At 38.2% G+C, this 121,896-nt stretch overlaps 1 protein-coding gene across 9 annotated transcripts; it reads right to left on the minus strand.

Annotated features, from left to right (window-relative positions):
- Positions 1-16,310: 16,310 nt before the first annotated feature.
- On the minus strand, positions 16,311-121,578 carry PLD5 (phospholipase D family member 5). Of its 9 annotated transcripts, none has more exons than XM_039366441.1 (10): positions 121,112-121,578; positions 60,637-60,780; positions 53,607-53,775; positions 48,972-49,086; positions 34,760-34,887; positions 31,757-31,954; positions 29,612-29,751; positions 28,105-28,270; positions 26,214-26,328; positions 16,311-23,091 (listed from the first exon to the last, which is right to left on the minus strand). In XM_039366441.1, the coding sequence occupies exons 2-10, from the start codon at positions 60,684-60,686 to the stop codon at positions 22,859-22,861; spliced, it is 1,314 nt and encodes a 437-aa protein (XP_039222375.1). In that variant the 5' UTR covers positions 60,687-60,780; positions 121,112-121,578; the 3' UTR covers positions 16,311-22,858. The 9 variants fall into 9 exon arrangements, with proteins under 9 accessions (XP_039222375.1, XP_039222374.1, XP_039222370.1 ...); XM_039366440.1 differs by having other exon boundaries at positions 121,014-121,578; XM_039366436.1 differs by lacking the exon at positions 121,112-121,578 and adding an exon at positions 119,759-120,295 and having other exon boundaries at positions 16,311-21,958; positions 60,644-60,780.
- Positions 121,579-121,896: the final 318 nt, after the last annotated feature.

Consider the following 121,896-nt stretch of genomic DNA (forward strand, 5'->3'; position numbering starts at 1 on the left):
CCAACAGTCCTGAGTCTGTAACCCATTTTTCACCAGATATCCAGGAACTCCGATATCTAGCGCGGACCTTGTTAACCCGGGCGACGTCCGAGCCGGTATGGCATTCTGCAATTTACGTCTCACCATATTTTTTATGGGAGAGACACTCTTTGTCTGACTCCTATGATGAGACCTGTCCAGTATGGTTGAACCTCTGGCATAGCTCTCATCTTCCTCAGAGTACACAAGCCCCACAACCACGTCAAGATAGTGCCTCACTGGGGGTTATTATTATTATTATTATTATTATTATTATTATTATTATTATTATTATTTTGGATCATCGCACAGTCAGTCAGATGTTCAGACTGGATTTGGCATTTTCTCTACCTATCGAGTCCTTACCCAGGACCTGGGATAGGCAGATGTGGATGTTTGATGGTATTACCATAGTCAGAGATGTTCAGACTGGATTTGGCGTCTACCTATCGAGTCCTTACCCAGGACCTGGGATAGGCAGATGTGGATGTTTGATGGTATTACCGTCGCAGGATGGAAGCAGTTCCTAGTAAGGCCATCTTTTGCAATTGACTAATAGCGAATTTGTCAATGCCAATGGTGTTCAAGTGGTGCTCCAGTTGTTTTGGGATTGCACCCAAGGAGCCTATTACTATTGGTACTACCCTTGCTTGCTTTTGCCACAGTCTTTCTATTTCTATTTGTAGGTCTTTGTATTTTGTTATCTTCTCCAGTTCTTTCTCGTCTATTCTGCTGTCTCCAGGCACTGCCACGTCCACTATCCAGACTTTTTTGTCTTTCTTATCGACAGTTGTTAAGTCTGGGGTGTTATGTTGCAGCCCAGACTTAACAATTATTATTATTATTATTATTATTATTATTATTATTATTATTATTATTTTGTCCAGGTCAAGAGAAGTCACTGTGACTCTCTGTTCTGCATGGATTAAGCCACACTTATAATATAATGTCCAGTTCTGGGCATTGTATTTTAGGAAGAACCTTGATATAATGAGGCATTTCCAATGGACTACAACCAAGATGATAAGAGGACTGGAAAGCAAAATAGTAAAAAACTGTTGGATGCATTGGGTAGGTTTATCATGGAAAAGATAAAATTGTGGAGAGACATGAGTGCTGTGTTCAAGCATCTAAAAGGCTGCCATACATGACACTAAGTTGAGTTGAGTTTTATTCCAAATTACAAGAAACAATGGTTTTAAATTACAAGGGAGTAAGTTTTGACTGGATATCGGGAGACTTTCCTAATTGTACAAGTTTGTTCAATGATGCCACAGACTGATCTGGAAGTGATGAAGTTTTCTTTGATGGAAGTGTTTATACAGAAACTGAATTGCTTCTATATCATGCCAGGAATGTTGTAATAGCAGATTTTGGCACTAGGTAGTGGATTAGTCTAAATATCTCCAAGGCTCCTTGTTGATCTTACTATCTATGATGTTATGATTCACAGTCTGTAAGGGCTGTTTTGGACTTTTCCCATTTTCCCTCAAACTTCATATTTGAGGCATTGGGGGCATTGGTTTCTAATCCAGCCATGTTGTTGTTTTCTAGGCTCTCTAAACAGACTGTGTATCTTCCTGCTTTATTAATTTGTCATCTGCCTGGATAAATAATACCATTAAATAACAGAAAAAACAGAATAACAGAGTTGGAAGGGACTTTGGAGGTCTTCTAGTCCAACCCTCTGCTCAAGTGGAAAATCCTATACCATTCCAGACAAGTGGTTGTTCAGTCTCTTCTTTAAAGCCTCCAGTGATGGAGGACCCACAACTTTGGAAGGCAAGCCATTCCACTGGTTAATTGTTATGTATCTTTTATATTGACCCAAATGCATTCAAGACAGTTTTTATCATTGTTGTGCTCTATTTCTGTAGAGATGTAGTTATTTCTTATATAGAGAGCAACTCCGCCTCCTCTTTTATTTGATCTTTTTCTTTTAAATAGTTTAAATCCCTCTAGCTGTGTGTTCCATGTGTCGGTTTTATCCCACTATGTTTCTGTAATGGCAACAATATCATATCTGCCCTCATTAACCTGAATTTCTAGTTCACCCTGTTTGCTGTTCATACTCTGTGCATTGGTGTATAGACATTTGAGTCCTTTGTGACTGGCCCTGTGTTTACTTTCTATATAACCTGTGTGGTGCCTGAGTTCCCCTATTGTCTTACCACCTATTTGGTTAGTGCACTTTGTGTGGCACTTGCTATTAGAGGCTTCATTTTGCTTGACAGCAAGGTTGGTATTCTTGTCCACCCACACACCTATGCTACATACCCTATAATTTTTAGATTGCTGGGGACAGGGTTGTTCTGTATCAATTAACTCACTGTCCCTGCTGTTTAGTTTAAATTTTCCTCCAAAAAATCTGTGAATTTATAGCTGAGTAACTCAGTCCCTTTTTTTGATGGATGCAAACCATCTCTTTTGTACATCTTTTCATTGGACCAGCTACAGACATTGTGACTAATATATCCAAAGCCTTCCCCTTTACACCACTACTTTAGCCACATACTGAATTGTGCTATGCACTGGCCTTTTCCATTTTGCTGCTTATACATTGGTAAAACCTGAGAAAGTAAGCCTACAGCCTATTCTGCTAAGTTCCTTCCCCAAGCTCTGGAAGTCATTCTGCACAGAGAGTACATCTTTTTGGGACAGATCGTTAATGCCAAGATGTACAATAGCCTCCACATCACAGTCCTTGTTGCCATTCTTGATTATTTTAGAAATACGCTTCTTGTCCCTACTGGCAGTAGCACCTGGAAGATACCTGACCTCTTTCAAAGCCTCTGTGTCCTTTCCTAAATTTACATCCCTTATAACTGAATCACCTACCAGAAGGTAGCTTCTCTTTTTGGGTGCCTTTCTGTTCTTGTATGATTGATGTGTAATACCTGATTCACACTTCTCCCTGTCGAAATCTCATTCTTCATCTTGGATCACAATCCCCTGCTTATTTGAGTTATCTTCACAAATACCTTTACCTGTCTCCTTAATGTCCCTATTAAGGTCAGCAAGGGCACTGTAACTGTTGTGCAGGGACATAGCGAAAGCTTTGTGTTTATGGTTCACAGCTCTCACCTTGCCAAATCCCACAGCTGTCCACACTGCTCTTCTCCTGCAGGATCTTTGTGGTAGAAGGGGCCGATAGCACGGAGGCTTACTAGAGTAGAGGGGCTGAACTGGATGCCTAATTTCTGCCTGAAGAGCACAGATTACAGACCCTAGATAAATGATCTGTCCTTGTAGACTAGTGATTTTTTTTACAGATAGGACAGTTTCCAAGTTTGAAAAGGGTACTGCGAAAGACAGCTGCAAAGCAAGTGTTGCACTGAACTAAGCCAGACATTCTTAGATACAGGGAATCTCAGACACATTTGCTCTGAATGTACTGCTGCTGTTTATGATTTTTAGTTATATAATTCATGCACCATTAGGTGAGCTGGCCGCTGCTTTACTGTAATGTCTCAGCAGCTCTGGCAGGAGTTGAAATGGAGTTTAAATACAGTATAAATACACTATAAATACAATGGAGATCCAATCAGGGCCTAGCTGCTTTCCTGGTGGAGTCTCCCAAAACTTACAGCTCTAGCAGCAGTTGATGCAATATAGCACGTCCCAGCAGCTCTGGCAGGAGTTGAAATGGAGTTTAAATACAGTATAAATACACTATAAATACTAGTTGACTTCTTGCATAACTAGTGTGCCATAGTGTAAAATAAGTCACTGTTTTTCATTTCTAGCAGGAGATCAGCGTCTTGCACTGCTAGAATGAAGTGACCTCCTCATAATGTGAACTCCATTCCAGAAGACAATGCTTGGTGGAATGAAAATGATCTTCTGTTTTGCTACCATGCAATAAAAACTTTATTACAAACTTATCCTTATCTAGTATTTTATGTGAGTTGCTGGAGCTATAATCCATTTTTAAAAAAACAGACTGGCCTTAAATCCGCCTTTATTAGATTAAATAAGAACATTTTACTACTTTTCCAGAAAATATTGGGGAATGGGATTTAGCAATTTTTGAACTAACAAATCTATTTTATAGGGAATATGTAAATATTCCTGAGCCAACTAGGAGCTACTAGAATGAATTAATAAATGATAGGACATTTTTTATTTCTCTCTCCAATCCAATGCTGATTTGGCAACAGCAAATAGTCTCCTCTCTCAGCATAGTAAATTCTTTAAGGAGACTTTGTGCCTGTTTCTATTTATGTGTGTGTTTGGATAATCTCAATGAGTGAGCAGCATCTAGTACTAGGATTGCACTTCAGACAATCTGAGCACTGCTTCAGCCTGGCTACTTAGTCATGTCATGGGACTAGCCTGCTAATCTCAAGTTTATCTTGGAGCTTCAAGTTTTATACCCTGACTGTGATTTATGGAACCTTGGTCCAGCTGCTTTGATACTGCAAGATATCCAGTAGCTACAAATCATGTAAGGTATCTAGACAAAGTGTCATGGTGCCACAGATTCTTTTTATAACCCTAGTAAGGGCTGGATTTCTTTGAGGTTCACTAGTTAAGCTAAGTTGTATATGAATCATGGAATGGCATACATCAACTTGATCACTAGGTGGCACAACATAATCATTTACTAATATCAGGAAGGCAGATGCTTCATTTTTACAAATTAATATCCAAGTATGTTTTTCTATGATCTAGCTAACGCTAGAGATACTTCCTGGTGATATAGCTATGGCCTAATATATTTTACATATAAAGGAGATAATTTGCTTTGGGGATTGAAGCCTGGACTACATTTAAATGCAGGCTGAACTCTAAAGGGAAGCAGCACTTTCCTGAATAGTAATATTCTGAGTATAAAGTAACTTTGTATTCCTTTCCTTTCCGTTTCTTTCCTTCTTCCCTCCCCTTCCCTCCCCTCCCCTTCCCTTTTCAAGAGGCAATATTATTCACAGTCCAGAACTCAGTTCAAGATTTTTAAGACTCTTGAGAAAAGCTGATTTGCATGTAGATATCTATCACTTGTTTTTCATCATTTGAATGCTAAACTAAATACTATTGAAAATATTGGTCATTATCTGTATTTGATTTATATTCACACTGCACATCAAATCACTTCAAATATTCATCATATGATGAATCTGTATGAGCTTTGAACCATAAAGATGGGAAATTTGTGGATTCTCTAGAATATAACTGAATTATGATTTCCCACATCTCATTTGGATTTCTCCTCATTAACCCATGTTGCTAAGAATTCAGTAGCATTTTGAGAGTCATGTGTGCCCCAATCCTACAATATCTATTTAAGTTGGAATAAAAATCACAGTCTTGGTCATTTATTCTTCTTTATTCATTATCAGAACAGATCAGCAGGCTCAGGGGCATGCTAAGGTTTGTAAAACACAAAATGTCTTTTTGTGAGGGCACAACCGAAGAGACTATAAGCATTTAATCTCCAGCATATTATCTTGTTGGGCTATCAGCCCATATTCTCACCATTTTTCAAAATTAAAAATTGAAGTTATTCTGAATAAGGGTGTTATTCTAAAACTGCTGTCACATTTAGGCAAATAAAATGTTACTGCTGGGAAATTATACTGATCAACTTTGTTGTATATATATATTTTTACAAACCTCTTCTGAGATTTTACACACCATCATTTCCCCAACTTGATTGATATGCATAGAGAATATAGCACAGTGGTTGTGAAATATATGAAACTAATGTTTACATTAACAGATGGCTCCCAGACTTTGAATTCCTGATTAATTCAGTTCACATTGATTTTTTAAGAACATTCAGATCACGAAAAAGACATGCTTTATATGTAATTTCATTTTTGTGCAATAGACCATTGTGAAAGACATTTGGGGAAACAGAGTTTAAGCCTGTGATATTTTTCTATGCTGGAAAAATACAAAATTAAATATATTATATCAAACTAACTTTGAAACTCAGTTGCCTTTAGTACCAAGCATGTACTGAGTATGAGCAAGTATTGTCATGAACTCAGTGTTTTTCTTTAGATGATGCCTATGGTTTAGCAAAGGATTCATTGAACAATCCACTGATTTTAAAACACTTTCTCTTGACATGTGATTCACGATGGAATGTGCTGTCCTTTCTTTTTCATCATACAGGTCATGGTACATGTACATGGTAAATGTGTGTTTTCTGAATGATCTCATCCAACTGGCAATGTAAATAAAACTCTGCTGTGTTTAACCTACAATTAGAATACACAATCCAGAATTGTGTCTTAATGTATGCAATTGCAAACTCCACACACCCAGTTTTGCAAGCAGACTTCCATCAATGCCAGTAGATATTTTCTTGTCCTTCCCTTTGTACTCCTTGCATTTGCTGCACACATCCCAAGCTACTCACCATCTTCAGATGATTTGGAGTCTAGAAGATTTCCAAACTATCTGAAGCAGAACCATGGAGAAGAGAAACTATTGGGTTTTTAAAATTATTATTATACCTAGATTCAATGGTATCCAGGATGTTCTATTTCCATTTCCCATGTCCAGAACAAACTTAGATTTTTTTTTTCTGGAATGTTGCCAAACCCATTCAAAGAGCTATTTCAATTGTGGATTTCTGGTCCAGGTTTTGTTGCAGCAGAAATTTGTCCTATTCTGGGATTAAATTAAAAACCAGATAAAGATATATACAGTTTTTGATTCAGTTACATTGTTTTGATTTTGTTTCTATATATGCAATGCAATTATCAGGCTGATTCTGTTGTTGTTGTTGTTATATGTTCTGGATAATATTCATTTGCATTTTGATCAAGACTTTCCTTTTCCTTCCGACACTATTCCATTATTCTGAACAATAATAATGGATAATAAAAACCTAACTCTTCTTGGTGATGCTCTGTTTGTCAGTCTGACAGTTGGATAAATAGCATCTCTAGAATAATCCTCACCTTGCACTTTTCAGATAATAAATATGCATATTTACATAGCAAAGCCTTCCCAACACTAATTGCAGGTCTTGTAATTAAGGAGGGTGGCATAATGTAACTAGAAAGGGGAGGGAGGTTATTAGTTTGGAAAGATAAATTGTTTTTAATAAGCCCCTATGAGAATTAAAAACAGATATACAGTTTTGCTCATCACGGATACATTTTTATTTATGATTGTTAGCTGTTGTCTGCCTGTGACAATGTATAGAAGAGGAAGCTAAACATGTTAGTTTATTGGAAAAAACAAAGACCCAGTCATCTCAGGAGCCATATTAAAGGCTAATCAACTTATTGTGGCATAAACCAGGTCCCCTCCCAACATCAGATTTGCAAGAAGGATTAACAGCTAAATGAAATGTCAGCCAGGTGCTGTGCAGCTGTGTGCAATGTCAGGAAGATACGTTCTTAGTTTAAACTTTGTCCAAAGTGTGCCCAGTGGGTAAGTTGATCACTAAAGCTGTTAACTAACACACCTCAGAAGACTTCAGAGAAGCTGACAGCTCCTGACATGTATGCAGTGCTTAACACAGAGATGCAAACAGTTCCATAATTGGCAACAGGACTGAAATACTAATTAATGCATCTGGGAGACCAAGCCAGAGTGAGCTCACTGCAAACCTGAACTTTGAAGATGGCCAACAATTTGGGAAGAATCCCTACAGCAATGGTTATGAGCAACACGGCTGAGCACATCCGTCTCTGCCAACTTAGGACTCTTAGACTGAGATGTGAACTCATGAACTCTTCAGGGTTATTTAAAAAATAATAATTTCATTAAAATGCTGAAGCTATTCCTCCCCTTTTAAAAAAACATTTGCCTTCTGCAAATGAATGCCAAGGAATGATGCATACTGAAATTAAAGGAAGCAGAGTAACTTCTGTACTTTTTGGGCAATTTTCATACCTTACCTACTGTATCTTTTTTTAAAATAAAGGGAACAGTTTGTCATTTTAACAGTACTGCAGTTTGGCTACAATTTTTGTACTGTTTCAGAGGTTTATTAGGCGATATGCATTTGCGAGCTTGGTACTGGTAGATAACACATTTTGAAAAGAAAACACTGCCGGATCTGGCTGTGGAAATCTGGAGGGTGGCAAAGAAATATAGTCCACTATAAGTCATCCAGATTTCTAAAGCACAAGTCTGGAAGTCCCAATTAAAAATCCCCTACCCACTTTTGGTGGAAGAAGCATGAGCTGTTCTTCATGCTAAATGGTGGTTGAAATGAGGGGCTCTTGGTGCTCTCCAAGTTTAGTTCTTTTCTTGCAAATGTTTCATTACCCAAAGTAGGTAAGATCATCAGTAATGGAGCACTGATGATCTTACCTAGTTTGGATAATGAAATGCCTGCAACAAAACAAATAAGCTCGGAGAGCACCAAGGATCCCACATAGGAAGATGGTAAGGGAAACGGCCTAATTAATGCTGCAGTCTATTTGAAAGATGGTCAGAAAGATGCTTGCTTTTTACACTGTAGATGCTTAGTGCAAGAAAAGTGTGTAGGTGGGGGGTGAGTTTCCGTCAAATAAATGTAAAACACTTCATATGATGAAACTATCTGGTTACCTCTGGTGTCAGAGCAGGACCTTGGCGAAAACACGATTTGGCCTTTGCCTATATACTATTGTATATAGATGCTCATCAAAAGTATTCTTGATGAATTTAGGATTGAAATCTATTAGTGTACAAATCTCAAGGGGAAAAGTTGAATAACCCTCCTATTAGAATCCTAATTCCCAGTTCATTTACTGGGATCCATATTTAGCAAAACACAGTAAGGTGAGCAGAACCAAGCATACTGAATATTTAAAGACCGATACTTAAGGCCTAAATGCCAAATAAGCTTTATTATGACAGTTACATGCTATGACCGCATATGAGTTTCCTCTCTTCAGTTTGGGGGAAAAAAGAAGAAGAAGAATATAGTCTATTTTTTTTTTTCTGTTGACAGCAGGCTGAAGCTTCGAGTGTTGAAGCTCCCAATGTCAAAATTGCTTAACTGGAAATAAATGCTAATTTCAGCAATATATATATATATATTGTTAAATGCAGACATGTGATTGCAGGATGCTGCAGACAGCCATAAATGTGGGCTGATTGCAAAGCGCCCAAAATGTGATCATGTGACTGTGAGGATGGGTGGGTATTAGAATTCTGAATGTGGATTATTTGTTTGTTTGTTTGTTTAGAGTATAGCATACAATGTCAGGGAAATCTACACATGCTTGATACACAATGCAATCCTGACAGCCTAGATTGCTAGTTCATATTGTTTGGCACTTGCATGCCTATCCTTGGTGCACCATAGGGAGAAAACTAGCTTTACACTGATTAATTAGTGGCACTTGGGTAGCTGGCTGTCCAGGCTCCTGCACCGGTCTCACCTCACTTCGCCTCATGTCGTACGATGCCTCGCGTCTGGCCAGATCCAGCACCAGCTTCCGCTATCCTCACAAACACAGCTAGGTTTTCCCCATCAAAGAGGTACACATTTATCTGCTTGCGATACTGCATGGTTTTGAACTGCTGGGTGGCAAGAGCCAGGGCGTGAGCGACAGGAGCTCGCCCTATCTCTCAGAGCTAGGCTCGAACTGCCAGAGTGTAGATCATCTCTGGCCAGCAAACTGGCACAGTGTCAGAATGTCATGGTTCCGACAGATGAAACTCTTCAAAGAACTTCGAGGCATTGTTTACCTTAAAGAATCTTTAGGGGAGTAGCATAGCTTTGGCACTAACATAGTTGAAACCAAAAACTGGATTCCCCTCCCCTGCGCACATAGTATCAAAGCACAATTCCCTCCTTCAACTAACAGTCATAAATCACATTCTCCAATTAGTTTGAAATGCAGACTTTCCCTCTTGTTCTGCTACCGCCAATTCTTATCATCTCTTATTTCAAGCTCTGAATTCACACACTAGTACAATATTGTTATGTCTAACTAACTTCCACCACATTCTGCCTCCTCCCCCAGCATCATCTAATTCTAAGAGTAAAGCATAAGAAAAAAAAGGCTGCATCTTCATATGTTGTCAAAGCAAGAACATCCAATGTTAGCAGCATTGACATCAAGCCTGACGTTTATTGTAGCCTTATGACAGTGAGATCTGTTGTAACTTTGAACAATCCCTGAGCGAGCAGTCATAACTTGAAGTCTACATGTACATATAATGGGTGGGAGACTGGCTTGAATTTGAAAGTGACAGTTATAAAGATTTAACAAGAATATTTTTTTTAGCGAGTAGTGTCATCCTTGGAGTACTTACTGGAATCTGTTGCAGTGGTTACTTTGGCAAAGTAAAAAAAAAAGATATTTTCTTTTCTTTTTTCTTTTGCTAGAGACCAAACAATCTTAGGAAAAAGTAGCAACTGAGACAATTTCACTGAGAGAGGGATTGAAGGAGAAGAGTCCTTCTCAGATGTATTTTCAGCAATGAGCCAAAGTGCATTGCAAGATGTGTGCGCATTTCAGCACCGAGAAAAATAAACTTTAATTGGAACAGATTTCATTTTTATTAGTTTTTCCCCTCCTAACCTCTATCTAGGACTAGAACTAGAGAAAATTTTAACACAAAAATGCTATCGGTCTTGAATTTTGAAGTTCACCTTAAGCCAGGGATGTCAAACAGCCAGCCCGGGGGCCAGACGCGTCATCTGGAAGCCACGCCCACCCCATTGCCAGCAATGGCAAAACTGTCACGATATGTTGCGCAACATCACGAGTTTTGTCATGAGTTTTGTATCCCTGCCTTAAGCTGTATCAAAATTTTCATTAAGATCTTTCTTGGAGTCCTATTAACACCATTCCTGATATGATATGGAATAAGGGAATTCATGTAAGATTTGGAATTCCTTTAGCATCTTTCAAACATATTGGGCATTCCTTTTCCCATGTATCTTATGCTGCATTGTGTGCTGCATTTTATAGCCCCCTGATTTTATTTTTATTGCATTTTAAAATTTATACCATAAGCATATTTATGTCATAAACTTGTAAGCCAGTAGAAGAGGCATATTAAACACAGTTAATTAATGAAGTTAAATTTTATAGCTGAAAGCTTAGACATAGTGAGTCAGCCTGTATTGATGGAGATCTTGGTGATTAAGAAATCATCCTGACACTCCACTATTTCAATTTTCCTTTCAGCTTGCCCAGATAAGGTTGCAAGATAGTAGAACACACATGGTATTAAAAATAATAGAAGCTTTGGATTTAAAGTTGCAGTTTGGGCTTTGCTATTCACATTACTAGATGTGCCAGAAATGACACAACTCACATTTGGTGTGTTCTATTAATATGCATCTTTTTCTTTTTTTACTATTTTCAATTGCTATATTCAGTGTTCAAAGATTTTTACTCAAGATTTAGATGATCTGTGCCAGCACATCTGAAAAACAGTTTAACTACAAATATCAGACCCTACCTAGAAGATAAGTACACTAAAATGATGCATTATAAATATATTAATGAATCAGCTAGCAGATTGCTACTGATTAAAAATAGGATCATGAAAAAAAATGGGGAGCTGGTAACAAGAATTCACAAGAAAATATGTGATGTTTATATTCATTTTATTTTATGTATCTTAATTATTTTATTTTATTTACCTTATGACTGGTTTAAAATTTCAAAATTGCCTCCAGCATATATGTGGAAAGGGAAAACAAAATGTATAAACTTTAAAGAAACACCAACAATATGTTTGAGATGACCTAAATAAATACTCCTTTGTGTAACACATACTTAAAATTGTAGAATGAATGAGAGACAACAGCTTTGATTGTTGGGTTGAGATTTATAAACAGCAGTGCAAAAATCCCTAACCTGGACTTTCACTTTCTAGGTCTAGGACAGTGGTTCTCAACCTGTGGGTCGGGACCCCATTTGGGGTTGAATGACCATTTCACGGGGGTCGCCAAACCATGCTGTCCGCCATTTTTTTCCCTTTTCCCTAGCTGTCCTACTCCCTCTTATTGGTGGCCACACCCACTTGGGGGTCACCACAACATGGAGAACTGTATTATGGGGTCCCGGCATTAGAAAGGTTGAGAATCACTGGTCTAGGAGATGGTTTAGATCAGGGGTCCTCAACCTTGGCGACTTTAAGACGTGTGGACTTCAACTCCCAGAATTCCTCAGCCAGCAAAGCTTTGCTGGCTGAGGAATTCTGGGAGTTGAAGTCCACACATCTTAAAGTCGCCACGGTTGAGGACCCCTGGTTTAGATTTTTAAAAGTGGGAGGCTTGAATCCTACTCTAGACAATATGAATTATGCCTGCTGAAGCAAGTGTGTTGGCTGCCAGACCAGGTTTAGCGTTCTGCTTACGATATAGATCTTGAACAACTCTGAACAAGGATAGTTTATCTGTACCTCGGTTGTGATAGATCTGGACAATCACAGGTATCATCAAGGAAGGGTCTTATGGGTGTGCTGAGCACTAATGCCATTGGGCTGTTTTTCTTATGAACATCTCCTTAGCTCCAGAATGTGATTTCCTCTGAAATATAAGAGATACCCAATATTATATCTTTTAAGCATCTGTGAAAATTATTTCTTAGCCTGAGACTGATTAGCAATAGCTTTCTATGATTTGGCCCTGGGTGTCCTATCAGTTCTTCTTTAGGAATCTATGAAATATTCCTGATATAATAGAAAATAGCCATCATATCTAAGGCATCTTTAGATTTTTATAGCTCTTGAGTCTTGACTATATATATTTTTTTGCCTGGCCATATTATTTTAATAGGGAGGCTTTTGTAATATTTTCTGTCCCAAAGAGTGGCAAAATTAGGGCTAAATCTCAGAATAATAGAATAACAGAGTTGGAAGGGACCATGGAAGTCTTCTAGTCCAGGGGACCCCAATCCTTAGGTCATGGCCCACTACCGGGCTGCAGCCTGTTTAAAACCAGATTGCAGGAGAGATGGGCAAGCACGTGCATGTGAAGCTCCATTTATGCATATAGAGGGCACTTGTGCGCCTGTGTGAAGCTCTATTCATGCAAATGGAGCTTCGCGCATGAGCGCCCTCCTCTCACACAAATGGAGTTTCGTGCACAAGCACAAGTGTCCTCTACTCAAGCACCGTCCATTCATGCAAGTGGGGCTTTGCATGCAAGCACCCTCTATTCGTACTCAGAGCTCCGTTCATGTGACTGGAGGGCTCAGATGCGTGCTGTTTGCACGAATGGAGCTGTGCACCTGTGCACCTGCCACTTACACATTCTCCCTCCCAGCGCCGGGCCAGGCCTTCAAGTTGGTAATGTTGGGGACCGCTGTTCTAGTCCAGCCCCCCCCCCCTGCTCAGGCATTATACCATTTCAGACAAATCTCATGGCCCATAACCCAAGGTTTTTACCTAGAAAATAAGAAGTGACAAGAATGTGTGTTGCGTGCATGGCTGTGTTGAGCCCAGTGGATTTACAGTAATCCTTTTCACCAGAACATCTCTTTGTTCCTGTTTTAATAACTAATTGTTGAGGATAACTAACCAACCATAATGTATTTTTAAACATCTCATTTTATATAAGTGCCTAGCCCTAAGTAAATGCATTTAATCTCAAACCAGCAGAAACAATTCTATGTTTTTTTCAACAGTCATATGATGCCATTATTGAAGTGAAATTAAAATGCAAAATTGCCTATTCAAAATGACTTTTTTTCCCTTTTGTTCTACATTCTTCTATCAAGAACTGCTGAAATAGCAAAAAGTGCTAGTTGTATGCCATAGAGATAGCACCTAAGAGGGAGTCCCAAGCATGCTGTACAGTCCAAGGTCTAAAACAATGTTCTGTAGTTGTTCCATTGGCTCAGGAAAGAATGCCTTGCTTATGGTCTGGGAGTCAGCCTGTCACTGGAAGTTCAAACAAGTGAGCAGAAAAGAAGAAAGTGACAGATTTATCTAATGCTACTGCATTTGATCTTGAAAAGATTAAAGCTGCTGTTCTATTCACACTTACTTCAAAATAGATTTCACTGAGCTGGGCTGACTTTTCTGCAAACTTGTGCAATAAGATAGCACTATACAGTATGATGACAAAGACAGTCCCTTATTTCCTTCATGCTTTTGCATCAATCATCTTGGGGCTTATGAATACAGGTAAACATGACTTGAAAAGACAATTATATCACTCTTATGGGTTAATCGCTTGAAACACTTTTACCAGAGGGAGTTATTTTTTACAAAAAAGAAAGAAAGAAAGAAAGAAAGAAAGAAAGAAGGAAGGAAGGAAGGAAGGAAGGAAGGAAGGAAGGAAGGAAGGAAGGAAGGAAGGAAGGAAGGAAGGAAAGAAGGAAGGAAGGAAGGAAGGAAGGAAGGAAGGAAGGAAGGAAGGAAGGAAGGAAGGAAGGAGAAGCTCCATCCTTTTGATGGCAATTAAGAATAAAGACCAAAGGAAGCCAAATAATGGTGAATTCTGTAGAAACATGCAGTAAATGGTATTAATTAAAATCCAGCTGCATGGAGTGGGTGATTAAAATATCTCAGCTATCTTTTTAGAGAAAATTGTAAAAGTACAATTCGAAGGAATACTTTTCAAAAGCTCAATAAAAAACATAAACCAATTGCAATTTTTTCCATAATTTCATTCTCCTTCTACTGGCTTTCCATATTTCCCTTATGAGATTTATTTCTCCAGATTCTCCATATGAGCAGGTGTGGATGTGTTTATTACCTCCATTTTGGATAAAATTTTGTTGGAGGTCCTCAGCTGAATTTTTTTATTAATGGGAAAGAAGGCCACAAAGAAGTTTGTGATCTGCATGATTTTGTTGAATGGTATTGCTAAGCATTGGCTGTACAGGTGAAATTACTAGGAGTTGAAGTTCACTTTTGCTTCAATATCACAGAGGTAACAGATCAGAAATAAAACTTTAAGTTCAATGATTTGTAAAAGATGGGAACCATTCTTGCTCATAATTTCTTACAATTATACCTAACAAAAATAATTCTGGCTTAAAATCTACATGTTTTTTTTTTATCATTTTCTCTCTCGTGACCAAAATCTTTTGGCTTTAGGGCATGTCCACCAAAGATGATAGTATGTGCCTGGTTTTTGTCTATATTTCCAACAATTGCTAACATATTTTTGAATGTTTTTGCTAACCTCATAGGTGTTAAGTGCCATCTGTAAAACATTTTATATAGGTTTTCTTTGTAAGCCACCGCCTTTGTTATTTTAGAGTTTTTTTCCCCAAAGGCTTTGCCAGTTTTCTAATTCTGTTATGATGAAAGTTTTTTGCCCATATTATCATTGTTTCTTTAACTTTAACTTAACATTCTTCCTCTTCCATCTTTAAACATATACTTATGCAGTTTCTTAATCAATTTTTCATCTGATGTCAATAGTAACTGGTCAAATTCTGTCTGTTCTTTATAAAATCCAGATGCTTTAGCATCTTTTTCATATTTTGCTTGAATGTGCAGGTGTGGCCACCATGGTAAATCAATGTCTTGTTCTTCTAGTTCTTGTCTAGATTTTACTTTCCCTTCAATATTCAAAATGTCTTTATAAGTCACGATTTTCTCTTAATTAATTAGGATGGTGAACAAACATTTCCATTGTTGAAAGCCATCCAGATATTTTCATGTAAATTTTCACTTTTACCTTTTCCCATTCTAGAAGAAGTGTGTTTCTTATATAGTGGTTTTGAAAGTATCTACCGTAAATGCCGGCGTATAAGACAACTTCCGCGAGCGCTGAAATTGGCGCCAAAGATGGGGGTCGTCTTATACGCTGAGTTGTCTTATACGCCGGAAATACTGGTAGTTTCCGGCATATAAGACGATGTTCTAGGAATGCGGCCCGGCTATAAAGACGGGGATCGTCTTATATGCCGGGTCACCTAATACGGCGGCATATACGGTATGTATTTTATTCTTCCCATACCATAGGAAGGCACGCCATCCAACTTGTAGGTCATGCAAGATCGGAACAATTCTTTTCATTCACTGGATTTTTTTTTCATGAACACTTCATTTACAGAAAATAAAATTAATGCATGATACCAATATTAGGAAGATGCATAGAACAGCTACAAGTCATTTAAAAATATAATCAAATTCACCACTGTGAAGAAGCCTCAGGAGTGCAACGAATATGCAGCACCAACAAAATTTCTCATGTAAGTCATTTGTACTTCTGACAAAAAAAGATATATAAATCAGTAACAAAAATAACTCTTCCCTCAGTTTTATTCCCCCCCCCCAGTGTTCTAATCCTTGCTTCTTTATTTTATAGTGCAAAACATGATGTCTTTTAACAGTAGCTCTACATAGTTTCTGATAAGATTCAGTTGTACCACTGCAAGATGTTGGCAATGACAGAAAGGGCATTGAGATATAGTGAAACATGTTGCTTTTATTTCTGTGAAATAAAAAGTTAATCGGCTTAGCCTGAAAATTTGCACCGAAAAATAAAACGGATCAAACATGCTATGTGAAATACATTCTGTGCAATATCAGGAATTTTTATATAACAAAGTTATGAGAAAAACTAATAACAATTACATTAAAAAGTAATATTTGCACAGCTTTAAATTAATGCATTATACAATCATTTCATTAGTGTTATATAATTGACAATTTGGTATACACTATAAGTATAACTTATAATTAGCATTATAAATATAACATGAAGTTTCTTTCAAACATGAATTCTAATTTTCTGGTGACTTAAAGTAATGATTTTTAAATATGAAATATGATAAAAAGAGATTTCTATATCAATCCATCCCTTTGGTATTCCCATTTAGGTTCAAACAAATGATCAAGTATTTTATCTTTGGTTACATTTAGTAACACTGTAAATCAGTTTTCCACATGTGATTTGCCCCAGACAAGTTGAATTATCCCTCTCTTCACTCCTAACCCATTTGGATTGTGCTGGAGATTTATTTATTTATTTACCCAATTTATTGGCTGCCCATCTTACTACAAGTTACTCTAGGGGGCTTAACAATATTAAATGAGATGGTAGGAGTTCTCAAAGACACTTGGAGAGCTCCAAAATAGGGAATGCTGCTCTAAACAATGGCCCACTTCACAGTCAGGCATTGCTCCTAAGGCTGCTGTTCAGTGACAGAAAAGCCAAATTAATGGTCAACCTAAACAATAGTTTGGATCCTACAGAATGTCTTTAAATGCTTAATATTTTCAAGAGTTCCTCACCATAAAAAGCCTACCTTGGTTTGGGATTACGTTTTTGCAACATAATGAAATAAAATAATTTTAGCAAATGTTCTAGTATGTATTTCTGTTTCATGCTTATCATATTGTTTAACACATACTGTTTATAATGCCAAGTACAATAGCCATCACGCCTTGCATGTCCTCAAATATATAGTTCCAGGATAGATTTGAACTACAATTCAGGGTCCTAACAAGACCAGCCTTGCATAATCTGAATCCTAATATATTTGCAGGGCACTAACTTGGAGAATGCTGGCTTTATACATTTCCTTTTAAAAAAAACAAAATGGACTTCCACCAGCATATCTAAAAAAAAATTGCACTATATTTGGGGCTATTTTAAAAATCCCATATTTTTATAATTACCCTTATGATTCTGCCAACACTAATTTATTCAAAGCCCTATTGAATTATGCAAGTGTTGTCCAGGATTTGCTAAGGCCTCTAACTCCATATGTACGTGGAGTAACAAACACATACTGATTACTGACTCATGTATAAGCAAGCCCGCTATCTGCTGAAATGGGCTTCCTATTACATTGTTTCCCATCTGTCTCTAATGTCTTGTGACATCTAGATGTTGCAATGGATTGAAGTTAACTACTGTAATTATACTTAACATCACATATTGCTCAGTTGCTTGTATTTTATGCAGACAACAGCAATTATGGAATCATGCAGTATATACTTGTTTTAAAAAACTGAGTATAAAACATTGAATATTGTTGTAATAAAGCAGTTACAATGCATAGGCATTCATCAAAGTCATATCATAAAACTGAATTATATAAGCATGCAGCAATTGCCTTGTGTTCAGCCTTTGGAAATTAAAGCGCATTGCTCTAATATAAGGTAGACATAGTTTGTAGCAACTTGTTTTTTGCAAATTACATTTCCCACAGGTGCACTAGAAAACACAAGACCATAGCAGGTCTAAGCAATGCAAGGAACTCTTGTTTGGGAAATTGGTAAGGCTTATCTCAAGTAACTAAAGTATTGAAGTAGAACTGTCCTTTTCCTCTGATAAACAGTTCACATAAAAGGAATGTGAATCTAGGGATAAAGTATTTGGGTAAATTATTTATTTTCCATATTTTTCCCTCTGTGTGAGAATTCCTGTAACACTCTAGACCAGAGGTGTAAAACTCGCAATGTCACATGACGTGTCGCAATGTATCACAACTTTTTTTCTATTGCCGGCAATGGGGTGGGCGCAGTTTCTCCATGACGCATCCAGCCCGCAGGCTGGCAGTTTGACACTCCTGATGGCTCATGATCCTTCAACCTTGGTTACAAATAGCCATGTGATTTTTAAAAAATTTAGACTTCTCTACTCTTTGACAACAGAAGGTATCACACAAACATATGGCTCTATTCCTGCCACTTCTAAATTCTGTTTCTATTGTTTTCAAATAGTGATTCTGACCACTGCAAAAAGTGGATTTATTTGCCTCTAAAAAGATGGCATGAGGATTTCCTAAGTCTCCTGGGTTATAAAGTTCAAAGGCCTAAGCAAGGGGTCCCCAGGCATTATTTTCTAATTTAGCACCCCTTGAAAGCATGTTGATAGTGGAATCCATTATTTATTGGATAATAAAATGCAACATCCATATCAACCTGTTCTTTAAATCCCATGTTAATGTGATAATTATTCAACTATGAAAGGTATCTCTTGCTGAGGTAGGATTAATATTAAAAATTATAACAGTAAATAAATAAGCAAAAATGATCTAGATCAGGCATGTCAAACTCACAATGTCACGTGACGTCACACAAAATATCGGGACAGTTTGGTTATTGCTGGCAATGGGGTGGGTGTGGCTTCTGGATGACGCGTCCAGCCCGCAGGCCAGCAGTTTGACACTCCTGATCTAGATCATATCTGAAACCTCACAAACAATAATCTGCTTTACCAAAGCCATGTTGAGCTCCATCTGTCCCAACACCAGGACCCTTAGTTTGTTTTCTTGATGGAGATTCAGGAAGTCTTTCTGTATGAAACCAGTGACTGTTAATTGTGATTCGCAAGGCACTCTAATAACTCCACAACAGCTAAACACAGCAAATTTATCATCATTGTAGTTTAGTCATTGTTTTTTCTGAAGTTTTAGACAAACAATTTGCTTTGGTTTAACTCTGTCTTTGGATTTTTTAAAAAAGAATTTTGCATGAATTCAAAAATCAGAGTTTCAATGTGGTTGGCTAGTTTTTGGAGTGTTTGGCTGGGGGGGGTGTCAATGTATATCCATCCACGTACCCTCTGCATTATGAATTCTCTCAAACATAAGTATGCATTTATCCTCTTGTGCACTGTTGACTGCACAGAAGTGTTTAAAAAGAGCCATCTGATGGAAAATCTGAGGCTTCTGGAAAGTGCTAGACTAGATGACTTCCAAATTCCCTTCAGACCATATATTTCTGTGATGCAGCGGTGCATTCTGCTGCAAAGTTTTTGAAGTTGGTTTGATAGTTATGGCAGATTTTCTATAGCACTTCAAGTATCAAAGAATTATTTGCCGAGGAATTTGAATTTAGCATGGATGGCAGCTAGCAAGGAGACACTGTTTCTCACAAGTGTTATGTCTATCTTTCTTTCATACAGAGATCACAATCTTTTTTTTTTTTTTTTTGCAGGAATAGGAAGGGGATGCCACCAGCCCACAAGATGCATTTTCTTTTGGAGGATAAACACAGTGGTGGGATTCAACCAGTTCGCAACAGTTCGGCAGAACTGGTAGCTAATTTTTTGTTGCCCAGGCCTAGAATGGACTTCCGGAAGCAGCATCCACACAGAGAACCAGTTGTTCACATATTTGAATCCCACCACTGGATAAACATTTAAAGAACCTAACTCTTCCTTCCAATGATCAGTTAATGACAACAAAAAGTTAAGAGTTTTTCTGAATCTAGCTGTCCTCCCTGACTTCTGAAGCCTGAAAATCTCACATGCTATATCTGTATAATCCAAAGGTGCTTTGGATTCCAGATTTATGGAAAACATTGTTATACCAGATATGTAAATAAATAAATAAATTAGGCAGCCATGACAAACTTGCAAATCACAATGTTCTTGTAAATCATGATGTTCTGTGCAGGAAACAAAGCACATTTTCTGCATGAACACCTCTCTTGTTTCCATAAACTGTAAAAACTATGATTGAATTATATATTGTTACAGGCTTTTCTATAGGTAAATCACAGACTGAGGGGCCCTTGGCGCTCTCTGAGCTTGGTTGTTTTCTTGCAGATGATTCATTACCCAAACTAGGTAACATCATCAGTGCACTGATGATGTTACCTAGTTTGTATAATATGTCTGCAAGAAAACAGCCAACCTCATAGAGCGCCAAGGGCCGATCATTTCAACTTTGAGCTACAAATATTGTCCTCTATCAGAAATTATAAATTGCTAGAAGGAGTTCAGCATCATTAGAACACAAAAATTCTAGACTAAAATAATGGATGTGACAGACAAAAGGAGGAGAATATATCTGCAGTAAGTAAGCTGAGGAAATCAGTTTAAAAGAAAGCTTTACAGTGCAATTCTAGTCAGTTTACTTCTGACTGATATGAAGAGACTGTATGGATAGTCTTGAAGTTTTGGGGCTTCCGTTCATCTACTTCCAGCGTCATTGCAATCCTTATCATGTATCATATCAACTAGTTCTGAAAACTAGTGCCTTCACTTTCCATTTCAAACAAATCAAACTTTCCTGCTCAGCCAGAAGAAAGTAATTTAATTTATCGATGCTGAATACTTTGCCTTCAATATTGAGCAAGCTGAAATTTGGAAGCTTATATCTATAGCAAAAGAATATGCATGTGACTTCTGAAAATGGAACTGATGGGTTATTGACAAATGGCTACTTTAACAATTTATAGGCAATTGCCCAGAACTTGACATGAAAATACAGCTTCTGAGCAACTTTTCCAACCTATCACAACAGCCTGGCTGTTATAACTTAAAAACAACTTAAAAACAATTGTATACATATAAACATTGCTCTAGAACTACGGTATAAGGCTGCCATATTTTTCCTGGATTTTCACTTTGTAAGGGAAACTCATGGATTAATTTTAGTTTAGTAGAAATTTATTTTATAAATATTTTAAATGCTAATGATAGGCTTGCTGATACAGAGTGAGTAGTTTGAATGTGAAATATTACATTTGCCTACAAGAAATGCTTTTGTTATGTTAATCAGTCTGCTTCTCTTTCTCAAAATTTAAGAATTTAAAATTAAATTCACTTTATAATCAGAAATTCTACAGACTATCTTGTAAGCTTTAGAAATCTATGAGGATTTATGTTTATTTAATAAGTACTCAACTGACATTATTGTTATAGTTAGCTATTTTTTTAAAAAAAATAAATGAACAACACACAAAGTCATTTAGATGTTAGAAAAGTTAGTCTAAGAATATTTATCTGAAAAATGTTAAACTGGGAACAATTATTTCTGCATGAACAGTAAGGATAGACATCTTAAATAATAGAAGAACTCATCATATTTTTTAAAATAAAGCCCTTTTCTGCTAACACGGTATTCAACCATCAACTACCACCAAAATCATTAACTTTTAACTTTATTTTAAAATCTCTCAGTATCTTATCAGAAGGTTAAGTAAACCTCATATCACCATTCATTTGCATCACAATTGCTGACATCAAGAGGGTTTCCATGGTGTTCATCAGAATGATCCTGTCCTTCTGCAGGAGATCAGAGGTTGCTTAGTGAGTTATATGGGAAATGAGGAGGGACACGTGCGTGAATGCTCATCCTCCATTGTGGGCTGCCTGGAAAGGAAAAAAGGTGTGAATTGCCTCTAAATCCCTAGTGCAGTGGCTGGAGAATTCTTAAAGTTGCCGAGGTTGAGAAACACTACCCTAGTGGACTATGCCCCATTTCTTCACACAATAAATGTGAGCTTTAGACCTGCAGAAACGATTTTACACAGAGACAAACGTTTTTACTTCAATATGGCAGGTAACAAAGTTACATGCAACCTATTATTGTCTCATATTTTTTAAAAAAATTAAAATGTATTTTGTAGGGATTAAGGCATAATTTCATTTCCCCCCCCCCTCAGAAAATCAAAGTACATTAGTGTATGACCGGCAGAAGCTAATGGTTATAGTTGATTAGAACAATTCCCTTTACAATTTTGTTTTAGAGGTTCAAGTAACAACAGGTCATTTAAATATATCTGGGTTGGACATAGTATTAGAAATTCAGGTAGACAATCAGTATCTTAAACTGGGAATATGCTATTTATACAATAAAGGGTTTGTATGTACTTAAATTGTGGGACTGAGGGAAATCTGCACTTACTATCAAATCTTTTAAGAATTTTTTTCCATAATCAAACTTACTTTGTGTATACATTTTACTATATAGCAGAGAGAGGTAGAAATAACTTTTAAACTAAGAAATCGAGCATGCTTTTAAATATGAATATGTCCAAATAAATAGCAAGGCCGAAAAGACATTCATTGTCAGCAGTAACAAATCTAACATTTGTAAATAATACAGTATACAGAATATAGTTTAAAGAACATTTTATGTAAGTGTGCTTTTTTACTATAAATTTTTTTTATTTTTAAAAAAGTCTATTGTCCATAAATAAGAAAGTGCCAGTCAGCATCAGTCCTACTCTATTTTTCCCTTGGCTGTGATGCTGAACAGTAAAAGAGGCGTCAGTTCATATTGCTTATGGCAGACTTATTGGCTGCGGCTTTGCTGTGTTTGTAGATTAGGCAGTTTGAGATCTTTGCTGTTGAACTTTTAGCATAATGTGAATACCAATCCCTTTCAAACACAGCTTTAAGTTGTTTAATTATGCTGGTTTTGTTCCCCGTGTCTGCATGGTTGATGACAAGACCAGCTCCAGCATTCTGATTAAAATAGGTCCCAACCCAGTCAAAATTACCTATAAGGTAAATGAAAAGAAAATCAAAAATTATGTAACAATTGAAAAACATTTTTTTTCTTAATTAAACTTCAGGCTGAACACTTTTGATTGAATTTACTTTCTCCATGACAATCTCAGATTCATACTTAAATAGATTATGTCACATGCTAATTTTTTCAAATGTAACGCTTACTAATAAAACAAGATTGTATGTATGTATGTATGTATGTATGTATGTATGTATGAGCACCAGGGTAATAAAAACTGTAAAAGTTTTTAATAAATTAAAACTATAAAAGTTTTAAAAAAGCGCCAAGCTTTCGCCGTCACCTGCCGGCATCCTCAGGGCTGGCGCGCCAGAGAATGAGAAGGTCTTTTATAGGCGTGTCGAGATTTGCGCCCGGCTCCTTGATCTTGTTATCGGGCCTAATTGGTTCAGCCGTGTGTAATTAACCTGTACTTCTTTTCTCTTTTTGGTTGCATTTTTATCCTCATCCATCTCCAATTCTCCCAACTCCGGATTAGCTAGACGGCAATTCCGGTTATTCCGGTTGCCTTTATGTTCTGACCTCCCCTCAGGCTCAGGTGGTAATGCACATTCCACATTCCTTTCTCCACCACATCCTGTCCGGTTGTTACTTTTAGAATCGCATTCATTTCCGGTCTCAATACTTTCGTTTTTAATGTGTCCGTCATCCTGATGATCTCGTAAGTTGCTACGGGTCTGGTGCAGCGTGGGGGGGTATTCCGCAAGGTGGAGGGATCGTCCCTTATTCGTTGTCATGCCCAGCTGTCTTGCGCGCGTCCTACTCCGAGTATTCAGTCCAGGGGGTGTGTGCACAGCAATCAAGCCGCGTCCCTCCTGGTTGCAGCGCTCTTCCTCAGTTCTCCCCTTTTTTACGCTGTTCAAAGCATTCGCGTGTGTTCCATGGGAGTCTTCAGGATCGTCAGGTAGGGGGTATGACGGCTCAATCTCCCGCACCCTGCCGCTCTCCGATCTTCCCTCCTCCTCTATAACGGTGTGCGAGGGTTCATCGTCAACCGCCTCCCGTGGTTTGTCCTCATTGGAGCTGATCGTTCCGGCTGCATGAGGGGGTCTTCTCCTCCTTTCCGGACCAACCGTGATGTTTCTTTTGATGTGTAGGCAGGCCGTTGCGTTTAGCAATTCACCCACACTTCCACCTGCCGTATCTTCCCTCGTCTCCTCTTTGCTGCCAGGGGTCCGGACCTTGGTTCTTATCACCCCCCTAATCCTCTGGGATTGCAGCAGTCTCATGGGGGTGGTCGAGGTATCTTGCGATTGCTTTTCTTCCTCTGAATTGCACATGGTTTGTTGGGCAGTTCGGGTGCTGCCCAAGTTGTTGTTGGGCCATCGGGGGTGTTGCCGCTGATTATTGGCACTCCATGATCTTAAGGCCAAATAGGACGGACATAGGTCAATATGCCTGTTAATGGACCTATGTCCGTCCTATTTGGCCGTAAGATCATGGAGTGCCAATAATCAGCGGCAACACCCCCGATGGCCCAACAACAACTTGGGCAGCACCCGAACTGCCCAACAAACCATGTGCAATTCAGAGGAAGAAAAGCAATCGCGAGATACCTCGACCACCCCCATGAGACTGCTGCAATCCCAGAGGATTAGGGGGGTGATAAGAACCAAGGTCCGGACCCCTGGCAGCAAAGAGGAGACGAGGGAAGATACGGCAGGTGGAAGTGTGGGTGAATTGCTAAACGCAACGGCCTGCCTACACATCAAAAGAAACATCACGGTTGGTCCGGAAAGGAGGAGAAGACCCCCTCATGCAGCCGGAACGATCAGCTCCAATGAGGACAAACCACGGGAGGCGGTTGACGATGAACCCTCGCACACCGTTATAGAGGAGGAGGGAAGATCGGAGAGCGGCAGGGTGCGGGAGATTGAGCCGTCATACCCCCTACCTGACGATCCTGAAGACTCCCATGGAACACACGCGAATGCTTTGAACAGCGTAAAAAAGGGGAGAACTGAGGAAGAGCGCTGCAACCAGGAGGGACGCGGCTTGATTGCTGTGCACACACCCCCTGGACTGAGTACTCGGAGTAGGACGCGCGCAAGACAGCTGGGCATGACAACGAATAAGGGACGATCCCTCCACCTTGCGGAATACCCCCCCACGCTGCACCGGACCCGTAGCAACTTACGAGATCATCAGGATGACGGACACATTAAAAACGAAAGTATTGAGACCGGAAATGAATGCGATTCTAAAAGTAACAACCGGACAGGATATGGTGGAGAAAGGAATGTGGAATGTGCATTACCACCTGAGCCTGAGGGGAGGTCAGAACATAAAGGCAACCGGAATAACCGGAATTGCCGTCTAGCTAATCCAGAGTTGGGAGAATTGGAGATGGATGAGGATAAAAATGCAATCAAAAAGAGAAAAGAAGTACAGGTTAATTACACACGGCTGAACCAATTAGGCCCGATAACAAGATCAAGGAGCCGGGCGCAAATCTCGACACGCCTATAAAAGACCTTCTCATTCTCTGGCGCGCCAGCCCTGAGGATGCCGGCAGGTGACGGCGAAAGCTTGGCGCTTTTTTAAAACTTTTATAGTTTTAATTTATTAAAAGCTTTTACAGTTTTTATTACCCTGGTGCTCATTTTATATTTTCACCATATATATATATATATATATATATATATATATATATATATATATATATATATATATATATATATATATATGTTTTCTGAGGTTTTCGCGGGTGTTTGTATGTAGGTCTTTGGTTGTTCAGATTTTCTCCCATGTAAAATTGGAAGTGTCTTGGCGATGTTTTGACGAAGTCCCAATCGTCATCTTCAGGCTGGTGTTTTCAGCTTCTTGCTGAAAACACCAGCCTGAAGATGACGAATGTGACTGCGTCGAAACGTCGCCAAGACACTTCCAATTTTACGCGGGAGAAAACCCGAACAACCAAAGACCTATATACAAATACCCGCAAAAACCTCAGAAAACAAATATATATATATTATATAAATTAGGTTTTTATTGTTCAGATGCTTTATACTTAAATCAGTTATTCTAGATTCAAAGCTACAAACAGTATATAAATAATCAGACTCGAACTTGCTCATTCAATTCTTTACTTACCAATATAAGCAGCTCTATCAGTCACCACATATTTATTGCGATTTAGCTTGAGAAGAGAAGAGTTTTTTGGCTCCTTAATAAAGCATGCACCTTCTGATTCAAGATCAAAGAATTTCTGTATTAAATGAGAAAAACTCACTTAGAGATAGCTAGTCCCCATATTGCTGAAGGAACTTTAAATTTAAAAATGGCGATCTATCAAATTTGGAAAAGTGAAAATAAAATCTATAAAAATATTATAAAATAACCTAAATTTAAAGAGGTTTTGATTGTATTTTGCAAAATTTCCACATTAATAGAAAAGTTGCTTTTCAAAAGTTTGATACTTTATTGCTAGTTGTGATTATGTAAACAGTAGGTAATTCATAAAAACAGTAAGTAGCATGTCCTCAAACTGATACCCTAATTCCCCACTATTACTTTGATACAGCCTAAAATAAGAAACTGGAAGATTTTCAGTTATTTACCGTTTATTGTTATTATTAGTAAGGTTCTACATTTAGGCAAGAAAAACCAAATGCACAAGTATAGTATAGGTGGTATCTTGCTCAATAATAACTGTGAGAGGGATCTTGGAGTCCTAGTGGACAATCACTTAAATATGAGCTAGCAGTGTGCTGCAACTGCCAAAAAAGCCAATACAGTGCTAGGCTGCATTAACAGAGGGATAGAATCAAGATCACGTGAAGTATTAATACCACTTTACAATGCCTTGGTAAGACCACACTTGGAATACTGCATCCAGTTTTGGTCACCACGATGTAAAAAATATGTTGAGACTCTAAGAAAGAGTACAAAGAAGAGCAACAAAGATGATTAGGGGATTGGAGGCTAAAATATATAAGGAACGGCTGCTGGAATTGGGTATGTCTAGTTTAATGTAGAGAAGGACTACGGGTGACATGATAGTAGTATCCCAATATCTCAGGGGCTGCCACAAAGAAAAGGGAGTGAAGCTATTCTCCAAAGCACCTGAACGCAGGACAAGAAGCAACAGATGGAAACTAATCAAGGAGAGAAGCAATCTAGAATTAAGGAGAAACTTCCTGACAGTTAGAACAATTAATCAGTGGAACAACCTGCCTCCAGAAGCTGTGAATACTCCAACACTAGACGTTTTTAAGAAGAGACTGGACAGCCATTTATCTGTAATGGTATATGGTTTCTTGCCTGAGCAGGGGGTTGGATTAGATGACTTCCAAGGTCCCTTCCAACTATTATATTATTATTATTATTATTATTATTATTATTATTATTATTATTATTATTATTATTATTATTATGGATTAGAGAAGTAAGCAATTTCAACAAATATTTTTCCTAAATTACATTAAAAATCTAACCCAGTTTGTCTGAGACTGGACATAACTATAGTTTATAGTTTAAATTAATTTAAAAAGAATCAAAGCTTTCCTGTTTAAAATTAAAGAGAAAGCTGTACTGTACTCAAGGGGGGGAAATTACAATAGTTCTTTTTAGGACTTTGCTATAAGAGAAGAGGAATCATATTACTGAACAATACATTTGAACAACTCTTTGAATTTTAGGTGAAGAGAAAACAACATTCCGAGAAGTCTTCTCCACTCACATTATGAAGAAAATTATGAAAGATTCATAGAATCAAAGAATCAATATATACCAAAACCGCAACCATGCTTAACTGGCAAGAGGAGAACCAAACACAATTTGAGCAGAGAATGGGCAGTAAGAACGATAAGGAAACTTGAAATAATGACCCTAGCTTTCCATTATTAAGAGGAAAGAAGACCATGTTTTATTTTGCTGTGGATTTGCATTGGAATTCATATGACTGAGATTCAAAGTGATTGCTGAAGAAATGTACTAGAATATTGTTTTAGCTATGTAAACAAACAACAGGAGGAATACTTACAACTTTTAAACTACAGTTAGAAACGTCAGTGCAAATTGCTTTAAGAGATGAAATAAAGTTAAAAGTGAGGGGATTTGTTTCTTTGGAGAAACTTATAAGGAGTCGCACTTTAATATTACGCAGAATCAGTGCTTCTCTGATTTTTCCATCCAAAAAAGGCCAGTACCTATTAAAAAAAGCAAATAACCTATGTTATTCATTTTTTTAATGAAAAGCCAGGATTTGTGATGTAAAAACAAAAACAAAACTCTAACCAAGGAATTCTGAAGTACTATGACTCTCATACAATTTCGCACATTGAAATTCCTGAAAGCCAAGAAATAGGTAGCTCTTATCTTATGTAGGACTTTCATCAGGTCAAACTATATGGCTAGACCAGGGATCTTCAAATTTGGCCTTTTATGACTAGTGGACTTCAACTCCCAGAATTCCTCAGCCAGGCAGTAGAGTTAGGAAGGTAATAATGATCCAGGTCTGTAAGTATTGCGTTAGTTAAAATAGAAGTGTTATAGGATAACTTTCTGTGATCAGTGTGGCAATATGATATGGTATTTTTTATCTTTTTTCAGTCACAATTTTGAATAGTATTAGTCAACGGGTCAAGCCCAACAGCATCTTATCAAATTTATTAGGACTTTTAGAATTGAGGGTTGTGGTGTAGTTTCTTTCCTTTTTCCTGCATTGAAAAAAATAGAACTTCTCGTGGTTATACTGACTTGGGGATATGGGGGCAGGTTAGATTGTTTTTTTCCTTAGGATTTTATGTGTACATAAGAAAACAGTGATCCTGCTAGAAGTCACTTCTAATTGACAGGTTATATTAAGAAATCAAGTTATATATTTTCCCATTGAAAACATAATGTGTGATAACTAATCTGAATAAAGGATGTATTAAAAATAAACATGACGTTGGAAAATTAGGAAATAAACTACATTTTTGATAGTACACAATTTATTGCTTAACAAAATAATGAAATATACTAGCTATAAAACTGCAAAGAAAGAAAATGCATTTGCAGGATTAGTGGCTGAATTTCAGACATGCTCGACAAAATCTGCAAAATCTTTAAACCTATCTTTGCAGGTTTTCTTCCTTTCAGTTTTGGTGGGACTTACACCCTCCACAGTTTCCAGCCAACAAGTACCATAGGAATTCTGGAAACAGAGGTCCAAGTACTATTTGAATATATTGTTTATTTGTTAGATTTATATCTTGTATTTCCCCTAGGAATTCCAGGGAATACATAAGGAGATGTTCTTTCATTCTATTCTTGCAAAAAACTGTGAAATAGGTAGCTGGCCTAAAGTTATCCAGTGAATTTGAATGCTTGAGGGAAGGTTTGAAATTGGTTCTCCTCTATCTTAGTTCTAACATTTTAATTGCTCTACAACATAAGCTTCTGAATGTGCTAAACTGGAAAAGAGAGTTTTTACCAAATGCTGTTCTCAGAAAATATATTTATATTAATATAACAATACATAATGAATATTTCTGGTGTCTACTCACCTTGTCTCATTTATTATATTAACAATAGGCAGATAGTCCATAACAGCTATGTATATAAAGTGTTCAGCATTATCTACCACACTATAGATTGCATCAGTATCCAGAATTCTGTCTTTAGGGCATAGGAGCTTTGGAGAATTCTGTGGAGAGAAGTTTAAAAACATATTTAAAAATATAGTAGATATTTCAGTTTTTTGTGCAGAATTATAAAACCATTGTACTTATACCTGTAACAAGATGGCTTGTATAACTTTTAATATTTTGATAGTGTTTATCATGATGTCTTATCAATACATTTTTATGTTACAGTATATGCTATATATTTCTATTCTGAAAAGCAGAATATAATAGTTATCTCTGATTCTCTAATAAAGGTATTATTTGAATTCATAACTATTCTGTGTTAAAAAAAATAATGCAGAAGTTATTTAAATCATGCAGTTGCAAAATCCATCATTAGCGCTAATGGAGTCTTGAATATAATTAAAAATATATGTTTGCAACTACAAAATTTATAATTTTCTGTGGATAGATTGGGGATACTCCAGAGCAAATGCTGGAGGGGCTGGAGTAAAAAAAAAAGTGAAGAGAATTCCATTTGTGTGACCAGAAGGGTTCTTGTGTTATATATTTCATTTCTAATTCAAATCAAAAGATTCTAGGCAGTTCACATTAGAATAAAATAAAAATAAATAAAAACATTTTAAAAAATTTAAAAAAGACTTCAGCAATATCATTAGCCAAAAATATTTAATGGTATGGTATAAGGCAAAAAAGATAACTTTCTATTAATTATGCTTTATATATGGTGCAAAATTTATTATGTTGCAGCTCCCGCCCTCTGGAACATTCTCTCCAGAGATTCACCTAGCTCCCACCTGTATAACATTTAGGAAATTCCAGGCCTTGGGATAAGGCATTATGGAGCATTATAATTATACACATGAGTTTGCATAGAGAGAAATACTTTAAATTCATCCTTCCCTTTTAAAGAAGGGAAGAAATTTCAAATCAACAATGATCTTAGGTGTCAAATACTTCTATGGCTTTTGTCCTTGAGCAATGACGTAACTGAACAAGTGCTATCAGTGGAGGTAGAAACATTATGTATCGATGTTCATCAGGGCAGCTTTCAGAATCTCAGTACATTCCTAGATATGTGTCGGACCCGAGTTAAAAATTTGGAAGGATTCACTTGTGCCTTGGCTAAGCTGAAATAGAATCTTTCCTTTCAACTGCTTGCTATCTTCAATAAATTTATGGGAATTTTCTATTTATTCCCTTTGTTATTGAGCTAACGGTATCACACAATAGTATCCACATCTTCTCCTTCTTCTGTATGGCCAATATTAGGATTATAAGATAAAATACTATTGAGAAAATTACACTGCTAGGCTGCAGCCAAGAAAGATTGTTTTGCAAAAGAAGGATTTAGCGGTTGTTTTTATTTTGACTAAAATACGATTGATTAGTGACTTGAATAGCCTGATCAATGTAACAGTACCTTGGCTTCTAAATCTTCTAATTTAACTATCTATTGCTGTAAGGAAAGAAATGTTTTAAAGGCAAGGAAAGAGGAAGGAGCAGGAGAAAGATGTATTATTCAATTATCATTACAAATACAATTATCAGTAACAGCTGTGTTTGATTTGGTTAATGTCTTTTTTGCTAGAACAAAGATCACAATTTTCTTCCTCTTGTCATGGGCCCAAAAGATTTCGTAGGAGGGCTGCTGGATTACCACAAGACAGTTCCTAACATTGCTTTACTAATAAGACTTATCTTAGGCACATCTTCTTCATTAAATTCATTTTTATTCCTTATTTCTGCCAGATTTTTTTCTGAGCGAAAGGAAATCACTGAAGAGTAGATTCTGAGGACATCCCATGTCATGTACCAACAAACTTCTTTCTCACACATAAAGACGCAAGTCTTAACTACAGGAATTTGTTGTTTGCTGCTAACCATGTTTTCATCTTAATGTCATCTAAGAGGGAGATATGTAGTTAAGAAGTTTGATACATAAATAAAATTTATTGCAGTATTGGATTTGCAGATATTGAGTATGTTAGGGATATGATTTTCTGGGGAAGCAACTCAAGTAGCAGCTTAAACTTATCTAAAAACAAGAACAAAAATACTCACTGAGACAAAGACTTCTGACTTGGTTTCATTCAACTTAAGAGGCAGTTTATTTTTAGTGCCATACACGGCATACAGTCTTTTAGACCAAGTGGGTGGAACTTTGCTCTTGGATTTCAAGGAGCAGTACAAGGCAAATATCCTTTGTAAATCTAAAACCAGGCAACTGCAGTTGTATAAGATGGTACCAAGCTCCTTCATCTGTGAAATCAAGTATGTATTACTAGGTACATTGTCTATTATAAGAGCTCCAATTGACAGGTTGATGCAATTATTAGATGTTCTTTTGCTGCAAATGTTGATATATATATATATATATATATATATATATATATATATATATATATATATATATATATATGTATATATATATATCAGCACATGCCTATTCTATATTTTAATTTAAATTGTTGCATAATAAGCATAGATACAGTGAATACACAATATAAATATTAAATGATTGCACAACACTTTTCCATTACAATTACTTGAAAATTATTCATTTACAAAAATTTTCTTGGTTCACATCTGCAAGTCAACATAGTATACTATGTTTCTAGCATCAACTTCATTCATTCTGTATCAAACATGATGCCCTGCACATACTGCACATGTGTTCCATTAACTCCTATAAATCTCAGGTAGCATGTCAAACCTACAAGAAAGGCTTCTCTTAGTGCCAGAGGAAAAACAATGCATGATAGTCCTAAAGCTTAGATTCTGATCCCTCCAGGCGGGACAAGATGATTGGGAAAGAGCTAAGCAAAATATGAGTACAATGCATCATCTCAAGGGTGCTTTGAAGTTTGAAATTATGCACTACTGCTTTCAATATTAAATAAATATGCAAAAATGACTACAATTTATGCCTCCAGAAGCTGAATATATTAATTAGGCTAATTTTAATTCACATATTGAATTATATCTGATAACTATTATTTTTTACAACTATGAAAAAGTAGCTAAATTTCATAACATATGGAAGTATTTGTCGTATCTTATGCAGGCTCTTTAGAAACATGAGCTTATCCCTCTTATGAAACAACAGCAGTAATCTGTTCTTTTAGAGTCAAAACTATATTTTTACTGTTCATCTATAGCAGGGGTGGGCAATTAATTTTCCCAAGGGGCCACATGAAAAACTGGAACTATTGTGGAGGACTGCTGATATAGACACCTCACCCCTGCCGCCAAGACCATGCCAATGCTGCCCCACCCTCCCCACTGCTGATGATGCTCCAGACCTCAACACCACGGATACCGGACACTGCAAGTTGGACTGGATGGCCTGCAGGCCAGCTGTGGCCTGCGGACCATGAAATGCCCAGGTCCGACCTATAGGAAACAATGAGAACTGCCCCTTGTTTCTTTTGGTAACAGGGCTACAAAAACAAGTGAGTAGCAAACCATGCAAAAAAGAATTTTTTTATAGCCTTGCTAAAGAGTAGAAGCCAGCAACAAAATCAAAAGTAATGGACTCAATGAAGTGCATAGATGTAAGATAAATGAAAATACATTGGATTAAACATGCACAGCTCACTTTTTGAAATTTTTAAAAGCCAAAGCTCATTTTTGCATTTGACAATTTGTCTGAGAAATAAAACACAGCACAAAGTACACACAGAAACAAAACCATGGCTAAATTGATTAGCTACCAGAATATCAGAGTTCAATTCGTGATTTCCTGTCTAGTTTGCTAAATATCTGAATGGCAGATCAAGAATACAGAGAATATAAACCGTTATTAGTCAACTAGAGAAGATGAAATCCAAGTCTCCTCTTCTGAAAGCTCAGAATCTGATCTAATCTGATTTAATTGTAAACTAAATTTCTGTTGTAGCTCTATTCCCTGAGATACAGTGAGATACAATCACTAACCATGTTTGTCTTTATGGGAGCCTGACAGAGGTAGTGATTTCATCTGAAAGTCATTTAATCAAATCATTCCACCAAAGCAGATATGTGAAGCTGCTCAGCATGATGGGACATTTTTATATAGCCATCTAGAATGGCTGTAGATTTTACTAACTTTTCTGGTCCTTCAGTGATCTCCCGCATTGCAGCCATTTGAATTACTACCGCCTTAATAGTTAGAACTTGTTGCCTCTGATGCTTTGCTGTAGGCAAGGATAGATCATCTTGCCTTTCACAGAGATGTGCTGAAGAGAAGCCTGCCTAACTTGCACAAGCCTAATACATTCCCCATGTGATTGAGAAGATGTGGGAAAACATGGTGCTTTTGCCCACAGAAACAACTCATAGTATTTCAGACTTGCCTGGTGATTTGTGGTGCAAAAAGGAAAAACAGTAGTGCAATAGGTCAGGATTCCGTTGCACTGAGTTTCTGTCTCTCTTTGTCTCCGGTGTCATTTGGACCTGCAACTGAGTTGCTTCGAACAATCAATTACTTAGGAAATTGATGTTGGGGGAAAATGTCATCCAATCTGTTGCATTTTATAGTAATGTAAAAGTGAGTATCTGCTAAAGGTCATGTAGACCTAGAGTGACATAAACATTAGGCTGGATCACCTAGAAAATGACATTGTCAATTGTTGACCACAAACCTATAGACCTGCTGCACTGCCCTCTAAAGTAATTATTCTGCATAGAGATTACTAATTGTAGAAGGGTTCTTTAAAGTAATTTCCCACCAGCAGTATGAAGAAAAAATAGAATAGAGATGCTTTGTATTCAATTTATATGCCTCTTGAGGATCTAACTTCTGAAGGTGTTATACATGAGAGAATAATGTACAGATTGGCACACGAGTAATTGAAACTGAGGCTACTAACGCTAGTAGTACTTGTAGAGTTGTCATACTATAGCCTATCATATCATACTATTTTATCTAACAGATATTTTATAAGATTCTGTTAAGAACAGCACAATTTACGGAGTTAAGTCATGAAATAATTAACCATAACATAAATGATCTACATATACAAAAGCCAATGGCTATTTCTTCCATAAGAAAGTTAATTATGGTTTTTTAAGAATTTATAATACCTGCCCCAATGAACTCCAATCTAAACTGGCACTTCCAATGTACACATGTTGCTTATCCACAATCCAGAATGATGACTGCAAATGACCATCATTATAAGCCGTTAAATTTACATATATCACTTCTGCACCTAAACAAAATAAAAATACAACAATCAGAACACATAATTAAATCATCCTCTCTTAAAGATAATAATAACAACAATAATAATAGTAATAGTAATGATAATAATCTTAAAGTCTTGAGCCAGTGAGACATAGTTCAAAATATCTGAGGCTGAAGTTGTAGTCCCAGCAATGTTTTAAAAATAGACTTGATAGAAGTTATAGAATTATAATTACCCATCTGCAGACATTCACAGATTAAAATGTGTCTAGAAAATGTTTCTCAATTCATTGTATTCATTTTGATTATGAAGATGGCCTTGCGTTAGTATTTAAATATTGACTGACACATGGGAGAAAATTATGTTAGGGTAAACAGAGCACTTTGAATTCTTGTAAATGAAGCTTTTCTCACACAATAGTCTTGTCACATTTTTTGAATTTACAAAAGCTAGCATCTTTCAACTTCTAACCCTTTTTTCCTCTGTTTTGTCTTACCACAAAAAAAAACCTGCCCATGAAGAAAAAGATGGAATAATTGCCCAATATCTTGATCTACAAAGCTAGGGCCCCACTGATCCAAAAGAACAGTATATCATATAATTGCTATACTACACTATACTAGTGCACACTAAGCAGAGTGTGCACACTAAGAAGACACTGATAAAAAGTAGCTAAATGGAAAAAAGTTATTACATTCCATACCAAGAAAGAATGAAAAAATAATTATAGCAAAGGTTTTAGAATGTAGCACAAGATAGATTATATTTTTAGAAGCCTGGTATAGTGCAAATAATTTATGTTCTCTTCAAAATGAATGAAATGAATGAAAACCCATAGTGGTTTTGTTTTTGGTTATACATTAAAAGGAAAAGACCTCTAGCTTTTCAATGAGAATTTTAACTCAAAAATAAGTATTCCTAATATGCAATTATTTTTTAAATGCTACAATGCATATAAAATAAGCAACTGCACAAAACACTCCCAGTGTCAACTATATTGGAACTTTTAATATATTTACTAATAGAAGAAAGCATTGTTTAAATTATGGAATGATGGAATGTTATCTGCCAGGAAATACAATTGTTCCTGAAATCCCTCTAAAGGAGAGAGGCATGTCTGCCAGGTCAAGATGGAGTAATTGCAGCTTGATGGCCATGAACAATCCAGCAGAAGTCAAGTGCAGCATTTATGTCACTCCCATTTCTGTCACGATCTACTCATAACAAATGTTCAGGGTGTCATCTCTTTTTTCCCTTATCCAACTGCTTCCTCTAGGCTGACACACTTAGAGTGCTACTAGAAGACGATGAAGAGTGACTAAACACTGCCTTTATTATCAATGATAATATTAGAATTAGAGCAGCAAAATGTAGTTATTTTCCTGCTCTTGTTGCATCCATGACTTGCTGTCTGGGAGCCTCATTTAGGGTAATCCAATCCCAGGGAAAGAAAGAACTAAAAGCTCTAGGGAGATGACCTGGGGTTGAGCACCGAGGCTTTAATTGATTCAGACAGATCTTCCACGTGAAAGAAAGCCAGCAGAGCAGCTATAAGATGCTAAAGGAAACTGACTGGTTATTTTGGCCAGCAGTGAGTGCAATTGACAGAAGAATTGTAACTGTGCTATTTCGGCTTGCAGATACATAGCTTCCAAAAAGAAAATGCTAAGAAGCTCAGCTGTAAAGAAGCTGCTGCAGTCCAGCCAAAGTAGCCCAGTTATCTGATGATTAGTGGTAATGCCATGTGGTGGCAAGGACAGAAGTTACCCTTGATCCAGTGGTGACATTAATCTGAAAAGGTTTGTGTGCAGGTGGAGGAGGAACCTAACTTCCCACATAGTCCCAACCTCTTCTCCAACTTAGTGATGAGAAGCAGAGGCTATCTACAAAGGACAGGACTTGGGAGGCTTGGAAAAACTAGAGAAAAAAAACTAGTTATTGCACTGCAATGGCAAGCATCTATATAATTTATCTCAAAACTTGGGACAGAAAACGCTTAAATGATCGCAAGAAAAAGAGGGGAAAAATCAGAAAATCACATACTGTCACTTTTCTCTGCTGAGGAAAGCATTCAAGAGTAAAGCAACTGGCTGAGGAGATAACAAGATACTATTTTAGTAAAACAGCCAGAAGTACAGGCTAGAAAGATGCAACGGGGGGGGAGGGGTGTCAGAGCTTCAACACTGTACTGAAATACATGTATGTATGTATGTATGTATGTATGTATGTATGTATTTATATGATTTATACAGCACCTTTTCTCACAGCAGTGACTTCAATAAAAGCACATGCAAGCAGAAATAATTCAATATGTTACTTCAGACTTGCATCATCCAAAAAAGTACTCACAAAACAGCCAGATAATTATTTCCCCTTCAGATATCCAAAGTATCTTTCTTTTTTCATTTCTTTGTTGATCATGACTCTATATTCCATACTGGAATCTTCTGTGCCAGGATTGTCCCCAAAGAGACCCACAAATATTGACTCTTCCCAGTCAATAATAACCTTTCTTAGTAAGATAAAGAATTCCTAGACTGGTTACTATCCATGCCATCTGCAGCATTTCCTGTTGCGTACTGTATGCCAATCTGTGCTAACTAAGATCTCTAAAGAACATCAACAAGCAAGCCAAAAAATAATTGCCTATTTCCTGCCCACTACAAGGTACATACAATGTACTAACATATACTTGGGATTGTTTTAATTCTAGAGATTAAGAATATAGGTTGATGCTGCTGAGATATGCTGTAAATGTGATTTCCAGAAAACTGACAAAGTATGATGGTGAAACAGTTTTGTTTGTGCAACTAATTAATAAATGTACCTTTTGACAGGCCGATAGATCTTATGGTGTTCATTTTGAAATATTAAAAAGGATTAAGGTTTAGTAGATTATTTCTTTATTTTGGCTCAACTGGCGGCTGAAATAAAATAGGGCTGGATACCATAGACAGCTCACACCTGGCCTTAGTTGTAATAAAAAGAACATTTAAAAATTAAATCAGAATGAAAACCTTGTGAGATGCAGAAGTATTACTTTCTTTTTAATGTATTATTTTAGAAGGAAGAAAAAATTCAATAGAGACAAATAATTCAATGCAGTAAAGTTTGTATACTTTGTATAACTTGATCCCAAATTATATTTAATTGGTAGTTTTGTATCATTAATTTCAAAGAAACTTCCTAAAAAAGACAGTGAGATGTCTTACCTATAAATGACATTTCTCAGAGAAAAAGAATTCATTCTTTTTTAACTGTCTTTAGGAGACAAATTATTTTTAAAAGAGATTAACTGCATTCAGAAGAGCCTCTTTATACTGGATATGTTCCAGTGGCTCAGAGGCAAAAGATCATATCTCCAGACATTTCAAGCTACCCTTTTAGCATTTTTGTCAAAGGCCTGGAGATGTTCCAGAGACTCCATTAATGCAAAATCTTTGCACTCAAATAGGTTAAGTATAAAAATAGAAAATGCTCTTATTAACAACTCTAACATCCAATTTTTAAACTGAAAATTATTTTTATGTTATCCAAGACTATGATACTTAAAATAGTTTAATTTCTAGTAAGAGTTACATTCTATTTAAAAAAAATCAGACTGTTTCCTTCCTTGTCTGTCTCTCGTCACTGCTTTCTCATTTAGTAATATCTAAATAATTCTTTCTCCCTCTAACTTTTTTTTCTTTTCTGCACACACACAAACACAAAATGCCACATTTTCAGAACTGAACCGAACCTTGAAGGTCTTCTAGTCCAACCTCTTGCTCAGGCAGGAAATTCTATACCATTTCAGATTTGCCTTCAGTATCTTTATTGTTTAACACAATCACTGTTCTTTTCTTTTTGAAATATAATGCGTATGCTTCAGGAGGTCACTCTTTATAATAACATATATATTATTACAAAGTACACATTCAGTATTTTTTCTCTTTTTCATTGATTCTGTTTGTTGTCCAATGGCCAAGTCAAATAGATGTAATTACTTAACCCAACACAGAAATACAACTCCAGAGTTTTCTCTTTTGTACTATTTCATATATTCTTATATGTAAATGCCATTTGTGTGTGTGTGTGTGTGTGTGTGTATAAACATATGGTTGTTGCTGTTTTTTTCAGCATTTATATAACTTAGTTGCAAAGTTCCCTTGTTTTGCAATGGACTCACCTTAACTAGTCCTCATCCAATTTAACATTAAACTGAGAAATAAGCCTTCTTAAGAGATTATAATTCTATAAAGTCAATATGGAAGCTGCATTCATGCCATTTCTCCTCTTCCCAAATGTCAGTATATAGTAGTGTTAATACTTAAAGAAAAGAGGCCTTCACCTGATAAACTGAACATGCTAAAGCTCCAATATAATCTGGGATTTTATTAATGCAAGAATCCTGTTTTCATGAAGCTCTCCCAGTGTAAAATTCTGCACAGGAAGTTTTATTATATATAGATTTTCTGTATAACACTCAAGATCCTGGATGCCCTCATTTAATTATTTAATGTACTGTATCTATTCATGTACAGGATAGAACCTCACTGAACTGAGAGACTTCTACCATTAAACTTCTAGAACTGACAGACATACTGAAAGGTTCAGAAGTATAAACAGATTTATAGCTTTGTTGTCCCAGCAAGGAAAGGCTTTTGGGGGGGACTCATTTCACAATAGTGTTTACTTTCTGGGACTGCTTCAATTTTCAAGAGCAATTACTACTTCCTGCCTTAATTGATTATCTCTTCATAATAATTGCTATTAGGGATGGTATAAAGTTAGCACATAAATTATTAGGTTCCATGGTTGAAGAAAGAATTCCAATCATTTGGTTTTATTTAATTGCTGCATAGTGAAATACAATTTTCTTAAAATGGATTCTGTATTTCTCCTCAACTATTCGTATAGGTTAATTTACATTGTTCATATATTTGAGTATTAGCAAGTTACATTTTCTAATATTAACCTACTTTCCAGCACCATAGTACAGTATATCTCTGCAATCATAGGAAAATTAATGTTTTCTATATTCTTCCTTGTATACCAAGTTTTCTTTATCTACCTCATTATTCTAAGTATAGTTTGTGCTTTATATTATTATCATGTAGTCTAATAAGCATTTTGCAATTATTTATGCTCAAAGATGAATATGGCATGTCCTACTGAGAAATAAAGCTGCATAATATATCTTTATCTCTCACATATATAATATACTTCCCAGTTTAGACTTCAAATTTGCATGGTAGATTTTTATTTTTTTCTTTTCTCTTCATCCTTTATGGTAATCACCCACCTCTGATTAACATACATACATCATTCTGTGCCATTTAACAATAAGCAGAATTTTCACAGTGCAGAAATGGAGCAAGAATTAGGAAGCCACAAAAATTAAGGCATGACATAAGAAATGTATAAGAAATATTTAAAAATCTAGCATACATTATAATTCACTACATCTTGATACAGACACCTTACAACAGGCGACTTATGCCCTGTTTTCTACCAGCATCTGCATGTCTTAAAATATATAAGTAGAACACTGACACAGACAACCACTAAATACCGCTGAAGATATTACCTAGCCTGGTAACAAAACATTTGGAAACAACCCACAAGCTCGCAGAATGAACCTTCACCCTCATCCTACAATCGAACTACAGATATTCACCACTATGTATTAAAAGCTTATCTATTCATCTTCTAGTCTTGAATAAACACTGTCCTAAAGTACAGAAATTCATCTACTTGCTTTAGCACCTCACATTTATACATAACATATACAGTGAGTCACTCCATTTTCCTGTCAAATACAATTGATTATCTGAAGCATTAATCTCTGGGCCATACTCTTCATGGTCTCATACAATTTATCTTATATCTGCTGCAATTTGTTTGGGCATCCTTTGCATACAAAAATATTCTACACAGACATTCACATTCCCAACTAACATGCCTGTAATGTCACCACAATTATTCTTTTATGTGTTTGTCCATAAATGCCTAAATCACACATAGGTATTATCACACTCATTACTTCTTGTTCTATGGTGAAGCATTCCATTTAATTGAGAGGAAGTTTACTTCCATCATTTACTGCTTTTATTCACTTTTATCGTTCGTTTTGTCTAACAGAGTGTTCCTTCTCACATTAAATGTGTTTCTGAATTACCTCCTAAAGAGTGGAAGTCTGGTCTGCAAACCTTTTGTCCAATATATGTCACAGATTCCCAATTTTATGACACATTTAATGCAGTATCCTATAAATGTTCTAAGTGCATGGTGCTGCGTGAGATATTTGAATAGACTTGCTAAATAATTTGGAATATCTCTTTTACCCTTCCCCATTTCAGATACAACCGAACAGCAAGATAAAGATAGCTTGAAATAGAATCTGGAGGGCCTACCTTCTCTAGGCCTTACATTTGTGCTCAAGAACTCATCATGCGGATCTGCAAATTTGAAATACTCTTACTGGCACTTGGTAAAAGGATAGAGAAAACTTTTGTACAGTAGCAACATGTAATAAAATGACTGTATGCATGAAAAGCCCACTACTGTAATGTAGTCTCAGGTAGGTTTCATGCTGCTTGTTCATTTGAATAAAACTTAATGGTTCCTGTTGCGTCCTTGGCGGGAAAACAGACACGAGAAGCAGCTGGAGTTCTCAGGTTCTTTTATTCAGCGTTCAGCTTACAGGAAGATGGCTTCAGCTCAGCCCAAACGCCTCACAGCCTCTTATATAGGCAACTCCCGGGTAAATGGGTTACTTTTCCCGCGCCAGCACCCGCGCATGCGCACGGCGCTGGCGACAGCCTGTCTGGTCCCGGGCAGCTTTGCACCTGCCCGGGACTGCCTGCAAACGCCCGAGCCGTTTGCAAGGCTCGGGACATAACACCCCTTTCCCCCGGGCTAAAACTACTATCAACATACAACATTTATTTTACACGACAATTTGCTCCCCAGTGTTCCCACTGTTTACTGGCTTCTGTCTTGCCAACAATGTTATGTAATCTTCTAGGTACTTAGGAGATTTCTTTGCTCTCTGTGACCTTCTTAGCTCTGGGTTACTGGCATAAGTCCCCTGACTGGAGGGAGGCATGAGCCTGTTCTCTCTACTGTGCCCTGGTGTCTTCCAAGGACTGTGCCCCGATGCCTGGCCTGCTTGCTTGCCCACCGGGCTCGTCAGGCCAGGGCTTCTGTTGCTTTGTGACCTGGTTGTCCTACCTAGCTGTAGACCCTCAGGCCCCTTGAAGTGATAGCCACTGCTGGGCGTCTCTGTAGAACCCCCTAGGTCAGTCCAAGACCTGTCAGGAGGCTGTCTATTCCCTGAACCCCATTCTGTGTTTGGGCTCGTGTGGGTTTCTGTACTCTCCCAAAACTCAGGTGTCCCCTGATTTGTGCTAGGGGTGTTGTAGTCGGGACTTGGTTCCTCGACTAGCTCTGTGTATGTTTGACCCCCTGTAGGATTTGGGGTAAGGTCAGGCCAACCTTGGGCATTGTGTGCCAGCTCTCTTGCGGGGAATGATTTGTTGGGATGCCCCCGGGTATCCTCCGTTGCTGGAGTGCTGTGTGCTGTGTGTGGAAAGTGAGTATGCCCCCGGGGTAACTCCCTGGCTGGAGTAGGCGTGAGTGCCTGTTGTGTGGGTAAGCTCCAAGACTTCCTTTTCGGAGCAATTGCAGAACCTTGGGACGAGCCGTTTGTGGCTCCCTCAGTGGCGATGGGCAGTAGCTCTTGCCCTTCCCTTTGCTCCAAAGGGTCCCCCTCCCCCCCTGGAAAAGACCCAGGAGTTTCAGCAGAAAAGTCCCGCCTAGAGCGGAGTTGGTCGATGTGCCGACGCAGGACACGACCGTTGTCCAGGGCAACCTCGTAGGAGAGAGGACCTGTGATCCTGGACACAGAAGCGGGGACCCATGTATGACCAGGCCCGTAATTGCGAGCCCAAACCGGGGCACCCACAAGTAGTTGTCTAGGTGCCCTAGGATGTGAGGTAGATGAAGGCAGTCTGTCCGGATGCAACCGGTCAAGTCTAGTAGTAAGTTGGCGCCCCCAACGAAGTTCAGCTGGACTTCTCCCTGTAGAAGTGGACGGTGTGGTGCGATAAGAAAGGAGAAAGTCAGCCAACCTGTGATGCCAGTCCCCGTAGGTGAGTCTCTTCAAGGCGTCCTTTGCGATGCGCACCATGCGTTCAGCCATACCGTTGGTGGATGGGTGAAAAGGCGCAGATGTGGCATGACGAATCAGGTTTGCCTGTAAGAAAGCTTGGAATTCGGAGGAGGTGAATTGAGGGCCGTTGTCAGACACAATGACATCTGGCAGCCCGTGTGCAGCAAAAATCCCCCTCAGTACCTGAATAGTCTTTGCAGTGGTGGTGGACGAGACAGGCACAACCTCAAGCCATTTTGAATGGCTGTCAACAAGGACCAAGAAGAACTGGCCCTGAAAGGGCCCAGCGTAGTCAATGTGCACCCTAGACCATGGGGACTGTGTTTCCTCCCATTTATGCACAGGAGCTTGGGGCATCTCTGGGCGAGATCGTTGGCACATGTGGCATGCGTGTACCTTAGCCTCAATATCTTTATCTAAAGCAGGCCACCACAAGTGGCTGCGTGCAAGAGCCTTCATACGAACAATGCCAGGATGACCCTCGTGGAGGGATTCTAAGACCCTAGTCCTCATTGAGGTGGGAATGACAACTCTGTTTCCCCAAAGCAAACAACCCTGAGAAAGGGACAATTCGTTCCTTTTGGACCAGAAACTCTGAAACTCAGGACTAGGGCAGTGCTCAGGCCACCCGGACAGGACCCAGGAGCGGACACGTGAAAGTGTGTGATCTGTACCTGTTTCAGCGGTAACATCCCTGGCACTAAGAGGAAGCTCGGGCAAGGCTTGGATTGATAGAATGTTGACAGCTGGCGCGGGGTCAGCTTCTACTACTGGCAGAGGCAACCTACTGAGGCCATCAGCATGGCCCATTTCTTTCCCAGGCTTGTGGAGTAATGAAAAATCATATGCAGACAAAAAATAGACCACCTAAGCATTCTAGGGGAAATGATGTGGGGAGTCTGCTTACGTGTGGTAACAGTCCCAGCAGAGGCTTATGGTCAGTGAAGACCGTGAAATGCCTGCCATATAGAAAATCGTGGAATTTTTTAATTCCAGCAACAACAGCCAGAGCCTCCCTGTCTATCTGAGCGTAGTTGCGCTCGGCAGAAGACAATGTTCTGGAGTAGTATGCAATAGGAACCTGAGTTCCATCAGACCTGAGGTGACTCAGGACAGCTCCAACCCCGTAGGGGGATGCATCACAAGCGATGCACACAGGAAGAGACTCGTTGAAATGTGCAAGAACACTGTTAGAAGTGAGCAAGGCCTTGACTTCTTTAAAGCAAGCCTCATGTGCTTGTGACCACAGCCACACAGCTTGTTTGTCTAGTAGCCTGTGAAGAGGCTCAGCTACACTAGCTTTATGTGGAAGAAAAGAATTGTAGAAATTCAGGAGGCCTAAGAAGGCCTGAAGTTCGGCCTTAGACTTTGGCCTGGGTGCTTCTAAAATAGCAGTTAGTTTGGATTCAGCAGGATGAATCCCAGCAGCATCAATTTTGAATCCCAGAAATTCAGTAGAAGGCACCCCAATCTTGCATTTGTCTTTTCTGAGCTTAAGGCCTGATTTCCTGAATCTTAACAGGACAGCCCTAAGCCTTTCAGCTAGAATGTGTGTGGAGTCTCCTGCAATCAAGACATCGTCAAAGTAGGGGCAGACCCCTGGTATACCTCGTAGTGTGTTTTCCATTACGCTTTGGAAAATCCCAGGAGCGACATTCACTCCAAACTGCAGCCTTTTTACTTTAAAGGCTCCCCTGTGGGTCACAATAGTCTGAGCTATGGCAGCATCATTATCAACAGGCAGCTGTTGATATGCTTGAGCTAGGTCAAGCTTTGCAAAAACACGCCCCCCCTTGAGAGAGGCCAGGATGTGACTGACCACAGGAACAGGATAGGCATGTTGCTGCAATGCCTTATTGAGTGTGCATTTGTAATCAGCACAAATGCGAATGTCCCCATTTGCCTTTAGAGGCGTGACAATGGGGGTCTCCCATGGGCTGGAATCAACAGGTTCTAGGATTCCTTGTTGGATTAGTTTGTCTAATTCAGTGTCAATCTTACTTTTTAAAGCAAAAGGGACCCTTCTTGCTTTAATCCTAATGGGAGTGACAGTGGGGTCTAGCTTTAAGGACACAGGTGGTCCTTTGAATGTGCCCAGCTGGGGGCTGAAAACATCTGCAAATTCCTTGCAGACTTCCTGTAGGTCGAGTGTTTGTAAGCTGTTGAGTCCTGTGACGTGTATCCCCAGGGCCTCAAACCAATCGAGTCCTATGAGACTCGTTCTTTCACCCCCTACTACTAACAAGTCTAGTGGACCTTCAAAACTCTTGTATTGCACGTTAAGGGTGGCCTCCCCCTTAACACACACTCTTGAGTTCTGAAAATCAGTTAATACAATATCAGAAGGCCTTAACTTGGCCTTAGTCCCACTACTGGAACAAATCTTCCTAAATGTATGCAATGAAATGATGGAAAGGGCGGACCCTGTGTCTAGTTCCATAGATAATGGAACCCCTTGTAGCTTCACGTTGAGTGACAGCTTTTTCTTCATGGGCTTGTGTGTGCCTGTCCTACAAATGTTTCTACGCGAAGCGCAAAAACCTACCCTATTCTGGCTGGGGACTCTGGTACCCTTCAGGCGTTCTTCTTGAGGTTGTGCCTTTCGTCGGCCCAGACACACAGCTGCAATGTGCCCTTGTTTGCCGCATGCCCGGCAGGTAGCGGAGCGGAACTTGCAGTCGGTTCTCCTGTGGCGACCTCCACAGCCGATGCACTTGAGCGGAGCTGAAGAGCTTTCCTTCTGATTTTCTCCCTTCGCGGGGTGTAGACGGTCGACTTCTTCGTCCGGATCCTCCTCGGAGTTTCGTCGGACGTCTTCTTGGTGCACGGACGCACCCTCTGCACTGCTTCTGATCGGCCGCATGTTCTTGACGGCGCCGCCTGCTGCTTCTTCCGCGGTGGCTTCCCTTAAAGCGTCTTGGAAGGATAATTCTTCCTTAGCGAAAAGTCTCTGTTGTAGCTCTCGATGCCTCAACCCGCACACGAATCGGTCCCTCAGTCGTTCCTCGAGGTCCTTGAACTCGCAGGGCTTGGCGGCCTTCCGTAACGCGGCGATGTACTCCTTGGCTGACTCCCCGGACCGTTGATCCCTCTGCTCGAAGGTGTGGCGCCATGAGATAACGGACACCTTGGGGTGGAAGTGGTCCTTCAGCAGCTTCTTCAGGTCTGCGTAGCTTACAGACTCTACTGGAACAGGTGCTGCAAGGTTTTCTGCGATTTCGAAGGCGTCTTGGCCGCAAGCGCAAAGCAGGGTGGCAGCCTTCAAGCTATCTTCCCTCACTTGGTTTGCCTTGAAGTAGTTCTCCATTCTGGATACGTAGGACTCCCACCGCTCTGGATGTGAGACGTCGAATTCCGCAAGCCTTCCGATTTTCGCCATCTTCGGATCTTCAGGAGACGGGTCTATCAGCCAGCCTACCCCCGAATGCGCACTGGATTGGCGGGCAGCTGCTGAGTCAACACCGTTCCTCTTCCGCCGCTCAGGACTCCTTGGGTAAGCTTACACTTTTTCCTTTCCAGGTAGTGCAAGGCATCCCACCTTCGTCGCCAGTGTTGCGTCCTTGGCGGGAAAACAGACACGAGAAGCAGCTGGAGTTCTCAGTTTCTTTTATTCAGCGTTCAGCTTACAGGAAGATGGCTTCAGCTCAGCCCAAACGCCTCACAGCCTCTTATATAGGCAACTCCCGGGTAAATGGGTTACTTTTCCCGCGCCAGCACCCGCGCATGCGCACGGCGCTGGCGACAGCCTGTCTGGTCCCGGGCAGCTTTGCACCTGCCCGGGACTGCCTGCAAACGCCCGAGCCGTTTGCAAGGCTCGGGACATAACAGTTCCAGATCAGCTAACAAGTCTATGAAAGACCTGAGAGTAAGATCAAAGTTTACATCCAATTATAAATACAGTTCACTGGATCACACTGAACCCACAAGCGTCAACATTCAAATATAGAAGCTCCATGGGAACTTAAGGGAGATTTTTCCCATTTTTCTTTTTCAAATTTCTTTTTCTTTTATTTATGCATGTCTAAATTTTTACATTATTTTCTCATTCTAGGATAACTTACCATCATTCTGTTGGCCATCTCATCACAGCATCTGGCTTCACACCTCCCTGCAAAGTGAATGAGAAAATGAGCCTGATTTTGATGTGAATTACAAAGAAGTTCTAGAATGGGAGGGTTTTTTCTTTTTTCTTTTTTAAAAAAAACATGTTTACTTCCCCCTCCCAAATAGATGCAGTGCATCTAATCTTAGGTTTCAGAATATTTGCTAATAATAAAAGCCCTGAACTTGTTTCTCTGCCTGTAATATTTGGTTAATGAAACTTTGTACAAAAATTAGCTTACATTCCCATAGAGCATCTTGAATAATTGAATGTTGACACGATAATGGTTTAAAGTATTGGTGAGTTGAATGTTGATGAATATGTATCTTCACTAGGTAATATAGTAGACCCTTTTAGTGCTTGACATGGACACAGTAAATGATGAGAGTAAATTATGAATTACATAAAAGCATAAAACCCCTATTAAAATAGTAACAAGGTAAAGATATAGAGAGATAACTGCGGTATTTCTGCATTTCTATAAATGTAGTATGAAGAACTGAAATAGGTTATTAGAAGATAAATCTACACCTGATTTAAACTTATGGAAAGTTTAAACTGCTTATACATTATTTTTCACATTAATAAACTTAAAACTTCTCCATAAAACAGATTACAATTAAGGCAAATTCCAACAATGTCCTCTTTGCTAGCCTTGCATTTTTAAGTAATTATATTTGTTACAATACCAATTGTAAATAGCAATTGTAAAATATTGAAAAATAAATACAAGGGACAAAGGAAAAATTATAGTGCTTATAGTGCCAGGAACAATTTTACTTATCAAGATTTTTTTGTAGTTTCTAAATTTAATAATAATGCAGACAAATGAAATACTTTTTCTTTAAACAAAATAAATGTGTAGCTTTGATTTGTTTGGCTCAAAATGTTTTTATTTCAGAAAAAATCTGGTTTGTTAAACACTACAAACTTCTAGGTGTTCAGTAATGTATACTTTACCAATAAAATAATTAATAAATTGTATTGTAAATGGTGAGTATCCAATTTTACTTCATTATCCGTCAATCACAATATGAATTTTTTTTATTTGACAAATAAATACAGCAGTCCATAGAACAAATATTTCAATAAAGCTGAACGTACATCATCATATGTATCAAATTGGCAAAAAAAAAAAAAAATCTGAAATCCATATAATGGATTAAAATCTATATTTGGATTCTGTAATGAACAGTTACATTTTATTTATACATTTTGTATGACTAATATATTATTAGTCTCAGGGACAGAAAAATGTTCAGGTTCTCTTATCATACTAACAGATTTTTTTCCCAATATGCAGAGAACTTAATTTCAATTATTTGTTTAAAACTTATTAATACGAAATTGTATTATGAATGTCTTCTCTCAGAGTGTACCATATTAAAATATAAGGTTTATAAAGTATATTTCCATTCTGACTTGATTGTGCTCTGTTTATGATTCAAAAATAAGTAACATGGAGAGACACCATAAAAATATATAACTATCATATACCTGATGCCAATGAGGGAACCTGATGCCAATGAGGGCATTGCAGAAAAAAACTGAGTGCATTTGTAAGTTTGTTCTTTGTTTACTATCAGCATTATTTTGAATATTTATACATCCAGCAACAGTGCTTTCGGTTTTTAATATGAATTGGCATAATTTGATCAAAGGAAACTATTTATGCAATACAAAATATTTAATCATGTTCAATCATTTTCCACAAAACTCAATGAAAATTAAAAATGCTTGACTGGTATAATCCAGCAATGGTTTTGCATACCATATAAACTACCCATATGTGTGATGTAAACAATATAGCTTTATCACTATAATAAGACAAAATAAAGTTCATGCCCTTACCCTTTTTTTCCAAGTCAATTAATAATTTGGACTTCTTGTGAAGAATATCACTCACTAATTTTATTTCAATATTTTGGGACAATAATTCTTCCAATTTTTCAAAAATTTGTTGCCCCTATAAGGAAAATATTTATTTATTTACTTATGTAAAACATTGATATGGTCACCCATTTTAAACCAAACTTCGGACAGTTCACAAGCCCAAAATAAAACAATATATAAAAATGTAATTAAAGCAGAAAGGGCTAGATGCTACAATTAAACCTTCCCATGTATCCCACAAGTTTATTCCATGCCAACCTCAGCAGTTGGTGGTAAACCTAGATCTTAAGTCAGACATGTCAAACTAGCGATGTCACGTGATGTCACGCAACATATCAGGACAGTTTTGCCATTGCCGGCAATGGGGTGGGCGCGGCTTCCAGATGACACGTCTGGCCTGTGAAACAGCAGTTTGACACCCCTGTCTTAAGTGCTTTTCAGAAGATTAAGGAGGTGGGGAGCTTCTAGACCTTAGGGGGAAGAGTCTCCATAGGACAGAGGTTGCCATAGAAAAGGCACACTTCCTAAGTCCTACAAGATGACAGCATTTAAATGAAGGGACCAGTGTGATCAGCAGGGATTACATTATATATAAAATCAATGTGTTTATGGAACCTGGAAAGCTTAAAATGAAGTCAGAAGAACAGTGGACTACAGAAGAATTTATTTTTGAATGGTTCTGATATGCACATTTAAAAAGAGATTTAATATAGATAAAAAGGTAACTGGGAATTGAAAAAGGATAAAATGGACTCAGAAACTGACAAATATGGAATGTATAAATTTTTGCTGAGATTTGAAATGGAAGAAGAGAAAGTTAAATGGAGCATGATACTATACTTCTGTATCAGAAGCACCAAAGGGCTTCTGTGGTGAAAGGATCAACCAGTGACATCACCATCCCCGAGGGGATGCCCAAATGGGGTCCTTTCATGTTCCTATTAGGTTGCTCAATGAAGTCTTACCCATCTATCTACTACAGTCCACTTTCAAATTGTTGAGTCAGCAGAAGCTGGAAGGAGTGATAGGACTCATCCCACCACATGACAGTAACTGGGTCTCAAACACGAGCCTGCCAATTGTCAGATCATCATCCTAACCATGTGAGCCACTGTGTTCCCCAGTGCATGGTAAAATGAGATAAGAATTTTGGTTATAATATATAGAGATGGATCAATTGGGATAAAAAATAATTAAAAGGACTGAAAGTCACATTGTGTTACAATTTAAGTGGGAATTTTTACTAAATAATGTACTGTTGGTATATGACACCAGAGAAATAAGTTAAGATGTATAAAAATACCTTTAATCACCATTGGAAATGTGGAAAATATGAAGGATCATTTTAACATGCATGGTAGATTTGTGGAAAACAAAAAATATTGGATACAAATAAATATAATGATGCAATGAATTCTAAAGACTCACATTCAAATGAAATCAGAATAATTTATAATGGGATTTATGGATAACCAATTAGAAAAGACTTATGGATGATTGGTTTAGTATATGGTAATTGCAATAAGACTACTGTATGCAGAACACTGGAAAAATACTGAAATCTCTACAATGGAAGAATGGATTGTAAAGATGATGGAACATGTGTAAATGGCAAAATTGACTGAATTAGGGATATGATAATTATATTTTTATTAAACTGGAAATCTTTTATGGATTTTTGCTGAAAATGAAAAAAATGAATTGATTGTGTATGGATTTGCTGATTAAAAAGGTTGATTATGGGAAGAAAAGAATGGTGATGTAATTTCTTTTTTCTTCTGTTTATATTTTCTTTCACACTTTTCTTACTTTTTCACTTCACCTCATTTTTTCTGCTCTTTAATCTTTATACTATTTCATGTTTAATCTATGAAATAATTCTTAATAAACATTATTTTTTTAAAAAAAATCAATGTCATTGTATCTATGTATATAAAATATACTGTGTTGTGTGATAGTGCTTTTATAAGACTTTAAAACTACTGTTTGGAAAAAGGATTTGAAGTTTATAAAGTCAGGAAGATAATAACAAGCAGAATGATATCTTACATTCCCCTTCAGTAAGAACTCTATGCAAGATGTCTAATTTTAAGCCAAAAAGTTAAAATGATTAGAAGCCTTTACATTATCAGAAAAATCAGTGAGCAATTTTGAAAAGCAATTACATGCTAAATTTTGACAGTATGGCAGTTTGGCATGGAGATCGCAAAACTACATTACTTCTAAAATTCATCTTATGTACTCTGACTTTTTAAAAAAATTGCAAGGTACGATAACATTGCAAGCTTCTGATTACATTAAGCTGCTACTCAGCATTTTAGAAAATGCATTGACAGAAACTTGAATTTGGTGGTGGTCCCTCTACTGAATCCAGAAAAAGCTTTGATGTGATACAATTACATTTTTTGGAGCATGCCTATAAATTCTTAAGGCTATGGTCAGGAGAAGCAGGCTTTTCCCCAACAAAACATAGTGACATTGTGTTTGGAAGCCATCTGATTCTAGAAAAACACTGTAATTCTAGACACACCCATAATATACAATGCAACACACACAAGTGGAACAAGCTTGTACAGGTGGTCCTTGTCTTATGAACACAGTTAAGCCCCAAATTTCCATTGCTAGGCAAGACGGTTGTTAACTGAGTTGCTGATATAAATAGATGACTGAAATTCCCATGAAATTATGGGGAAGAATAATTGCTATTAAATGAATATAATTCTAGATTTATATACAGATACAAAGAGAGATCCCTTAGTTTGGGATGGATAGATACTGAGATATTTTTTTTCTATTTAAATTGCAATTTCTGTACAAAGAAGATTTAGTTTTCTAGATGTCCATCTTTCACCCTGGGGTAGGAATTGAGAACTATTTAAATGGAATCTAAATGATCTTTCTTGAAAACCATTTTGTGCATAGCTATAATGTTAACACTTGATCTCGCCAATGTTTCAGCAGGGGCTTGGTTGTTCTTTTACTAAAAATTCAGTTTTTACAACACCAAAGGTTGCAAAAACTGATTTTTTCAAGGCCTGTTTGGCTGATTTTGTGATAGTTCATTCTCTGTTTATATGAAAAACTGACAAACTGGAACTATATTCATTTAAAAATTGCAGGTATATCCTTCTTAAGAGTGTTAGAGCAAAAAGTAGTACTAATGTTTGGAATCATCTTAATTCCTTATAAATATATTAATATGCTAAATACCAGAGGATGGAATAAACAAACATTCAATTAAAACATCTTTTGACTTCACAGTTCAAAATTATTAGCAACTCCTAAACCTCTAAATCACTCATTATATTGGAAAGTGTTTTGGAAGAATCTAAACCTTCCAAATTCCTCAATCCATTTGGATTAGGTAGGCTGTAAATACAGTATTTTAAAACAAACAATCATACTGAATATCTGACAGACACCTGAACAATTTTGGATAGATATTTGCAGTGCTTTTTTTCTTAAAAAAAAAAAAAAAAAAGGTGCCAGAACTCACACACGTCATACAACCCGCCTTGCCTACCCTACAAGGTTCCATCCAAAAAAGGTGCCGGAACTCCGTTCTGGGCGTTCTATGAGAAAAAAAGCCCTGGATATTTGTAATTTACAGGAATTTTGAATTATGGAGCAGGGACATCCTACTTTAACCAATCTGTGGTCTTATATTTAAAGAATATTAATTACATTGCTTATAGCATTAACTTGAGACTAATTCATCAAAATATAATTTTCATAAATGGTATTGATGTTTTTATAAAAATAAACAATGTAGACAATAAAATTTCCTTCTCATTACTATGAGACTTCACAAACCACACAAAAATCGCATTTGCCCTATGTTAGAAATACTTTTTGTTCTAACTATAGGAAAAAAATAAGACTGTTTAAAATTGCTGTGATAAACTAACATTACTAAAGAACAAACAGAAAGGAATTTCACTGAGAAAATGGGTATTATTTATCCTTTATTGCAGCGGTTCTCAACCTATGGGTCGCGACCCCATTTGGGGTCAAACGACCATTTTACGGGGGTCGCCAAACAACGCGATCCGCCATTTTTCCCCCTCAGGGGGCGCCGCCGCGCATGCGCGCTGTGCCGCACATGTGACGGGGGTTGCCGTCACACAAAGGTTGAGAACCGCTGCTTTATTGCAACCTTTTCATCCTCATTAAATAACAATTCCCAGAATCCAATTGATATCTTTGCAATCCGAGAAAGTGTCAGGATAGTTTATTAGAGTATGTAAACTAATTTAGTAATTTTGAAAGAGATATCTTTAAAAAGAACTTTATTTTCTGTCTAAATGCATATGAAAAATATCATTATAATAAAACATGAAAAGCCCATGATCAAGTTAGGAAACTCTTTATAATCTGATATCACTGTTTTCAGTATTAAACTTATATGATATGAAATATTATTAGTTACTCTGAAAGACTATTCTACAGACAATTGCTTCAATCTCACAATGAGAATAACCAGAAATTATTTTCTTATATAAATAAAACCTGAAGGATTCAGACTCAGGCAAGAATGAATTGTAAAATGTACACCAAGCAGACAATAAGACTTGAAAATTTTTAAAAATTTACCTGCCATGGAGTTGGATGACTGTGACTGAGGTTCCATTGGGAAGATACTATGTCAACAGATGCTTTAGCCATATTAAGTAAATTCATCCATCCCTGGAAAAGAGACAAATGGGATGGTGCACTGTCTGAATAGTTTATGCCTTCAGGAATATTTTCCACAAGAGCAACTCTGAGAAGACACAAAGAAAACGAAACAGGTTTTCAAATGTTCCCATTTCAGAAATGCATCAGTTCCCTGGGGGCTTCTTTATGAAAAGTGGGAAGGAGGAATCTTTGATCTTTGCCTGTCAAGCGCTGGGGAACTCAGGAGATTCAGACTGTTCAAATCAGTATAAAGATTTATTGCCAAGCTTAAGCTCTTTACAAGAATCTGACCAACTGACGGTCAAGGGAAATGAACGGGAGATAAGAAAGATATTCAAGGTAGGCTGGACATAGATCTTTTGGGGGCCTGCAGGTATTCATGACTTATGACACGTTTGATCCCTCCCTTGGGCTCAGCCTGGTCTTCTTCTACACTGCCTTGACTGAAGATTTGGAGTTTGGATGTGGGGGGACTTATGATACATTATTCTGCATACATTACTCCGCACATACCTTCCTTCTTGTTATTCCATATTTTGTTCCCAAATTAGCATTAATGATTGCAAATGCTATCTGCTTTCAGTTTTAAATATGTTTAGGATTATAGAGAACAGTAAGCTAGTTATATTAGGATTTATATTTGCCTTTCAATTAGTATAGTGCTACTTAACTTAAATGGTAGTATGGATCTCTAACATTTCAAGATACCAACCTTTACTAATCTTGCTACACATTCTATTGGTAAAAATCAGTGATTATGTGGAATGTAAACAAATATTTTATGTGATCTTTCATTAAATCATTGTCCAAAATCTCAAGAAAACTAAATTCAAAGTTTCTATAGAAGCAAAGACACTTGGCCATGGATTTATTCATAGTTTAATAATTCTTTGAACTGAATCATTCTTATCCTTTAGTTGAATTCACTAGGCATCTAGCTGTAAAGGTGCTGCTTTTTATTTATGAATTTATTACTTTTCATCTGATAGATCATCCATAAATTACATGTGTTGGTATTAAACACAAAGATGTGACATGAATTCCCAGTTAACAGTATATTAATAATAAAACATTTTAAAATTGATTTTATTTTTTAAAGTTAAATGACTTAAATTTTTAAAAATGTTAAAGTTCTATTATAGTATCTGGTTGAAAATAAAATCTAAAATGTATTGAAGTATAATTTCTAAAGAGATTCTGCTATTCAGTGCAGATAGCATTGAGTTAGATAGACCAATTGTTTGATCTCTATCTTCCAAGGTGGACCATCTCCCAGAATAAGATTTTAAAAGCAATGAGATAATAATAGAAACAAAAAACACAGGGTCAAGTTTTTCATCATATTTTCACTATGAGGCAAAAAAATATTTTTCCATCAGAAGAAATTTTGTTGTAATAAAAAATTTTCTGGTTAAGTGGCAATAGATTAAGAATGCAAACTGCTTCTCGAAGTGTGACTAATGATTAATATATTGCAAGGAAGATAAATATGAGCAAGAAAAAAGTCAATCAGGTCAAGGGTATCTTTACTGCAAAACACACTAAAATGATATATAACATAGTGAAACTGACAAAATATCAAGGTATGGCTTGGTCCTTGACAGAGAAAATACAGAGTGAGCACCAGTTATAAATAAATGATGAAAACTATAGCAAGTAGATGAATGCCTATATCTTGGTGAAATGATTATTAAAGATATTATTAATGAGAAATTTAAGTACAAATATTGGTAAAGTTGTGGTCTGTTATGATGAATGATTGTTTATCAAAAAGAGTGAAAATGGCACTGTATGACAATATGCGTCTTCCAGTACATTAAATAAAAATAAGAGCTGGAAATATCAGGAAAAATATAAATATAAACTGAATGTAGAACAAGAAATGCATTTGCTGTAAATGTATTCTAAGCATATAAATGAATTTAAATGTACTTAAAAAGTATTAACAAAGAAGAGGAAGTGAGGGGGAGTGAGTGAGAGAAAGAATAAACTATGAATAGTAACTAAATGCATATGGATATGAGCTAAGAAGTACAAAAGAAATATGTTGAGGTGGTTTGGTCATACTGAGAGAATGAATGAGAATCCTACTCCAAAATAGATTGAGAGGAAGGGGAAAACTGAAAAATGTGAGAAGTTAATGAAGAAAATATGAAGTGGTTGCAGTATAGATATGTTGCCTGCAATGACAGTTTGAAAGGACAGGGAAGTATAATGAGATATATAGTGAATGTGTTGGTGTAAATTAGATTATGCTATGTTTCTTTTTCTTATCTCAGATCTTTAATTTCTTTGGCTTAGTGTTTTTTTACCTTTTTCTGCACTCTCCCTACATTGTTTATCCCAAAATGGAATACATGATAGATATGTATCCAGTATCACCTTGATCTAGAAACCTGTGTAGAAAGAGGAACAAACTTATAGGGTATGGAAAAGCCAGGAGTAAAAAAGAAAATGCATTTTAGCACTATCTAGTTTCCTATACCCATCAACTCTAAATAAGTAATGAAAGAAGAAAAAGATGCCCAGATTACAATCTCCCTGCCCTTCAAGTGTAATAACTCTACCACACGTTAATCTACTAATAGGAAACAGAAATGAAAAGTTACATATCTACTGAGCCTAGCTTCATTCTTTTTGCTGCACTTTTCCAAAACTATCTATTTAAGAATATTAAGGTTTAGAACAGCGGTTCTCAACGTTTGTGTGACGGCGACCCCCGTCACAAACGTTATGCGCATGCGCGGCCGCGCCCCCACGCGCGGCGCGCATGCGTGGCGCCGCCCCCGGAGGGGAGAAAATGGCGGATCGCCGCCTTTGGCGACCCCCGAAAAATGGTCGATTGACCCCAAATGGGGTCGCGACCCATAGGTTGAGAACCGCTGGTTTAGAAGGATTATGGGCAAATAACAGTCTATGATCAAAAACCTTCCTGTTAAGAGATTGCCTTACCTAATATTGTTTGGTGAGGACATCTAGACAGGGTCGTCTGAAGGTCTTTCCTTGGCAAGAGGAGCATGGATCAGAAGGCCAGACACATTCTCAAAGAGATGTGTTTGGCCTTCTTAATTCTAACATTAAGGAAGATTTTCTTTTATAAGCAGAATTTTGACACCTATGTGCATTAGGAAGCCATTATAAATTTTAAATAATACTATGCATTTTAAATGAGTTTCAACTGAAAGAATTTTTTGGATGACAGTAAGACAATACTGTGAGGATTAGGTATTCAGCAGAGTAGAATAGAATAGAGTAACAGAATTGGAAAGGACCTTGTAGGTCATCCAGTCCAACCCCCCACCCAAGCAGGAGACCCTACACCATTTCTGACAGATGGCAGTCCAGTCTCTTCTTGAAAGCCTCCAGTGATGAAGCTCCCACAACTTTTGAAGGCAATCTGTTCCATTGGTTGATTGTTCTCACTGTCAGGAAATTTCTCCTTATTTCTAGGTTGAATCTCTCCTTGATCAGTTTCCATCTGTTATTCCTTGTCTGGCCTTCAGGTGTTTTGGAAAATAGGTTGATCCCTTCCTGATGGCACAAGGGAAAAAACTGCCCTGTGTCTAGTTGCTTTGGCATGCAATGCCCTACAGTGGCGTTCTGAGGACAGGAGTTGAACTTATAACTATGGCTACACCTGATACCCGTGATATTAGGACCTGTGCAAATGGCAACTCAAGGAGGAAAATTTTCTGAAGGCTTTATGGTCCTGAAGCCCATCACTGAAATTTATTAAAAAAAAAAAACATTTGCAAGACATTGTTCAAAATGCTGGTCATTAGCTACTCATCCAGTTGGTAATGGAGAATTTTGCACGGTTTACTGTATCTCCTGGCTTGGGAAAATGAGGTGGAGTTTATTGCAGTTGCTTCTAAGACAGGGGAGGGGAGTCTGAGAAGAGTCTTTGCAGTGAGATAGTTCATTTGGTATCAGTGAATTGCTGAGTGTGAGAGTAATAAGTGGGTGAGAAGATAGAAATATATGTGGATGAATGGATGGATATGTGTGTATGTATTCAGAAGTTACTTGAGAGCACTGAAAATATACACTAATTGAGAAAAGATTTTAAACATTCCAAATTCTTACCAAATGTAAGAACAAGACAAGGAACATTGTATCACGTATTACTGAAATACAAAAATGCAAATGTGAATGAAAAGAAAAGTCTATTGTCAATATACACAAAAACGTATTTCTCTTTGGATAATAGAAAGGTGATGAGTCATGGAGACTGTTGATGAATACCATTTAAAGAAAACAAACCCTTATAAGCCATATGGTTAACCTGTTTATTGTTTCCTAATGCCAAAAATGTCATGGGTATCTATGGTTACTCACTTCCTTTGTTACCTAACATGTGAAGGTGCATCAGTCCAGCAAACCATAAAATAAACAGCCCAAAGACAGCTAAAATTCCAACATACAGCAAGACAGAGGACTACAAAGTAGAATAAGTGAAGATAAAAGGGAAAAACTGCAATTTATAAAATGTGCTTGGGAATACATATACTGTACTGTATTGCATGCCAAATTTCATATTACTTTTATCAAGGCTTTCTCCCTTCTGGATACATGGAATCACTTATTTTCAAGAATTATTTGAATATAACATATCATAACATAACAACACTTCTGATATGAAAAAATATGTTCTATGCATAGCTCTCAATATAATTCTCACTTGCACAAAATGCATGTTTTTTTGTGCTCTCTGAGTTTGGTTGTTTGCTTGTAGATGTTTCATTAGGTTAGCAATAACATAGCATCGTTAGGTAACATTAGCAATGATTATGTTACCTAGGTAGATAATGAAACATCTCCAAGCAAACAACCCAACTTAGAGGGCACCAAAGATTCCACAGGACAACTTTGATGTTGATATTCTCTTTTATGGCACAGTTTATTGTTTTAAACAGAAGGTCAGCATTTCATTAAAAATGCCCTTTTTCTTAGAAAAGGAAGGGAAAAAAACATACCAATATCAAATTTATATGTAGTGCAAGAAGATAATTTGAATTAACAAATAAAAGATATGCATACATTTATAATTTTAAACGAAAAAGTTAGGAAGAAATTTTTTAAAAAACTAAAAAATATTCTTGTCCACATTTCAAAATGTAGGCACTTGATTTTATGCTACTTTATTATCTATTAATTTAAACATATGAAATCTAATTTCAGTTCGTATGAATATTAGTGTGCATTGCTTTTTAGTGTTGTTGTGCATGATAACGTACACCTTATTTATCTATAAATTACTTTCTCTATAAAATGGTAAACTACCTGTCATTCAATATGAAACCTAGAACAGAATACATAATACTATAACAAAATAATATCAAAGTTAGTTATCTTATAAAAGATCTTATAAAATATTACAAGGTAAGAAGCATAAAATAACCAAAATATCTCAAAAATGATGTAATAAAAATGACAAAAGTAAGGATGTAAACTTTGACATAAAACAAACACCTGCTGGGCCTTATTTACAAAGTTTATAAATAATTTGAATGAGTCAAAGGCTCTATGTCAACGCTGCTAACATTGGATATTCTTGCTTTGGCAAAATATGCAGAACTGTCTGGTATTTTTAGAGTTAACTTAGATGATGCTGGGAGGGGAGGAGAAAGAATGTGTGTGGGGAGTAATTAAGATAAGAAATACTCGGGCTACAGAATGGAAGTGAACCTTTGCCCTTCGGGTTGATTGGAGAATGTGATTTATGACTGCAAAATAGAGGAGGGGAATAGGCTGGAATGTTATGTGCGGGGGAGGGGAGTTCAGATCTTGGCATCCTCCATGCCGTGTACTGACACTGTGTTTACATGATTAAAGACTTTTTAGGATAAACAATGCCTGGAAGTTCTTTGAAGTGTTCCATTAGTCGGAACCTTGACACTCTATGTTTAAATGGATATATTAAATGGATACATTACTTCTAAAATTCATCTTATGTACTCTGACTTTTTAAAAGAATTGCAAGGTAGGATAACATTGCAAGCTTCTGATTACATTAAGCTGTTGGATACTGGATGGATACTGAAAGTAAGCATTAAAAACTCCTGTTTTTATATAAGCATTGTTTGTATTGACTATTCTGTTTCCCACTGTCACTTCTCATGAGATGGGTGGCTATATAAAATTGATTAATTAATAAATAAATAGATAAACAAGACAGAGAGAATAATCATAGGGCCAAGGTCAAAAGTTCATAATTAAGTTACATTCAGCTGCTAATTCCAGAGACCCAGTCCAGAAGTCTAGGGGAAAAAAACAATAACTGCATTCCATTTTAATGAACAGCATGTTCCATTTGTGAAAAGCATTAGGATCAAGAAGAAAAGGTCTTTTATAGTTTATAGGTGGTCAACTGTATATTCACATTCTAATTCCAAGCTTACTTTGGCACCTTTCTCGTTCCAAAGTAGACTTGACTTGCATAGGTTCAAGAAAATAAGGAGAACAATAGAGCTATCAACAACAGCATGCAAAATGAGATGATGGAATTCTATTTTCCTGTATAAGCTTTGCTAGAAACATTCTGAACTATGTTCAGAAAAATACATTTGAAAACATGGTTAACTAAAGAATCATGCCTGCAGATAAATCACATTTTAAATATGAGACATACATTATATTCACCTTTATTTCTGCTATTCATTTGGATGTTTGTTTATGTTAATATGAGAAAAAAATTGTAATATGGCCATGCAATGTAATTAATTTAAACCCACATTTAAAAATGTCTCTGTTGAGCTTTGGGTTCAAATGGATGACATTGTCAAATTAGAGATTATTTCAAAATTCTGACATTCACATTGCTCTTACAGATGAATTGCAATTCATCTTGTTTTTGTACCTCTAAAGAAAGTTTTAAACTTTCTTTCTATGTATCTTTTGCATCACAGCAGCCATTTATCCCCAAAAAAGAAGCTTTGTTTGTTACCTCTTACCGACAGTTATTTTGACAGTTTTTTTCTGTAAGTCCATATTCATCTTCTCCAACAATATCCACAGCTGAAAATATCAGTGCAACCAGAATTGCAAAGCAGCAAACCAGTGCAAAAATCACGATGCATTTTTGCTGGGACTGAAAGACATTAGAAGAAGAAATTGAGGTCAAAATAGTCAAGAATCTTTACAGATATTCCAAACACTATTGTATATAGTTTAGTCTAAAAATATTTTGTTTTGATCTAAAAATTTCTCAAATTTTATATCAAGAAAGATACATTAGAAAAGGTAAAGCATCGTCTTGTTTTTGACTATTTTATCACAACCATGTTAACACTTTTTTTTACTATACATCATGATATGGACAAAATGCTTTGACCTTATCCTAACTTTAGAGAAAAACAGACTGCTGAAGAATTGACAAAAACACAAAACCCCTCACTTTCAGGTTATTTTGAAATAAACATAATAAATAATGCTAAGAAGAGTAGCCATAGTATGCATAAAGAATGACTCCCATTCCATACTAAAATTCAAAGCATATCTGCCTTGGATGGATGGACTATTATTGCCTTACAGCTTATCATTACTGAGAACTCCACCCACTCATTAGAAGTTTGGTAAGAAAATAAGGGCTGCCACTCGATGAAATTTAATTTGGGGGGGGGGACAGGAAAGTATTGATGCTGTGCTGTATACTGCCATGTCTTTAGATTTCTAAGACAAATAATTATATGTCCTAAAACCTACTGGTAAAAGATCTTATGTTCTATTTCATATCAAAACTAACAAATATAGCGTAGTTGCTGCATAGTAAACTATGCAATTTTTTCAAACAAGAGCTCATCTTATTTTACAATCACAAATTATGCAAAATGACAATGAAAAGCATTTTAGTTTTTTCCAATAGGAAATTAACATCTCAATCCATCTGAATCAAATTTTAGGCAAACATATGTACCCAAAACATATATGTTACGATACACATCTAAAAGTTAAATATAGGTAAGTGGCCAATTAATCCAGACCAGCCTCTCTTGCATCCACTGGGACAGACCTGAGTCAGTCCTTAGAAAAGTATCAGGATCCACAGACCCAGCCTTAATTCCTTCCAACAGAATGATCCATCCAGAGAAATCCTGGAGAAGCAGTCTCAGTCATTTATCTCTCTCACGTGTCATAGCAAAGTCCATGGAATTCTAGAGATGACTAACAATCAAATGAATTTGATAATGATAAATATTGTCAGCCCACACTATACGCCAGGGATTGAGAACCTTTTAGAGACTGACCCAAAACTGACCCCGCCCTGCCTCTCTGCCTGCCCGCAGGGCCACTCACCACTTTCATGGCCCACCACATATCGCCCAGGCAGCCCTGCAGCGCCAAGGCAGCCATGCCCTCCATCCGCGCCCTGCAGCATCATCTGCACATGACGGGGCACGAGGGTGGAGTCTTGTCCCCGCTGCCTGGCTGCCATGTCCTTGGCTATTCTGCTCCATGCGGGCCATGCTTGGGGATGACTCCTCTGGCGGGCTGCTGTTGAGGAGGGGGCCACTGGGGGAGGCAGGACTGGGGCAATGGCACGCATACCCACAGAGAGGACTCTGAATGCCACCTCTGGTACACGTGACATAGGTTCGCCACCAGTGCTATATGCCATCTAATCAGCCAGCAGGATGGGGAATGGTGCCATCCTTTGGCCACCCTTTGACCAAATGGCCAATTCAAAAAACAGATTAAATTCAGCATTAGTCTCAGCAACTCAAAAGATCCAGTCAGACCTCTACCTTAGATGCTGGGCCAATTATAGCGATAGCCACAGGCCACAAAAGGGGAAAAAAAATCTCTATGTTCAGAGGGATATGTCCAGATTATTTTGGGTACCACTGCCCTCTACAGCCTCTCCACAACCTCCAACAATGATGCAGCTTGATCTTCAGCAAGTAAACAACCTGAAAGCCTCTCATGGGAACATGGCAAGTTCCATTGCAGCAACCAAAAATTGTCCCAAGAATCTCTCAGAGTTTGGAACCAGTGCCCTTAAAATGTATCAGATAACAAAACATAACTTCCAAAACAAACGAGCCAAAATAAAAAAAAAATCCTCCATGATTTAATATAAACTAAAAAAAACCTCTCCCTTTCACTGAAACGAGGTGACCTCCATGATGCCATCTTAAAAATTAAATATAGTAATAGACATAATTGAAGTAATCTTATGTACTCTTCCTGAAATCTGATAAAAGAAAAGAATTAAATAATATACAAGTAAGAGAGCCAGTTTGAAGATCATAAGTTCTAGTCCCACCTTTGCAATAAATAAGGTGACCAACCGTCCTCCTTTTGGAAGGACAGTCCTCCTTTTTTGAGTTCTGTCCTCCCTTGAAAAGTGTCCTCCTAAATGTCTTCCTTTTCCATATACCGTCCTCCTTTTGGGAGGACAGTCCTCCTTTTGGGAGTTCTGTCCTCTCTTGAAAATGTCCTCCTAAATGTCCTCTTTTTGACGACTAATCTGCAGGGCTTTTGTTTCCTCATAGAACGCTCAGAAGGCGTTCCGGGACCTTTTTTTAAATTTTTTTTCAACTTTTGCATCTACTCCCCCTATTGGCTTTCGAAAGCCAATAGGAATTGCTGCTGAGTGCGCCAAAACACCCGGGCGGCAAACTTTGCACGTGCAAGTTGCAGGAACTTGCACCCCTCACTACTACCCAACTACACGATCTCCTACTTCTTAGTTCCAAAGATAGCTGGAGGAGACTGGAACGTTAAGTTTCACTTGATCTTCCCTGTTCGGTTCTATGCGGGGATACACAGGGTAGGCAGTGGTGCTGGGGAGCGGCTGGGGGGGGGCGGCTGCAGGGCCAGAGCCGGCGTGGCTGATGCTTTGCAAGCCGCGGGGCCGGCTCTATGGGGATGGGCAGGGGGGCGGTGGTGCTGGGGGGCGGCTGCAGGGCCGGAGCTGGTGCGGCTGGTGCTTTGCGAGCCGTAGGGCCGGCTCTCTACGGCAGGGCAGCAGTGCTGGCAGGGCGGCTGTGGGCGGGGGCGCGGCGGGCAGTTGACCTTCCATGGGCTGCGCCAGCTGGTGGTCTACGCAGTGCTGACCTGCGCTGCCACCACCTCACCCTGCGCATCTACATGGCCATCCTGGAGCGCCTGGCTCACAACACCTGCCTCCGCCGCCCACCCCCGCGCAGTCCAGCCGTGTAGATTTTTGGACGTGAGAAATCGAGATTGAACATTGATACTCTAGCTGCAGCACTTGCCGTAAAATTCAATATGAAGGATATTTCTTGTTCAGATATTTCCAATATATTGTTAGAAGATGATACATTGACAAAAATTATTCATTCAATGGAAAAGTACTCATTTAAATAATTAATAGGCATGTAAGCATAATTACAATATAAAATGTTATTGTTATGAATGTTTTTTATTATGCATTTATCATATTATAGTGTATTCTGTATTATTTTGCAATAAATACAATGTTTCTTTTATTTACGATATTTTTTTCTTAAATTTATTTGTGTCCTCCTTTTTGTTGTAAAAAAGTTGGTCACCTTACAATAAAGCCAGCTGGGTGACCTTAAGCCAGGTATTCTCTCTCAGCCCTAGGAAATGACAAATCATTTCCAAAAAATATATTGTCTAGTCCAGGCAGTCACCAGGAGTCAACACTGACTTGAAAATGCATACATAAGTACATTGAAGAATCTCTGGACAACTATCCCAGTGATTTCATGTTAGTGCAAATAACTCTGCAGACAAAATTAAAAAGTATAGATCCCCAAGCTGAAATTTGTTCTTTTAAACTTAGATTTAAAATTTAAAAATCAATTTAGATGGCTTCCTTCCTTTTGTTCAACTATGAATCAATTACTTGTTCTTTCGGCTCTTAATGATAATTTCTATTTTAAATATAAATACCTCATCCCACAGAAATCACCAATTTTAGTCAGATTCTCTAAGATATATATTTATTTGAAATGATTAGAACCCTTAGCTATATTTATGCAGATATATACAGTACCATATTAATATAGCCTTCCCCCATCTGCCATGTTCTTGCGGTATTAGGCCTGCTAGCTGGAAACAGAGAAATTACCATCCTAATACATCAGAAAAGATCTAGCTTGGAGGAGGTTGGCCTGATGTATTTATTTTGATAGCAAGATAGAAGACATAATAAATTATATTGCAAACGAACTTGGATTGTTTTTCAAATGCACGCCACATATCTCCCCCCTCTATAGCTAAGTGTTATCTGTAGAGAAAACTGCCATCTGTGTACTGAAATAATTTCTTTCTTTCAACCTCAATTCTCTAAGGCCATCCAGCTCTTATTCAAAGCAGAAACTGAAAGACTGAACACTGCTTTTGAGAATCAGTCAGTGAATTTAAATAAACTGGAATGTGTTACTTCACATCAGAAGAGCAGTAGATCTTCTACTGTGAATAAGAAACAGAAGAATAGAGTAGTTATTATTGTTAACAAAAGGATGTCAAAATCAATATTCAAATATTAGCCCCTAAAATGACAGAATTATGTCAATTCAAGTCCAATAAGGTGACCAACCGTCCTCCTTTAGGGAGGATAGTCCTCCTTTTGTAAGTTCTGTCCTCCCTCAAAAAGTGTCCTCCTTCATGTCCTCCTTTTCGATATTTGAAGACTAATCTGCAGGGCTTTTTTGTCCCTCATAGAACGCTCAGAACAGCATTCCAGCACCTTTTTTTGATGGTTTTTTTTTCAACTTTTGCATGAGCTGTGCTACTCCCGCTATTGGCTTTTGAAAGCCAATAGGAATTGCTGCTGAGCATGCCAAAACACCCGGCTGGCAAACTTTGCACATGCAAGTTGTCTGTATTATTGTTGCAATGAATAAAATGTTTCTTTTATTTACGATATTTTTTTCTTCAATTTATTTGTGTCCTCCTTTTCATTGTAAAAAAGTTGGTCACCTTAAAGTCCAAGGCAGCTTGGTGATGCTAGACGTGTTCCGATCACAGATATGAAGTAAACAGAAGATGAACAATTCTGTGTAATTTGCAACACCATGTCAATATCACACCAGCAAGAAAAAAGATAACATGCTAATTATAGCAGACTGGAATGTTTAACCTGAAAGGAAAATATCATCTGAAATAAAGCAGACAACAAATGGTTCTGTCAATTAAATTCAATATTTGTAACAGATTCCTTCTTTGAACAACCTAAAACAACTAGCTTCTAACAACTTCTTCATATGAGTATCACTAGACAAAGTGGAATCAAATATACTCTACAGTATATGCAAAGATGGAGAAGTTCTGTTCAATCAGCAAAAGCCAAATCCAGGCGTTGTCTGTGAATCAGACCTTTAATTTCTTGCAAAACCAAAATTCAAACTAAAGAAAACAAATAAGGTCACCAAATTCACAAGAAACAACATCAGCAATGTTTCCTTTGATTATGCAGTGAAAATAAAGAATACATTTAATGGATTAGATTCGATAAATTGAGTGCTTAAAAATCTCTAAGCTGAAATTTATAACATTAACAAACATATAAAAAAATGACTGCATAGGCTACTATAACAAATTGTGAACTGCTCTTAAAAACATAGGTGTACTGGACCAATTGAACAATTAATTTGATAACCAGGAAACTTCTTACAGCAATTAAGGGAGCAATTAAATCAGAATCAGAAAAGTACTAAAGTTGTACATGATGACCTTACTTATTTAACTTACATGTAGAATACATAATGAAAAATGCTGATTAGAAAAAAATAAAAATTGTAATTAAAATTTCTGGAAGAAATATCAACAACCTTAAAAAGCTGTTTATACAACTATGATGGCTGGAAGTGAGGAAGACTTAAGGAATTTCTTCTTGAAGATGAAAAGAACAATGCAAAAGCCGGTCTGCTGCTCAATTTAAAAAAAAAAATACTAAAAAAAATTATGCCAACAATGGATATAAGCAGAGAAGTTGATGCTTATCTTCCTAGGCTCAAAATTCACAGGGATGGTGATGGTGTAGCCATGAAAGGAAAAGACATCTGCTACTTGTGAAAAAGATGACACATCTAGACAAAATATTCAAGTGCAGAGACATCACACTGACAATAACAGCATGAATTGTAAAGACTATATTTTTCCCAATTGGAACATATGGCTGTGAAAACTGTACCATCAGAAAGGCCAAGAGAACATAAATTAATGCCTTTGAATTATGGTGCTAGAGATAAATGGTTGAGAATAGTTTGGACCATAGGAAGCAAAATATAACAATACTAAACAGCATAACACTGGATTGCTTGCAAGAAGCACTAACAAGGATAGTGATGTTTAAATATTTTAGAACCATAATGCAAAGGCAAAAGACTCAAGAGAAAAGCCCAATGCTTGGGGGGAAATATCAAAGGAAATTCACGGAAGACAAGGTTGCTAGATACAATCACTGTTGACACAAACATAAATTACAACAAAGAAACAATTATTAGCAGACAATCCTTGTGAAATGATATCCATCAGTCGCAAAGGCAGAAAAACAACTGAATGACTGAATAACAACATCATATGAGAGTTTAAACAGCCACATTTACCTCTGAGCAGTAGGCCAGTGAATGCGTGTGTGCAATTCGACTTCCATTAGCAGCAGGCTGGCAGGCACACCTGCACAGCTCAACTTGCGCCCACACCAGCCCACCACTTTTGCAGACCAGTTCCCCCTCCCCCCCGCGGGACCACCAAACCATTGTACTACAGTTAGTAATAAATGTGTTAAAAGAAATATTTTAAAAGACTATTACTCTCATAAGTGTAAGAAAAAAAATTAACACTATGTGAATTATGAATTTGTATACTTCTAAAACATAATATAACTGATTAGTCTTTTTGTTTGGTGTATTCATGTTCAATAAAAACAGAGCAAAGATAAATAGGTATTTAACTGAAATATTAAATATCACGTACAAGTTTCAATTTGTCTTTCTCAATGTTCTTTCAGCTATATTTTAATATAAAACTATACTGTCTATAATATTGCGTATAATTTAACATAGGTTATAAGTTATTCTGTATAATTTAACATTAAAACCTTTCCCTGCTTTAGATTATGTTCTTTTTGGCCCTAGTCTCCAATATTGTTTCTGTTCTTTTCCCCTAGAATGAAATTAAAAGTATTCCCTGTCAGGCTTTGAGTTGGTTACCATAGTAACTCCTTTTTTTTTCTTTACAGAATTCAGACTACTACAGTACTAGTTTTATTCCTGCAAGAGTACTGAGAAAACAATAAGTAACAAATCTGAAATTGTAAGAAGAGTAAAACAACAACATTATGGAAGAGTGACATTTGGAGGATATGCCTGTTTTTAAATCTATATGCAAAACAAATTGTATTGAATCTTGTATATATATATGAAACTCTAATGTCTTGAATAATAGTACTCCATTTTATAAATGCTACCTATATTTTTGTTACTCAGTAGTACAAATGATTTCTAAACATGTTGCTCTCTACATTTGTGCATTGATTGGACCATTTCTTGACTTCTTTGTAACAAGCTTTAATATTTCAAAACATTGTATAAAAATCATTGAATGCATGAGTAACAGATGAAAGTTTGAATTTGGGATTTTTTATTAAATAAAAAATGTAAGAACAAAATATGCAAGCTGAACTCAGATTGTTTCTAATCAGGACATGGTCACTTTAACTTGACTTATATTTGGATGAGAATAATACTAGGGTGTACTTGACTTAATAGTATGGTATTCCATTATATGTATTGCTTATATTCTGCCATATGCTATCCAATGAAAGCAGTTATTTCAAATGCTGCCCATGCCTAGATATCCCATCAATTAATACAACTAAGAATCGTAATTCACCTTTCCCTAATATTCAATAATTTTAATGAATATGTACTGAATATATTACCAGACATGACAGAATATAGACACAGAATCACTTGTATAAAATGGACAGTGCAAATAGGAAAAATGAAATCATTCAGACTGTTATGAGGATAAAGAGTAAGTCATGTTGATCTGGAATAAACAATCTGAAAATCTTAGTTTCTGCCTGAATAACAGAATGGAGTAAAAACAAGCTGTTTTCCTATTCATATCAGAAGCCACAAGCAGGATATTAGACCTGACTTTTAAACCAAATCAATGCTGTATATCAGCTGATTTATTTGGGCATCTTAATTTCAGAATTATGAGAACCACATCTGAAGCTAAACAGTCTAAGATATATAAGTATATGCTTAAATTCAGTTGTCAAATTTATTTGAAAAAAAATCTGGTAAGTTGCACAATATATCTGTTCAGCTAAAAGAAGATGCCTTAGATGCTTTTTCATTTCAATTACGAAGAGTAAAATATCCTCCTTTTCAGATGTGAAACAATTAAATACGTACTGCTCACTATAGCATGTATTTTTTGCCTTAATAGTCTCGTGGTTCTGATAAACTATTATAATGGTTATAAGGTTTTCAGACAAGAGGCTGTTTGCATAATTTAAAAAATATGATCAATACTTTTCCAGTTGGGAAAAGCAGTGCAACCTGCTCACCAGTCTCTAATCTAAAGATTCAGAAGATGGACAAGCATTACTTCCTTAATGGGTCACTTCTGCTGATTTCTGGTTTTGCTGATTTCTAAATGTATTGAAGCAAAATTGTCTATTTATTGATTTAGTATACTTTGCTTTACTTCAATTATTAAAGATGTTATAAATGGCAGGCAAATATTACAAACTCATTCAAAGTGATCCAAAAGCAGCAATCAACATATGCAAACAAACCTTTAGAAGTAAATCTAAATCATTATCATCTTTGAACATTTGTTTTGTTTACAACTGATGGCATAAGACTATATTCACCAAAAAGACCACATATTTTCTCAAACAAACAGTTCCCTCAAGGTTTCTGTTAAAATGTATATGATCAGGACCAGAGATATTTGTTACTAACTTGCTGTGCCTTGACAACAAAACATTGATAGTGTTACTGATTGTCAGTTGCTTCATGCTTTAATTAAATACTTCCTGTTGTTCTCACTAGCAGATTCTACTGCATAGTATTTTGCATTTCGAATACCAACAATTTATGGGAAAAAATATTAAAAGCATCTTACCATTCTGATTCTGTAAATTGCAGCAGTATCAAATGAGCTGTGGCCGCAGTACTAGTCACAGCAGCCAGAGATATAAGAAGTACAGAGATGTGTGGAAAATGTATCCATACAGCTTACATTTCAGTCATTCAATTGCTAACCATATTGCTTTAAAAAATCATCAGCCAATCAGGATATAAAAAGTAGAGCTTGCAACAGAAATCATTGTTTACACAGCATAGTTAGGGATGGTAGTTTTTAAAAGATGCCTGTGTATCTCCTTCCTGCATAAAAATACAGTGTTGAAGCTTTATCTAAGCTAGACTGACTATGCATGTGATTACACAAATGTTTGCAACCTATCCAAATCCTGACTTGTAAATAACCTATGATTTCATACATGGGCTTCTCCCAAGTCCACAATTCCTCTAATTAAGCCAGAAAATGGAATAGTTTTGCCATAGGCAAAATATGCATTTATATAATAATAGGAGATAATAATTTTTACCCTATACTTCTTTTTAAAATTACATTTAAACATGAGGGCAAATAGCAATTAGGTGACTCATATACTTAAGAAAATAATAAATGATTAGAATACTCATAATTCAGTATAATTCCTTTCTTTCTCTTTGAAATATAAACTTAACTGGCTAAATTCCAAAATATTTTGTGACATTAAATCATATTAAAATGACCTGCTCAAATATAAAAGATAGAATGCAAAACAATACCTAATTGGAGAGTCTTTCTCTGAAGAGAGAGAAAGGGGGAGAGGGAGGGAGGGAGGGAGAGAGAGAGGGAGGGAGGGAGAGAGAGAAAGAGAGAGAGAGAGAGAGAGAGAGAGAGAGAGAGAGAGAGAGAGAGAGAGAGATCTAAGAAAAGAAGTCTATGTAAAAGAGCTACTCCATACATTTTTTGCACAAAACATCTCAGAAACAACAAACACATTTCCCTAAAACCAAGGTTTTAGAACATCTAGGAGAGGCTCTGAACTATTAATTCAGTCTCAAAATTGGTCACTTTCTTCTCTTATTCCCTAAAATTCCTCTCTTCCAATGCTGTTATTTTCTACCTAATCCTAGATAAGGAGCAACTAGCCTCATATTCATCATTCTAAATCTCTATCCAAAAAAGTCTTTATAGCAATGTGTCTACCAAAATTGTTCTGCTTGCCCTCAGTATCCCAACATAAATTCAAAAGACAATGAAACAATCACGATGTTCTCATATTCTCCCATTTCATCGTGTTCTCCCATTTCATAATAGGAAATACCTGCAACAATGATATATCGTTTCTTTCTATAGTTAACAATCCACAGGCATGGCACCTCTAACAAAATTAAGTTCACATTCCATTTTTTTTCTCATCTCCCGGGCTCCAAACAGCTATTATCCTTCTACAGGTCTGGTAGCATGTTTCTGAAGTTTCTTTCTTTCTACATTTAGAGGTTACTCTCTGCCTCCCCCAATACAGCTGCTAGATCAACATACAAGCATGGTTCCAGAACTGATGGTTGTTTTTACATATGAACTTCCTTTGATAGCCTCTAGAATTCTGAAGAAGTAGCACTCACCTTCTCTGAAGTCTTAAGCAAAGAACCCCTTAAAAGCAAAACCATGAAGAGAGGCAATTCTTTAAACAATAGAGTAGAACTACATGGTTTTGTTATTTTACTAATAACAATCAAATATTTGTTAAGCACAGGGTGTTAAATTCGTTCAAATCCAAAAACAATAAATAGTATGTTCAGACAAATGTGCATGCCCAAAGACTCTAGAAGGATTATCGCAAAATTGTTTGCTTATGCATTGGATTAGAAAGTCTCTTAATTTTTTGTCCTTATCATTCAACACAAAAGTAGGCACACTTTGCAAATGTTTACAATTCTTCCTAGAGGTAGCAAAAGCAAGAAAAAAATCTTTAAGGAACTATTTTTCTTAAAAAAGATTTAACTATTTTAAATTTTAAGATTTTTTTCCCCTTACTTTCTATGCTAAAAGAAGCATCTTTGATGAAACAAGTATTCGTCACATGATATGTGCTGAAAATTGCATTTGGATGCTTCAGTGGCTCCAGTAAACAAAGGATGCTCTCTGATGAATTTCCTCCAGTGGCTCTAGAATAACATTACCTGAAGCTATAATATAGGAATAAGAAAAAAGTTTAATACATTGTTCAAAGGGCCAAAGTGCTGCTCTTGCAGATAGTGACACAGTAACAGCATTTGGTGGTGCCACTTATTTATATCCATTTCAGACTGATTTTTCAGACTGATATCCTACTTCCCTGATGCTAGGGCTAATGACTCCTCGAGTTTGGGTGGGGTATGCAGATTTTAGGTGTCTTCGTCTTCTTCTAGCTTCTAGCTCCAACTTTCCTGATGATTTATGAATCATTCAACAGGCTCAGAAATGTTGCAAAGGGTCCCGGGCAAACCACAAGGCTGCCCGGGACCAGACTGGCTGTCTCCAGCCTTGCGCACATGCGCAAGATGTGAAAACAGCCTTGCATTTATTGGCTGATGCTGGCCTTTGCAAGGACACTATAAAAGGCCTGCGCACCATTTTTTCCGTTGCTGTTTGTTGGTGAATGAATAAAGAAGACTTGCTGTTCACACTACTCATTTCCTTGCAATGTCTTTAACCCGCAAATTTAACAGTGGCGACGAAGGTGGGATCGCTGCAAGCAAGATTACCAACAGAAGAAGATAGGACTCACCAAGGAAGTCCTGAAGCCCTGGAGAAAGTTCGGCATCCAGAATAGCGACTGCTTGCTAGTACAGAATTGCTGGAGGTGAGCTCAGCAGAAGGACCCCTTTCCAACAAAAGGTTTGCAGCGAAGGCGTTGACAAAGGTTGCAGAAGGCTAAGATGTCTAAGATAGGCCGGTTGTCAGACTTTGATATTTTCCACCCAAAACATTGGAACTTGTACATGGTGCAGGTGGAGAATTACTTCAGAGTCAATCAGATAAGAGAAAACAGCCTTAAAGCAGCTACCTTGCTTTGTGTTTGTGGACAAGAATCATTTGACATAGCAGAGAATTTGGTGGCCCTTTTGGAGTCAGTGTCTTATGCAGATTTGAAGAAGATGCTGAAAGAACATTTCCAACCTAAACTTTCAGTGATTGCTTGCCGACACATGTTCGAGCAGAGGGACCAGAGACTGCGGATTTTATTGCTGCCTTAAGGCAAGCAGCGAGGCCTTGTGAATCCAAGGATCTGGAAGAGAGGCTGCGGGATCATCTCATTTGTGGCCTAAGAAGTCATGAGCTGCAGTAGAAGATCTTCGCCAAGGAAGATGTTTCGTTCCAAGATGCCTTGAAAGAGGCTGCAGTTGAAGAAGCAGCGGGTGGTGCTGTGAAGGCCTTGCGGCTCACCAGAAATCCTCCAGCCGCCGTTACTGTCCATCAAGAGGTCGCTCGAAAAAATCCAGAACAGGATCCTGAAAAGGAGGTGGATAGGCTGCACCAGTCAACGGAGAGGAGGCTGAAGGAGCGTCCAGACAAGGCCCCAGCATCTCCCCGGTGTTTTAGGTGTGGAGGATGCCACAAGCGCGCTGACTGCAGATTCCGCTCCACCATTTGCCAGGCATGTGGCAGGCAAGGCCACATTGCCTCCATCTGTTTGGGTTGCCAGAAGGTCCAGCCTCAGGAAGAATTGCTTCAGAAAGGTACCAGGGTCCCCAGCCAACACAGAGTGGGTTTCTGCGTGTTGTGTAGGAGCATTTTAAGGACAGGAACACATAAGCCACTTAAAAAACACATAAGCCACTTAAAAAAAGCTTCACATTGATGTGAAGTTGCAGGGGGTTCCCTTATCGATGGAGTTGGACACAGGGTCCTCTTTATCAATCATTTCTCATGACATCTTCAAAAGGATTTGCAGTAGTGGCCTATGAGTAAAACTCAGGCCATCAAACTTAATTTCCACTGACTTCCAGAATTCCAGAGTCAGCGTGAAGGGGAGGCCACGCTCAAGTGCAGCGCAAGGCTTTTGAAGGCCTACTAGATGTGGTGGTGATCGCATGAGTCTCATTGGAGACAATTGGTTCAAGACTCTTGGAATCCAAGTGACTGGGCTTCACAGCATGCAAATGTCAGGCTGTTTGCTGATGTGTTTAGCTCAGAGCTTGGCTCATACAAGGGGCCTCCCATTGCCTTACATTTAGACCCAGCTATCACCCATTAGAATTAAGCCTAGAAGGCTGCCTTTTGCTCTCAAAAGCAAAATTGATGCAGAGCTGGACAAGCTGCTCCAGCAAGGCATCTTAGAACCTGTGGACTCTAGTCCATGGGAAACCCTCATTGTAACTTCTCTGAAAGCTAATGGAGAAGTCCAAATTTGTGAGGACTATAAGTATACACTGAACGAAGCGCTGCAACAGCATGCATATCCAGTGCCTGTGGTGAGCCACATTCTGGCCTCCCTCAAAGGGGGACAAATTTTGGTAAAACTTGATTTGGCACAGGCCTACCAATAGTTACCTGTTGATGAGGCAACCGCGGAGGCTCAAACAATTGTAGTGCATCGGGGAGCCTTTAAGGTCAAAAGACTGCAGTTTGGGGTTAATGTAGCCCCTGGTATATTCCAAAGTGTAATGGAGCGCACGCTCCGTGGTATTCCTGGGGTCTGCCCCTACTTCGATGATGTCCTCATTGCTGGGGAGTCATCTCTAAATTTAGCTGAAAGATTAAGGACTGTCTTGCTTCATTTCCGCCAAGCGGGTCTGAAGCAAGATAAATGTAAAATTGGAGTCACTTCCACTGAATTCTTAGGCTTCAGAATTGATGCTCAAGGCATCCATCCCGCTGAATCCAAGCTCCAAGCAATTCAGCAGGCCCCAAGTCCCAAATCTAAAAGCGAACTTCAGGCTTTTCTGGGACTCTTAAACTTTTATCATGCATTCCTTCCCCACAAGGATGCAGTGGTTGAGCCATTACACTGGCTCTTGGATAAACAGGCTCCATGGCAGTGGACAATGATCCATGAAAGGAGTTTCAATGAGGTTAAGGCCTTGCTCTCTTCAAATGCGGTCTTAGCGCATTTCAATGAGCAATTGCCAGTGTGCATTGCATGTGATGCATCCCCTTATGGGGTGGGAGCAGTACTTAGTCACCTGAAGGCTGATGGGACACAAGTCCCTGTGGCCTACTATTCAAGGACTCTGTCATCTGCGGAGTGTAATTACGCCCAGATTGACAGAGAAGCCTTGGCCATAGCGGCTGGCATAAAGAAATTTCATGATTTCTTATATGGCCGCCACTTCATGGTCTATATAGACCATAAGCCTCTGCAGGGTTTGTTTACCACAAACAAGCAAACCCCTCACATAATATCTCTTAGAATGCTGAGATGGTCAATTTTCCTGTCAGCATCTGACTACACACTGATTTATAAACCTGGAAAAGAAATGGGCCATGCAGATGGCCTCAGCAGATTACCTCTACAAAAGATAGAGGCAGATCCTGCCCCTGCTATTCACATCCTCTCCATTCAGGAGTTGTCGGAATCTCCCCTCAATGCTAGGAACGTGGCTGCAGAAACTGCCACTGATCACACACTTACACGTGTGCTGACATGGGTATTGTCAGGATGGCCTGACACGTGTCCAGGTACTGAATTTCAAAGCTTCTGGCAAAGGAAGTGTTGTGGCAAAAACCACGATACTTACATCAGAAGACAAGACCACGAAGGGTTGGAGAAAACAGGCTTTATTTGTGCACAATGGTTCAGAGCATTCACATGACAAATTCTGAACCCCGAGTTACTCTGAGGGTGTCACTTTTATACAGCTTGCCGCCCACGCTTAACCTAATAGATGACTTCTTATCTACCTTTAACACACTAAAAGAGAGAAGTTCATATCTTGAGACAACACATAGGAAAAAGGAGAAGTTCATACAAACGGTTGTCTTACCACACCTCTCTACACGGGTGCTATCTTACAACATCTGTGACTTTCAGTTGACACTGACACTTCTTGTAAAATGGTTTCTACACAGCATGAACACATCTCTACAATTATGACACACAGGTTATATGATTTAGGTTACATTTCACAGCCAAGCTTAATATTATCTATTAACTATTGTCAGCAACAAGCATTCCTATTAGGATATAGATATATTGAACTTTTTCCTGCCCACCTCATTTCCTCCCCTTGAAACTTCACTAAAATCATGAGATTATTGAGGAGTTTCATACCTTGGAGGATAACATAAGGTAGCATATTCCCCTTCCTCTACAAGGGCCATGATCTGGGCTATGGGCTTTTCTCAATGAGCATAGAGAGGCTCTTGGAAATGGTGCGAGTAACAATAGGTAAAATACAAGGTAGAATTAGACAACCAAGGGCAATGATTCCCATGAGGGCCACGATGGCTTGCAAACCAGGCAGCTTGGGTAACCAGGATGTAAACACTTGGGTAAAGTCAAAACCTTTCCATTCTTGGTCAGCATTATGGGTAAGTTGCCTCATTTCAGTGGTCAACTGCTTAATGACCTTTCCTGTCCCATCAATTTGCAAGCAGCAATTGGAAAGGTTGAACTTTCCGCAAACACCTCCTTCCTTTGCCAAGATGTAATCTAGGACCAACCTATTCTGATATGCTGCTCTTCGAATCTTATCAGTAGTATCAGACAATATATTGAGAGCCTTATCCAAACGTTGGCCTGCGAGATCCAAGACAGGTTGGAGTCGGATAATTCTGTTCAACATATAGATAGGTGTCCTGTAGCCATATGACCCATCCTCAGCCCATGTAGCCTGTCCATAAGAGCACACTATTCTTTCAGAATTCCAGACATTGGTCTTCTCATATTCAGCTAGCTCTTTACAGGGGAAATTAGAGAAAGCGGTTTCCACATCTCTCCTTCGTCTCAGCATCCCTATGGGGTCATATACAGGGACACCTAGCAGCTGTCAGGCCCTGATAGGTAACAGGAAGAAGGATGGTTTAATCCAACCTAAAACACAGGTTCCTGCCCAGTTTAGGGGTAGCCTCTCATAGGCCAAATTACCACAAATCCAATACATGTTTTCTGGGGCAATCCACTCATTTTGAGTGCCTTTAAGATAGGGGAGCAGAGCTCCCTCAAATTCAGCGGGCTCTGGGCTTTGACCAGGAGAGACCCATTTTACATAGTCCTGATCCCAATATCCCAAACAGATTAGATGTCCTACCGGCACAGTATAGTTTCTGAAGAAACAGTTCCTCCCAACCAGGTTAGTAGCCAAAGTCCACACAGCTCCTGAGAAGCGAGTTCGAGCTGTCACGTTTCCAGCATTAAACATGTTGTTATAAATTTCAGGGGTGGCCTCTAATGCTTCCCATGGCCATTGTTCCCCCATGTTGGTACCACCACATACAAAACAATTCTTTACAGTGAGTGTTTTTGCCACCTCCTCAGCCATTTCAATAAACAAATTAGTAGCTGTTGTACTTATAGGGAGGGGGTCATCTTCTAGTTTCTTCAGATTATCATATACAGACCAGCCTAAAGACCTAATTTGCCCATCATAGATTCGTTCTACTTGGACCGTGAGGTAGGTCTTAGGGTCTTCACCAGTCCCCTCAATTCCAAAGCCATATAAACAAAGTGTCTCCCTGTAGGAAGGTCTACAAAACATTCATCACAAGGAGGGACGTGGTCTGAAGGGTAAGGTCGTGGGTTCCCCAAGAGATATTCATCACCACTTACTCCCTTATGATCTCCCTCCCTTGTGGAAAGACCCTGTCCCACAGAGGTTGATACAGGTTCTGGAGAACTTAAAGTGGGGGATGGGTGACAGCCTTACTGATATTCAGATCATCGGGTTCAATTAGCCAGTCCTCAGGCACACCCTCAACCCCCTTCTCTTTGACTGTGATCCCTCTATACAGAAACAGAGAGTTAATTATAACAGTGATTAACAACAACATTACCACCACCCAAATTGTTGGGATGGGCCCTTTTCTAATACAGGCAGTTTCCCTCATCCTCTGGGTGGAATCCATAACCAATTAAAAAGACTTCTAAGACTAATGATGTGAACGCAGTTTCCAAAGTAGGGACCTTTTGTTGCCCGTGCGATGGGTGTTAGCTTCCGGAGTAACACACCTGCAGGGGTTTGCTTCACCTCTCCCGTTTGCAGGGGTGCAGCTTCCGGGGTGTCACCAGAAGGGGAGAGGCTCCTTCTCCTACGATGCAGGGTGAGTTTAAAGGGTTGAGTTGGGTCACTATTCACTTTCCATAGGGTGGGGGCTGCCAATTTAACCCTGGACCAATGGATCCACGACCTGATCTCAGCCACCTTAATAGCAAGGGGAGAACACATAACAACAGTATACAGCCCTTTCCACTTTGGGCTTAAGACTTCCCTCTTCCAATCCTTTACCCAGACCTCCTGTCCCGGTGGTATATTATGTGTTAGTGTAACCAAGACATGGGGTCTTTGGGTTAGAACATATTGGTGTAGCCACCGGACCATAGTGTTAAGAGCCTGCAGCTGTTCTAATTTAACAGTATCTGCCACTTGTTCAGAGTTCTGGACACCTGGTTTGAGTAAGTTGGGGACTCTGCCATATAATAACTCAAAGGGAGACACGAGCAGCCCCCTTTGTGGGGCACACCTTACCACAACCAGGGCCATATTTAAAGCATCTGGCCACTTAAGCTGAGTTTCCTGACATATTTTTATTTTTTTGCCAATATTTTTCCTTAATGGCCTATGTATTCTCTCCACCCTTCCTCCTGATTGAGCATGGAAACTACAGTCAAGCTTCCATGTTATTCCTAGCATAGCTGCTATCTTTTGGGTGGCTCTATAGATAAATTCAGGACCATTATCTGAAGAGATTCTAGATGGCAACCCATACCTGGGAATAATAATATGAAGCAAGGCTTTTGCGACCTCAGTTGCTTTTTTTTCCCTTCCTTGTAGGGATGCAATCCGGCAATCCAGTGTATGTACATACTATGACTAGCATTGCTTTATAGGGACCTGAGCATGGCATGTCAGTGCAATCAATCATCAAGGAATCGAAGGGATAATTTCCTCTGGGCTGATGTTCTTGAGGCAGTTGGGGTCCTTGCCTTGGGTTGTTGGTGGAACAGATCTCACATCTAGCACAAACATTTGCTGCAATACTGTGTATTTTGTCAATATAAACCTCTCTCTTCAGGGCATTGGCCAGTGCCGCCCTTCCCAGGTGCAGTTGCTTATGAACCTGTTGCACTACATCCCATGCCATATATCCTGGGATAAAGACTCACTGGTCTGGCAAAATCCATCAACCATCTTCCTGCCTTGCTTCCAGCATCTCAGCTTTGTCCAAGTCTTCCTGAGAGTAGTCTGGTTTACCCTGGTCCTGTTCCTCAGGGGTCCACAAAGCTAGACAATTTGTATGCTCAAAAGGTGCCTTTAGTGCAGCAATGCGAGCTTCCCAGTCTGCCTTATTATTTCCTAATTGAATATCTGATGCTCCCTTCTGATGCCCTTTGCAATGCATTACAGCTACTTCCTTAGGCTCCCACACACTATTCAGCAGACACAATATCTGTGGTCCATACTTAACATCCTTTCACCCTGATGTTATAAGTCCCCGTTCTTTGTATAAGGCTCCATGGACTTGCACTATTAGGAATACATACTTAGAGTCTGTGTAAATATTAATACACTTTCCTTTTGCCAACTTCAAAGCTCTAGTTAATGCATGCAGGTCAGCTAGCTGAGCATTTGTACCGGGCGGAAGTTGCTCAGCTTCCCATACTTCCTCCAAAGTCACCACAGCACATCCTGCCTTTCGAATGTCTTCTTACATAAAACTAGTTCTACCCGTGTATATTGTAAAGTCTGGATCAAGCAGGGGGGCATCTCTCATGTCTGAGCGGCTAGCGTAAGTTTCTTCAATAGCTTGTATGCAACTGTGTGTGGTTTCCAAGTCTGGTTCAGGCAGCAGCGTGGCTGGATTCAGTGAGTTTGATTAAATTAATATAACCATTGGATTATGTATTACTGATACTTCAGCATGCGTGGGTTGGTCAGCCACAAATGTCCTTTTGCTTCTAAGACAGCTTTAAGAGCATGGGGTGTGTAGATATCTAACTTTTGTCCAAAAGTCAACTTGTTAGCTTCCTGTGTTAATAACGCTGTTCCAGCAATTGCTTTGAGGCAAGCCGGCCACCCTCTGGCTACACTATCAAGCTGTTTAGACAGATAAGTGACCGGGTGATGCCAGGTTCCTATTTTCTGGGTGAGAACTCCTACTGCCACATTTTGCTTTGTATCTACAAACAGTTGAAATAACTTTTCCAAGTCTAGTAGACCTAAACTAGGGGCGCACATTAGAGCCTCCTTGAGAGTGGTGAAGCTATTATTTTCTTGCTGTTCCTATCGCAATGGTTCTTTATCTCCCCCCCTTTGTGGCCTCATATAGGAATTTTGCTTTTAAACTAAAGGTAGGGATCCATATTCGGCAGAAGCCAGCAGCAACTAAAAATCCTCTTAACTCTTTCCTATCCTTCGGTACAGCAGCTGGCAGATAGCGGATGATGCTTTGCAAAACCAGGGGGGTTGTCCTCTGCCCACAAATATGATACATCAAATTCTTCCCATCTGGCATTTTTCTCTATCATTTGTGCCAGCATCACCATTCTTCATTCCTCTGCACGAGGTACTTCCATCATCACCTTTCCATATTTTATGGCCATTGTGCCATCCTCTTCAAAGGAGATCTGCACCCTTAGTTTATAAAGCAGATCCCTTACCAATAAAAGAATTGGCATATATTCAAACTGATGGGTTATTTTTCCTCCCCATAGTGCAACTTAAGGGCTCCAAAAAGGGTCGCTGCAATATTTTTCCTGTTGCTCTTGTATGTTGATAGAGTGAGGGGAGGCTTGGCTTAGGGGTTGGGTTAGGACTGATCGGGTGGCTCCAGTATTCACAAGGAAGGGAATAGATTTGCCTCCTACTGTTAAACTGACCACAAGTTCTGGGAGGCGGGCTGAACCCAGTCAGTCTCAGTCCCATTCCTCTGCTTCTGCCAGGCCTATGAGGGAAGTCCTTGAAAATCCTCTTCTTCTTTCTCTCCCTCCCTGGCTTCTCCTTGGGCGACCTCTGTAGCTCTTCGCAAACCTGCCTCTTCCCCCTCCTTTTTCTTCATCCTTTTCTCTTTCTGGACATTCACCCTTCCAGTGTCCTTCCTTCTTACATATGGCACACTGGTTTTGTCCTAACACCCTTCCCCATCCTCTACCTCTGCCACCTCCCCTTGACACCCCCATCATAGCAACTGCAAGCAATTCAGCTTTCCTTTGCATTTTCTGATCCTTTTTCTTTTCCTCCTCCTTTTCAATTTTCACAAAAGTCTTTCGGGCCACTTCTTGCTGAAGGTCCAGTTTGGGTCCCTTGCTTCTGGACATCTGGTTGGATTATGGCTTGTCCCCAGCTTTTTCTATCTTCTAAATTTTTTTTAACATAGGGGACAGTTTTGCATTTCTGGATCCATGGTGGAGGTCTTTGCAACAAGCCGAGCCACACATCAATATAAGGTGCCTGGTCTGGGTGCCCTAACGTGGGATTGAACACTAGCTGATGTACTTTTAGAGTAATGGATGGATCTAATGTCCCTGTGCTTGGCCAGCCTATGTTAAAGCTGGGCCAATCTACCTGACAGAAGGTCCTCAACTTATGCCTGCTCCACTTAATACCATAATCCTGATCCTCATAAGCAGACTTAAAGTGCTTTGACATTCACCCCAACGGAGTAAGGGGTATACTTTCACCACCACCCAATAAGCCTCCCAGGGCACCAGACAAGACAAATGAGGAAAAGGGATGAGAGGAAGGTAAGGGGGTCCTTCCACTCGGGATTACACTGAGGGTTTCACTTATACGCGCTAGACCCAGGGAGCCGGAAACTCAACGGTCACCGATGGGAAGTTCGAGCGCCACTCACTCACTGCAAACACACACAACAATCCTCCCACCTTATTCCAAAGAGAGGGTGATCAGTCCTCTCCTCCGTCCCTGCTTACAGGGAGGGATTCCTTATTTCCCTTTCAATACTTGCCTGCAGGCGAATCCTTTGTCCTCTAGCCGGCTGGAAAGTTGCCTGGTCTCCTTACCCTTCACCAGTGGTTCTTGGAGTGGCCGACCGCCAATGCTGGAGCCCTGTGTCACAGGGAAGTCCCTCGGAATAAAAGGTCCGATGGCGCCTGGGATGTTCCCCCTAACACTACAGGCCCCTGGCATCAGGGTGTGCCCTCCAGAGAGCCCCAAGACTCCTTGCCGTCCTGCCGCGGTCGCCAGATAATTGTTGTGGCAAAAACCACGATACTTACATCAGAAGACAAGACCACGAAGGGTTGGAGAAAACAGGCTTTATTTGTGCACAATGGTTCAGAGCATTCACATGACAAATTCTGAACCCCGAGTTACTCTGAGGGTGTCACTTTTATACAGCTTGCCGCCCACGCTTAACCTAATAGATGACTTCTTATCTACCTTTAACACACTAAAAGAGAGAAGTTCATATCTTGAGACAACACATAGGAAAAAGGAGAAGTTCATACAAACGGTTGTCTTACCACACCTCTCTACACGGGTGCTATCTTACAACATCTGTGACTTTCAGTTGACACTGACACTTCTTGTAAAATGGTTTCTACACAGCATGAACACATCTCTACAATTATGACACACAGGTTATATGATTTAGGTTACATTTCACAGCCAAGCTTAATATTATCTATTAACTATTGTCAGCAACAAGCATTCCTATTAGGATATAGATATATTGAACTTTTTCCTGCCCACCTCAGAAGCACGAGCTTTCCACTTTCAAAGGGTGCCTTTTATGGGGTAGCAGGGTAGTCATCCCAGCCTCATTGAGGACTAGAGTCTTGATCTCTCTGCATGAGGGACAGCCGGGTATAGTCCGGATGAAAGCGCTTGCGCGCAGCCATCTCTGGTGGCCTGGGCTCAATAAAGCCACCGAGGCCCAGGTTCACAGGTGCCAAGTGTACCGACAGTTCAGGCCTGAAATGCCTCAGGCCCCTGTACACAGATGGGAGGAAACACAAGCCCCTTGATCAAGGGTACATATAGATTACGCTGGGCCCTTTCAGAGGCAATTCTTCCTGCTCCTCGTTGACAGCCATTCCAAGTGGCTAGAGGTTGTGCCTGTTTCCTCCACTACTGCTGCTAGGACCATCCAGGTGTTGAGAGGAATCTTCGCCTCCCATGGACTTCCAGACATCCTGGTCTCAGACAATGGCCCCCAATTCACTTCTCCTGAGTTTCAGGCTTTTCTACAGGCCAACGTGATTTGGCATGCAACTTCAGCACCATTTCATCCATCTTCCAATGGCCAGGCAGAGAGGATGGTGCACACTACCAAAGATGCTCTCAAGAGCATCACTTATGGCAGCTGGCATCACAGATTAGCTGATTTCCTTCTTTTACAATGCATCACACCTTGCACAGCCACAGGAAAGAGCCCAGCAGAATCCCACTGGAGTCGCCGCCTCATCATGAAACTGGACAGGTTGCACCCAGACTGGGTGGTTTCACAGGTGTCACAGCTACAGGCACCTAGGAGACTACAGGTGGGTGATCTGGTCTGGGCAAGGAACTATGGACCTGAACATCTCTGGGTCACAGCAGTGGTATGCAAGGTCTCTGGCACTTCCGGCACATATACGGGGGCCATGGGTTATTGGGGCACCTCAGCCACTCAGGCCACTCCAGCTGCTGGTCTTGGGCTCGAGGGACAGTGCTCCCAATAGGAGTCTATTGTGCACTTGGGGAATTCCACCCCAACACTGGACTTAGGGAATTCCACCCCCCCCCCAAGGAACCCTGGCTTGGATTTAGAGGATCCAGCCAGTCAGCAGCTGGGTGGGTCACCTGGGTCTTTGGGGCATCAATGTCCTGGTCTGCCTAGCCTGGCAGGTGAGCAGGCAGGCCAGGCACACACACTGGCCATAAGAAGATCTCAGCGGGCCAAGGGTCCACCTAAACATCTTAAAGACTATGTGAGGTTTCTGTCTAGCACAAGAGAATCTTACTAGTTCTTAAAATTGCAGAGCAAACATTCAAACAAAGGGGTGCTACATCTCAAGGTATTAAGTATTGTGATTGTATTCTTGTACATATTAAACAATGGATGAGTGGTCTGCCTGTGTGTAGGCATGATGTATAACAACAACAACAACCTGCCAATTGAACACATGTATGTGTGCTGCTATAATGATAAGAGTACTTATTGTTTTATCTAGGGGGGAGTGTGTTATGTCCTGGGCCTGCTGAATCATTCAGTAGGCTCAGAAATGTTGCAAGGCGTCCCAGGTAAACCACAAGGCTGCCCAGGAACAGACTGGCTGTCTCCAGCCTTGCGCGAAAACAGCCTTGCATTCATTGGCTGACGCTGGCCTTTGCAAGGACACTATAAAAGGCCTGCGCGCCATTTTTTCTGTTGCTGTTTGTTGGTGAATGAATAAAGAAGACTTGCTGTTCACACTACTCGTTTCCTTGCAATTCATTTCACCCGCGAATTTAACAGTTTACATTTGCATATGTATAGAGCTGGCTTCTGCTTGGGACAGAGACTTGGGGGCAGGGTTGGTTTCTGCTTTTAAAATCCTCTTGAGGAAATATATTTTTCTGCCCTTTTAATATTTCCTTCTCTGGAGGGCTGATGTCCCACAGGAGGATGGCTGTTCTTCTTCCTTTTTATCAAACCTTGATTTAAAAAAAAACAGATTTCCTGAATTGATGCTGAAATTCGTTATGAGCTGGTGAAAATACATTTTATTTCAGTCCGTAAAGGACAGAGGTAACGTATCTCTGTTAACTGGGGAAATATCTTGCCTTGATTGTGAGATAACATAACCCTTAAGAGGGATATTTATAGGCAGAGGATGGTAATATCCTCAAATATCTTTTTTCTAACGTTGCTTGGTTCTTCAAGTGCACCTACTGCTTGAAAATAGTGATTTAATTACAAGTATTCAGATTCAGCTAACTTCTAAATTAGAACATTGCTCCCTGTTCTACATGAAGATTTAAAAGACTATTCAGAAACTGTTTCTGGTATAGAATTATTCATCTGATATACACAGATACGAACACACACAGACACACACAAACACAAACCCACAGATGTATCAGGAAGAAGGCAATACAAAATTCTGAAATATGCACACTGATAATTGTTTAGTTCTGGATATAAATTAAGATACTTATTTTGATATGTAAACTTACATGTCTGCTGATAGTAAGATATTGCAAAAGCTGTGATCTATATTAGCTTTTCCATGATTTCCAAAGTTACCTTAGCCTGCCTAAGCAAATTTTTAACTCAAAAGAATGACTATCTTTAATTAGAGCAAAATGGGATGGCATTGAATATTGAAAGGCATTGAAACACAACAGGTAGTGATCACTGGGCAGATAACAGAATGATTCGCAGTTGCTCAAGCAAACAAAAACAGAATTGCAGAAAGGCTAAAGACTGGGGATCTCCTTTTTGTACATAAGAGAGAAAGCAAATAACACAAAACATATAAGCTTTTTAAAATAAATGAATGAATGAATGGCAACCTGCCAAGAGATTTTGTTAGGCCAACTCAGCAATATGCATTCAATCAATCAACCAGCAAAAATGAATTAACTTCCTTTTCTCTATTCCTCTAGACGATTTGTTTTGTTTATTCTTTATATATACCCTCTAGTGGCCACTGACAAGAATAAACGAATATAATCCGTTGCACAAATTATAGGAAGGCTTCCTTTTATTTTTTATTACAAAGCCCTAATTCTCTCAAGTGAGACATTTTAATACATAAATAGAATAACAGCATTGGAAGAGATCTTGGAGGTCTTCTAGGCCAACCCTCTGCTCAAACAGGAGAGTCCCTATACCATTTCAGACAAATGGCTGTCCAATCTCGTAAAATTCTCCACTGATGGAGCATCCACAACTTCTGGAGGTAAGCAGTTCCACTAGTTAATTGTTCTCACTGTCAGAAAATTTCTGCTTAATTCTAGATTGGTTCTCTCCATGATTAGTTTCTGTTCTGAATCATATAGCTCTATGTAACCCTAACTAGAGAGCATGTATCTGTATGTTAAAATATCGTTCTTATCTGTTGGCACATATTGCCATTGTTCAGGGCTTAAAGATGTTTCAATCCTTTTCACTCTGTTGCCTACATAGATGTAGAAATGTCTGCTTTGCTTGCAGATGTAACTTGACATCACCTTGCTGTCTGCGTAGAAGGTGGTAGACTGTAGTTCAAGGCACAATGTCTTCGTTGTGAAGTTAGTGAGCTTTACAGTCAAAACAGTACCACGTAGCTCTAACCTTGGTATGGTGTGGCCTTCTTGTATTGTTAGTTTCACTTTTCCAAAGAAGACACTGAGACTGCAGCTCTCCCCGCTGTAGATTCTAATGTATCTTATGGTTGCAAACAAGACGACATAAGTGTGGCTCTCCCCGCTGTAGAGTGATACGTATCTTAAGGCTGCATTTACTTTCTTTGACACATCTAAGGAAGCATATAATTCTTTCTTTTGCACTGTGTCGGGTGAGGTGGAGACAAACGTGCACTGTACTTGCATACTCTGGAAACTCCATGACCCCCAGTCTTGTTTCTGTTCTGGCAGACGCGGCTCATCCCAGTGTGTGGTGCTCAGGGAGAACGCACGTAGCTGCAGACATTGTTTGTCTTGTTTGTCCTCTGTGGACAAAGCTAAGTTGTTGTAATTCTTGCTTGTCTGGAACACTGTTGCTTCCAAAACAGGTTTGATTGTCACAAGCGTGCAGTGATCTAGGTGTGGTTTTAGGTGAGGTGCTATTCCATTACTAGGAATGGAGGTTTTTGAGATGCTCGCCTGGGTTGGGATTTGCGATTGATCAACACAAACTGTCCCTCCTACAGCCCATCCGAGTTCCATCTTAATGGCTACTGGGGTTCCTGGAGGACCTTCGATTCTTTCATCGGAGCCAATGGACTCTGGGGCATCTCTTCCCACCATGAGTAGGATTTCAGCTTCAGGATCTAAGGGAGGGATTAAATCAGCTATGTGTGCTAAGTGAGGTATTTTTCTTGCCGCCTCTGGTGTTGAGATTTCACTGCAAAAATATGGTAAGGTCTCCCATTCTAACACTGATGGTAACCGGAAATGTGAGCTTCCGTCTATCGCTTCTATGTGTAGACCAGTGATTTTCCTCCCGACGTGTGCATTGGTGCTGTGCACGTATTTATTGCAAAATGCTTCAGTTCACTTGGGAGGTCAAAGAGGTCGAAAAAGGCAGGTTTAGCTATAGTGACTTTGCTGTGTGAATCTAGTATGGCGTACATCTTTACGGCTTTTTCAGGTTGCCCGTCAGGGTAGACTTTTGCAAGACAGACGGGTGAGCATGAAGGAGGGCATGGTGAGTCGCCACATATATCTGTGTAGTACATCCCGTACGGTTTTGGCTGCCCTTCGGAGTCAGTTTGCGTCTCTGTCGTCAAAGTCGCTTGTTGTGTCCCCTCAGATGGCTTCTTAGTTTCTAGATGTAAGGCTGCTGGGTGCTTGTTACTGCCACACAGGTGACACTTCACCCTGACTGCACAATCTTTGGCCATGTGATCTATAGATTCACAGCATTTGAAGTATATCCTATGCTCTTTAAGTAGGGCCTTTCAGTCATCCAGGGATTTTTTCATAAATTCTCTGCAATCGTTTAGAGAGTGTGAGGATTTGTGAATTGGACAAGTCATGCCTTTTCTTGGTGGACGAGGATTCGAATGAGAACTCCTCAGTGTTCGTTCATCAGAAATCTTCTTTGGGTGAGGCGTGATGTCTGTTTTGTACACTGAAATAGTTGTTCTGTCCTTTGTGGCTTGGAAAGAACCTCTATTAGGGCAACAGTTGTGATTGGTCTGTTTTGGCATCGTGAAACGTGTTTCGTGGACGTCCAGGTAGTTAGGGTCGTTGTACATATCTGATTGCTTGGAAACTAATTTTGCAAGAGCAGCAAAGGGTAGAGGTACACTGGGGTACTGTTCCCTGTGGGACTGGGTTATATCATACCATTTATCTTTCAACTGCCTAGGTAGTTTTCAGGTGATAATGTTCTGTGTTTCAAAATGTTCAAGGCGGGCAAGCCCAGGCATAGTGCCACGTTCTTGGCTGCCTGGAGCTCTTCTAGTAAGATGGAGAATTTCCAAATCTGACCAGGATCATTGATATTGATATTGGGGAAGTCATAGAGCTCCGGTAGGAATGAGGCCTGTGCCAAAGAAGGTGCCCCATAGCATTTGTCGAGCTGAAGGCCGGTGGCTAGGTCCGTTAAACGTGATGCGATGAAGGCTTCCACTGCCTTTGAGGATTCGGTACCTAGCCATTGCGACATAAGACTGAGTTCTTCTCCAGGATGTAACTTCTGAGTTTCCAGCTTCAGCTGTTCCAGTTTTTCCTGATTCTTCAGTTCCAGCTGCTCCTGAGTTTCCAGCTTCAGCTGTTCCTGTTTTTCCAGGTTCTTCGGTTCCTGAGTATCCTGTGAATCCAGTTCTCTTTGTTCCTGAGAAATTTTGGGTTCCAGTTTTTCTGTTCCAGATTTGGTTCCAGTTTCTTTTACAGGAAGAAGACCTTGTCACTGAGAGACAAGAATGCATACCAGAATTATTGGCCCATGGGACTTGCGCACCAGGCCCACCCAGTTGATGAACTAGTTTGCCAAGCTGAGGTCCAGATCGTGAAGCCACATGAGTCAGGTTGTAACTCAAAGACTCTTGTACCAGGCTGATCACCGATTTGGTCCCGTTGCTGACGAAGACTGAACCAGAAGATCAAACCTCAAACTATGTATTGTGTTTATGCATTGTTTGATGTAACACTCGCTTATTTTTGTTATAATTGTGCATGTTTTATATTTACTTTATAGTTATGCATGTCTGATACCATGTTTTTACTTATTTAGTCACAAGTTAGTTAACAATGAGTAGTGCTTAATGCTATGTTTTTTGCTACTTCAGTTAGTTAGTAGTGGAAATGTAAATTTCCAAGCAGGGAGTGTTCTGGATCATATAGCTCTATGTAACCCTAACTAGAGAGCATGTATCTGTATGTTAGAACATCTGGCATATATTGGGTTAAGTGCTATCTCCTTAAGAGATGGATTACGGGAAATGCAGTTTAGCTAGTCAGTCATCCCATGTTAATGGGTCAGTGGGAGGAGTTTCTAAAGGGTATTGGGAGACTTCCTGGACACAAGCCAGATTGGAATGTCTTTGTCTAAAGAAGAGCATGGGCCATCAGATGTCACCCGATGACCCTGTACTGCTATAAAGAGGGTATGGAGAGAGAGCATCATTCTTTCACCTATAGAAATGGACAGAGATGTATTATCAGAGGCAACCGTCATGAATGCAAGTAATCTTTCTGATTAAATATGTTTTTTTATGAAATCATTTCTATTGAGTTTATCTATCTGATTTGATTTAAGAAGGCATTTTAATTCAAGATCAGAATAGTTTCCATCCTTGTCTTTCCTTCAGGTGCTTTGGAGAATAGAATGGAAAATCATCCTTACCGAGTCATGGTAACAGATCTCTGAAGAATTTGCTTCCCTTAGACCTGGCATACTTTTGTTTCCACAATAGTCTCTAAAGCAGGGCAGCCCATTCTTATAAAGACGTTGTATAATATCCCACTCACACTTATAATAAGGATTGTGAGGGTAGTTGCCTCTGAAGAATTCAGGTCCCCAGTCCCTTCAAGAGCCAAACTAAAATGATCATGAAAGATGATGCTCAGGAAGGAAGGGGGATCCAGGGTGACCTAAGCTAATCAGCATAGCAAGAAAGATCCCAGGTTTTGACCATGTGATAGGCTAAATCAACAAAGAGGCATTCTAGATTATTTCTACAGTAAAGCTTGCATTAGAGAAGATGAGAAGATGACATCATCAAAAAGAGGAAAAAATAGTCAAGCTTAAAAGAAGCCCAAAAAAATGTAGAGTGCTTATGATGGAAATAAAAAAAAATGATTTGGAAGTAGATGAAAAGGTCTAAAGAAGGAGTATTGGCACATCATCAAAAAGAGGAAAAAATAGTCAAGCTTAAAAGAAGCCCAAAAAAATGTAGAGTGCTTATGATGGAAATAAAAAAAAATGATTTGGAAGTAGATGAAAAGGTCTAAAGAAGGAGTATTGGCACAGTGAACAGAATTAAAAATAAGAGTGATGACATGATTTGGAATGAAATTGAAGTGAGGAAATATTGGAAGGAATATTTCAAAGATTTATATGGAGTAAGTTAAGTGATATATTAAAGTGTAGAAATGAAATGAATGTTAGAAATGTTTATATCCAAGATAAATAGATGAAAAGGAAGTTGTAAGTGTGATGAGAGTTGAAAAATGATTAAGACTGCAGATGTGGATGCTGTAATTTGAAAAATATTAAAATATGGATGTGGGTTGCTTTTGGAGTGCTCGTGCAGTTGTTTAACATGTGTGAAGGCTGTGTTTATTTTTGCTGATTGAAAAGAAAATGCCATTACTGTTCCTTTATATTGAAGAGAAAGGTTACAAGAGTTAATACAAAACTACAGGGAGATTACTTTATCAAGTGTGCTTGGAAAGTTTCTGCCCTCCCAGGTAAACAACAACAGGAAACACAACCAAATGAGCTAATTCTACTTTATTGTAAGACTACAATAACAGAATCTTGCATGTTTGAAAATACAAATCTCTTGCTGTCTGATCAATTAGGGTGGATCCCTCTTAAGTTTCTTTCTCTGACCATTAGCCAGCTGTGGATCCCCCCCCCCCACACACACTTTTCTGATTGTTCTCTAGACAACATTTCTTCCCCTCATCCTCTCATCCCCCCATAAATTACAGGAAAATTATAAGCAGTAGGCTGGTATGAAAGATGAGAATGAACAAAGTTCAGCAGAAGTTTTATACTGATTAAGTGGTGTACAAATTTTTGCCCTTCAACTGATATTTGAAAATGTATAAAAGTGAAAAATAAAGTTTATTGTAAACTTATTGATTTAGAAAAAGTATATGATAAGGTGAATGGGTTTTGCACTATAAAATATTTTGCATAAATATGAAGTTAAAGATTCCTGAATATTGTAAGTATGGAGATAGGAGTAGTGAATCATGAGAATAAATAAACTAGACAACTATACCCTGTTGGGTTATGATTTCAGAGATATACCTAAACAGAGAAACTGAATGACCATGGGTGGGCAAAAATGCAGTGGGAACGAGAGCAATTTCCAACTTTCTGCCAATTTCACCATTGAGAGAAGCTGACAGGGAACATTGGAAATCTTCCTTCCTTCCTTCCTTCCTTCCTTCCTTCCTTCCTTCCTTCCTTCCTTCCTTCCTTCCTTCCTTCCTTCCTTCCTTCCTTCCTTCCTTCCTTCCTTCTCTCCTCTTTCCTTTCTTATGTAAACAGAGAAACAGAAAACTTACTTACTTCTTAGTTCTCTCTTCCTCCCCTCCCGTCCCCTTCCCAACAGTTGTTACTTCTAGGTGGGCTGCTGAGTGGGATTATTGGGTGGGGAAGGGAGTGAGGAAATCTACAAGTGGTTGGGAAATTGTCACAGAACATTGAAAATGAGGATCACATGACCACAGCAGCAGTCCAGCAGCACTGAAGCAATCATCACTTTTCCAAATTTCATTCCCTGGGGAGTAATGCATCCCAGCATTCTGTAAATTAACCCATCTGAGATAATTTTATTGACAAGGTTTTGCCCTATAATGCAACATATAATAATAATAATAATAATAATAATAATAATAATAATAATAATAATAATAATAAGTTGGAAGGGATCTTGGAGGTCATCGAGTCCAACCCCCTGCTCAGGCAGGAAACCCTACACCATTTCGGACAAATGGCTGTCCAGTCTCTTCTTAAAAACTTCCAGTGTTGGAGCATTCACCGCTTCTGGAGATAGGTTGTTCTACTGGTTAATTGTTCTAACTGTCAGGAAATTTCTCCTTAGTTCTAGCTTGCTTCTCTCCTTGATTAGTTTCCATCCATTGATTCTTGTCCTGCCTTCAAGTGCTTTGGAAAATAGCTTGATTCCCTCTTCTTTGTGGCAGCCCCTGAGATATTGGAATACTGCCATCATGTCACCCCTCATCCTTCTCTTCATTAAACTAGACATACCCAATTCCAGCAACAGTTCCTCATATGTTTTAGCCTCCAGTCCCCTAATCACCTTTGTTGCTCTTCTCTGTACTCTTTCTAGCAGTATAGTAGATGGTAAGTGGTTCAACACTGACTAACAAAATTTAAAATATCAATCCAAAGTAATAAGATAAAACCATAAAAGCCAAAAATAAATGAACAGAAATTGGCAACTGAGGAAACCAACTGGTCAACACATTAGGGTCAATCTAGCTTCCTGACTGTCACACCCAGGAAAATAGCCAGGTCTTAAGGGCTTTCAGAAAGACCCTAGTAAGACAAATGAGTGATTGATATTTATCTCCCCAAAAGATCACACAATAACGGTGTTCTGGAGTGTTTTCTGAAGGCCTTCCACTCTAGCCATTTTGTCTGTCATATCTCTTTGGCTTTGAACAAATTCAAACTCTTCTTGGGCGTCTTTTCTTTTGGCCTTCATTTTAGATGCTATAGCTTTTCGTTTGGCTTCCATTTGAACTACTTCATTTTCTCGATCGCCTTTCACTCTGGCAGCTTCAGCTTCTCGATCGGCCTTCATTCTGGCAGTTTCAGCTTCTATTCTGGCAGCTTCAGCTTCTCAGTCGTTCTTTATTTTGATTGCTTCGGCTTCTCGGTCATTCTTCAGTTTGATTGCTTCGGCTTCTAGCTTGGCCTCTATTTCGGCTTCTTCAAGTTCTATGGCCACCAATTCCTTCTTTTTCTGCCTCTCCTCTTGAGCCACACGAAAGACTGCTTCAGCAGCTTTAGCATCGATGGTTACTTGCTCTGCATGAGAAATTCTGGATGCTCGGCTATGACGGGAAGATGCTTTCAAAAGGCGGGAGGCACCTGTGACGGGAGATTGTTGTGACATGCTGGAATGAGTCTTGGAGATATGGCGAAAGGATGAGGCCTTTTCAGACGCGTGAGATGGAGCCACATGTGCCCGTCATGATGGTGCATGTGAGGAGCGGGAAACTTCGGACTCAGCCCTGTTGACCGGTCTGCCTGTCTGGCGAGGCTTGGGCTCTGGGGAACCCTGTGAGCTCTCTAGAAGCTTCTTACATTCCTTGTTTAATAGCTTGAGGCTTTGCATCTCGCTATCGACTCTTGAGTCTCTTAATTGTTCCTGAATGTCCTTGAGTTGCTGTTCAGAGTCCATCCATTGAGCATAGGTGTCTTCCTTATCTCCTTCCACTGCGTGCGCAGATTCTGGGGAGAGTTCCTCTTTCTGTTCATGGTAGAGTTTGTATAATCTGTCCCAGTATCTTTCATGGTGCTTGTGGATGGTGTCCCATTTCTCCATCAGATGTGAGTGCATGGCTTCTGTGGGCTTTCTTTGTTGTCTCAGATCATAGTGACTCTGAGAGGTCTTTGGTTTCACTGAGGCTTGAGCTACAGCCTCTGTGTGCAGATCAAGGTTGGCTGTTGGCAGCATTTCTCCTTGGCTGGCTGGTTGGTGTATCTCAACTAGGCTGGTTGGTTGAACCCCCTTCTGCTAGACCAGTGGGACACTCTGCCATGGCTAGGGTAGGTTCAGTGTTCTTCTCAGCTATTTTGAAGCGAATCTGAAGAACTCCTCTCTTTGACCACTAGGGGTCGCTACTTGTAGATCAGCTTCAGAGGTGCTGTCTGTGGGTGGAGATGCCACTGGGTGTGTTCTCCTGCATTTGTGAGTACTTCAGTGCAGTTCACCCCTTCACCACTAGGGTCGCTTGCTGCAGGTCAGCTACCAGGGTGCTCTTTCTTCGAGGTTCACCCTTTGTCCACTAGAGGGCTGGCTCTGGACGTGATTAAAGGCTTCCATGTAGTTCCTCCTTTAACCACTAGGGGGCATCTGAAGAAAGGCCAGCCAAATTCTTCCTATTACCATGTTACTACTTGTGGCCAGTGGGAGAGTGTAGAGCTATAAAACTCCCACCTGGCCATTAAGTTGCAGGCTGGAACACCTTGGTCATCAGCTTATGATAATAAGCAAGGACAATTGGCTTTGCTTTCTTCTCCTTAATTTGCCTCAAACTGGAACAACTTGGTCTTCAGCTTGAGTGAGTGAATACTTTGGCGAAGTTCACTCTGTGCCCTCTAGGGGGTGTTGGTAGCTTGGGATAAATTTAAGTAACTTGCTCTTTAACTAACAGATTTACTCTGTGTAGTTAGTGATGCGAGCAGTGAAGTACCTTCTTCTCCTCTAGGGGGTGCTACTGCAATGCTATTGGGGTTGGTTCTGCCTCTGAAACCAGATGCCTTCTTATTCCATTAGCATTGACTGAAATTCCAAGCATTCCTAAGGGAGGGGGGAGTTTAGCTTTTCCACCAGTGCTGTATCTGTGAGAGGAGCTTAATTGCTTTCCTTAGTAACCTGTTGCTACGGCAAGTGGGCTAAAAAACAGCATTCGGTTGAGAGATAATTGCCCTTTTATAGCCCTCGAAGGGGCCCCTTGCTGCTCTCTTTTGGTGTTAGAAATCAGACCTTACATGCAAGAAATAAGAGTATAGATTTTTCCTTTTCTACTTAGTAAGGTAAACATCACAATATCTCTTTGATTTAAACATTAGCTTGTAAACAGATCCAAAGGCAATTTAAAAACAGACACAAGGCACTTTATAACTTTTACTTTTCTTTAAAACGTTGGCTAGCATGCAGAATTTGACTGATAATGAATCCTTGCCAGCAGAGGCTTGTCAATATGCAGGTAAACCTTGTCATGCAGTGGCTACTTGCAGAGTTAACAGCGAATTAGCAAAACAATGCATCTGAATCACACCTTTGAAAGGCTGTCTGCCAAACAAACACACTGGCTTTGCTTTGCAGGCTTTAGTGGGAGACTGATCCCAGAGATTACTGTTGCAGGCAATTGAAGGAAATTAGCCACATCAAATTACTACTTGCCTTTACAAAGCTGATATGAATTCTGAGCATTCTCTTACTTGCACGAGAATATCTGCTTTACTTCCTTAAGGGCTGATATAGAGAAAGACTAATAGGTTTACTTTCTTCCTTCAAACTGTTGCAGGAGATCAGAGGAAAATTAATCTTATCAATTTACTATTCTGTCCCAAATAGATAGATAACTCAGAAGAATAAACAGAAAATATCGCTTTTATTTCTAGGAATCCTAAACAATAACTCACTGTTATGTGGAGATACATCCAGAAACATATTTTGCAGTATTGGGTTCATTCCACAGGTAAACTGATATTGAATTTTCCCCTCTTCTTCTGCCTGAGCATCACATGTTGGCATAGGATCTCCAAGCCGTGTGGCTAAGAGACATGAGGCTGGATGAACAAAGGCATTCCGATCTGGCTTGTGTCAAGGAAGTCTCCCAATGACCAATGACCTTTTGAGACTCCTCCCTCTGACCCATCAACATACCTAGCATTTAACCCAATAACTGCCAGATATTCTAACATACTGATACATGCTCACTAGTTAGGGTTACATAGAGCTATACGGTCCAGAAGAAGTTTTATCATTAAAAGGTTTATTAGAGGAATATAGGGTTCATTGCCTATATGTAAATAATATAGTAGCTGATATGAAAATAATGAACAAGGCTGCATTTCTTTCAGAATTCATCTCAGCAGCTGCTATTGCCTCTGTTTATATGACAAAAAGGGGAGGAAAAAATCTGTATTTTTGCTTTTTGCAAGTATTAAAAAAGTTTTCTCTTTGACCACCAGAGAGAGCCACAATGTCACACAGCCCTGATATTCAATGCATTTACAAGGTTTGAATGGAGGTGCATTGCAAATATTTAAAACATTAAGCTGTACAGAGATCTGGATTAAAAAAAGAAAATGTGCTTTGGAGAGCTGCCCAAGGAACTATCTACACTTCCTAATTCAAACACATCTTTTTCTTGTAATCTCTTTAAGGAACTGCCAGTTGATGCTATAGATGCATGCCCATTCAAATTAACAAATCATCTTTTAGGATTTACATTAGTTTAATACATCTAGAAAATACGTATGTACTGTGTGCATGTACTGCATGCATAAATAAAGTGACCATTTTTTGTAAGAAAAAACAAAGGAAAAACTTGAAAAGGGGGACAAATCTGAAAGAGGTTCATAAGGGGAAGAAATTTTTAAAAATGTTTATTTTTATAACTTTGCTTTATAATGGAAAATTCAAGGGCAAAACCAAGAAAATAAATAGTTAAATTATATCTAAAGGACAGCTTTCTGAAATAAAGGGTTGTCCTTTATAATAAAAGATGTATGGTCACCGTATTTATAAAAGAAAAAGGGACCAAAATTCCTGATCCACCATCTGTTCGCTGCAGTTCTTGACTGCCATTCTTTTTAAAAGTGCAGCTACGTGCATCGAAAAAATTGAGAAAAAGGGAAATAGACTTTTTAGGTATTTAAATTGTAGATATTTCTAAATCAAACATACATTATTCATTATTCTTTCCTTTCATTATTATTTCCTTAGAGAATTAGTTAATTCATTCGCAGCAAATTCAAAATTGGAGCTGGCAACCAGTAGGTTAAATAAATAAATTCTTGGGTCAAGGCAATAGAAAATATATCTTCACATACAAGGAGACACAGACCTCATTTCTTTCGGAAAAGACAATGATGTACATGAATATGAGTTTGAGATTAAATGGATGAAATATTCTTGGAAATTTTCTCAATATCAATAGCCATCTACCAATGTTAAAACTAAAATTATTATATGATTCTGTCATGCCTGAACATTTTTTTTCATAGCACGTGCACTGAATATAAAGAATTACATTGCTTTTTCAGTTCTGCAATTCAGCAGAATTGTTCACCAGGAAAAACAATCATTGACAAGTAGAATAGTGTCTATTTCATGAAATTTCAGGAATCGGGCAACCCATCTTGGCTTGGGAAGATACTCTTTTATTCTCATGAAGTCTGATTTTGCAAATGGGATTTATTTATTTATATCCCATCTTTATTATTTTTAGAAATAATTGAAGGCAGCAATGATACCTAACACTCCTTTCTCCTCCTATTTTTCCCATAACAACCATCATGTAAGGTGGGTGGGATTCACGTTATTTTTGTAGAATAAAATAGTGGGCTAGCTTAATTCTTCTGTACAAGACAATATTTACCTATTCATCATATGAAAAGTGTTCCACAGAAATGTCAATTTGGAATAATAGGTTCCCAAATTTTAGCAATAATTCAGGGTTTGATCCTTGATGCCATGTCAGTATTTTACCCATCTCTAATTGAATAGGAAAAGTGTTGTTTTCTATTTGTATTTTTTTCCATTTGTAGTTTTCAAGGGACTGAGGAAAAATGAATTTATGCTAAATCACGATGAGATTCTTCCAGCCAGTCAAATAGACCTGGTGGCCTGGGGCCCAAAGCATTTAAAAACTGACTGACATTAAATAACATTGGATGCTAAAATATTAGACTCAGGGCAGCTATACTTCTTGGCAGCTTTGATGACCATTTGTTCGTATAACTCCAGGTGTCAAACCCCTAAACCCCAGCACACAAATAGGGAGGCAAGATTCTCATGAGTTGTATTAACTGGGTTTAATACCAGGTTAAAAAAAGGTTAGGCTAGAGAATCTTGAAAAGTGAATTGCTTGAACTTCTTTATCACAGATTGTATAATCACAAAGTTAATAGCTATTTCACCAGAAAGGACAGAAATATCCATCTGACATTTCCCATTTCTTCACCAGCTCTTGAAAGATCTCTTACACCAGGTTGTAAGCTTTTGCACCTAATGACCTGCCAATCTCAAATATGCTTTTCAAACCACTTTAAGGGGTATTATACTTAAGGAATATTTTTTTATCTAACAAGGCAAAGGGTGATAGTAAAGCTCAGTCTATCTTAATATTAGCTATCCCACCTCTGGGAGTATGAATAGGTGTCCTGATTTATTACATTCTAATGGAAATATGTGCAATAGTGTTGAAGATAACAATAATAAATAGTAGTTGTCAAGTGGTTTATACCACCTAGATTTTAGATGAAAACTATTTGATGTGTTGTAAACCTTAAAAATAACCTTGTTGTATCAATTGGAAACTGAAGTGGGGTGCTAAGAATATTTCAGTTTCCAGCCATCACTCTTCCAAGGATTAATGGGAAGAAGTAATAAGTTAACATTGATCTTTCAGACATAGAATCCAAATGTTACTCATATCAATCTCCATCCTTCAGTAAAATATAGAACTTAATTGATTTATTTCCAAAGGTCAAAAATAATGCTCAAGAGGAAGCAGGTTAAGACGCAGGTTAGGAAAGAGATTAATACTATTGTTATATTTATTTTTTATTTTTTATTTTTTTTATTTAAAAAGTTTTAAATAGTTTTATTAATAATTAACAGAATAAACCCACTAACCCACCCATCCCCACCCTCCTACTCCCCCCCACTTCCCAGAGCCGAATACAAACATATTAAACATAATCTAATTAAATTTAACAAATAGGTTAAACATAATCTAATTAAATTTAACAATTTATACAACAACTAAATTCATACTTAACCCTTAACTCCCTTTAAACCTTAATAAACGATTATTATAAAAAACCATAATAACAGTAAATAAACTAAATAATTCCAATTATAAAATACTATTAATAATACTTATTATATTAAAATTTAATCATAAAATAAATGGAACTTTTTAGTTCCATATTTAATCTGAATATAATCTATCCATCTACTCCATACCATAATATATCTTTCTTGTGTATGATCCTTTAAATAAGCAGAAATTTTAGCCATTTCTGCTAAATTAGAAACCTTAAGTGTCCATTCTTCTATTGTAGGCAACGAATCTTTCTTCCAATATTGACCTATCAATAGCCTTGCTGCTGTAATTAAATTCAACATTAAAATAGTTTCTTTGACATCAAAATCCTCAAAAATTCCTAATAAAAATAGTTGAGGAGTAAACTTTATCTTCCTTTTAAAAATATTTTGAATGTTCCACCAAATCATAATCCAAAAAACCTTAATATTTTTACAAGTCCACCAAACATGAAAGTAAGTTGCATCAGAACTACCACATCTCCAACATTTGGGCTGTAAGTTAGAGTACATACAAGACAAGTTTTTAGGATCCAAATGCCACCTATAAAGCATTTTATAAAAATTTTCCCTTAAATTTTGAGCCTGTGTAAATTTAACATTTCTAATCCAAATTATCTCCCATAAATCCAATGGGATCGGTTCCTGGATATTCTGAGCCCATTTAACCATACAATCTTTAACCAATTCCGTTTCCGAATCCAATTCTATTAACACATTATAAATTCTTTTTATGTGAGCCTTATTCTGATCTTTAATCTGAATTACCAAATTTTCATCTCCTAATGTTATTCCAACTTTCTTATCTAAAGTCCACCTATCCACTATTTGTAAATACTGAAAACATGACTGTAAAATATTTTCTTGCCTTAATACATCTAAAGATTTTAATTGCCAGTCATTACCCGAACAAATAAGTAATTCTTTATACGAAATTTTTTCAAAATTCATCCCCTTAGAGATCCCCTCAATTGCATGTCCAGGAATCCCCCAAATAGGTATTTTATAATTTAACCTCTAATAATATTTCTTCCAGACTCGAAGTAGAGCACTTCTTAAAATATGCAATTTAAAAGCCTGATCTACTTTCTTACTAAAAATTAAATATGCATGCCAACCATATAATAAATCTCACCCTTCAAGAGAAAGAATATTTTTATTTGTTAAATTAAGCCAATCACTTATCAGAGTTAATGTGGCTGCATCATAATATAATTTCAAATTAGGCGCTTTAAGCCCTCCTCTTTCTCGAACATCTTGCAAAATCTTAAACTTCACCCTTGGTTTCTTCCCAGCCCATATAAATTTATTGATACTCTTCTGCCACTCATCCAAATTAGCATCTTTTTTTTAAATGGGTATTATTTGAAACAAAAAAAAGAAACTTTGGTAGAACATTCATTTTAACAGCTGAAATTCTCCCCAACAACGACAGTTGCAATTTTTTCCAATCATTTAAATCCTTTTTTTACTTTTGTCCATAATACTTCATAATTATTCTTATATAATTTCCCATTAGAAGCGGTTATATATACTCCCAAATATTTAACCTTCTTCACTATCTGAAAACCTGTAAGTCTAACTAAAATTTCGTTTTCCTTCTCAGTCATATTCTTAGATAATATCTTTGTCTTATTATTATTTACTTCGAAACCAGAAAATTTCCCATATTGAGTTATAAGTTCCAATAAATAACTAACCGATTGAATCGGTTGTTGTAAAGTTAACACCAAATCATCTGCAAAAGCTCTCAATCTATACTCATTCTTATTTATTTTTATTCCCTTAAGTACTGTAGACTCTTGAATTTGAATTAACAAAATCTCCATTGTTAAAACAAATAACAAGGAGATAATGGACAACCTTGTCCCTTTTCAATATTAAAAGTCTCTGTCAATCCCCCATTAATAATAATTTGAGCAGACTGCTGCTGATATATAGCCTTGAGAGCATATAAAAACTTATCTCCAAAATTCATTTTCTCTATTTGTTATATTTGTATATACAAACAAAATGTGTGTGTGTGTGTGAGAGAGAGTGAATGTATATGTACACATAGAGAAATACAGCATTCTTAATCTGCATAAAAACCCGGAGCCTTCAAACAGCAGTTGCAATTAAGCAAAAAAAAAAAAAAAAATTCAATGGAGAAGTTAGCAAATAAAATAACTGTAGTTCTAGAAAAATCCATACAATGAACAAGAAGTGGGATTATGAATTCTTCACTCCAAGTACAACAGACGGGTTAATAAAGTAAGACAAAGTTATTGATTCAAATAGATACAGAAAAGTTCTGTATAAGGGAGGCTATTCGATCCTGCTCTCTCAGCACTGAATCTTGCTAACATGAATGCACAAGCACATGAGAGGTTTTCGTGCTGGTAGCTCCTACTCTCTGGAATACTTTCCCCCGAAGAGCTATGTAGCTCCTACCCTGTGTAAATTGAGGAAAAAATAAAATCAGGAGGACTCAATCTTGGTTAGCCATTGGAGTAATAATGGTTTATTTTTACTCCTTCTGTATAGTTTTTATTATTTTTTTATAGCTGTCTCGAATCTTCATAGATCAGGGCAGAATAAAAATATTGTAAATAAATAAATACATTCTATGGAGCTCATCGCTGGGTTAATATTTAGACCATTTTATATATAGCTTTGCAATCACAAACCACCAAATAAATGTTCATAAAATTGGGAGAAGAGCAGAGAATTTCTCAACAAAACAAACACCAATATTTTCAACCTTAAGGATATGGGAATACACGTTTTTTAATAAATACAATTATTATAGTTATATATAGCATGTCTTTCCACCTTCTTCTTTTAAAGACTTTTAAGGTAGTATCAACTTTTCAAGAACTAATTTTGTATTAAAAAATTTAAAATTAAATATTTATTCATCTCTAGAATTAATTAATGTATTGCATGCTATAATTACTTTTAACATAATGTCTATGGAGATTCTCAATTATCCAGTTCATGGTTGTCTCAAAGGACTTTGGTTGTTTTTTTTTTATCTTGAAAACATTTCACTTCTCATTCAAGAAGCTTCTTCAGTTTTCAAGGGAAAAAACCAAGAAAGTCCAGTCAGTTGCCTTTTGCAAAAGTACCTTTGGGATACTCTTAGCACAGCCTTAGAGATTAAGAATATTCCTTTGTAGAAATCTACTAAGTGCAAATCTACTAAGGAACCTGATATTTATCACCATATTTCTTACTTGAACTTTTCTTTGAGGATTGCTTGTACATTTAGCATGACACTTATGATAATTGTTTATTATTATTGCTACTTCTATTATTTTCTGTGACAAGTAAACTCTGATCAAGAGAAATAACTGAATTTGGTATGGTCTTGAAACTTCCACCAAGTGGAATTGGTTTTGAGGAAAAGTACAGCACAAATCTGTATCTCCCAATCCCAAACCCTGGATCTGGTCTAGAAAGACACTGTGATGGATGGTATTGAAACTTGTTAAGAGATCAAGAAGAGACAGGATGGATGCCCCCCTCCAATCCCTCCCCCACCAGGAGTGAACCATAGAGGCAAACAATGCTGTCTCAGTCCCCTGCCCAGTTCTGCAAACCAACAGAAAAGGATCCAGATAATCTTTGAATTCTCTAAAGCTGCCACAAGACCTCTTTCTCAACAACATTCCCTAAAAAGAGAAGATTGGAGATGGGATCAGTTATTCAAGTGGATCCAGCAACGGCTTCCTAAAGAGGGGATAAACCACTGCCTCTTTAAGCAGCAGTGAGGTCACTCCTATTGAGGATGAATTCCCCACTGCCAGGATCCAATAGCCAGGAAGCCTTAACTAGTTAGGAAGGAGATAGGTTCAATACGCAGGTAGCCAAGTTAAATGTTCTAAGGACTCTGTCCAGTTCATAAGAATTCAATCCTCCCAGATAACCACACCAAAACTCTACAGGCTCTACCTCAAGCTCAAAGATCAGTTTGAAACAAATCTGATTCACTTCATCTGACAAATACTTAGAACACTTCTCCTACCAATCCTAGAGATCCTCCTCCAGAAAGTCACTGTTAAATGTACACCAGGTGGCTACTTATGCACACAATAAGAGCAGAAACATTTGACATTTTGCTGCTTTTACCACCATGAGGTAAATCTTAAAAGGGGGATCTAATTCATTCCAATCAGATTCACTCCTTGTTTTCCTTCATCTTGTAGTGCATTGCTTTTCCCCACAACAAAAAAATGGTGGCTGCTGAAACAGTGGAAAAAAATCTCTGCTGGCTGGCTAGGAGTGAAATATGGAAAAGCCCACACTAAAATTAGAGTCACTACTTAAGATATTGTATTGTGGGAATGCACAGAACAGTCAAAGGAAATACAAATCAGTTAGGGAATAAAATTTTGAAAGTGTCAAGCAATTAAGAGGCAATTAGAAATTTATATTCTTTTTCCTCTTTAATATACCATCTATTTCACAATAGCAGAAATGTCAGGTACATGAGATCATTGACTTTACAAGTATCACTGACTTAATTGGATGTCTGATGTCAGGGAGTTACAGATGATAGATGATAATAAAATGTTGACCCAAATAACTGTGATGTGAGCAGTCTGATCGTTTTAACACTCAGCATGAAGTCCTTTGCTGCTTTAAGCAACTCTAGAAAGACTACAGTATAATTATAGCTTACTAGTGAATCTTGAATTATATGGAACAATTAATCAGAAAGATCTAAGACCACAGAAGCTGAAACTGATGAAAACTGAGTTAGTTAATTGGCTGGAAACTCCCACAATAATATTTTCACTCAAAAATAAAAACAAAAAACTCAGCTCTGCAAAGACCTCACTATGTGCTTCAACTCCCATTCCAGATTTTACAACTGAAGGTTGTAAAATTGTGTGCTTGCTATTATGAAATACACACACATCTTTTTGCCCATGCAACAGAAAGTTAAAGATAAGCAGACAACTTAGTCAACACAATTTTAATAAAAAGCATGTTACTGAAAGCAGTCTTAAGCAATTCTGATTGTTTGTTTCCTTATCCCTGATCTCCCCACTTTGGCTGATTTGAATCTGATAACTCACATGCAGTATCCTGAAGGAGAATAATTATGATGGCTTTCACATACATACACACAGATACAGACACACAAATCCAGAAAAATCACTAAGTTCTGCATCCACTCACAATAGATTTTTATAAAAGTCATGAATACTTAATAGAGTCAAAGCTACAACTTGAGCAGTACACTTCTATTGCTGATAGCTTTTCCTGCTCTTTTATATATCATCAAATTAATGTTCCATTGGGAAATCTTTAAAGTGATTTTTCTCAACGTTTTAGAAAACAAATGTCACAATTCGTCATACTTTTCCAGGTCTAAACTGTGTATTGATAATATATATTAATTACCTCCTCTGGAACTAAACTATTTCCTATGGAGTATTTAAATACCTCATGGCAGGAATAACTGGCTGTTTGGGAAGGGCCATCTGTTATAGAAAAAAGTACCATTAAAATATTCTTCCCCAGTGCTGCTGTCTAATTTGGAATTAGGGGATGGGAGCAGCAGCTAAATTTATCATTTACACATTTGTGTGATATATATTGACATATAAAGTTTAGTCATGTATAATATGGTTTCAAAATATATACCACATTCTGATCGCCTTGCTTCACACATACTGTTGTGAAAATTAACCTGTATATATATAGGCCAGAAAACTACAGGAATAGCATGTTATACTGAAGGATTGACTTTTCCATTTATAGAATATTGTTGGATACTCCTATATAAAGTATTGGCTGCTTATGATGTAGCTAATTGATATGCAGAACCATCAGCTTAATAGTATATGCAGCTATTTATGTGTGTATGCAATGTGAGATATATATTTGCAAACATAAATAAATAAAATAAACCTATGAAGCAACACATTTTTTTCCCTTTACTTACACAATTGATTCATCACAAGAAAAAAAAAACAAGTACATCTGCTATTTATTTTTGTAGTAATTTAAGTAGTACTGGAGGAGGTGCTCATTTCCAATTAAAATCTTCTCCCAGTGGTTTCTACTGATCAATTTGGTCTGCCTGGCTGGGGATGCTATGGATTCTATCAGACAAGGAATGTCCGCAAGCAAGGACTAGTCTTATCTGCCATAGCTCTGCTTTCTGAAACATTCTTCTTTCAGAGTTGAGCATGACCTCAACCCCACTGGCCTTTCACAAGGCTTTCTGCCAAGGATGTGAAGGGCCCAGTTTCCTGGCTGTATTGACATCTATAATGATGTTTGTTTCTTGGCTGTCATATGTATTTAATTCTGTACTATGTTGTAACTATTTTTAGTTGTTTTATGATTGTTCACTGCCATGGGTCACTTGTTTGAGATGGGTGGCTACAGAAATTGAATGCATAAATAAATGAAGATCAAGGAATTATGCAATCTCTGAACCATGCATATGTTTTTGTTTATTGTTTTAGCATATTAAAGATGACCCTTTCTTTCTCCATCTACTTCACCAAGAAGTTAAACCAATGCAGGAGAGAAAATGAAGTGTATAGTAAATATGTACCATGACATTTTAATGAAATTAATAATGAAATGAAATTATCAGTGAAATGTATTTACCATGTCAGCATGAGGAACCATTTTTCTGAAAGTGATATAACGGCAAATTAGACTTGGAAAACTTAATATTAACAATAACAACAACAACAATAACAATAATAATAGTAATAGAGTTGGAAGGGACCTTTGAGGTCTTCTAGTCTAACCCCCTGCTCAGGCAGGAAAGCCTATACTATTTCAGACAAATGGTTGTCCAGTCTCTTCTTAAAAACTTTCAGTGTTATATTGAACATAGTTCAATGTATCTGTTTTTCAAATAAGATTTATTAAGTTAGCTAAAACATTTGCTGAGTTTGTTCATTCTCATTACATCAAATTGATGACTTTGTGCCATTAAATTTATGTCAATTCCTAGCAAACATATAGATTTCGCTAGGATTTGTGTCAGATATACTGGGTATAATTCTAGCCAACTTTAGAAGTATCTCTACACATAATGCATCCATTTAAGCACCCAGAGATTTAAAGAATAATGAGAATTTTAAAGGATATCCTTTCTTTGGTAATAGATTTTTGGGGAAATTGTTTCTATTTTGATTGTCACTTAATTTGGTTTCTGTATGTTCTGCCTCCCTGGATCTTCTTCTTGGAATTGAACCTCATATATGCTGAATCTACATTTCTCCATTAAGCAATAGCACCAGAACTTCCTCTATCAGCCTGAATCCATATATTAGATATTATAATTATAATTAGATATTAGAATTCTTTATTGGCCAAGTGTAGTTGGACACAAGGAATTTGTCTCTGGTGCATAAACTTTATGTGTACATACAAGTAATAGTGATATATCATGACCATGAACAACATAAAAATACATTCATCATAAATCATAAGATGCAACCCTTAGTGATAGTCATAGAATACTAGCTAAGCAAACAACATAAATCATACTAGGATACTAAAAATAAGATACAAGCAATGAAGTCATAATCATAAGAAGATAAGCTTACTTAATAGTAAAGATGAGGAGAATAATAGTAATACAGATTTACTAAATAGTTTGACAGTGTTGTAGGAATTAGTGGTTAAGCAGAGTGAGGGCATGGGGGGGGGGGAAACTGTCCTTATGTCTAGTTGTTTTGCTGTGCAATGCCCTATAGTGTTGTCTTGAGGGAAGAAGTTGAAATAATTTATGTCCAGGAGGTGAGGGGTCTGTAGATATTTTCATAGCCCTCTTTCTTGCTCCTGCAGGATACAGATCCTCAATGGAAGAAAGGCTGGTAGCAATTGTTTTTTTCTGCAGTCCTAACTATTAGTTGAAGTCTGTATCTGTCTTGTTTGGTTGCAGTGCCAAACCAGACAGTTATGATGGTGCCAAAGACAGAGTCAATAATTACTCTGTAGAACTGTATCAGCAGCTCCTTGGGCAGTCTGAGCTTTCTGAGTTGGCACAGGAAGAACATTCTTTGTTGTGCTTTTTTGATGACACTTTTGATGTTAGGTGTTCATTTTAAATCTTGAGATATTATAGAACCTAGAAACTTGAAGGTCTCTACTGTTGATACTGTGTTGTCTAGTATTGTAAGAGGTGGTAGAATAGTAGGGTTTCTCCTAAAATCAGTTGTCATTTCTACAGTTTTGAGTGTGTTTAGTTTAGCCACAACACAAGGCTAGTTGTTCAACCTCCCATCTGTATGCAGATTCATCACTGTCTCCAGTGAGACCAATCACTGTTGTATCATCTGCAAACCTCACCACTTCAACTGAGGGATCCTTTGAGATGCAGTCATTGGTATATATATATATAGAGAGAGAGAGAGAGAAGAGAAGTGGAGAGAGCACATAGCCCTGGGGGAGCTCTGTGCTAATTGTACAGGTACAATATCTGATGTGATTTTGCCTAGCTTCACTTGCTGCTTCCTGTCTGTTAAAAAGCTTATAATCCACTTACAGATGTTGGTCAAGCACGGATAGCTGATTTAGCTTAGTGAGAAGAATATCTGGAATGACTATATTGAATGTCAAGCTGAAATCTACAAAAAGGATCCTTGCACAGGTCTTTGGAGATTCAAGATATTGTAGGATGAAGCGCAGAGCCATATTAACAGCATCATCTTCTGATCTATTTACTCAGTAGGCAAATTGCAAGGGGGCATTTGAAGTAAAAAGGAACATAGCACATCTCTAGTGATTTATTAAAGATGCAGGTGATGCTCCATGAGGTCCACCACAAAGCAAAAACTCCATGCCTGCAAAAGTAGTCCCATTGCTTTTACTGTCTTCCTGCAATTTTGCTGAAAGCTGCCAAATAGTCTAGTGCTCTGAAAACCATAGAAATAGCTCCTTTTCTCCTGTTTACCTCTGCATAGTGCTTGTCTGCATATATCCATTCCTTTTCATTCTGTCTAGAGATGCTTGTTCCCTTCCACATCATTCCTTTTTCCCACAGTCCTGCGATCCAGCCTGCAGCAGTAGAAGCAATGTGAAGATCCACAGACTACATTGCATTTGAGACAAGGATCCATACAATGGGATGGAAACAAAAGAGAATGGCCTAGACTTTGGGAAGATCCCATGTGACTCTGCCTATTCTACTTTCCAGCCTAACAGATGGAAACTAATCAAGGAGAGAACCATCCTAGAACGAAGGAGAAATTTCTTGACAGAACAATTACTCAGTGAAACAACTTGCCTCCAGAGGTTGTGGGTGCTCCAACACTGGAAGTTTTTAAGAAAAATTGGACAACCATTTGTCTAAAATGATATAGGGTTTTCTGCCTGAACAGGGGACTGGACTAGAAGACCTCCAAGGCCCCTTCCAACTCTGTTATTCTGTTATTCTGTTTTTCTGTCATTGATATCAAACACAAAATACTTTAGAATCAACTCCTGTTTACATTCTTACTAATTTTATTTTACTGCACTTATATATTATCCTTCCTCCAAGGAATGGCATATCTTCCTCTAATTTTATCCTCACATGTGTTGTGAGGATAAATCAGAGAAAAATTTAATGTCCTACCTTGCATATTTTATGTGGAATAAGTTAGAGAAGATAATTTTCCTCCAAGATGAATTTGGATAGTTTAAATTTGCAGAATGGCAGCATCTTCAATCCAAATATCTTGACTTCTCATGTTAGACCTGATGCTTTAACAGCTTTTGAAAGTCCAACATAACTTTTTCTGTTGAAAAGAATCTAAGTTTACCATTTATTTCTACACAAAGGTGATAAAGATGACTAAGACAAATATTGTTAATTTGTAAGAACTCTTGAAACTGTTGAGCTATAAATTTTATAATGATAAATCGATCGCTTTGGTTTTAAATACATTTTCTATTATCTTACAGTGAGATTAATTCATCAAAAGTTTCTAATTTGGGGATTTACTCCCTCTGAACTTCTCTTAAATTTGTTAAAGAAAATCTTTTCAGACAGGTTTCTTGTTTTTCATATTTTTGTTTTATATTTGGTTTCAATTTCCTTGTATTTGTCTTTTAGTTCTATTTTTCTGTCCCTTGTAGCAAAAAGGAAGCAAGCATTAATTTCTAGTACAAGACAGAATAGAATAGAATAGAATAGAATAGAATAGAATAGAGCTGGAATGGAGCTGGAAGGGACCTTGGAGCTCTTCTAGTCCAGCCCCCTGCTCAAGATCATCCAATGTGTTTGAATTTCCTGGTTTTCGTCTGCCATTGACATACCATGCTTTGAATTCAGACATCATTTTGGCTAGAAATACTGTGGAAGCCCAGCCACTATGGCATATAGATCATAGATGATTGGAATATATAAATCCAGGCAGTAGGTCTCATTTTCCACTCCACTGCTCTTTCCTTTAGCATGTATTGTCCTTGCAAAGAGATTGTTTCACTCACACAATTCATACAAACACTTTCTGCTTATTTATTTGAATAGATTTATATAGCATCCTTCTCTGCTAATTCTAGGCTGAGTTACAAAAGAAGCCGGTTGGGTAGAGCACATTTAATAAACCATGCCTAAAATATATTTCAGCTAAGGAAATACCAACATGCAGTGTTGTTGTCATCTTGTGCTGACTATTGCTTTTCATAAATTTAACTAAAGAAATCAGTTGACCATATTGTGATTGATGCTAAAACTTTTAGATGAGTGAAGTTGTTGCTGTAATGTTTGTTTTTATAGTTATTCTTCATTTTCTACTGGGTAAACTGAGATGACACAAAATGCTATCAGTGAGCACCTTGTCTTCCTTCACTAGTGATCTTGTTACTTTATTAAGGGATGCTTTTCTTTTAATTTTACCACAAAATACAATTTGAAGATATAATAAAAGAATTGTGACTATATTAAGATGGCATTTGTGTATCAGCTATTAATTATCATGGGACTATTAGATCAACTATAATAATCTCTACTGTCTGTAAATCAGCTATATAAATCTCTTAGAATAAACAAACTGTACTCTGCTAATTACAAAATTATGATAAAGCATGGATGCATAACCTTTGCAAGGCAACGTGACACAAATTTATTGCTCATATCATATACTGCTTTACCTGTTTATAATGTTTTGTACAGGAGTCTGTGTTGAAGTGGAATAAAAATGAAATAAAAGCAGAAGCACTCTTTATATGCTTTAATATTTTTGTGCCAATAATTTGATAAGGATTCTGATCTTATATCCATTAGGATAATAAGCTACCAGCTTTTGGAGGAAGAAATGGCAGACTGGAGAAACTTCTATGAAAAGTCACAACCATGGAGAAGAATGAAGGTTTCATTGGACATACAAAAGAAAAATCAAAAGGGAATTACAATAAACCAAGAAAATGATGTGGATAGTTCTTTCATACTGAATTTATAAAAAAGATTTGTTAAAGCTTGGATGAATCCTGTGAGAAGGAATAAAAAAAAATGAAAATTATTTGACATTAATTAAATGGAGTAAAGATTAAGATTGTTAGAAGTAAAAGGAAGGAATACAAATTTGGTTTATTTGATCAACTTTGTTATTTCTGGCAAACCTTAATGGACTTTTGCTGATATCAAGACTGATGTGACAATGCTTTATACTCTTGGGACATAGAGTGAAGAAATCATTTGTTGCAAATTAAAAAGAGGTAAAAAGTTACAAAATAGCTTATACTTCTTGTGATGAAGGATGGAAATCACTTGTTTATAAATTTCTTATATTTTTCTTAGTATACATGAACATTAAGAACATCTATTTCATATACTGGTAATACAAATGGAAAGGCATTTTATGAAATCTATATGCATCCTGCACCACAATCTAGCATGCAGAAAATGACTGCTTCATTATATTCACTCTGGTAACTCACAAGTTATGCAGGCGTGATTCACATTTGAACCACTGAGTTTTTGCTTTGGTTTTTCACAGATTCCTCCTTCAGAGACAACTTATTTGTTTACATTTAACGTAAAGATTCATATAAAGGAAAGAAAATGATTTTTTTTCTTGCCTATCAACAATTACAACCTGGAGACAGCCTGAGGAGTTGCACACCGATCTGTGCTAAGCCATGTCACAGAATATGTTGGAAAGACCCTTAAAATCATCAAATCTACTCATCCGTACAGTGATGGAATCTATTATTACAGTATTCTTAACATCAGGGTGGGGAGGAATCCTAAAAAGACCACATTGCAATAGATGTTAGAACCATCTAAATCTGAAAATACTCCATCTCTAACCCCCAGCTTCAAGAATAGGGGAAAATCTATTGGTCTTTGCACAACTTCATCTGGTTCACCAGTTGCAGTCTTTCCTAAATTGGAAGATCTTTCAGACAGGCACTCATGCCCTAGTCTTGATTATTGCAACATGCTCTACATGGAACTGCTCATAAAGACCACTTGGAAGCTTCAATTGGTCCAGAATGCAGCAACATGGACAATGATAGGCACATCTTGATGTGCCTATGTGACTACTTTACTGCAAAAGCTACCATAGTTGTCAGTTAGCTTCCAAGTGTGATTCACAGTGCTTGTTTCAACCTATACAGACCTTCTTTTAATCAGTGCCAATTATCAGCACCCCAGAACCATGCCTTTTCTGCCATAGCACTTGCCCTCTGGAATAGGCTTCCCTTTGGAATACAAGAGACTCTGTGACATTCTAGAGGGTCTCAAAAACTAGCTCTGGGCAAATGTGGTCGCAACCACTTGCTTGGTATGTAATATGTCTTTTCTTGTTGCTGGCCGGATTTACCATCTTGTTTAATGTTTCCTATGCCAACTATGTATTTGTTATGTTGTGTTTAGGTTGTGAGCTGCTGAAGTAAGATAAATAAATTCAACCTCCCTTTTCTATGTATGTTAGCTTTATTTTATTTTATTTCTAAAATTTATTAGCAACTCATCTTGCCACATGGTAACTCTGGGCAGCTTGCAATATTAAAAGATAAAACTGTAAATAATATAAATACAATACTGTAAAATCAACCTAGCTAAAAAGATGGGGGTATATGATGAGGCAGGGAAGAGGATGGGATCTGTTGTTAATTAATTAACCACCCCCAACATGAAGCCCCTCCTTTAGTGCCCCAAGCCAACTGGTAGAGCCAGGTCTTTAAGCTCTTATGGAAGATCAAGAGGGTTGGAGCTGATCTCACTTCAGGAGGTAAGATGTTCCAGAGGGCAGGTGCAATGGCAGAGAAGGCTCTTCGGTTTAGCTGAAAGATCCTCCTTACCTACAAAGGTTTGCTAAGCAACACCTATTTTGTTCTTATTGGAATGGCACGCAACTCTCTGTAGCTTATATTTTACAAGTTTCCAACTCTCCTGCATTTTTTTGCTCTGGAAGCTTTCTGCCTATGGAATCCTTAGTACTTAGTAATCCTTGTTAAAACTGGTTCTTCTGCATCCAGCGTGCACATATATTCTTGCTAAAAATTCTCTGTCTGTAATCTCTTATTTCCCAAGATGACATGGCAAACTTCCAAAGTTTCCAAGGCTTTTATCTTTTCCACCAGCATTTCCCTATTATTTGGAATCAGATCTAGGACATTCAATCCCTTGTCTCATCTTCAAACTTCTTGAAAATAATAATAATAATAATAATAATAATAATAATAATAATAATAATAATAATAATAAAGTGGGAAGGGACTTTGGAGGTCATCGAGTCCAACCCCCTGCTCAGGCAGGAAACCCTACACCATTTCGGACAAATGGCTGTCCAGTCTCTTCTTAAAAACTTCCAGTGTTGGAGCATTTACTGCTTCTGGAGGCAAGCTGTTCCACTGATTAATTGTTCTAACCGTCAGGAAGTTTCTCCTTAGTTCTAGGTTGCTTCTCTCCTTGATTAGTTTCCACCCGTTGCTTCTTGTCCTGCCTTCAGGTGCTTTGGAAAATAGCTTAATTCCCTCTTCTTTATGGCAGCCCCTGAGATATTGGAATACTGCTATCATGTCCCCCCTTGTCCTTCTCTTCGTTAAACTAGACATACCCAATTCTCGCAACCGTTCCTTATATGTTTTAGCCTCCAGTCCCCTAATCATCTTTGTTGCTCTTCTCTGTACTCTTTCTAGAGTCTTAGCATCTTTTTTACATCGTGGTGACCAAAACTGGATGCAGCATATTATTTCTCTTTCCAGGTGAAAAAAAATCTGCTTGTCCTAATTACCTAAATTTATTACCTAAATAAATCTCACTATATTTGCAAATAAGAAGGCAACTAAGTACAGTAAGCAATCAGAAATGAGGCTATGTTTTTGCAGGTAGCAAGTAGTTGCACTAGACGTTCTGGTATGTTTCTGTGCTCATTATTTCTTGAAACCTTTTTCACGATCAAACTGAAAAAGCTTATCAAATGGGCAGAGACAATTATCCTAGAGGTATTCAGATATGCACACATACAGAATTCTTACTTACTTACTACTGACTGACTGAGTGACTAAATGATTCAAGTCAGTCCAACTCTGGTTAATAGTTTCTCTCCTCTTCCCCACCACTTTGCTATCATTGCCATTACTCAGCCCCTCATCCAGAGAACCCCAATATTCCTTACAATTTCTACTCATCCCTCACATCTATCATATTCCATGCAGCTTGATCTAAATTAAACTCACTCTCATGTTCCCCATGTCATTAGAAAAAAAAAAGTTTTCCACCTTGGTCCATATTATCTCATTTTGCCTTTTCCTTTATCTCATTTTGCTTCTTGAGTCTCTTCAATGTTGAATTCTTCCTCAAAACCATTAAAATATTCATAACTTATTTGGCAGTTTGATCGTAACAAATAGTAAACAGGCAGCTTTCAGCTTTAGATACAGATATTCAGTCATTACTTTGCACATTTGAGTCATTTAAATGAAGTATGGTTTCATTTTATTTTCTCTCTGTTGGTTGTCTTTGTTGTATACCACAACTCAGCATCATTAAAAATGCGATAAATAAAATAAAAACCAGATGAATAATTTGGGAACAGCAGTCATCCAAGTCCTTACAGGGCACATGTGGGATTTAGAATGCAAAAAAATAAGGAATGGGAAGAGTCCTATTATATGAGCTGTAGTATGTTCATACAATAGGGGATGTAGTTCCTGGACCATTAATATTGTATATTTTAATCTTATAATTGTTATCATAAGTACTGTAGGTTAGTATGAAAAAGTTACAAAAATTTATTTCATGGATTATTGCCTAATGGTTAAACATCAAGTATTTCTTGAATATTTGATCAGGACAGAAGAGGAATTCAATAACTGCAAATAATTCCATAATACCTTTGTGTGCATAGACATAGATATAGTTTTCAAATATATCATAACCTTGTATGTATTTGTTACAAAATTGGAAGATCAATATATATTCAGCAGTATATACTGGTTAAGTTAAAGCAGGGGTAGGCAACCTTGGCTCTTTTATGACTTATGGACCTCAACTCCCAGAATTCCTGAGCCAGCTGTGCTGGCTCAGGAATTCTGGGAGTTGAAGTCCATGAGTCATAAAAGAGCCAAGGTTGCCTATCCCTGAGCTAAAGCGTATCAACTCAGCACATCTTCCCAATAACCTAAGAATAACACAGTATTTCTCACTTCTTTTTTCAGCTCATTTACCTTAAAAGTATTCTTTGTGATAGTTAAAATGTGAAATTGTAAGACATTGAAGCATAAAGTATATCAATGTTTAAAGCTATATATAAATAAATTTGCAAATATCTATGAACTCAGGGAACCATAATAATTGCTCCTCAGATATACTGCAGGACTCCAACTCTGTACCCATGAAATCCTAAAACTAGTACTGTGCTATAGAATAAAACAATATATCTCAGCATTTCTCACAGTTTTAACATGCAAGATTGATGCAGGAAAATGAATGGGGAATTGCAAAATACATCTTCTTGGTAAGTCCTGTGGAGTCGTAGAAGAAAACATGGCACTGATTTAGATAACTAAAACCAGTGCTTTTATTCTAAAAAAAAAAAAAAAAAAGGTGCCGGAACTCACACACGTCATACAACCCGCCTTGCCAACCCTACAAGGTTCCATCCAAAAAAGGTACCGGAACTCTATTCTGGGTGTTCTATGAAAAAAAAAGCCCTGAGTAAAACTAAGCAAAACATCCCCTTCCCTTAATTAACTTCCTAGAGATTTGAGAAACAGCTCTGTCAGATCAGCTATGCCAAGGAATGTTGATAAAATGAGGAGATAATGTTAAAAGACAAGCATAGGCTCTGGGAACCAAGGCCAATTTAGCATAAACTGATTAGACGACAACTCATGGAATGTCCTCTATATTCTTTCAGTACACTATATTTTTTGTAATTCCACTCTGTTACCTCATAGAATCCACTCCATATCTGATCTCACTGATACTTAAGCTACTCCTATATCCAATCAATTATATTTAATTACTTTGCTATATATCCAATCAGAAGCTATTCTAATTTACATAATTATCTATATAAAGATTGCATCCTCACCACTTTACATTGCTTCTACTGCCTCCAGTAACATAATTAACAATCTGAGCTTCAATAAATTCTTGGGAAATTTATGTGAGAGATTTTTTTTTCTTACAGAGTAAGCTTGTTAAATCAGGGAAAGCTTATGCTTCTCTGAACAGCAGTTTCCCAAGTCTTATATGAAGCCGAAATGTTATTCTTCTTTTTGTAGTTGCTGCTATTGTTGTCAAACACATTGTATATATTTACAAGATAAAATAATCATGTCTTGATGGCATATAGCTGCTATACAATGCTCTGACTATCTGATTTGATACTTATCCAGAGGGGGAATTACAAGGGAGGAAAAAGAGTACAGTAGGAGCTGGAGATTAGATGAAGGCAATATCTTAAATACATTACCTATAAAACTATGGGGCATCTTCCTGCCGTGGTTAGGAAAAAACCTACAGATAAATTCTAAGAGACCTGATTTAAAGCAAGAGACAATGTTATCTCTGTTGCACACAGCAGACCCATTACAGGAATCTTCTCTTTTTATAGCACTCTTTTGCTGATTTGGGGGAGTAAAATAACTGTACCCAAGGGAAGGATGAATAAAGCATAAGATTCCCCATCTATTCAAAAAATAAATATCTGATTCAAAGTTGTCACTATTTTTCTTTTGTCTCAAAAATGACTAATATCAGAACTATTTTTAAAAAACCCATTAAAACATGTTTTAACTTGAAAATATGATAACTCTGTATCTACAAGAACACTGCTCTGTGTACAAGCTGCAAATCCAGGGTTAAAAGCTCTTACTTCTCATTAAAATATAACTTTAAATTTGATTGTTTTACTTTCAATAAAATGGTTAATTTGTAAAGTCTTAAGGGCTTCTCACTGTTTTAATTGATATTTTGATTATATTTTAATTATTAATACCAACCCTAATCACAGTGACACGGAAAGGGACACAAAAAAATTGAGAAGTCCCAGAGTAATGGAGCATGGAGAAAGACAAGTTAGCTTAGAATTTGTTACATTCATTTTCTGCTTCATCTTATCCAAACTCAGCGTTTTGCATCTTGGGCAACTTCCAGATTTATGGATTTCCAACACCCAGAATTCCTAACTATACCTGTGTTAGCTGGGGAATTCTGGGGAATATCAGTAAAGGAGAATATTTGTAGCTCAAAGTTGACATGAGGGACCCTTGGTGCTCTCTCAGCTTGCTTGTTTTCTTGCAGACGTTTCATTACCCAAATTACTCTAGACTAGCATTGATGATGTTACCTAGTTTGGGTAATGAAACATCTGCAAGAAAACAAGCAAGTGCAGAAAGCATCAAAAGCTCCTCAATTCCCATACCATCTGGATGTTGTCCAGTTTAAAAACACTGCTATAACCCAAGAACTGAAAAAAAGAGGATGCTAGTTTTATGGCACAGAAACTATATTATAGTATTTTTTTTTTTGCTTCTTCTCCATTGTAAGAATTGTGGGGGAAAAATAATCATATACAATGATGGCACAAGCTTAGGCTGTCTTTATTTCTATAGTCACAGATATTTATGGAGGCAATTACCAGTACAGCAAATGATGAAAGCATTATTGTGCCATTGTGATATAAGATGCACTCTTTGTACCTACATTGTGATGTCACATGCACATACGAAAGGGATGGAACATGTACCAAGATGGCATAATGTTTCTTTCATCCTTTTGAGGAAACGATTAGATTTATTTATTTTATATATTAAATTTATATGCTGCATGACTCCCATCCTGGGCATGTCTCTGGCTTGTTAATATCCATAAGGAAAAACTGATGCTCAATGGAAAATGCAGTTATATTAAAATGATTGCTATTGTGGTTTTTTTTTTTTTTAAATTAAGTCCTTCAAATTCAGCATGTTCCATGGCTAGCATTATCTAAGTGAATGGCTTGCAGACGGTTGCTAAAACTGAAGAATAATTTGGCCAGAATCCTCTCCAGGATTTTTCCTCTCCTCTAAGCACACAGGAAAAGGAGGGAAATCAGACTGTAATATTTCACATAGGGTGTATTTTGTTCCAAGGATATTTGTTTAAGAAACACTAAGTAAGTCAAGGAATAGATATCAATGCTGATGTTACAAACAATGTTGCCCCTCCTATCAATGCTATTCTATTAATCTAATCTTGTTTTTCTGCTATCACTGTTTAATGAGTACAAAAGCTGATGAAGTGTGCTGGGTTTGGTTCCTGTATTCCTCCAACAGAAGGAAGGTAGATAACTCATATATAGAGATGGCTTTAATTCCAAATCAGACTGCCCAATCTAAACTCAACAATAAATGCTGCGCCACCATTCCTACTGCCATCAATTACTACATTTCACATGAACTTCTAAAAAATGCATTATATTACAATGTATGTATTACTAGGTTGCATATTCATTGTGCATGTGTATTGGTTCAGATTATTTTTTTACATTTTACACTGTTTTAAAATGTTTAAACATTGGAATATTTAAAATGTTTTAAATATAAATAAAATAAAAAGTTGCTATAAAGTAGAAGTAGATACATTTCAATTCTTTTTCTTTATTTCAGTTCTTAATCACACAGCCACTCTGGCAAATGGCAAGAGTTTGTGGAATTTGCAGTCCAAAATATTTGGAATATATCAAATTGCCTATGCCTGATAGCAGATTGTCAGTTACAAAAGCATCAGTTATAAACGCCAAAACATATGGACGTTGTGAAACAACCTACAGGAGGGTTTGTACATTCTTTATGAGAGACTATCCAAATCCTCTAGATTTATGCTTATCCATTTTTTCCCATTTCAGAAATACATATATGTAGAATATGCTCCACAAATAAACAAATGGAGTTATCACCGAATTCAGATGGCCATGACCATTATGCAGACAGAATTACACTCTTAATTAAAAAAATCCAGTCACATGAATATCCCAGTTTATGTGTATTATATTCAATTTATTTCAATAAATAATCATCTTGCCAAGGCTCAAGACATATATATGTGTTTTAAACCAAACACAATTATAGTACCTAGTTCTTTTTATTGTTTGGGTTAGTAAATATACTGCATTTAGTTAAAACATTGATGCACAACAAAAAGTAATTGATGTATTGTCCAAATTTAAAGCAAAGTCAGTAATTTTGCTTTAATCCACTATATCAATCCACTAATCCTTGTTGAATCAAGATATATACAAATTACTATAAGGCTGCTGAGGACATTTCAAAAGTTTCACTTCCCACTGTTGATCATTCTGCTGTAATATAAATTACTGAAATACAACCCATATTTGGGCATGGATACCTATTGTATTTTACTGATACTTATTTTTTTCAGATTCCTTTCTTAATTAAATAGCGGTATACAATATTGTCAGAATGCAAGGCTTTCACCATTCCAGTTACTGCACCTTTGCCTGTATTTTAGATTACATCACTTGGCACTAGTTCATGTACATTACTTGGCACTAGTAGTGTAGCTATACAGAAAAGTCAGTATATTTTGATACAGTGATTTCTTTCAAGGAACTAACTTGCATTAATGGCATTTTATTGTTCATATATTGCATAAAAGGAACACAGAGACTCTCTCTTTCACCTTATTTTGAGCAGTGTACAGCATCCCCTTAAGCAAGCCTACTGCATTATAACACTTAACCGTTTCCTTGCTTCCTAACATACATGCAACAAACTTCGCATTAGAATTAAACTCCCTTTCTTTATACAAGTACATACTCAACCTAATATCAAAATCAAAATATGCTATTCTATTATTCATACAACTCATTAATGTCATTAACTACACAAGAACATGACAGTCCATTGCTCTAAAACCTCTGAACTACAGAGATATTTCCAAGTACCTTAAACCCAGCATTAAATATTCATTGCAGCCAACCACAGCTGGTCCCCAAACCCCTTAGTTAACATTATTCCTGCAGGAATTGAAAGGGCAATGAAATTTACTTTGCACAACCTTACATAGTCATGTAAGAAATATATCTAGAAAAAAATATGTCTAGAATACAGCAAGTTCTAAATAAAAAAAATAAAGGATGCAAATCAAAAAAAGCTACCTCTAGATTCTAAATCATCATAACACTGCAGGATGCATTCAATTGGAGAAGTGTTCTACAAGCTTCCAGTTTCCATAACCTCTGCAATTAGATGCCTTCATGGGACATGGATGTGAAAAGTAGTTTGCAGCAGATAGTGCTTTGATTGTTTTTTTTAAAAAAGGAGATGAAGCATATAATATGAAAACAGAACACTATTTGCACTTTTGGGGGACTGAACAATGACCTATTTGGACATCAAAATACTGGGCAAAGTATATTACATCACATGCAATCCTATATACGTTTATTTGGAAGTAAATCCATGTGAGACCTGCTCCCAAATCAGTATACATGGGATTGTCATTTAAATGCTGTCCCTAGATACCATGTTTTTTCACTCCACTTTTTGATATTCTTGGGGAATATCAACCTATGTTGAGAGGTAGTGTTGATATCAAGTTGGTCTTGTGCCATATCGAAGTAAAGCTAGTCTCCTTTGGAGTCGAGCTCGACTCCTGGTGACTTCATGAGCACGTCTATGAATCCCGGGTGCAAAATTCTCACTCAGCCCCAAATTGTGCAAGTCGTCCAAGACGTTTCCGCTCCAGCTCAGCTTCCGCACCTGTAAAATGGGTCGATTAACCTGCCTGGCGGGCTTATCGAAAGAAGGATTAAAAGGCAAGGGCAGTCAGTCAAAGCCCTTCAGGAGAAGAGCAACAAAAGGGGCTTACATGCTCCAGTTTGTCTTTCCTTCTCAGCCAGACGCTGGCACTGTAGTCCTGCTGCTTGACGGCGCTGTAGAAGTTGGGCCCCACGCGGGTCAGGCTGGGCGAGGGTTCCCGGGGTCTGCTCTTCAGCTTCATCTGCTCGAAGCCCTCGGGGCGGGTCGAGGAGGCGAGCCACTCGCTCCTGCCTTCCATCTTGACATGACAAGGCAAAGTCCACGGCGGACCCAAAGAAGACACCGGGCGGAGAGCTGCCAGGAAGGCGGCGAGCGCGGCGCTGGGTTTAGGAACAAAGCGCCGACGACAAAGCACTGGGGACACCCGACGGAGGCAAACGGCCGACACGCTCGAGGGAAACGGCGCACCCGAGTGCCCGGTGGGGAAGACGAGGCGGAGGGAGCCCTAGCAGGGGCAGGAGCCTCTGGCCCCCGCCGAGCTGCAGCTCGCTGCCAACGCAGCGGCCCCAACCCGCTCTTTGCGGCACTGGCTGCTGGCAGAAGCTCGAACGGCTGAGGGGAAATCTGAGAGCGGCCACACACATTCTCGGGCGGGCAGGAAAGAAAGGAGGGAGGGGCCGAGGCGGGAGGGAGGGAGGGAGGAACGCACGCAGCGGCGGCCACGGGGAGCTGAGGGGCGCGCGCCCCCTCCCATCCCACGGATTCCACCAGCCTGCAGGTTGGTGCAGTGGCGGGGCTTCGCCCTTCGCGTCCGTCCCGCGCCTCCGCGGCCGCCAGCGGCTGAGGAGAAGGGAAACAAAAAACTTCTGCCCGCCGCCGCCGCCGCCATTCGAACCGGCCGAGCATCTCGCGTTAGAAATGCCCTTTAATGGCTTGCGCTTCAGCGGGAGGCACCAGCAGGTGCGGCGGCGGTTCGGCATCAACTGGTTTCCCATCCAAAGTTGGCCAACGCTTGTGTATCCGCGCGCCCTCGCTCCCACCCAGCCCCGCTCGGACCCTGGGTGAAAAGTTGAGCAGTAGGGAGCCGGACCATCGCCGAGCGTTGGCAAGGGCAGCTCTGGGATCGATGCAGGCTGAGCGCCCAGCGATGGACCCGAATGGGAGTTTGTTAAGTTGAGGGCCTTGCCAAACTGCTCACTTGAAATCCTCTCCCCCATTCTTGAATCCGCAGAAAACTCCACTGGCCGGAAATAAGGCCGATCCCCCCCCCCCTCCTGACTTTACTGCCACTGTTTCAAGTCACTGCGTTCGCTGGAATTCTCTGTAAGATCATAAAACATAAAAACTTAACAGATTATGCATACCTTGAGGCTGTCCTTGAACGGTCTCAGTAAGAGGAAAAATACTGTAACGTTATAGATAAGGATGATTTAATCCGAACTGGAGAGGACAGCAGGATTACCTTGCTTTTGCTGTAGTCAGGTGCTCATCAACAGTATTATGTGATCACAGATTTGCCTTGAGATATCAATAATAGCCCCTTTGCCTTGACAACCTCTACTCTGAGTTAAGATGCTCCAGAACTTGGCCCTTTCCTTCTTACTGGGGGCATCATCTCCACCCCAAGAAAAAATGTGATCAAAGTGTTGCTGTCCCAATGGCCGGAGGCTGAGTTTGGATGGGGTGAAACAGGCTAAGGTTTAATAAGATGGACTGGTTATAGATTTAGAAACCAGAATAACAAGAGTTGGAAGAAAACCTTAGAGGTCTTCTAGTCCAACTCCCTGCTCAATCAGGAGATCCTACATCATTCCAGACAAGTGGCTGTCCAATCGCTTCTTCAAAACCTCCAGTGTTGGAGAACCCACAACTTCTGAAAGGAAGCAGTTCCACTGATTGTTTTAACTGTCAAGAAAGTTGTCCTTATTTCTAGGGTGATTCCCTCCTTAATTAGCTTCCGTCCATTGCTGCTGCTTCTGGCTTTCAGGTGCCTTGGACAATAGATTCACACACACACTCTCTCTCTCTCTCTCTCTCTCTCTCTCTCTCTCTCTCTCTCTCTCTCTCTCTCTCTCTCTCTCTCTCTCTCTCTCTCTTCTTTGTGGCAGCCCCTGAGATACTGGAACACTCTAGTCCTTTTTATTAAACTAAATAAAACCATTTGATTCTGGGGGAAGGAAGGAGTTGCAATATCCAGGTTCTCAATCTGTAGGTTTGCTGGACTAACAAGTGATCTCAGAAGAACAG

This window comes from Crotalus tigris, unplaced genomic scaffold (genome assembly GCF_016545835.1).
Source record: "Crotalus tigris isolate CLP2741 ecotype Arizona unplaced genomic scaffold, ASM1654583v1 scf7180000020324.788712, whole genome shotgun sequence".
Lineage (NCBI taxonomy): Eukaryota > Metazoa > Chordata > Lepidosauria > Squamata > Viperidae > Crotalus > Crotalus tigris.

Coding starts and splice junctions, on each gene's coding strand:
- PLD5 (XM_039366435.1), bottom strand. CDS start 119,947: ATGGAAGGCAGGAGCGAGTGGCTCGCCTCCTCGACCCGCCCCGAGGGC. Junction 49,087..53,606: donor GTCATCCAACTCCATGGCAG/GTAAATTTTTAA, acceptor TTTTCCTTATAG/GGGCAACAAATTTTTGAAAA. Junction 31,955..34,759: donor ATTGGAGTTCATTGGGGCAG/GTATTATAAATT, acceptor TTGATTTCACAG/ATGAAGGAGCTTGGTACCAT.